This window comes from Pituophis catenifer, unplaced genomic scaffold (genome assembly GCF_029215685.1).
Source record: "Pituophis catenifer annectens isolate HBS135680 unplaced genomic scaffold, rPitCat1.0.hap2 SCAF_2, whole genome shotgun sequence".
In the NCBI taxonomy this organism is placed as follows: domain Eukaryota; kingdom Metazoa; phylum Chordata; class Lepidosauria; order Squamata; family Colubridae; genus Pituophis; species Pituophis catenifer.
The window spans coordinates 277,385,125-277,529,303 of NW_027256882.1; the positions used below are offsets into that span (position 1 = coordinate 277,385,125).

Consider the following 144,179-nt stretch of genomic DNA (forward strand, 5'->3'; position numbering starts at 1 on the left):
ATCTCACATTAAAAAGCTTGTCACAAAGATTTAGAGTGAACATTGCTGGCCAAGTTATAGACTAACATTTCACTGATTCATACAATCAACCCCCTACTAATTCATTCATGTTAAAGTGGCCTTAATTGCTCTGAAATAAGATCAAGTAATAACATTTTAATGTGATGTTTAGCCTGTCAGATATGCATTCATATCAGTGGTGGGTTTCAAAAATTTTTACTACTGGTTCTGTGGATGTGGCTTGGTGGTGTGGCATGGCTTGGTGGGCGTGGCAGGGGAAGGATACTGTAAAATATCCATTCCCTCCCCAATCCAGGGGAAGGTTACTGCAAAATCCCCATTTCCTCCCGATCAGCTGGGACTTGGGAGGCAGAGAATAGATGGGGGTGGGGCCAGTCAGAATTTTTACTACTGGTTCTCCGAACTACTCAAAATTTCCGCTACCGGTTCTCCAGAACTGGTCAGAACCTGCTGAAACCCACCTCTGATTCACATGTAAGTAGAAACGTTAGTTTTAATTTAGACTGGAACAGGATCATTCTTTCAAGTGCGCTTTGAAGTGGAGGGCTTATTTCCAAATAATTAGATCAAGTTGCCCAAGAAATTTGTGTTTATAATTTTATAATTCTGTGTTTTGAGGTTGAGAAACACTGGTATGATTCACAATATCTGGTTATGAAAACCAAATGTATAACTGAATCTTAGCGAGTGGGAAAACAGTACCCTTTCCCAATAATGGTTTTCTCTATTCAAAACTGCCCTTCAAACTGCTTTTCTCGTAAGATTCTCAACAGTATGAATTGCTGATCTGGTCACTCAATTATAATTTTCAGCTGGGCATAAGATGACAAGAAGCAGTTTGATTCATATTTCTAAACTATCACTTGACGTTTGAAACTCTAATAGAATTCCAGTAGAATTCACACATCACATTCAGTTGTAACATGGTTTGCTCGGTTGTGGCTTATTCAATAAATGCTGAACAAAATCTGCGGTTTTTCAAATATCTTTTATTAACAGTAACAGAGTTGGAAGGGACCTTGGACGTCATCTAGTCCAGCCCCCTGCTGACGCAGGAGACCTGTACTAGGTCTATGTTTGGTTTGGTAGATATAGACCCCCGAAATACATCCTCAAAATATGGTCACATTATTTATCATTATATTTATTTACAGATAGTCCTTGAGTTATAACCATTATTGAGCCTGGCAGTTATGATCACAAATCATGGCGGTCATAAGAGCAGATCCTCATGTGACTGATTCAATTTAAAGACTTTTTCTTGCAGTGATCGTTAATCAAATTCCACTGTGGTTAAGCAAACCCACTATTTGTAATAGGATAGTTTTTGACAGAAACTGAAAATAAATGCTATTTTTGGGCAAAAATATTGTAAATTGTGGTCACATGACTGCAGGGCACTGCAAATGGCCATACTTGCTGGCCAGTTGCCAACCACCCAAAATGTGATCATGTGACCATGAGGGGACGCATTTAGAATTGGGTCATAAATCCGAGGGGAAGGTCCATCAGAACTTCATATGGTTGCTAAGCAACCAGTCATAAATCAAGAGAATACTTATATTGTAGGGGTGAAATCCAGCAGGTTCTGGAGAACCGGTAGCGGAAATTTTGAGCAGTTCAGAGAACCGGCAAATACCACCTCTGGCTGACCCCAGAGTGGGGTGGGAATGGAGATTTTGCAATATCCTTCCCCCAGGAGTGGGGAGGGAATGGGGATTTTGCAGTATCCTTCGCCTGTAGTGGGGTGGGAATGGAGATTTTGCAGTATCCTTCCCCTGCCACGCCCACCAAGCAATGCCCACCAAGCCACACCCACAGAACCGGTAGTAAAAAAAATTGGATTTCACCACTGTTATATTGCCTTTTATTTTGTATAACTCAAAGGGTTGCTTCTTTCCCCACCCCCCCCCATAACAACAATCCTGAGGTGGGTTGATTGAGGAAGAATGACTAATCCAAAGTCACCCAGCTGGCTTCATGCCTATGTGAGGTCTCCTGGTTTCTATTTTGGCACTTTCACCACTACTTCAAACTGGCTCAGTTGTGGCCTAGAATGATGAGTGAAACCGGCCCAAATGAGACCAAGATTATTATGTGAACTTATTTAATTCTCTACAGCAACTCTCTTCAAGCTGGTGTTCTCCAGATGTGCTGGGACTTCAGCTTTGTTTTAGCTGATTTATAAAAGGAAATGGGGGGGGGGAGGGAACCTGAATCACTTAAGGCAGAAGGAGATCATTGCTTCATTTCTTGTACTTTGCCTTGTCAACAGAAAGTGTTTTCAGAGTTAGTACCCTTCCCACTGACTTCAGTGTAAATGGGAAAGGCTAAACTGGTCTTAATGCCTATGAAGATTCTCAGTCGTCCAAGTCATGGTTGCTCCAAATGTGCTTTTTCAAAAGGCAACTGGATCCAAAAAGCTTCTTTGGTTCAAAAGAAGTAGTTTCTTGGATGAGAAGTGTAACATCTTCGGAAGTTGTGGGAGCTTCATCACTTGAGACTTGCAAGAAAAGATTGGACTGCCATTTGTCAGAAATGGTGTAGGGTCTCCTGCTTGAGTGGGGGGTTGGACTAGATGACCTGTAAGGTCCCTACCAACTCTGTTAATCTGTTAATCTTCAAGGAAAAAACAATAAAGTCCAATTGCCTTTTGAAAAAACACCTTTGGGACTAAGCTGGTCTTAATGTTATGATCCTATTGTTGAAATGTTCACATTTTCACTTACACAGCACTACCTCCTACAAAACATTGTCAGGCACAAATGTTTGGGAATTCTGTGCGCGGCACACTGGACAAACTATTCAACCAGTACCATCCTGGATTACTTTATTCAGTTTCAGTGAACTTAGTCACAACTAAATCTGTAGTCTATTGTGACCAAAAAGTGAAACGAATTATTCTGAATTAAGCCGACGCAAACCTTGGAGAGTTGTTCTACTTTGAGGAAAGCTTGAACACCTCATCCTCTAGAAACTGCAACTCTGAGAATGTCTACTGAGATTCTCAATCATCCAGATTGTTTGTCCCAAAGGTGAGTTTTCTCAAAAGGCAACTGGACTTACTTGGATTTTTTCTTTTGAAAATGTTTAGTTTCTCATCCAAGAAGCTTCTTCATTTTTGAATGAGAAGTGAAACATTTTCAAAGAAAAAAACCAAGAACTTCCAGGTGCCTTTTGGGAAAAAAGCATCTTTGGGGTGCTCCTCAGAATAGGCCCCCTTCTAAGATTGAACAAAAATATGCGTAATGCTTTGCTCTGCTTCTCAGCCCCTCTTCAAAACAGCTTCTCTGGCCGTAGTTACCAAACTTTGATGAACAAGCATAGTGGGAGGATCCATTGGTCTCTTCCAGTCCTGTAATTTTTTTATTTACTTTCTCCACCATGCTGTCTCCAAGAAGATTCTTCTGACTTTAGCAAGTATGATGGAATGTACTCTGGATTCCAAGGAGGAGATTCATTCCAGAAGACCAAGAGATAGTGAAGTTTAGATTGTTTGGTTGGGAGAAAGAGTTAAGACAGCCCCTCTTTAGCATTTCTCAGAGTATATATTTGAGGATGAAAGTAGTTGCTTTAGTTTGGTAAGATTTCTGTCTGTCGGTGAGGAACAATAAAGGTAACTGCTTAGAAGTAATTCTACGTGTCTTGGTTTTTGGGGCCTGACAGCAAGAGACTAAAAAGAGACAAGAATCTCCAATGCAACATGAACGGCTTTGTCAGTGCAAATTGTGTGATCTCTTTGTTTGCCATCTCTTCAACATGAATCCCTTCATTAACACAACCTGGTGTAGGAAGAAATATCCTTCTGGGTTCAGCTCCAAGTGGGGAAAAAGACACGGGAAATATGGAGACTGCTTGGAAAGATGGTTTAATGATGGACAGGATCACATGGTTTGAGTTCCTGAACAGAAAAAGGGCCGAGATGCTGTGAGTCCCCGGGTTTTATGCCCTCTCTGGCTTTGAACTACCTGGGGCCCAGAAAGAGTATCCTGATTGGTTGTCAGACTCCCAGGGGGTGGGGGTCTTAGCTAGCCTTGCTGATGTAATCTTCCCAGGTACCATGTGGTGAGTTTCTGTTGCTAGATGGGTCCTATTGTGTTAGTTTCTGTTGCTAGATGGGTCCTATTGTGTTGCAGATGATGGTCCATTGACAAAGATGGGAGGGAATTGAGTTTCTGCCTCTGGCCCATTTACAAAGGGTGGGGGGGCAAGAAGGTGGGAGCTGCTTTGTCTTTAAAACATACTTCTCCATTTCTCATCCAGGGAAACATAATATTCTGCCTTTTTAATATTTCCTAAATTATTTCATTCTTCTAGGAAAGGGGTGGCTGCTAACTTCCTACACTGGGTTTGCCTTGTAAAAGTCTACTCTGAAGTCTTCTCCATTGATTTGCATTAGGGCTGGATACAGATATAATGCATTGATATACAACTGATGAGGCGGTTCCATGTGGAATCTATTGAACAAGGGTATTCAAAATGTTCCAAGTATGGAATAGCCCATCTGATTCTTTGCAGCTTTATCTGAAACTCATAATATCATGGGAATTCCATTTCACGTTGTTTTGAATGTTTTATGATTGGCTTGTTCTTTTTTTAAGCACCACCACCACCCAGCTATAAAAACTTAGAAAAGCACATTAGCCAATAAAACACCAGGCAAAGGGTTTATTTCTACTTCCATTAGCTGGAACTAGTTAAGGCAGAAGACGGGTGAGAAAGAATAAAAAGCACACGTTCTAAGACAACGTCATCTAAAATAAAGACTGTTTCCTGCTAGAGTATGAGTTTATTGCTGCATTAAAAATCTGTTATGAGGAAGAACTCATTGGTTGTAATTTAATATATTTATCCACTGTGTTGTGTGCATTTCACTTTATGTCTGAATTACCTTTTGTGGTTCTACTTAATTAGTTTGTAAGGCACATAACCGTTCATAAACTTCTCTCTTAAAACTTACATCAATACAGATGAGGGCTGGTATTCATCTTGGAAACAAAGGCTATTAATCAGGGGTGAAATCCAGCAGGTTCTGGAGAACTGGTAGCGGAAATTTTGAGCAGTTCGGAGAACCGGAAGATACCACCTCTGGCTGGCCCCAGAGTGGGGTGGGAATGGAGCTTTTGCAATATCCTTCCCCCAGGAGTGGGGAGGGAATGGGGTTTTTGCAGTTTCCTTCTCCTGCCACGCCCACCAAGCCACACCACACCCACCAAGCCACACCCACAGAACCGGTAGTAAAAAAAAATTTCACTTCTGCTATTAATGTATTTTTCATGTGGTTTGAATGATATTTTTGTTTACTGCTTCCATTTCCTTCTCCCCCCCCCTCCACACACACATCTTTCCTCCTACTGATAACTAGATTCATGCTTTTAGTCCTTAACAAATACGATCTACAACATTTGTTACACAACTCTGCTAATACAGATTTTAGGTCATGCATGATATGGTATGATTTATTTATTTAATTGAATTGTAAAGTGCGTGTTGTGAAGATTTTCACAAGTTTGTAGCTTCCACCCACAGAGTAGATCAAAATTCTGCACAATGTACAGAATTTTGTACATTGTACAATACATTGCAATTCTTTATAATGATAGTTATTTTATTTTTCATGGTTTTTGTAGTCCTCTAAGATGGAAGGGATCTTATAGTCTAGTAGTCCTTGATTTATGACCACAATTGGCATCAGGATTTCTGTTGTTAAGCAAGGCGTTAAATGAGTTGGCCTGATTTTACCATCTTTTTTGCTAAGGTTATATATATACGCAAACCACTGCAGTTGCAAAGTGAATCATGCAGTTGTTAAGTGAATCTGGCTTGCCTCATTGACTTTCCCTGTTGGCTAGGAAAGTTGCAAATGGCAACTCCAGGACGCTGCAATACATGCTTGATCTGAATTTTGATCAAGAGATAGTGGGAATACTGCAACTGTCATAACTTACTTTTTTCAATGATGTAACTTTAAAACAGTCTCTAAACGAATGGTTGTAAATGGAAGACTACCTGGTGTTGAAAAGTACCTCAAAAGGCCATTCTGTCTGGCGCAGGAACTTTCAGATCCAACCTCTGAAGACCTCCAGAAACAGGAAATATATCTTTTTATGAGGCAACATGTTCCACTTAAACTAACTTTATTGTCACTTTGAATGTACACTAATCGGCATACATTAAAATGAAATTTCATTGCATACAGCTCTCAAAGGGTCTCCACCTCCAATATACACTATATAAACATGACAAAATAAATAAATACAAATAAATCAGCGGTGAAATCCACTTACCTTTGCTATCGGTTCGGGAACAGGAGCACAGAGGGTCAAAAACGGGACGTAATGATGTCCCGGCGGGTGGGTGGAGCCTCCTGCTGCCAGCGCTACCGGTTCGTGCGAGCCGGATAGTCCGGCTGGATTTCACCGCTGAAATAAATACTTCGAAATGTGTTGATAGCTCTCACTACAACCTTATTGTATATGACCGCTTACTACCTAAGCCTTGCTGTCTTTCTCAATCTGTAACTTCCCCCTCTCTTAACCATATAGGAAGTGTCTTGTTCTTTGAACTCTTACTTCCTTTCTGCAATTTTGCTCTAAGAGCCTATTCCACTGCTGGAATGGGTAGATTTTATATTCCTTAGTAGGAAAGAGAAGGAGAGGAAGAAAGTAGGAAGAAAGTAGGAGGAGAAAGAGGAAGGAAGGAAAAGAAGGGGAGGAGAAGAAGAAAGGTTGGAGTAAAGGTAAATGGTAAAAGAGCAGCCCCGAAAAAGTAAAAAGTAAAAATGAAAGTTAAAAGATAAGATGAATGAAAAATGATGGATAAATGACTGTCCATGTAAATGTGTTTTTGAGAAATAAAAATAAAAAACTTTTTTGAAGAAAAAAAAAGATTTTACATTCCTTGTCTAGTTATCCCAAGCTGTTTTATCAAATATCTCCTTCAAATGTTTTAACGCTTTAAATCCACTCAGAGAGTGGATATGATTCTCCAGGATGCAAAGCAGATTCTCTGCCGAAGAGATTCCTCGTGGCTCGCAGGGATCCGACTCCAGGTTTGGCTAAAGGCCCGGCACCCTCGCCCTTGTTTCCCAGGCAGGATGCTCAGGATTAGAACAGAATAGAGCTTTGGAAGGGTACCTTGGAGGTCTTCTAGTCCAGCCCCCTACTCAAGCTGGATCGCAGCCTGGATTTGGACTCCCCCACCCCACCCCACGGGAGGATGAAGAGCGCCACCATCCCCACCTAAGCAGGGGCGCGCAATTCCTGGCCATCGGAGGTCGGCGCCTGGATTCCCCGTCTCCAAGTCTCCCAGAACAAAAGCGTCGGGAAAACCAAAGAGGGCATAAAGGCAGCGTGTGAACGCGGGGCGGGTCGGAGCCCAAGAAGGAGAGGGGGAGGGGAGGGCGTGGCCAGCCAAGCCAAGGGACGGTTGGGAATGGCTCCTCCCCAGCCGCCCGCCTCCCCCGAAGCGCAAACCCGGCCTCGCCGCGCCGCGTGTGTGGCGACCGGGCGCGCGGGCTACAGCCGCAGTATTTAAACAGAGGCTATGAGGCCGGGAGCGGCAAGGACGGTCGACCCAGCTCGCTCGGGAGGCAGAGAGATTGGGGAGGCGGGTGGGGAGGAAGAGGAGGAGGAAGAAGAAGAAGTGGGCGAAGAAGAGGATGAGGATGCTGGCGCCTCCGTTGGCTCTCCTATTCCTACGGCTCCATGGAGGACGGCGGGGCGCGGGAAAGTTGTAGTGGGGCGGCAGACCGTCCCTTCCCAAAGGCGCGAAGCAAATCCACTCCCTATTCCTGACTAAAAGCCTCAAGAGGCGAGAGGGGGAGCAGCAGACGCCCCTTCCGAGCGGAGCCCTCCAAACTTTCCCGCCGCGCTCGCTCGCTCGTTCCTTCTCGGCGACCGCCTGCGCTTGGTGCGCCTCAGGCTCACCCAGAAAAATATCCAAAGAAAAATAAAAGTGAACGCCCGCTCTGCCTTTGCCCACCATGCCTTCCCTTCTCTTCCTCAGCTGCTGCTTCTGCAGCCTGGCAGCTTGGCTGCTCTTGGCCACCCCCGCCCCCGGCAGCGGCGCTCCGGGCGCGGAGAAGGCGGCGGCGGCCGAGGAAGAGACCGCGCTGCGGGTGCTGGTGCTGCTGCCCAAGGACGACGCCTACCTGTTCTCGCTGACTCGGGTCAAGCCGGCCATCGAGTACGCGGTGCGGAGCCTGGAGGCCAACGGCTCGCTCCTGCCGGCGGGCTACAAATTCCGCCTTTTCTACAGCGACTCGGATTGCGGCAACCGGGCGCTCTTCAGCCTGGTGGATATGATCGCCTTGAAGCGGGAGTGGCCCGACCTGCTGCTGGGGCCGGTGTGCGATTACGCCGCCGCGCCGGTAGCCCGGCTGGCTTCGCATTGGAACCTGCCCATGATCTCAGCCGGCGCGCTGGCCGCTGGCTTCAGCCCCAAAACGGGCGAGTACTCGCACCTGACCCGGGTGTCTCCGGGCTACGCCAAGATGGGCGAGATGTTCCTGGCGCTTTTCCGCCACCACAAGTGGAGCCGCGTCCTGCTGGTTTACCACGAGGACAAGGAGCAGCGCAGCTGCTTCTTCGCCGCCGAAGGGGTCCACCTGGTCTTCCGAGAAGCCGGTTTGCACCCGGACGACTTCGCCTTCGAAGAGAGCGGCAAGTACGCCGACGACGTGGTGCGCGCCATCCAGGGCGGCGAGAGAGGTGAGGGCGCGCGGGTGGAGGGAGCGGGGTGGTGGAGGCGGGATCGCTCGCAGAGTTTTTATGCGATTTCCTAGCTGGATGCAAAACGGAGTGTCCGGTGAAACAGCGCGCAATCCAGGACGGGAGGGAGCAGGGAGGGATCCCGAGGCCACAGCTCCACGCCGGATCCGTAGGAAGAGAGCGTGTGGATGGGACTTGAATCGAGGATCATGCGCGCGGTGGATCGCATGGCTTTGATCCGAATGAACCTGCAGCCCTCTCTCGGTGGTTGAAGACTAGAAACACCCGTTCTGATATACGCCAAGGATTTTCGGAGTTGTAGCCCAAAACATCTGGGGAGCCTCGGGTTGCCTGCGGTTCATCTCCATTTTAAGCTTCGTGCTATATTCATCCTGGGAGGGTGCCACCTCTAGCCGTATTTGCAGAGCTGGTTGCAAATATTTACTCAGAAGTAACTCGGACCGAGTTCAGTAGGTCAGACTTATTCCCAGGTAAAGAGGACCCATAGCAGTTGCAGCTTCTGCGCTTCTGACCTGTCCTTGCAAATTCTCTGTGGGGTAAGTCGGGCTCCAGGCAGGTAGGTAGGTAGGTAGGTAGGTAGGTAGGTAGGAAGGAAGGAAGGAAGGAAGGAAGGAAGGAAGGAAGGACTTATGAATTACAGAAGGCTGAAATATGAACAGAGATGCAACTTGAACCAGATTCAAAGATCTCATTCAAATACCTAAAAATTCATAGGATTCTCCTTTATCCTTCGTGGTGAAAAAAGTTTGCTTATCAGACTTAAACACAATATGGTATCTTAATTGGCAAAATCTGTTTCAAAAAGAAGGAAAATTTTTCAAAAAAAAAATGGAATTCATGACAAAGGTGTCTTGGTACCTAACCAAGGAAGAAACATCCTGTTAGTAGGAACATTGGTGTGAAACAGGAGCCGTAAAACTTCTACTATAGCAATATGGGTATTATGACAGAAGGAGTATAGCATCACCAGTTACATCTTTCTCCCAAACAAGGCACTTTCCATTGAATTCTCATTCATTGAATTCACATTAATGCTGTCCCATGCATGACCCAATGGGGTTCTTGATGGCTTGATGCCATATAGCATGTCAGATGGTAGTATGATGCCATATGATGCTACATAGTATGACAGACTGTAGTTGATTTGTCCTATGACATCAAGTCCTGTGCATCACATAGCCCATTAAGTACTCCTATTGGGTTGTGCATGTAACATCACTGATGTGAATTCAGTGAATGTGAATTCAATGGAAAGTGCTTTGCTTGGGAGAAAGATGTAACTTGTACACCGTAGCAACTTTAAAAATTGTTATCAAGTGGAATAGTTATTCAAAAAAGGCCAGAGACTGTCAGCATGTCAAAATTTGTACTTGATATTAGTATTTGATTTACATATTTATATTTCATTTACATTCGATTTGATATGTGTTCTGTTAGAGTAAGTAAAGAACATGAAAAATGTCTTCAATAGAGTTATATAATTTGCCTTAAATTACCTTGTACCTATAATTTTCAAAATCCCAATCCACATTTTTGTTTTACTTATCTCCTCCATTTAATTTGTCCACGACAGAGATAGGTGATGATCTTTAATCAAATTCTCAACATGATTTATGAGAAAATATAAAAAGCAAAGGCATGCTGATTTTCATGCATTGTTGCCATGTACCCGTAGCTCCATCCAGTCACCCCGACTTTACCCCAAATTAAGAGACTACACAGGGTCATAAAACGGAAGGGTTTTTTTGTTATATACCTTTTGTGTTTAAGGTAAAGGGTACCATTATTCATTCACTTGCTTGAAATTAAGGGTGCAGGTAGATTATAATATTTATTTTTTAAAAAAAATCACTGTTTCTGTACACTGCTCCAATGATATGATTCTGAGCCATACAAAGTTGGAATTCTGGTTTATACTTTTTATAATGTGCCTGCATATATAGAGTTGGTACAACTCGAACAACAAATTAAGAAGCTCAAAAACACCAATCAGTGACAATCTCAGTAAATAGTTTCAAGAAGCCAATTCTTAAGAAGCCAAGTTTAATTCTATCTTTGTAAGGAGGCTGGAGATAGTACTTTTGAGGTATGTAAGGAATCGCAGTAAGATAATATACATATGCAAGTTGCTATAAAGTACTGTGCAGATGTGTGTTAACTCCTTTGTGTACTTTTCCCTTTTATAGTACATTTCCTAATGTTTCTGTAGCTTGGGAAATAATAGAATGGGAAATATTTGGAGCTGATCATTTAGAAGAGTGCTCTGGAGTTTATGTTAGCTTCATGTTAAACTATTATTTATGAGCTGTGCTTCTCCATGACTACTATGAGTTTGATTGCACATAAGCAATGTTCAAATGAAAAATTGAGAATCCTAATTTATGGAGTTCCACTCTGAATAAAGTGTATTTGCCATTTATTTGACTGAATTTTTATTCAGAATATTGTTAAGAAAACTGGTATATTTCTAATCCATTTCATAATGGATTCTGTTCATTTGTATCATTGCTCTTTTATTCGTTCATTGAATACCATCATGCATGTTTGTTTACAGTTCTACTTAATAGCATTTACTGTAGATTGTACGAAACAGGTGGTTAAACATAAACAATTGCTATGAATTTCCACCTACAACAGAGATGGGGTAAGCCTATCGCTGTCTCTAAGCTCAAACGAAATCCAGTTATTTCAGATAAAAATCCGCTTCTGCCTTGCTTTCCAAATTTTATTCATTTCAGAAGCTTACTTTAGAAGTGCATAGTTTTTCCCCCTTTTTATTACTTTGTTACACAAGTGGAAACCAGAAATGTTTGCACATTTATAAGAAGTACACTTGGATTATGATCAGTAAGCCCCTTTGCTCCCTAGTTTACAACACAAGTGGTTGTTTGCAGATCCATATAGCTACAGTCGCAATTTCCTGGAGATGAAATTGGCCCTTATGAGACAACAAGATAGTAAAGCAGTCTATCTCACCATGCCTCATCAAGAAGAAACCACAAAGTCCCAAGCAGAATCCTTTTTTTTTTTTTTTAAATGTTCCGGATGATCAGATAAGACTGAGTTAACTTCAAAGTTATGTTCCTTTCCTTCCTGTGTTACCACCTCAGAATTCCTGTTCCTCCCTTTGCTGTCTTCTCCTATTTCCATTTACTGTTTATATTTGTCAATGAAGAAATGAGCAGGATTTCCCTCCCATTTCTTCCTGTGCTTCCCTCTGGCATCTGGCAGATACAACAGTCTTTCCCCAAAGCTTAGCTCATTGTTATGTTATTTACCTGCGCAGATGTCTTGCCCAATCTGTTGCTATTTAGATGTGATGCAGGCAGGAGTGAAATCCAGCAGGTACTGACAGGTTCTGGAGAACCGGTAGTGGAAATTTTGAGTAGTTCAGAGAACTGGCAAATACCACCTCTGGCTGGCCCCAGAGTGGGGTGGGAATGGAGATTTTGCAATATCTTCCCCCAGGAGTGGGCAGGGAATGGGGATTTTGCAGTATCCTTCCCCTGCCAGACTCACCAAGCCATACCCACAGAACCTGTAGTAAAAAAAAATTGGATTTCACCACTGGATGGAGGACATCTGAAGGGTAACAGGGCTATGAAACGTGGATCAAGATGATGTACAAGAGTAGCTTCTGAAAATCATGTTATTATTATTTGCCTTAGCTTCAAATATTTCTTTCACAATATCAGTTTCCCCCCCCCCCCCCCACGTCTGTTTTTCCTGTTTTTATTCAAACTAGGAAGTGGTTCTTTGGTAGGTCAGACCAGGATGACTTTTGGACTCCTTTAGTTCAGCAGGACTAATAAGCGAGGAAGTCAGTGTTACAATAAATGGCAGATTCTGCTGGATTGTTCGTGGCATGGACTTGTCAACCAATTGCCTGAAATAATAACTGTTTCCAGAAATTTCATTGCAGCTGAAAACAAGGAGTAATCTTGGTTCACCTAAAGACTCAGACATTGAGGCATAAACAACTAATGAAGTGGACTGTAGTTCACAAAAGCTTGTGCTGTAATAAATATGTTGTTCTTTAAGCTCCCCGGGAGTCCTTGTGGTATTTATAAAATGTGAATGAAGTCACAAGGGTTGAATTCATAACTGTCCTGTTAAACACACAGTTGCCCTTTTGAGAGCCTACTCAGAAAATCTGTAAGCATTGCAGAGAAGGAGCCCATATCTGTAAAAGGAATGTCCCAAAAAACAAGAATATAAGAAAGTTGCAGTAGTATCTGACACGTATCTTATGCTCACTATATCCCTTGAGTAAGCCAGACATTAACAGCAGCAAATCTAAAGGAAGACAGGTCTTCCCACAACTAGCTTAAAGTGGCATCCACATCCATTAAAATCTGTTGTTGTTAGTTGCAAAGTCGTGTCCGACCCATCGTGACCCCATGGACAACGTTCCTCCAGGCCTTCCTGTCCTCTACCATCCTCTGGAGTCCATTTAAGCTCACTCCAACTGCTTCAGTGTCTCCATCCAGCCACCTCATTCTCTGTTGTCCCGTTCTTCTTTTGCCCTCAATCTTTCCCAGCATTAGGCTCTTCTCCAGTGAGTCCTTCCTTCTCATTAGGTGGCCAAAGTATTCGAGTTTCATCTTCAGGATCTGGTCTTCTAAAGAGCAATCAGGGTTGATCTCCTCTAGGACTGACCGGTTTGTTCACCTTGCAGTCCAAAGAACTCGCAGGAGTCTTCTCCAGCATCATAGTTCAAAGGCCTCAATTCTTTGGCGCTCAGTCTTTCTTATGTCCAACTTTCACAGCCATAAATTGCAACTGGGAAATTAAAATATACAAAAGCTTTTATGATATCTGGAATGGATTTAAATTGCAGGTAGGCCTCAATTCACAACCAATTGTTTAGCAATAGTTTGAAGTTACAACTGAAAAAAGATAGACAAGAAAATAGACCAAGAAAAGCTTTGATCTTTCATGCTTAAGTGTCTGGATGAAAGTTTTCCATTTCTGCAAAGTTTGAAACACTGACTATGGAATAATTGGGCCACATTTCTAAACTTTGGCAAATATGACAGAAACAATGGTTGCCACTGTGTGGTTCCTCTAGAGAAAGATCAAGGTTTTCAAATGACATCTGAGTTTATTGTACAATCATAAAATTAAAACCGATCTCAAACATAATCTTTGTCCAATTTCTGTTTGAGGCTAGATCTGCTAAAGCATTTTGATTAGCTAGTCTCTTTGTACACGTCAAGGAAGAGGAACACAACCGCTTATGAGGCAACCAATCCTTGCCATAAGAAAATTCCCCCTGATGGCTACATGGAATGCATGTAATCTCAACTCATTGGTTTTGCATGGCTTGCATGTCACTTGTATGATGCTCCTTTACATATATGAATACTGTTAACTGTACTGCTCCTCAGTCTTCTCTTATGCAGGTTAAACGTATATAGTTCCTTCCGTTGTTCCTTATAGCAGAAGTCCCCAGTCCCCGGTCCAATGGGCCACAGCCTGTTCAGAACCGTGGCATGGAAGTGGTGGGTAAGCATGCACATGCACGAAGCTGCATTTGTAAAAGCAACATCCCCCTCTGCCCCCGTTGCCACCTATGCTGGTCCACCGAGCCAGAAAGATTGGAGACTGCTGCCTAATAGGATTTAGTTTCCAGACTCTTCATTATCTTGATGGTTCGTCTCTGAACTTGCTTTGATTTGTTGATGCCCTTTTTAAGTTGCAATGCCCAGAATGACTGACCAAGGCAGAGGAGAGTAAGACAATTACTTCCTGTGTTCTGAGTCTATGCTCCTGCTACTGCATCTTAAGACTGCACTTGCCTGTTCAACTATATCACATGGCTCAAACTGTGATGTACAGAAAACAACCTCTTTCACACATATTATTGTTAAACCAGGTCTCCTCCATCCTACTCCTAGAGATGTACATCTACCATTGTACATAAATGGTGAGGAGGTGGAGAGGATGGGTAGTTTTAAATTTCTGGGCATTTATATCTCGGAGGATCTCTCATGGACTATGAATGTTAACATGCTTGCGAAGAAGGCACAGAAGAGGCTGTACTTCCTGAGAATGCTCAGGAAGATAAATCTATCTCAGCATCTACTTCTGTCCTACTATCGCAGTACCACTGAGAGTGTCCTGACATACGACATTCTTGCATGATATGGGAGCAGCTCTGTAGCGGACAAAAAAGCTCTACAGAGAACCATTAAAACTGCCCAGAATATCATCGGACTCCAGCTACTACCCCTGGACGACATCTTCGAATCTCGCTGTTTGAGAAAGTTGCATAACATTCTCAGAGACTCTTCCCATCCTGCTTACAATCTTTTTGGACTGTTGCCTTCTGGCAGAAGATACAGAACAATTAAAACTCGGACCACATGTTTTCTGAATAGTTTTTATCCCAGAGCTATAATTGCACTCAACAATGAACTAAAGGGCCACCATCAGTGAGCTGTTGGACAGTATTACTTGGTCTGTGGTGTGGATGTTTGGGTGGTTTAGGGGTGGGGAATTGTGGTGGGTGGGAGTGTGTTTGGGGATTATTATGTGTCTTGGACCTGGTCTTTGGGTATTAAGTGAATTTCGTTATATGAGTATACTGTGTATACACGTACAATGACAATAAAGTTATTTATTTATTTATTTACTTGGATGTTTTATTTTTTTCTCCCCATTTCCAAGACTTCATATTTCTCCCTGTTAAATTTTAACCTGTTCATTTTGACCTTGTGTTCAAGTCTATCTAGTGTTTTTTTTTTAATCTTCTCTTTCTCTTCTAAATCATTATCTGCAAATCTGGTGAAAATCCCCACAACTCCTCCATCCAAGTTCATTGCAACTTTATAGCACTTGGAACGGAGTAGTTTGGAGCTACTCTTGATCTTGGTGTGCTTAGTGGACTATTGGATGGAGTACTCAGTTGGTGTGATCAGTCAGATAGGACTCCATCTAATAGTTGGATGATATATTCTATATTTTGTCATTTTATTAATGGGGATATTGGCAAATCTATGGGCCAGGTCTCTCCACCTCTTCCAATCTTGCACTTTTTTGAGTTGTTCTATCCTTTGGCTGGTGTCAGCTTTGATGGTGTCCAGCCACTGTGTTCTTCGATGGCTTTTCCTTTTACCACTAACTCTTCCAAGCATAATTGCTCCCTCCAGTGAATTCTCCCTCATGACATGGCCAAAATAAGTGAGATGCAGTTTTTGGGGGAGGGGGGGTGTTTGCCTTCCGGGTAACATGTCTGGTGAATATAACCAACATTTTATCAAACACTTTGCTGACATCCACTATGTTCAGAGCATATCCTAAGAGAGTAACTTGTTCAAAAAAGGAGATAAGGGTAATCTGGCATGCCTTATTGGTGACAATCCCATGCCGGTTTTATAAATAGCCATTCTACCCAAATGCTCACAAATACACTGTTTAATAAACTGCTTGAGGACTTTAGACTTCATACTGACAGGCCTATAATTTCCTGATTCTTCCTCCTTCCCTTTTCTGCAGGCAGGGACAACAGTCTTCAGGGACCTCACCAGTTCTCCAGAAGTTATCAGAGATTATAGTTAGTGGTTTTGCAATCATCTCAAATAGTTTCTTCGATACCCTAGGATATAATTCTTCTGCCCCTAGAGATTTGAATTAGTTTAAGTCAGCTAAATATTCTTTTTCCCACCACTTTTGTAAATAGCATAAAAATAAATACAGATAATACAGTGCCCGCCAATTAAAGCAGGTATTTTTAATGTGAGCAGTTAATTATACTTAGTTCTTTTTATCGTCTGAATCAAATACAGTAGTGATTAAGATTGATGCTGAAAACATCTCAGTCCCAGCACCTCTGTACTTAAAAGTGTACAGGGAGTCCTCAACTTACAACCATAAATGAGCCCAAAATTTATATTGCTAAGTGAGAAATTTGTTAAGTGAGTTTTGCCCCATTTTATGACTTTGTTAAGTGAATCACTGCAGGTGTTAAATTGAGTGAACCTAGCTTCCCCATTGACTTGGGTTGTCAGAAGATTGCAAAAGGGGATCACATGATCCCAGGACACTGCAACCTTCGTAAATGTGAGTCAGTTGTCAAGCATCTGAATGTAAATCGTGACCATGGGAATGCTGCAATAGTCATAAGTGCGAAAAATGGTCACAAGTTACTTTTTTCAGTGCCCTTGTACTGAATGGTGACTAAGCGAACTGTTGTAATTCGAGGACTACCTGTATTGTACATTATGATGGCTAGCTCGAAATGGGAGACAGGATTTGATGGTAAACACATGTCAGTTTGATAGGGGAATTTCTGGGTGCAATTCAAGGTGCTGGTTATCACTTTTAAAACCCTACATGCAGGGGTGAAATGCTCCCGGTTCGGACCGGCTCGGGCGAGTAGGTAGCGATGATGGCCGGTGGTTCGGAGAACCGGTAGCAATGGCAGCTGGAAGCTCCGCCCACCTGCCCCATTCCCCGACTCTGGCCTTGTCACGGAGCTGCTGCCTGCTCGCCCTTCGCCACTCGGTGTATCCTACTGCTCACCTTTCTCCCGCGGCTGGCTGTCAGGGAAGGCAAGCGGCCAAAAGTTACTGGAGTCGCTCACTCTCCTTGAATGAGCCGCTCTGGTTCACGCGCCGGCTGCGCAGGCACACACCGTTTATTTAATTCAGCGGCAGGTTGGGTGTGCGCTTGCGCAGCCAGCGCATGGACCAGAGTGGCTCATTCAAGAAGGAGACTGAGCGACTCCAGTATCTTTCGTGCGCTTGCCTTCCCTGACAGCCAGCCGCGGGAGAAGTGTGAGCAGTAGGAGTCAGGGAATGGTGTATTCCCCGACTCCGGGGAATGGGGCGAGTGGGCGGAGCCGCATGGCGAAGGACGAGCAGGCAGCGGCTCCGCGGCAAGGCCAGAGTCGGGGAATTGTGCATTCCCCAACTCCGGGGAATGGGGCGGGTGGGCGGAGCCGCAGGAGAAAGGTAAGGACACGCTGGCAGAATAGAAATTTAAAAAGTTTTCCTACCAGGTTCTATGGGCGTGGCTTGGTGGGAGGGGGTCTTGTGACTGAGTGGACGTGGCTGTGAGTGACATTGAGTTGGCCACGCCCACTCAGTCACAGGACACCCCACACACACACCAAGCCACGCCCACAGAACCGGTAGGGAAAAATTTTAGATTTCATCCCTGCCTACATGGCATGAGGCTAGATTATTTGTGGAACCATCTTTGCATGAGGGTATCTGCCTGCCTCACCAGATCAGATAGTTAGTGTAAGGTCCCAGAAGTTTTCCCGAGCCACTGAGATGCCAAAGAGAGTGTGACTCGAGACAAGGCTTGCAAAAAGAAGCAGATTTTATTTTTGGCCAAAAACAAAATGCTGGGTGATGCTATATCCAGAACATACAGATATAATGCATGTGAGGAATAGCCACATCTCGAAGGAAAACTGCCTTCAAGTCCCATCTGGGTCGCCAGAAATGTAAGGTCCCAAAGTGTACTTGAGTCACCAGAATACCAAAGAAGAGGCTTACAAAAATATCAGCTTTAATTTGTACAAAGAAGAGCTGGGTAGACCATACCACTACATACAGTCAAAGAGCATGCAGTGAAAGGGCACAGCCTTGGGGAAGGTATGACATCCTTTTATACCTTCAGAGGCATTAGTTTAGTACCCAATTCTGGCCCCTCTGGCCCATGCCTTCCTTGTAGCCCTGCATTGGCTGTGCAGCAAGGAGCAGGAGCAGGGGGAGCTGAGTGCTTAGCAACAGAGGGACTAGGTGCTTAGTAACCCCTCTTCTTGAGATATCCACCAGGCTCAGAGTGGTACAAAAAAAACAACAAGTTAACAGATAACAAGTTAAATCACTGGTAAAAGCAATTCCAATTCTTACAGGAGCAAAACAGCAAGTTATTATTATGTCCCAGTAATTCTACCTACTCTATTATTATGTCCCTACAGTAGGGACACTCCAGGATCCTTCTTGTAAATGTTGTCATCTTGAAGGGCCTAGAAAGTGTATCGTTTCTGTTGAAAAGACCTATGAAACATTCCCCCTAGAGACTCAGACCCTTTTAACTTTCTGGAAAGCACTTAAGAGCTGGCTTTATTTATTTATTTATTTATTTATTTGTACACCGCTTTTATTATTTTTACAGTGAACTTATTCAACACATCTTTCTCCTATTTTTGCCACAACAGCCCTGTGAGGTGGGTTGAGCTAAGAGAGAGTGAATAGCCCAAAATCTCCCAGCTTGCCTTCATGGCTAAGGCGGGACTTGAACTCATGGCTTCTTCTTTCTAGTCTAGCATCTAAACAACTAGGCCAAACTGGCTCTCCTTCCCTGCAAGCATTGGGATAACTGGAATTGGAAGTGAGTGTTGTGGTCTGCGTTGGGGAAGTTTGGTTGTGGCACTGGGTTTTTCTGTTTTCTTGTATTGTTTCTACATATTGTTTTATCCTTTGGCTGTGAGCCACCCAGAGTTTGGTCTTAAGATAGGTGGCTATAAAACGCTGTAAATAAATAAATTTGCAAACTGAAGTTGCAGGGAGATACTTAATTTCCTTCGCTCACACTGATTTTTCTGCCTGTCTTATCAGAGCTTACAAAATATTTCCTCAGCATGAAGAGAAATATAGGTATGGACAAGAAGATGCAGAATTGTAGTAAACTGTCACTAACTTCAGAACCACTCTATATTTGTCTATGCACATAGATAACAAATGGAGATTTCCCATTACAGGTAGTCCTCTAGTTACAACCACAATTGAGCCCAAAATTTATGTTGCTAAGTGAAACATTTGTTAATTGAGTTTTCCCCCATTTTACGACCTTTCTTACCACAGTTGTTTTGTTTTAACATTTTATTGAGTTATAAGATAAGATACAAAATACAAAATAAATAGAAAAGCAGTGGGGGGAAGAAAAGTAAGGAAGGGTTGGGAAAAAGAAGCGTTGAATTCCGACTCCCTCTGTTGCAGTAAAATAAAGTATTAACATCAAACCACAACTTTTAATTTTTTCATAGTAATATAAATTAGCCGTTTCTATAATCTTACCACAGTCATTAAGTGAATCATTATAGTTAAGTTAGTAACATGATTGTTAAGTGAATCTGCTTTACCCGTTGACTCTGCTTGTCAAAAGAGTGCAAAAGATGATCACATGACCCCAGCACACTGCAACCGTCATAAATATGAATCAGTTGCCAAGCGTCAGAATTCTGATCACGTGATCATGGGGATGCTGCAAGGGTCATAAGTGTGAAAACTGGTCTTAAGTCACTTTTTTCAGTGTTGTAACTTTGAGCGGTCACTAAATGAACTGTTGTACGTTAAGGACTACCTGTATATCTTCAGTTCCATCCCAAGACATTGTTTTATATTAAGTGGAATAACCTGAGGGAAGTGGATTTTTTTACTGTTATTTTTCAAACTAAGGATAGCTTCTTCTTGACCTAAATCAGGGGTCAGCAACCTGCGACTCTGGAGCCGCATGTGGCTCTTTCACCCCTCTGCTGCGGCTCCCTGTCACGCAAACTATGCCTCATAACTGCCAGTGTGCGACACCCACCGGCATGCAATTTATTGAGCTTTTCAACCCCCCGGTAGACCAACCATAGATAAATCTAAGAAAAGAAAAGTTTCAGAAGAAAACAGAATGTTTAATTCAACTACATATGCTAGTTTTGTGGCCGCTCAAGAAATAGTCAGGCACGGGAAGGGTTTTGTGGCTCCCGGTGTTTTCTTTTCTGTGGGAAACGGGTCCAAATGGCTCTTTGACTGTTTAAGGTTGCAGACCCCTGACCTAAACCATTCCTTTTGTTACAATGACATTTCTTAGGAATCAGCCTTCTTTTTAAGGCCTTTGGTTCAAGGAATGTTAAAACTCCAGGCGCCTACCCAAAAGGAAATGTTGGAGGGACAGCAAAAAAATGTGATACTTAACCTTTCATTCTTTTATAGTGATGCTGCGCAGGGTGAGCGTCTGAGGGATGCTTCCTTTTGGCATTTCTGATTAGGGAGTTTTTTCCCCCTGTCAATCTGCAAGATCTCACAAAGTATTAATAAATAACAAAAGCATTTTGCGGAAACTGAATGGTGACATGGTGCACAATTAGGAAAACAAACCAGCAGGAGAGGGGACAAACAACATTTTACTGCTTCATATATAGCAAAATAAAACATGTGCACTTAACAAGTTAATGACAACTTTAAATCAAGTTACAGGTGCTGATAGCAGATCCGTTAGATTAAGCAAGGGTCTGCCTTGCTTAATACTTGTATATTTCTTTTACAGTAGTGCCCCAATCAAAATTGGACAGTGGATGGGGTACAACAAAACAAAAACACAACATGAAAACAAGGTACAAATGAACCAATAAACCATCTGGTTAACCAGGATTTCTGTTAATGACCAAGCCAGATGGGCAGAATTGGGTTCATCAAGCCATTGCCCAATTTATCCTGGTGCTGAACATCAAAGGGCTCCCAGAGGAATAACCATCACTTTCAGGTGGACCTTGAAGCCTCTTAGCACCCAATGCAACAATTTCAAAATCAGGGTCCTTCTGGCTTGATGGCATTGTTCCCTGAAGGATTTAGCCACTGCTTTTTGTACCAGCTGTAGCTTACAGATTGCCTCCAGTGGCATTCCTATATCTAGGACACATTGCTCTAGTATAGTCCAATTAAATGATGAACAAAATATGACTCTTATTGTCAGATAGGATCATATATTGGTGCACCAGCAAAGCCAGAGAAAGCCTTTCCTTGCTGTGGCTTCTACTTGTTGCTTAAACAGGTGAGAGTCCAGGAGAATTCCAAGTCACTAATTCACTATTTTACTATTCATAGTAACTACCAAGACTAATATTAATAGATCTTTTTGATGTTTGTTGACAGCAAACTACTTCATATTGGCTTCATATTTATTCTGGGATTGTTTTGCTTCAGCAAGATTCTCATAGCTTTGGCTTCTGCTTTAACTGATCCTTCAGCCTACCAGGCTGTTCAATTTAAATGTTATCAAAGTCCTCATCTTTTTACCGGATAAATTGTCATATAGTTAACTATGTTAAGGCCAAGCAACTGGGAATCATTGAGCTGACAAGTCCCCAAAGTTTTTACTCTGGAGAAAACAAGTTGTAACATCCTATTTGGAAATCTAGCTCATCTTTTTTCCAAAACCTACTTTTCCATTGGCCATGCCTTTAACCGTGGATATAAAAACTGGACAAAGCAGATTATAGTAGTGTTAATGTACATATATTAAGAAGGTCCTAGATTGCAATATATTAAAATCTTAAAATAAAACACCTGCATAACTCGTTTTTTTTTCTTTTTGACTTCCTTGAAAAAAAAATACAGTAGTAGGAAAATATTCCCTCTCCTATTGCAAAAAAAAAATGACCTTGAGTTTAAACATTACTCAGGAAGTCTCAGCATATGCAGCAATGGCGATAGCATTTGTTCATAAATTGTCTGGATAAACAGATACCTAGACTTCCGAATGAAGAGTTTTAGAAATGATCTGCCAGTGATCTTGATATGGGCAACTATTTCAAACCTATCTTAGAGGTACATAGAAAAGCATCTGCTGAAGAATTACTATCTAGGAAGACTTGTGCATGAATAAATGGAATCTTCATCTAAAGAAAATGAAACTATTCTTTGAGACAATATTATAACTGTTTGTCTGAAAAAATTGCTGAGCAAATAGTGAATGGCTTCACACTCTCCTTTAAGAAATACCCAAATACCCAGTTGGCGGGTATGGCCAAAAATGTTTTTGTTCACTTTAAGGCTAAGTAAATTTCTAGGAAGAGATTACAACAGCTTGAATCTGTTTTGAATCTGTCAATTTAAGGTCTATGTTTTTTTAGAGCTGGGAAGAGGAATCATTTTCTGTGTCCCTTAAAACTGATGTAGTCTGATACCAGCAGTATTTATATGGATTTTCTTTTCAGTCCATTATTTTTAACTCTTGGAATGAATTGGAAGTGGAAATTTCATGCTTTGAACACCTTGTCTGAGTTTTGAATCTTCCCCTTTTTTTGTTTTTATTTCTGTCATATTTTGTCAAGTTTTGGAGAGCTTGAAAGATCATCAAACATTATTTTCATTCCTTTGATATAGGTTTATATATTGTTAGATTTACAATGTTTTCCACCTTTTGTTTATAAACTTAAGGCAGCATATATAACATTTCCATCCATTGTTCCTCACAATAATCTTATAAATTAAGAGAAGAGAAGGGAGCTGGCCCAAGTCATCCAGAAGCTTCCATGATTAAAGACAGTCTACAAACTGGGTCGTCCCAGTGCCAATCTATTAACTTCACCATTACACTGGACTTTAAGGCATAGACTGACATCACTAAGCAATTCTGCACTGAAATATTAAATTGGAAAAGAGTAATTCTAAAAGAAGGCAATAGAAGAGCATTATACAGATGTCAAAACAATCTACATGCTGTGACAGGAGTCAAGCTGAATTTCACAGAGTTGACCTTTCTAATAAAATTATTTATTATTATTTAGTTATTGTACCTTATTTTTCCCCTTCCTCTACACCTCACCTTTCCTCTCCCAAGTCCTTGATTATTTCTGCCTGGCTGGGAAATATCCTTTTCTGCCTGATACCCCAGAGAGTTGCTTCTGGCTGGGTTACACTGGGCAAGGGAGGCTGAGTCAGGTCAAATAGCTGACTGTGGTTATTGTTGAAATCCTAAATCCTTGGCAGATTTAAGGTGCATGGACTTCAACTCCCAGAATTCTCCATCCTCCTTCCTAAAGGAGGATGGAATTCTCCATCCTCCTTTAGGTGTATAGCTGGCTTTCATAAAATATGATATCTATATATGATAAATGTCAATTAAATATAATGTATAATATGCATTTATAATATTTATATATTACATTACATTATATATGTTGTGTGTGTGAATTCAGAACAAAAATTGTTCCCAATTCTTCATTTCTTTTAAACAGATTTGTATATCATAATGAGTCTGATTATTATGAGACTTTTTCTGAATCTTGTTAACCATTATCTAGCCCACTAATGATGAACCTTTTGGGCTTGGCATGTCAAAAGTTTGGAAAACGACTCTGTTGGCATGTCATACCCTTCTCCAAAACAAAAGAGAAACAGTTCTTTATCTCCCCTCCATCAAAGCCACCTCGAACAGGGCATTCAGTGACAATAATGAGGCCAGCCCTGGAGTTCAGGCACAGGCCTTGACTTCAGCCCAAGCACCACCACCCAAACAAAAAGGCCACTTCATTGCTGTTCCCAAGGAGCACAAGCTTTGGGGACAACACAATTGTCCCAATGGCCCAGTGCTCCCCAGAATCTGCTATGCAACACTTATTTTCAGATTGTGTTATCTTTCTCTTGAAGACCCCTGCAGCCTACCAAAGGCTGCTTCAGGTTGCACAAGGCTTTCATTCTTGAAGCAGCTTTAGAGAAGAATGCTCTTCCATAGCCTCTTCAGTCTCCAAAAGCCACATGAAAGCATAACCCATTGTCATGTAATTTTTGGAGGCTCCATAAGCCACACAAAAGCACCCTCTATTCTCTTGTGACCTCCACAGCCTCCAAATTCACATGAGAATGGAGTGTACTTTCAAGAATAGTTGGTGCCAGGTATTGGTAAATGCTGGGATATCACTCAAAATGTTGTGACATGTTGCTTTTGAGACATGTATCACATGAGTTTACCATCACTGCTCTAGCCAATGCTAAGGACTTTAAATGCTTTTAAGTATCTAGTCAGATCCATGCTGGTCACTATATGGACAAGTGACATCCATTTGGACCTGCCCTTGGTGATCCACAGCTCTTTTAAGGAAATTCCAATGAGATTCCTTTGGTAGGCTGCATGGGCCTTCAATAGAGAGATAACACAATCTGAAAATAAAAGGTACATGGCAGATCCTGGGGAGCACAGGGCCATGGGGACAATTGTGTCATTCCCCAAGGCTTGTGCTCCTTGGGAACGACAATGAAATGGCCTTTTTGTGTGGCAGTGATGGTGCTTGGGCTGAAGTTGAGGCCTGGGCCTGGACTTCAGGACTGGCATCAGCACTGCCACCAATGTTGTTCAGGGTGGCCTTGATGGCGGGGAAAGAACTGTTTCTCTTTTGTTTTGTGTGTGTGTGTGTGTGTGTGTGTGTGTGTGTGTGTGTGTGTGTGTGTAAGAGAAAGACAGAGACAGAGAGACATGCCAGCAGAGTCTATCCACCTTATTCATTGCCTTTCCTTCTTCTTACCAAACTTTGGCATACATGGCTGTTTTTTCTAGTCCATCATCTGCTCGTATCGCAGGTCCAAAGAACGCAAATTTCTGGAACAGTTCATCTTTACTAGTATTTATTTTATTTTAATACTTGCATAAAATCAGGTGCTTAATGACAGTTAACATAGAAATTGCCATCCTGTTAACTATTGGTGAAAGTTGGCCTTTCATTGACTGTTTTTTTCACATTTAACATCCTAGTGTTGTCAATGTCCTTTATATAGCCGTGAATTAAAAACAAAACAACCAGAGGACCGTCTGTGTCATTGTCTCCAGCTTTTCAGAAATTTGACAGTCTGTTTCTGGTCTTTGAGGAATGGCTTCTTATCTCTGTTTTCCATTTATTTCCACCAGTTGTGATCATGTGTGCCAGCAGTGACGCAATACGGAACATCATGTTGGCTGCACATCGGCAAGGAATGACTAGCGGAGATCATGCTTTCTTCAATATTGAACTTTTCAACAGTTCGTCATATGGTAATGTAATTTCTTGGATTGCAAGATTTTTCTAAACATGCTAACAATTTTAGTGATGGTGTCAGTTTTTAAGCAAGTCATTGTAACCTTTCAAACAAGCATTTGAATTATGAGATTTGGCAAAAAACAAAAAAAAACCAAAAGTAAGCAAGCAGATCCATGGTTAATACAGTGGAAGTTAATTTTGTCCATGGTTGCTTCTCATGCTGTTTTGAGCTATTCTGTAAAATGGTTTACTTTGAAAAACAGTTTTTTGTCTAAATCCTCTGTGAAGTCTTATAGCTGAACCAGTCTGGGTGTAAGGTCCTGCCTCGCCAGCCTTCTCAAGAAAGCAGAATTCTTGAAACAATTAACATTTCAAAAGGAACTTTTATTGGAAGACAGTGATAGCAAAGAGATGTAGGCAGGATCTGAAGTGTCCTGCTCAAAGTGTTAGATTAAACTGCCACAAGCAAAGCCCCTCCCAGTGTCCAGTTCAACATCCAGCCAATACCAAGGTGCGAAGATGTTTTGAGGACCTCAGGCACAGAAGGTGATGACTGTCATCTCCCAGTTGCTTTGGTTTCGCTTTCTCCGATGGTGAGATAACGTAGATGGCACAGAGCACATTCCTTTCCTCCTCCTAGGACAGTGATGGCTAATCTTTTCCGGACCGAGTGCTCAAAGCGTGCACACAGGTGGCCAAACCCCCAAAATGCAATGTGCGTGCGGCCCCTGTGCACGCGCCCCACCCCGTATATGACCGCGCAGGACCCCTGCATGTGCCCCGCCCCCCATGCATGCATGCACGCCCCATGCATTTGCCCCTCCCCCACGTGTGTACGCGCGCCCCCCCCCCGCACGCTCCCCGCACATGCACGGCAGAGACCCGAAGACCAGCTGGCTGGTGGGAGGCACTCACAATTGCGCGGCGGAGCTGAACTGGGGTGACGGATCGTGTGCCATCAGAGAGGGTGCTGCGTGCCACCTCTGGCACGTGTGCCTTAGGTTCGCCATCACGGTCCTAGGATGACCTGAGGCACATTCCTTCCCCCCTCCCTATTCCCCACAAGGTACAGCAAAGCAAAGCGAAGAATCCCTCCCAAGCTTCCACCCACCCACCAGAATGGCAGCGTCCCAGTAGAGAACTATAGGACCTGATACTGGTTTTGAATGTGCATTACTGTGATTGACTGAGGCATCATTTGGTCTTCTTAAACCAGATAAGCTTAACTCGTAGTTAACAGGCACAACTTTTCCATTTGCTTGGTAGCAATATGCAAGTGATTTGTGATTGTCTTTCAACTTTTCAATTTAGCCTGTACTCCTGGACTTTCATTGTGGTCTCCTGCAGATGCCAACTGGGCCTGATCCTACTTAGTTTCCAAGCCAAGAGAAAGGCAGGTGATGTCATCTGCTGAGACCTAAGTTAGTACTGATTGATTGGTTGGTTAATTAATTGCCACCAAATCAGTGTTGATTATTAGCAACCACGTAGATTGGGTCTCTCCAGAATGATCTGCCCCAACCTTGCCAAGATTTTCCAATGAGGGAACTCATCACTGCTGTAATCAAGTTCATCTGTCCAGCTGCTGGTTGTCCCCTTATCTTTCCACTTTTCCCAGCATTGTGGACAACTCAAGGGGAACCGGGGTGCTCTCATAGCGTGTCCAAACTTTATTACCATAGTCTAGGCTTATCATTTGTACCTCAAGGGATAGCTCTGGATTAATTCCCCCTGTTCCTCTGTGATGGTTTGTGAGAGTAACCTTCGGAGACAGGAGGAAGTGATGGTCAGATAAGAAGTCAACAGCTGAGCCCACAGGAGGAATGGGAACATGTCAAATGTCTCCGAAGGGATCCGCCCTAGTTTTATGGAATATAAAGATGAGAGGGAACAAATGTATTTTCAGATTTTCAAGATTCTGTTAATGCAACCTTGGGATAAAGATAGAGCTAATACTTCTGGGTAGGTTTCTTGTCTGGACTACCTTGCAAGGCTGACATTTCCAGATGTGTTTTAATTTATTTCCTTTCATTTCAGCCAGCATAGCTAATGGACATACTGCTCAGAAATAATGGGAAACTTAGCCAAACACATATGGAGAGCACTATGTTAGGGAAGACTGTATTTGTCTGTAATGAAGCAAACTTTGAAAGTCACACTGGCAACTCATAAAAACCTTGATCAGAAAAGCATCATTAGTTCTTTTTTCTATTTGCTGACCTCATGCTGAGAATTATAACTATTTCGCCCTCCAATATCTTGTTTGGCTTATATTTCTTAACTTGCATTACTGGAAATTAGCTGAGTGTTTGGTGAGAAAATAGTTTAAATATTTGAGTTTTTGTTTCATTTTTACTAGTTCCTTCTTTTGGTAGTAAGTTTCAGTGGAGCGATATCCATGGTGCAGTTTGAGGAGAGAGACCTGGTCATTTAACAAATAAAACTTCACTTGAAATATTCCTGTACTTGCACAGGAATTCCCCAAGGTAGCATGTTTAGGTGCAGGAAAAACTTGCCATCTAAGCAAGTGTGTGTGTGGTTTGTGGGTCTTGCAAGTTATTTAATGGACAATGTCCAAGGCTTGACTTTAGTGTTTGGCTTCATTGAAAGTTATTTCTAGGAAGTGAGGTTGTTTGCTTATGTATGTATGTATTTATTTATTTATATCATATTTATAAATTACCCTTCATTAAAATATATCACAAAAATGTGTGTGTGCGTCTATGTGTTCTTGTACATATATAAATAAATTGCATACCTATGCGACACTATTACTTTGAGTACTTTGCAAAATAAATACCTTAGCAAGAAAATAAATCATAAAATTAAAAGGCAGTGAAAATACAGTTTGGTATAAACCTACCATTTTAAAATGTCCGGGCAAATAATAACAAATTGATCAAAGCTGAAATGCTTGAAAAGACTGCTTTAGTTATGCTTCTGTAGGACAGGTGTTCTATTAACATTTTGTCACAACCAAGAGAGCTCTCTTCCTGTCAGATAATATGTACCAGTTGAACCATTTTGGTTGGTGGTTAAGGCAGCAGGCTAGAAACTAGGAACCTGGGATTTGGAGTCTTGCCTTGGATATCAAGCTAGCTGGGTGACTTGGGCCAGTCACACACTCTCAGCCCTAGGAAGGAGGCAATAACAAACCACTTCTGAAATCTTGCCAAGAAAACTGCAGATACTTGTCAGGAGTCAAAAGTAGACTTGATACCCCAATACTGGCTTAAATAAACTTTATCAAGGTAATTCTACATGCTATGTATTCTTGCAGTCCAGTCCAAAAGCTACTAGATCACTGGATATTATGGCCATATTATTCCTATGAACCAGGCTAAACAGTTGTCCTGGAGAAAAATCATGTAGTGCCATCCGAATTACCTGGCGACATTGGCTCCAGGAGTATTCCTGAGTTACGCAGCTGATATATTTCAACTTAATGGTCTCTTATCCCAGTCAAATGATTAAAAGTGCTATTTTTCTTTTGGAATAAATAAGCTTGTATTTTAAAACAATGCTTAGTTAATATAGAGAGTTCTTGATTTACAACCACAGTTGGGTCCACAGTGTATGTTGTTAAGCCAAGTAGTTGCTGAGTAAGTTGTGCCTAATTTTCTAACCTGTTTTTTTTTTGCTGCAGTTGTTAAGTGAATCATGTGGTCATTAAGTAAATCCAGCTTTCCTCCTTGACTTTGTTTATCAGAAGCTAGCTGGGAAATTCATAAATGATAATCACATGATCACAGGAGGCTGCAACGATCATAAATACATGCTGGTTGCCAAGAACCCAAATTTTGATCATGTGATCAGGGGATGCAGCAATGGTTGTAAGTGTGAGGACTGGTTGTAAGTTACTTTTTTTTAGTGGTGTTGTAACTTCAAACGGTCACTGAGTGAACATTTGTAAGTTAAGGGCTGCCAGTAAATTGCAATGCCTTGGGTGTTACATGTTATGTCAAGCCATAAACTGGTTGGGTTCACACATTTACTTTACTCCAAACACAGCAAACCATATTATGATTTAGCATGGGATAAATCCAGAAACGAGTTCTTTAAAATGCTTCTCATTAATGTATACAGACTGTATTTTTGAGTTTACAGATGTTTGTGGATATAGTCTTGCAAGCTTTGGAGTGCATGCTTTTTTTGAGTGACTGAATGGACGAAAAAAATAGGAATAGTAGCAGAATGGCAATTGCAATATGGTTAACCCTGTGTCTGCATTAGTTTGTGATTCTGTAACTAACAAATAGTATAATGAGTTCAGGTGGCACATTATTTCAGCAATAGTGCATCTAAGCATTCGTTCAACGTTTGCATACCTTCCTTCCTAAGTGGTATCTCATGGTCATTCATAATCATGCTCTTGTACAAAAAAAATAAAAATAAAAAATTCAAAGCCTAAAGACAAGAAGACAAGATGAAAGAATTCAAACCGTAATATTTTGGTAGTGAAATTATGCTTTCTGTATAACTGCATCTTTATTTCTCACATGGTTGGCAAGGTTTTCACGTCTAGATTAAAGTTATACATAATAAGCTAAGAACAAGCATATAGTTCTGCAATGCTAGGACCTGTTGGTTTGTTGTGAGCTTTGCTGCCTGCTCATATGGTCTTCTGTCTTAATAGAAAATAGCTCACATCAAAGAATTTTTGCAATAACTGCATTGGAACTGCTCATTTCTGGCAGTTGATGTAAGACACAACTCAGTACCACATGACAGGCCTTGCTGGTGAGAATTATTTTAAATATGTATTTGATGGATTATAGGGCCACCCAAGTCAAACAATGTGACTCTGGGTGGCGTAGAGAGAAAAGCAAACAATAAACCAAAGAAATAGCCACATAACTTTCAAAACCCTAGCCAAAATATAAATTGATGGCCAAACATGATAATTAAACAGCCCAAAGGGGACTCCATTCAACTGGATCCAAACACCTAAAGAAAAAGCCAGGTCTTAATAGCTTTTCTGAAAGCAAACACAGGTGGGGCTTTTGATGTATTGGAGGCAAGATCATGCCAGAGCACAGGAACAGCCACCGAAAAAGCAACATTGTAAATTCCGTGAGATGACAAAACCTAAAAGAGAGATCCCGTAGCACAGGGGTGTCAAACTTGATTGCGTCACCGACTCTTTCGTGACGTATCGGGATCAGCAGTTGGTTTCACATTATTTTACTACTGGTTGGTCCCGTGCATGCATACTCGCATTGTGTGCGTGCGTGCGTGTCCAGTTTGCACACATGCTTGCCTTCCACGCATGCACCTGGCCTTCCGTCCATGCGCTTTGCTTGCCCGCGCGCCTCCCGCGCATACGCCCAGCTGCAAAAACGTGCCTAAATAGAATGGCATAAAGCTGGGCCGGGTGGGCGGGCCCATTAGCGATTTCCACTACTGGTTCGGGCAAACCGGTCCGAATCGGCTGAATACCACCTCTGATCAAGATGCTTTTTGCCCTTGTGGAGCTGGGGTGGGCGTGACCTGCATGGGCCATATGCGGTCTGTGGGTGACCAGTTTGACATGCCTGCCATAACATATCCTTCCTAGGGAGCGGATGTTCTTGGAAGAACGAGGTCCCACAGGTAACCTGTTTCTATGCTGTGTAAGCTTTAAAGGTGACAACCGGCAACTTCAGTTGCATCCAAAAGCCTGCTGGAAGCTGATAGAGTTTGTAGAGTAGCTATGCCACATGGGTATAAATGAACTATGCCCATAACTACTTTACCACTGCTTTGTGGACCAACTATAGCTTCTGGGTGTGATCTTCAGGGACAAGGAACCCACCTCAGAGAAAGGAGGAGAACCAATGTCCTCCACTTCCAGCTCCCTCAATCAGTTCACAGAAGGATCCCATGGCTGATGTCGAAGGCCATTGAAAGATCAAGGAGAACCAGGCTGGGCAGAGGCACAGCTGTCTATAAAACATGGTGCACTATATTTTGGAGGACCATTAAACCTTTTTGAACTTTCCATTTCAAACAGTGTTGAGATTGTGACATGGCCAGTAGAAGTGGTGTGGTAAAATTTAAGCGTTGTGGATCAGAGGTGGTATTCAGTCAGTTCGCCCAAACCGGTAGTGGAAATCGTGGGTGGGCCTACCTTCCCCAGTTCTATGCCATCCTATTTAGGCACATTTTTGAGGCCGGGCGCCTGCATGGAAGACACGTGCCCCAGCAAAGCGCATGCACACTCACATTTGCAAACTGGTAGGGAAAGTAAGTGAATTCCACCCCTGTTGTGGATGCATAAGAGACCCAACTTTCTTTTTCAGCTTGAACATGATAAAGTTTAATGGTCTTCAGAAGTACAGTGCAGCTATGAGGAAATATCTTAATTTTCTCCCCAACTGTGTATTTGAAACTGGAAATAAAGGAAGGGATTATCCTTGACTTCATAATAGAACAAGTATTCCATTATCCAGATATTCTCTCTCACATTTACCCTTACTTGACCTGGGTGGGATAATAGTTTGGCAATAGGAACAAATGACTGCTTTTCATACCTGGCCTGCTGATTACAGCCTCAGTTCATTCTGTTTTGACACTTGAATCTTGGTATTTTTAGACGTGTCTGGAGTTTTATGTCCAAAGGTATTAAAAAGACAGTGTGACCTTTTCTCTTAATGTTTTTAAAGGACACTTTATCCCCATATTAAACTCAAAGCCTCTTCTCTGTTTCTTTCTTATTTTTTTTTTAAATGCATGGCCATCCACTGTCAACCTTGTATTTTATTTTGCTTAATGTAGGAAACAATACAAAAGGATTTTCCAATAGACTGAAGATAAAAAGATGGAATCATTTCCTGTTTTTTTCTCTATTTTTTCTTCTTAATCACAGCAATTTAACCTTATAACCGCCCAGGGTCGCCTTTTGGCAAGATGGGCAGCAAATAAATTAAAAAATACATATTTTTTTTTTTTTTAATTTGATTTATATGCCGCCCTTCTCCGAAGACTCAGGGCGGCTTACAATGTGCTCAGCAATAGCCTTCATCCTTTTTGTATATTTATACAAAGTCAGCTTATTGCCCCCACAAACTGGGTCCTCATTTCACCTACCTTAGAAAGGATGGAAGGCTGAGTCAACCTTGAGCCTTGGCGAGATTCGAACCCTGCAGTAATTGCAGGCAGCTGGTCTTAAGCAGCTTAATAACAGGGTGCTTTAAACCCTTGTACTACCAAGGCTCTTTTTTACAAGATAAAAAAAAAAAACCAGACTTATAGGTCACAAGTTTTGTTCTGGAATTCTGACAGTGCCAAATATTAAATCATCCCATCATTTATCACTTTTGATCATTTTTTTCTAGTCCTAAAGGATATGTATGCTCCTTTCCATTCGTATTTTCTTTTCATCCTGAATTTTCTGCAAATAATTATTTTTCTTTTTTGAAGTCTTTAAACAATTCCTTTTTGATGTAACTCTTTACTTGAAGAATCTGTATGAATTTATCTCATAGGAGTTAATTACAGTTAAGGAACAAGTAAGAGCTTTTAATTGCATTGAGGTGGATTGAAGATGCACCAGCTTAAGTTAATACAATATATTTAGATGTACATGGATTCTGCTCCCAGAGCAAGAAGGGAGAATCTCTGGCCTATAGGCTGAAGGCCATACAACAGAGTTCCCCATCTAGGTTCTTCTTGGTCCATCTTTGCTAAATCCTATCCCATTCACTAAAGCCAGAAAGGACAAAAATAACTCTTTTTCTCTGTATAACTAACAGAACTGATGAGAATTTTTTCCCCACTCACTGGTTTTCAACATCTCTCCCATTGATATGAGTAGAAAGTGTTTTGAAGACTAATTGTCAGGGAGAGGGACATTTTCAAAGAAAAGTGATCCATGGTTCAAACCTGTGGTGAAATCCAAATTTTTTTACTACCTGTTCTGTGGGTGTGGCTTGGTAGGTGTGGCTTGGTGGATGCAAAATTTCCATTCCCTCCCCACTCCTGGGGGAAGGGTATTGCAAAATCTCCATTCCCACCCTACTCTGGGCCCACCCAGAGGTGGTATTTGCCAGTTCTCCGAACTGCTCAAAATTTCTGCTACCAGTTCTCCAGAAACTGTCAGAACCTGCTGGATTTCACCCCTGATTCAAACCCCTTGAAAGATCACCTCTTCCTACTTGGTTACTGCAACTGGACATTAAAGTAGCCTCCAGGTGAAATGTTCCCACCTTTACAGCCTGCAGAGATTCACTTGGAGCAAATTCAAGCTTTAATCTGAAATGAGCCTCCTAGTATTTCCCAATATACATTGTGTTATCAGGTACTTCTTGCTAAGCGAAGCAACACATGGGAAAACACAGTCAAAGGAGAAAGGAGGAAAACAAGCTCTTTCTAGTCCCTGGTTTGGAATTGTAAATATTTTTATTTCTCCCTTAGGGAATGGTTCTTGGAGGAGAGGAGACAAATATGATCTTGAAGCAAAGCAAGCTTACTCATCCCTCCAGACAGTCACACTTCTGAGGACATTGAAACCCGAGTTTGAAAAGTTTTCTATGGAAGTGAAAAGTTCTGTTCAGAAACAAGGAATCCATCATGACGATTATGTAAGTACCTGATCAAGAGCATCAAATTTTTAGCATCTCTAAAATACTATTTAAATTAAATTAGGGGTGACAGTGTGGTATTTACTAAACTGAATCAAAATATCTTGAGTGTTCCCAGAATCTTCTTTTAGTATATCCTTGTGGTAGAAAATTGCTATTTGCTTGTTCACAGTCATTTTCAATATAGTCGCTGTTATCAGTGAGATGGGGTGGCATAGAAATTTAATGAATAAATAAACTTTCTTTTCATTTATTTTCTAGAAATGGGACTTCTAAGGTATGAAGTCATGAAGGGGTAGAGCCCATAACCCATGGTGCTTTTCTAGTTCCATTTGGTTCTTTGCTTTTTTTAAACCAAATTTACTTGGGACACATGTCTCCAGATACATCTTCAAACTTCTCAGTAGTCACTGAAGAATCTGTGCCAGAACATAAATCATAGGGAAGAAACTTACCTCAAATGTGCTAGGTTCAAAGGTGATGTTTGGGGTGGTTTGCAATGAGTTGACAGAGATTTATGATTTCTGGTGCTTTTGCAAGAGAAACAACAAAATGTTTCCTCTTCATTTACATTATCATTGTAAAGTTTGTTTTTTTTTAAAAAAAAAAACTTAGAGTATCCATGAATGGATTTTTATGCAAATGAAACATGAGTTCCAATTAGTTTTGATCTTCTGTACATAGATTTAAATCAAAAACTTAAGAGTGTGCCTTTAAGATAAGGTATTCATTGATGGATCTCAGCAATATAGTAAAACAACAATAAAGTAGATTCTATAACTATCTAGTAGTAGGGGAGAACTGTTCTACTCTCCAGGAAGACACTAGTGACTTTATGCATCATGCTAAGTTACAGTGTGATTTGCTTGTTTGTGTTTTAATGTGTTCCCTGAACTGAGATAGTTGTGATGTATTCCTGTTAACCATGTTAACCATGTCTCAAAGATGCTTTTTCAAAAGGCAACTGGACTTCCTTTGTTTTTCCTTGAAGATGTTTTGCTTCTCATTCAAAAAGCTTTATCACTTCTGGATGAAGCTTTTTGAATGAGAAGTGAAATGTCTTCAAGAAAAAAAACAAAGAAAATCTAGTTGCCTTTTGAAAAAGCACCTTTGAGACAACCAGGACCTGGATGACTGAGAATCTCCATAGATATGTTAGCCATGCCTTAACTTAATACAATATGTGAGCCAGGTCAGTAGGAATTGGCTATTAGGAACTTGAAGCAAAAGATTGGGAAGCCAAGTGCATAGACTTAGAATCACTTACTTAAGAGTGCCATGCAGAATATGTGGTGGAGCCATGGAAGGAAAATAGAGCTTTTAAGAAAACGATGAGTTACTCTTAAGTTGTAGGCTTAAGTGGAAAAGAGATTCTTACAGAAGAGAAATTGTCATTTCAGATGAACAGAAATAAGACTTTAGTAAATCATTATTGCAGTGTAACGTAAAATTATTTTAGTAGATAGCATATAAAAATGTTTCTCATGGCAGATTAGTAGACAATGTATGATGTAAAAAAGGGAAATCTACTTGAAGTCAAACTGAATTCCAGGTGATGTGATGGACGCATCCATATAGTTTTCTTAGCAACAATATGGAAGTCACCGTATTTACCATTTCCTTCTTTGAGGATATTTCTTTCAACTACTCAGCCTAGTTTACAACCTTAGAATTACCTGGAAGTTCTTATGAAAGTGCTAACTTTACTTGATATAGTAGGGTTATGAGCCCAAAATCAACTAGATGTTTCCACTATTGAATAGCTTCTATAGGTTCTCTGCATTATTGGAGCTCCTCTTGTGTTCATGAAAATAGAGCAGGGTGTCAAACTCTATTTCACTGAGGGCTGCATCAGGGTTGTGTTTGACTTCATGGGGCCAGGGTGGGCGTGGACAACTCGATGTCACTAGGGCACCTGTGGTGGCCCGGGTGGCCACCCTAAGCTCCGTTTTTGGCTGGGACAGCCGCTTGAAGTGCTCTGCAAGCAAAAATGGGCGTGGCCCCCTGAGCTCTGTTTTCACTGGTAGAGGGCTGCACAAGGCTGTCACAGCCGAAAATGGAGCCCAGGGGGAGCCTCATGAGCTTTGTTTTCACTGGCAGAGGCACCGCGGGCCGGTCCTTTGCTGTTTCCAAGGCGGCCCCGCAGGCCAGATCTAAGCACCCCGCGGGCCTCGAGTTTGACACCCTTGAAATAGAGCATTATATATTGGGTAACTTACTGTTTGATTTGCTTTGTGAAGTTACATCACTTCATACCCTTCATACATTGGACCAGGTCCCATAATCTTAGTTCCTATGGTTTAAATTTAACCAGATACAAGAATAAGGGTGGTAGGTTCATATTTATGGATTTAAATGTATTTTTATTATTACCCGGTAATGGAGTACAATAAAATGTAATAAATGGCATCCATGGATATTAAATATATTTTTAGATAATCATTTAGTAAATAATCGACTCAGTCACAGTGGCAGAGGGTGCATCATTTGAAGATCTGAAGGATCAGATTGTCCTGAACAAACTCTGTTAATGGGGTTGTTAAGAGGTGACGCTTGACGCTAACTTGATGTCACATAATCGGTAAACAGTTTAAAGAATACTTCAATAAATAACAGATTTCAAATATTTATATAAATCTAATCTGTTCTCCATTTTTGCTACTAGGAGACGATTGTGTGTTGTAATTAACATTGCTGTACCCTGGCTTTGTATTTGATTCCCCCAAATATGCTGTATGAGAAAGAAGGTGGCTGAGATTTTAAAACAATATCCATATCAGAGTTTTTGCCTATTCAAAAGACATTTGAGATGTAATCCCCGTTATTTCACATTCCCCATGAATATAATATCTTTTGAGCTTCTTCAGGTGTAAAGTTTGATGGCAGCTATGGAATGGCCTCCTTGAAACTCTTTCATTTGCAGATAGTAGAAGAAATTGCTTGGAAGTAAAAACCACTTTATGTAGACTACACAAAAGATTACTCTGACACAGTATATCTGTGCATTTCTGATGCTCCTCAAATGCAAATCACTTTCACTTGTAACCTTTCAAATCCGCCCCCTCCCTTTCTTTTGCAATAAAACAATCTGGGTTTTATTGCATCCAAAGAGAATCTAAAAGCTACCCCAGGAACTGTGACTCTTTCTCTTGACTCTTTCTTAGCAAAAAAGAAAAAGAGTTTTGTTTTTCCTGCTTCTCAGCCAGAGACATTAGTGTTTGTATAGAGACAGAACTGGCCACTTAGGACGTGCTTCTTAAAAATGGGGCTTCAATTAGATCTTGTTTTTCTAGCTGCTGTTAGGATCTGGTATAAATACCCAAACTGGTAGAAAAAAGAAACTTGAAATGAATCTACCTATAATTTTTACAGAAAGAGAAAGATGGCACTTTGGAGTCCCACATCTAATAATACAGATTAAAGCAGTGAATATTATCCTGCAACATTATCCCGGGACATGTATATTTGCCTTCATTCATAAAGCAGTGAAAGCCATCTAGTGTACAATGCTGTAGATTAGGGGTGTCAAACTTGTGTCGTCATGGCGGCGTCACGTGACATGTTGGGACTTTTTTCCCCTTCGCTAAACCAGGCAGGGGCATGGCCAGTGCGTGACTCAGGGGTGAAATCCAGCAGGTTCTGACAGGTTCTGGAGAACCGGTAGTGGAAATTTTCAGCAGTTCAGAGAACCAGCAAATACCACCTCTGGCTGGCCACCCCAGTGGGGTGGGAATGGAGATTTTGCAATATCCTTCCCCCAGGAGTGGGGAGGGAATGGGGATTTTGCAGTATCCTTCCCCTGGAGTGGGGTGGAAATTGAGATTTTGCAGTATCCTTCCCCTGCCACATCTACCAAGCCACACCCACAGAACTGGTAGTAAAAAAAAATTGGATTTCATGACGCATCTGGCCTGCAGGCCGCAAGTTTGACAGCCTGCAGTAGAGTGATACTACAGATGCGCCTCAATCTATGACTAATGGAGCCTGCCGATCAAGGCCATAAGTCATGACGGTCGTAAAATGGGCCATCCCTGCGACAACCCAATTTTACAACCTTTCTTGCAGCAATTGTTAAACAAAGGCTGCAATCATTAAGTAAAAGCCACAGTCACCACAATCGTTAAGCAGACCAATGGTTCACTGTGGACTGTTTTTGCTTAAAAATAGAAGTAAATCCTGGTGTTCAGCAAAGACATTGTAAAATTGTCTGACCACAAGATGCTGCAAATGGCTGAAAATGCCAAGCACCTAAAATGCAGTCATGTGGCCACAGGAGGGGAATGGCTGCTGAGAGTTTGGAACAAGGTGTCAACCCTGAAGCTGACCTGACTGAAGTCATTTTGAGGCTTCAGTGTTGCCACACTGGAGCTGAGGGATAGGGAGGGGGAAATAGAGATAGCTGGAGTTTGTAGCCAAAACAAAATACTTTCTCCTGGGAACCAAGGACATTCCCGTAGGTGGTCGGAAAGAGGAGGAGTGAAGTTATCAGGCAACCGGATGCTACCTTGATTGGACCATGTGACTGACTGGTTGGGGAAGGGGAAAAACTTTTACTTTTAATTAGGTGAAAACCTTGGGAACATTCAGAGTCAATTTTCACCGGCCTGTGCCAATATGATATACCAAATAAAACTGTTCTTTGAGGAATCACCCTGCCTCGGAGTTCTATTTGCTATGGGTGTATTACTTGGAACCCTGACACCAGTTGTAAGTACCTGTCGTCACAAGCCTACGACTATATGTGTAGCTCCACTAGCATGAAAATTGTTTATTTTTATTTTATTATATTAAATAAGGAAGTGTCTTACATTATTATATTTTTTGTGATGCTGGTATTCGTTGTATATAATTTTGTTTTCGGCTCCATTGTGCTAAGTGGTAAGTCCACACCGAATAAAATAACTATTATGAGTAAACTATTAGCTGCAGGCATGTCAATACCTGTATTAATACTTTAAATATCTGCACTGCAGCATTCCTTCACTTGAAGTCTTCCAGGTGTGTTAGAACCAAAGTTCTCAGAAATCCTACCCAAGTTATTCTTTGACTTTCTTGGAGGTTAAAGTTTCAAGACATCTGATGTAAGACCAGGTTGGGGAAAGGCAGAATTTACTTATTTACTTATTGAATTTATTTTCCGCCTGTCTCATAACGAAATGACTCTGGGCTGGAATACAGTATAAATACCTTCGGTCTCCCAAGTTATAGCCCTCAAAGGCACATGAAACAAGGGATGAAAGTGATTAGGTCAAGGCAGGACACAAACAAATTACTAGGGTACAAACAAGTAATTAACAAGCCTCGCCTTGATTCTAAAAACAGTTTGCACAAACTGTGATTCAAATAAGTGTGATTAGAAGGCTTGGTGTCAGATTTAGATTTGGAATACTGAGGTCAATTTAACTGAGATTCCTAAGAGGGCATGCTTCCCAATTGCCACTGTGCCTTCTAAAGAAAAATCAAGGTTTCTTTCCCCCCCAATCCTCCCCCCCCCAAATATAGCCATTTGGCCAATACCTTATTATTACTCTTTCATCAGACCACAGATTGTGGGGTAGTCAAATCTTGACATTAACATGTTTTTCTGACTGGCTCAGCTCTCAGAACGTCCGTTGCTTGTATGCAGAATAGGAACACTGTATTCCTATGTTAAGCAAATGTAAAGCCGATCTCAGCTGCAATTAGAGCAAATGCCTGTTTTTAGCTCCCTGTGAAGGAGGCTTCTTGTATCAATCTCCCCATGTTATCCCTGCTTTGTCAGTCAACTAACAGCAGACAGAAGATGAATGTTGAACATTTATACATGTTATAAATATTGGCTGGGGGCAGGGGTGAAATCTAAATTTTTTTGCTACCGGTTCTGTGGGTGTGGCTTAATTAGTGGGTGTGGCATAACGATAAGGTGACTGGGAGGGCGTGGCTTGTTGGTCAGGTGAGCGTGGCCAAGTCAATGTCACTTCTTTGCCCTTTTTTAACCTACAAAACACAACACAACACAACTGGCTCACCCACAATATAAAAGCAGCTGTGCTAGACCCAAAATGGCCCCTGTAACAAGCAGGAACCTCACACGGCCACAAAAATCCCAAAAAAACAACTTTCACACTTTACACACACACATACAGCACAACACAACACAACTGGCTCACCCACAATGTAAAAGCAGCTGTGCTAGACACACAAAATTCCACATACAGCTTTGTGAGTTTTTGTGTGTTTGTGTAGTTAGAGTGAAACCCTACAGAAACACACAAAATCTCAGAAAGCTGCACAAATATTATTTTATTTTATTTTTATTTTTATATAAAAGCAGCTACATGACTCTGGCGATCCAGGCAACTCAGCTGGGATCGTCAGAGCTGGGCTCTCAGAGCCATTTAAAAGAAAAAAAAGGCACTGATGATCGCGCGGCTCAGCTGGGCATGGGGGGGCAGGGGCAGGGATTTTTGCTACCGGTTCTCTGAACTACCCGCCGCCATCGCTACCTACTTGCCCGAGCCAGTCCGAACTGGGAGCATTTCACCCCTGGCTGGGGGTCTTTATCCCCATCTGGATCGCCAGAGTTTATGACAGACAACACCCGTCTCATAAGGCGAATCCCATTTCCTCATTCTGCTGAAATTGTTGAAACCATGAACTTTATCTTGCTCTGTCTCCAAACTTAATAGCAGCTCCTATGAGAATCAGCTAGTAGCAAGAAATTATGGGAACTGTGGGCCAAAACCCCTGAAGAGCATCTACAAGTAGATAATGGAATTTTTGCATATAGATGTGCATAGTAGACTTGCAAAATTGGCTGGATGTGTACAAAACTGAAATCGATTATAATAGATTACAAGTAGTCCTCGACTTATGACTGGTCATTTAGCTACTGATCAAAGTTACGATGGATCTACCTGGGCATACTTATCATCTGGATTTGAAGTTTTGACAATCAGACCTTCCCTCCCCCACAAGAGCATTTTGGATGCTTCGCAACTGACTCGCATTTACAGCTGTTTGCAGCATCCCTGTGGTCACATGACTGTTTTATGACTGTTTTTGGCTGAAAACTGACATTTACTTCTGGTATTCAACAAAACTGGCCAATAGCGAACCATGGGTTTGCTTTATGATCATGGAATTTGCTTAACAAACCCTGCAAAAGTGACAAAATTACATCAGTCATGTGACTAACTTGCTTTACTACTATCAAACCTTACTACAGTTACAACTGTAATGTGCAGACTCCATTACAGTCACAACTCAAGGACTACCTGTAATTGTTAATTTCTTGATTAGGTATTTCTGCATCAATGCATTCCAGGGTGGATTTGATTTAAATCGAGTCGATTTAAATCATGATTTAAATCACTAGTAAAAAGACTTGATTTAAATCAACTCGATTTAAATCATAATTTTTAAAGAGCAACTGTCATCTCTGCTACTCCTTTGACCCACTGTTGACTCACCGATAGTCCCAGTGTTGCAGAATATACAGCCTCATGCTACATAAGTAAGCTCTATTTCATGCTGAATAAACTAAATTATTTATGTATCTTAAATAGAAAACTATCTTACGATAGATTTTTACCCCAAAAGTTTTTTATTAAAATAAATTCAATAAAAATCAACAAAATCTGATTTAAATAAAAAAATCCGATTTAAATAAAAAAAATCCGATTTTCTTTATTTTTTAAAAGAAATCATTGATTTTTATCCACCCTGATGCATTCCAAGAATGCTGCCAAAAACGCCCTTCGTTTTGATATGCTCTGTGCCTCAGAATAACTTGCATTTCTGAGTTGGATTTCAAAATCATATCATTTAAAAACAGGAAAATATTAAACAGAAACATCATTGGCAGAAGTTACTACTGCATGTAGCAATACTGTGTTCTATTATTATGTGTTACATCCTGAGTAAAGAGTCATGGGAAATCGATTTATGCCACTTCTTCCATGTCTTGGTGCCTACATTTTGGGGGCCTTGACCCTAAAAATCTTGGTTTTAAAAGCCAACTGCATGGTCTATTTCAAACATCATACAGGTAGTTCTCAAATTACGACTGCTGATTCAGCAATCGTTCAAAATTACAACAGTGCTGAACAAGAGGAGTTACGACCCCTGCTGACATAATGGCCATTGCATCGTCACGTGATCAAAATTCAGTCACTTAACAGTCTGCCTGCCCTTATACCAGCTGCAAAAGCACTCCAAGTCTCCCGGCTTCCCAGTCTCTCTCCAACATCTCACCTGGCCAAAGCTGCCTGGGCCCTGAAGGCCTCAACTTGATCCTTAACTACTTCTCCTCATCCCAGCACATGCTTCACTTACCTTTGTGCTGTTCTCCAGCTGCTGTCAGGTGCGCCTTGTACCATCGTGCAAGCGGGCCTCATTGTTTGGAAAGTGTTCTTTTTTTCCCCTCCAAATCTCTGCTTAACAACCTACATGATCACTTAATGACCACATCTGGGAGTTCCAGAATTGCAATTATTAAGATTCTTGGCTTTTATCCTCTCTGCTTAGATGATGGCAGCTTCACCATAGTCTCATAAATGTTTAAGATTTAGGTAAAGATAAACCAGGAATTAGGATTGCTGTCCTGTAGCTGATGCACCTCACACCATTGGCCACACTAGAGACTGCTCTTTACAAAACCATGAGCTGTGACACAGCCTGTCTGGTCCTGGCAAATTGATTGCTGATGTGATAAGAAACGTACACTTTGTTTCATTCATGAGAAAGGTAACCCACAACTGACCATCCCAATCATAAGTCATGACAGTCATAAAACGGGCCAGCCTTATGACTGACTTGATTTTGCAACCTATTTTGCAATGGTCAATAAGTAAATGCCACAGTCGTAAAACTAATGCTGGAGTCATTAAGCGAATCGATGGTGATTCACTATGGGCCGGTTTTGCTGAAAACCAGAAAGAAATGCCAGTTTTGGGCCAAACAGTCATAAAATGTGGCCAAGTGACCGAGGGATGCCGCAAAGAGCCGTAAATGGTGGGGCTAGTTGCCAGGTGCCTGACATGCAGTCATGTGACCAGGGGGAGTGGTCATTGGAACTTTGGAACCAATTTGTAAGTACCCCCAAGGAGGTACGATATAACTTTGAATGATCCATTGTAAGTCAAAGTCTGTCTACATAAAATCTCATTCATTCCAGCTCAACCTTTCTGCAATGAAATTAATTTTTGTATTTCAGTTGCTCAAGAAAGGCCAATAAGATTAGAGGCAGTGTTCTAGAAAATTAGATTCTGGGTGTACAATTTTTAAAGCCGATTTGTTCCAGTTCTAACGCACAATTATGATTGTGCATTAGAATGAAGGCGATCACTGTCATCAGAAGATAGTATATATCATATTGGAAGTTGAACAGGTGTATGATTGTCTCATGTTCTAGATGGTAATATTAATTCCAATAGCAGTGTTGTTTATTTTCCTTTGCTTAATTTACTTATTCAAAAGTATCTTGGATTAAGAACCTGTCCAGTTAGCAACTAGATCTACATTTTCATCAGTTAATAATGAACATTGTTTTACCACTCTAGTCTTTGCTCCTAAAATTACTGTCTATTTTAAAAAGTTAGCACCAAATGTTATCTATACTTGTAGTGCAACAGTTAATTCCCAAGAAGGCAGTTTCATAATAGAGATTTCATTTATTTAAAGAATCTGGCCTAAGTCACATGGCTTTTGTTTTAGAAGGTCTTATTGTTTTGCTGAGAAATGGAACGATAACAAAACTAAATCTGATTTCCTCCAGATTATTTGTACCAATTGTGCCATTATAATTTGAGAGGTTTTTAATCCACAGATTTAAAGAGCCGTCTGAATAGAAGATATAACAACACAAGAGATTTTGATTGAAACAGAAATAGCCAATTATTCTTTCATACGGGAGCCGAAAGAGACATTGCAAATTTAGAAGGACCACTTTTTGAATCTTTCTTTCTTTCTTTCTTTCTTTCTTTCTTTCTTTCTTTCTTTCTTTCTTTCTTTCTTTCTTTCTTTCTTTTTTATATTAAGAATATTCTATATTAAGAAAGATGTATATATTTATTGCTGGTAAAGTGCAATGTCTTCTGCAAGTGAAATAAAGCATTGGGAAGATATTTGAATCTCACCAGATATTGGTTAGATCCATTAAGCGTGATAACCTGGTGACTTAAAGCTGTATCGGGTTGTTTCTGCATAACATGTTGAGTCCAGTGGAGTTTAAATATTATATGAACGCCATCCATTTGATAACTATGGGTCATTATGTTGTGTGAACACAGAAAATGGATTAATGTGGTGAATTAAAAATATTATATGAACCCAACCAATGAGTTACACTGTTGGGAAGTAAAAGTACTTCCCCAAATTTGTTCTTCATTATGTAATGCTGCTATTTAAGGCCTCAGGAGCTGATACGTTAAATAGTGAAAAGGGGGAAACTATTCCCCCTTAATTGTGTTATTCCTAACACAATAATGAAGAGTGTTGTTCCTAACGCAATTAAATTGTATATAATAAGAAGGGTAGACAATCTTCTTTTGGAGTATTTAGAACTTTGAGAAGATGCTGTCACAAAATGGATACCTGGAGGGATAATCAAGAGAACCAACTTAAAACTAAGGAGAAATTTGCTGACAGTGAGAACAATCAGTGGAATGGCTTGCCTTTAGAAATTGTAAATGTTCCGTCACTGGAGGTTTTTAAGAAGAGATTAGACAACCACTTGTCTGAAATGGTATAGGGTTTCAACGTTCATGCCTCAGTTCAACTAGAAGAACTCCCAGGTCCCTTCCAACCTGTTATTCTAAGATTCTGTTATAATAATTTACAGAATGGTTGCCATGATTGCCAAGCCAAGTCTTATGACCTCATTATCCACAAAGTAAACAAACTCCTTATTCTCAGGAAGCTTCTTATCATTGGCGTTATTAATAGTTTCTCTTCATAGGCTGAGAAAGTGCTGGCTGAAACCACTGGCCATTTATTGTTTTCTATGAGTGCCGGTGGGACCAATACTGGGTCCAGAAAAAAGGTATTGTAAATACATTTCATGCAACCTGCCAGCTTTCCCTTTTTAAAATTGAAAGTATTTGGTATCCAGAATGTGATAAATAGCAAAGGAACGGTTTATGAGGATCTTGTTGTCCATTTTTATTTTACAATGAACAATGTGAGTAAAAAGTAAGGCAGTCCCAGGGCAAAAACAGATGCTGTCATATCTGATTGGCCAAAATTGTTTTTCAACTCAAGTTCAGGACAGCCTGCTTTTAAATTAAATAATTCTGAACTTTTGCAGAAAATTGGCCTGAGCTTTACTTTTTCAAAGTTTTTAATGCCGCCTCTGTTACTGGTTTCAGGGGGTTGGACTTAATAAATGGTCCTTTTATTTATGACTCAATATTCTCAGCTGGGATGATTTTATAACCTTGGCTATTTGGCCTTCTGAGGTTAGCAGGCAATCCATAGCTTGTTTTCCCTCCTCATTTAAAGCTAATGGAATTAACTGATTTAACACTGTTTATGGGATGGAGAAATAAGTTGCTTGGTAAAGATCAATTCTTATTCCTCAGTGCCAAAGACAGTGAACAGCGTCCTTTTATTAAATTACTTTATTCTCTCAAATAGCGAATCAAAATGATGAGAATTTTATATCCGATGCGCTTTTTTTTTTTTTAATGAATCAACTATTCCTCCATGAAAGAGGACAAAACTGACATTTTTCTGAAGTAACATTGGATTAACTGCCTAATTTTGACCACCAAAATTAGCAAACTGATCAGTGATTTTTCACGCCAAACTCTCAACTTCCTTTATCTTTTATTTTCCTCTCTAGCTAACTACCTCTTTTCCCACGTACAGAAAGAGAGTTTAGCATTATTGGAATTTGATTGGCGTAGGGATGGGAGCTGCAAAATAAGGGTGAAATTGTATCTGTAAAACCACTGAAAGAGAACACTGAAACGTAACGTGTTCAGTGGGGTGTGCTGCACTAGCCTTTCCCCCCAAACGTCTTTAAGTCTCCCATTCATGACAGGCAGGGCTTTGTGTCCTCATCTAAATGCATCAGAAGTGAAAAGAAAGAAAATTTAAAAAGACTGTTGCTAAGCGGGTAATTTGTCCAAGTGAATAGGTCCATTCAGTATCTGGAGTGGTTTTTTTCTAATTGTCTCTGAGGGGGAGCAAGAGAAAGGGGAGGAAGCAAGTCAAAATGAGCTTTAAACTCATGAAGAAAAGAAGAATTTTTCATGGTAATTTATGTATTGCTGAGTGAACCAATCTACTGATAATTATAAATTTGAGATTTGACCCTGCAAGTCATTAAAATCCACAGGAGTTTTCTTTGTTGACATCTTTAGAACAGTTAAGCCAGAGGTATTGCATGTTTTTCAATAGTGAAGTTAATAATGTGGCTCTGGGGTTTTTTGTATTCAGTTATAAAGCTACTGGTGTTTCTTTGTCCTTTGATATTTTGTTTATTTTAAAACAAAAACTGGCTTAGCCACACTAGCCGGTTGCCTTCTCACCGGAATAGACTGATGACTTGTTCTGAAATACATCATTATCTACTAGTCCCTCAATTGCCATCAAAGCAACTTAAAAGCTTGTTTTTGTGCTCCATCTAAAAATACACTTTCCCACGTTATACTATATTCAGTGCACTTGTCTGCTTTAGAATACATGTTTCAGTTTGTTGCAGGTTACAGCAATCTATTAGCGACTCTCCAACGGTAGAAGCACCCTGCAATTCAATCAGTGCTGACCACAGTCGTCTAATACCTTTCAGAGCCAGCTTTACTATGAGTTCTGTAACAGCATAGTGGGTACAGGTAGTCCTCGACTTACGACCACAATGGAGCCCAAAATGTCTGTTGCTAAGTGAGACAGTTGTTTAAGTGAATTTTGCATCATCTTACGACCTTTCTTGCCACCGTTGTTAAGTGACTCACCACAGTTGTTAAGTTACTAACATAGTTGTTGAATGAATCTGTCTTCCCCATTGACTTTGCTTGTCAGAAGGTCACAAAAGTTAATCACGTGACCCCCGGGACACAGGAACTGTCATCAATCTGAACCAGTTGTCAAGCATCTGAATTTTGATCACGTGATCATGAGGATGCTGCAACGGTCACAAGTGTGAAAAAGGGTCATAACTTCCTTTTTTCAGTACCATTGCAACTTTGAATAGTCAGTAATTGAAATGTTGTAAGTCGTTTAGTTCTATATATAGAAGGTTGCTGGTTCATACCTGAAAGGCATTCCACTGTTTTTAATTTCATTTTTTCCCCCTTATACTTAAAAACAAAACAAAAAAGGAGTAGTGGTTGAACCATTCTGACTAGTATGTGCTTGAACCCATCTATTCAGGATTATAAAATGTGTGCGTCTTTGCAGCATTGGGACCATGCCCACATCTATTCTGTAGCATAATCTACCACTTACGGAAATGGCAAGATGGGCAATGCGGTACAATGAAATTGTGCCTTTTGTAGTACTAGACGTTAGAAGAGACAGAAGCGTGTTACTTTCCGTGGCATTCATGCATTTAATTCCTGCAGCGTTTACTTCTGACCTAGTTGGAAATTTGTACTTAGCCGAGTGGTCCTGGATTTGTTTCTGTTCTTGGAAGGAAGCCCTGCAGTGAGATTTTTCAGTACTGTATGAACTTTGCTTGCAACCCACTGAAAAATACTGTAATGAGTGAGAGGTCAAAGCATGCCAGAATGTTCCAGCCAAAATTACGACAAAGCAAGAGGAAAAGATGTATGTATTCATGCAATCATAGGATCATAAAGTCCAGGATTCTTAAGATAAATTTTCGTTTCAGAAGAAGGATCTTTGTTGTTCTTGACAGACAGAATCAAAGATTATTTCATTCATCTTGAAGCAAAATTGAAAACAAACCAGGATCATTTGACAAACTTATTAGGACTGTGCAGAGATCAAAATCTGGTGCACATTTATTTATTTATTTATTTATTTATTTATTTATTTATTTATTTATTTGTTCAACTTGTATGCCGCCTTTCTCCGAAGACTCAAGGCAGCTTGAGACTTCTATATGTAGCACCTGCTCCCTTTTCTGGGTTTGTGTACCTCCTCTCTAGCTGGCATGTGATCATCATAAAAGACATGGTATTTAAGGTATATTTGGCAGGAGCTACAGGCTTGTCCACCCATGTGCTGAATCTTTTTTGTCGTTCCCTCCATAGTCATCACCTTAATTTCTCTTGAGTTCAAAGAAAACTCAGTTGTTGGAATTGGATATGTCTAGTCTTATGAAAAGAAGGACTAGGGGAGACATGATAGCAGTGTTCCGATATCTCAGGGGTTGCCACAAAGAAGAGGGAGTCAAACTATTTTCCAAAGCACCTGAGGGTAGAACAAGAAGCAATGGGTGGAAATTAATCAAGGAGAGAAGCAACTTAGAACTGAGGAAAAATTTCCTGACAGTTAGAACAATTAATCAGTGGGACAACTTGCCTCCAGAAGTTGTAAATGCTCCAATACTGGAAGTTTTAAAGAAGAGATTGGATAACCATTTGTCTGAAGTGGTGTAGGGTTTCCTGCCTAAGCAGGGGGTTGGACTAGAAGATCTCCAAGGTCCCTTCCAACTCTGTTATTTTATTCTATTCTATAGGGAAGACTATCACTGGAATAGAGAAGTGGAAAAAAATGCCATGCCTAGCTCTAAGACAAACAAACAATTTAAGATCCTTCAATATCTTGTTCTAGAATAAAATAGAGTTCTGACATCCAATCAAATATATCTGTGAGACTGCCTGGCTGCCCTTGAAAGAAATTCCAGGAGACTTGATTTTGTATAACTTAGTTTGGTTTGAACCTACCTGCAGCCTCTTTGATACACAACATGGCACCGCTAGGATAATAACCTCTAATGCACATGGGAATGAAGCCATCAGAGTGAAGGTGGAATTCCCTCTTATAACCTTGGGTAGTTCAAACCCATTGCCTTTCTTCAGTAGATCCTTTCTGTGAACTCCTTGGCCTTGAAATTGAGGAGTTGTGGATTGTTTCTATAACTGGCTTGTCAGTGTTGGGAATTGCTGGCTCTCAGCTGGACTGTCACAGATTGTGTATATGTCCAAATCCAGATGTGTGCTGAACAGGATGCTGAAAATCCATTCATGTATGGCCCTCTGTTCCTTTTAAAGTAAGCAGTCAATTAATGTGCCTAAAGGAGAGGTGCAAACATCAATTCCCTCCACTAAATGGGTATGAACAGATATACAGGTAGTCCTCGACTTATGACCACAATAGAGCCCAAAATTTATGTTATTAAATGAGACATTTGTTAAGTGAATTGTGGCCCTTTTTAAAAAATTTTCTTACCTCAGTTGTTAAGTGAATCGCTATAGTTGATAAGTTAGTAACCCAGTTGTTAAGCGAATCTGGATTCCCCATTGACTTTGCTTGTCAGAAGGTCGTAAAAGGGGATCACATGACCCCAGGATACTACTGCCGTCATAAATATGAGTCAGTTGTCAAGCATCTGAATTTTGATCACATGATCATGGGGGATGCTAGAAAGGTTGTAACTGAAAAACAGACGTGACTCACATTTTTCAGTGCCGTTATAACTTTGAATGGTCACTAAATGAACTGTTGTAAATCAAGGACTACCGGTATTTAATCCATTTGGCAAACAGGATTAGCTGCAAGTTTAAGAGGGTGCAATGAATAGGGAAGAGTGTCACCTATTACAAAAAGCACTTTCAGCTGTGCCCTCTTTCCCCATGGTCACATGATTGCAGTTTGGGCAGTTGGCAACCAACTTAAATTTACGACTGGTTGCCAAACTCCTTATGACCAAGTGATTGCCATTTGCAACTTTTTCTGCCAGCTTCCCCAGAAAGTCAGTGGGGAAGCCATCAGGGAAGGCTGCAAGCAGAGGGGAGCTGTAATATTTCAGCTGGCAACTCTTTTGCTCCATCCACTTAATGACCCAGGAGATTGCTTAACCACCACAACTAGGAGTGCTAGGATTGCAGTCATTGAATAAAACAGTGATGTGGGCATCTTGTTTAATGACTGTTTTCTCAATGACTGAGATTCTGGTCACAATTTTGGTCATAAGTTGAGGACTACCGGTGTGATGTCCAAATTAGCCTGGAAGTTTTGTACATTCGTATATGTCGTGGTCTTGTGAAGATGTATGAAGTTTTTTTTTTTACTAGAAATAGATGATTACCGTATTTTTTGGAGTATAAGAGGCACCTACCTTTTTTGGTGAAGAAAAGAAGAAAAAGAAATCTCCCTCTGCCTCTGAGCAATTTTGCCTCATTGCAGCAAACAGCCTGCTTTACTTTCAGCATAGCTTGATTAGCACAAGGAAAAAAACATCTGCTCCAGACACGAAGAGACATCAAACAGCTCTGTGGACATAGTGGTTTCCCTCTGCACCATTGATGGCTTATGAAACTACCATGTGAGCATTCAAAAATATGTGTGGGATGTTACTGATAAGACTGGATGATGGTATCTGGAGTTCTGATGGCAGTAGAAGAACAAGGATAAAGAACTGAATCCAACTGAATCTGAGTTCAGATGCCTCTCCCTCCTCATAATGCACTGGCTCAGTGGCTAAGACGCTGAGCTTGTCAATCAAAAGGTCGGCAGTTCAGCGGTTCGAATCCCTAGTGCTATGTAACAGGGTGAGCTCCCGTTGCACCAGCTTCTGCCAACCTGGCAGTTCGAAAGCACATAAAAAATGCAAGTAGAAAAACAGGGACCACCTTTGGTGGGAAGGTAACAGCGTTACATGCGCCTTTGGCGTTTAGTCATGCCAGCCACATGACCACGGAAACGTCTTCAGACAGCACTGGCTCTTCGGCTTTGAAACAGAGATGAGCACTGCCCCCTAGAGTCGGGAACGACTAGCACATATGTGCGAGGGGACCCTTTACCTTTACCTCATACCCAAATCTCTGAGGCCTGATGTGAAGGAAATGAGCCATGGCTTCCATGTTCCTCTTCTCTCCAGAGAAGAGGCTGACTATTATTGCTAGAACTGATAAAAGGGTCTGAGCTTTCCTTTGTCTCTTTATGATGCCAGCTTGACAGAGAGAGAGAGAGAGAGAGAGAGAGAGAGGGAGGGAATGTCTGATGTGGAGCCCAAAAGTTTTATTACCTCTCATTGACTTTGTAGCTGGTCCTAAATCTGATAAAGAGGCCACTCTCAGCTTTCATCAGCAAGACAATAGACAGAATTTGAAGTGGGGAATTAAATTTACTGGTTGTTTGGTAAGTTGCCAGGGCAACTGTTGCCAGGATTTTACAGACATTTACAGTTGTCTGATCCCTTTGAAAAGAATGTAGCAATTTGAAAAAAAGGATTCAATGACGGCGGGGAGGGGGTGCTAATAAGATCTGCTGTTTGTTCAGAAGGGAATTTGCATCCTCGTTTGTAAGCCATTTGTCACTGTGATGGATGCTCCACATTTACCCTGCACAGTACAATTATTGATGAGAAGCAAGATGAATGCCTATTGTTATCTGCATAAGAAAGACAGCCAGGAGTCAATCAAAAATTTGTCTGGTTCCTCCAACTGGAGATGCACAATCGTAGAACATAGAATAATAAGAGTGGAAGGGCCCTCAAAGGTCTTCTAGTTCAACCCCCTGCTTGAGCAGGAGACCCTAAACCACTTCAGACAAAGGGTTGTCCAGTTTCTTTTCGAAAACTTTCAGTGATGGAGCACCCACAACTTCTGAAGGTAAGCTATTCCACTGGTTAATTTCCCTCACCGTTAGGAAATTTCTCCTTAGTTCTGCTTCTCTCCTTAGTTACTTTCCAACCATTCTCTTGCCTTTGGGAAAATAGTTTGATTCCCTCCAGTGGTGAAATCTAAAATTTGTTACGACCGGTTCTGTGGGAGTGGCTTGGTGGTGGTGGGGTAATGTGACTGGGTGGGTGTGGCCAATTTTTTTTTTAACTTTTAAAAGCATTTTTTCTACAACCTCTTCTTCGGCGAAGAGGTTGTAAAAAAATGCTTTCAAAAGGCTCTGACGATCCCAGCTGAGTTGCCTGATTGGCAGAGACTTTTTTTCTTTTAAATGCCTCTGACGATCAGGCAACTCAGCTTGGATCGTCAGAGACATTTAAAAGAAAAAAAGGGTTTTTTTTTTTCCTTTTAAAAGCCTTTGATGATCCCAGCTGAGCCGCGCGATCATCAGAGGCTTTTTTTTTTTTTAACTTTTAAAAGCATTTTTTCGGCCGAAGAGGTTGTAGAAAAAATGCTTTTAAAAGTTAAAAAAAAGCCTCTGATGATTGTGCGGCTCAGCTGGGCATGGGGGGGGACAGGGATTTTTGTTACCTCTTCTCCAAACCACCCACCTCCATCGTCTCCATCGAACCACCGGATCGGGGGAACCGGTCCGAACCGGGAGCATTTCACCCCTGATTCCCTCCCTTGTAGGAGACCCTAAAATATTGGAAACACCACTGTCATGTCTCCCCTAATCCTTCTTTTCATTAGACTAGACATACCCAATTCCTGTGACTGCTCTTCACAGTATCAGGCCAAACAGCACTTTGTTTTTTCCTGCAACCCCTTGATCATCTGTCCTCCCTTCTGCCTCTTCCCTGTGCAGAGCAATGGGGGGGAAATAGATGCCTATCCTGGACATTTCAAAAGACTTTTGAAGGCTTTTGAAGTCAGTGTGGGGGTAGCACAAAATTTGGCGTGTTTGCATTGTTGAAGTTAAAACCTTTACCTCCCGTCTGTTTATAGATTGTTCTCGACCACAATTGAGCCCAAAATTTCTATTGCTAAGCAAGACAGTTGTTAAGTGAGGTTTGCCCCATTTTATGACCTTTATGATAACTGCAGTTACTTAGTAACGCAGTTGTTACTGGCTTTCCCATTGATTTTGCTCGTCAGAAGATCACAAATGGCGATCACATGACCGGGACATGGCAACCGTCATAAATACAAGCCAGATGTCAAGCCCCCAAATTTTGATTATGTGACTACAACGGTCATAAATGTGATAAACATCATAAGGCACTTTTTTCAGTACCATTGTAATTTCAAACTGTGATTAAATGAATAAGGTTGTAAGTTGAGGATTACCTGTACTCACCACCTGACTATAATATTAAAATGTTATGCTTTTTGATATAAATCTACCATTTCTTCTGATTTGCAAATTCGTTGAAAAGGATGCAAAGTAGTTCATTGATGGCACCCACTGAGACAAATCAGCCAGTTACTTTTCAAAGCAATCACTCAGACAAGACTGTAAACCTGGGAAGACAATACAAGAGCCAATTGTTTGAATAGCTTTTGGAACTTCTTTGGATATCTAGACCCTCAAGGCTCTCCTGATCTCAAGACATATCATTGGTTTAACAAAGGGGGAAAGGCATATTAACAGAATAACAGCGTTGAAAGGGATGTTGGAAGTCTTCAAGCCCAAATCCCTGCTCAAGCAGGAGACCCTATACCCGTGATGGCGAACCTATGGTACGGGTGCCACAAGTGGCACGCGGAGCCATGTTGCCTGGCACGCTAGCTCAGCTCCGGCGCGCATGTGTGCGCTGGCCAACTGATTTTCGGGTCTTCTGGGCCCACCAGAAGTAGGAAAACAGGCTGTTTCCTGCCTCTGGAGGACCGGGGTGGGGTGGGGTGTGGAAGGCCCGTTTTTCTTTCTCCCTCCAGATCCTCCCCAGATGCATCTGGGGAGGGCGAAAACAGCCTTCCTCACTCCCTTGGAGGCCTTCCGGAGGCCCGAAACAACCCGTTTTCCAACTCCCGATGCATAGAGAGGATCTGGAGCCAGGTGAGAAAGAAAAATGGGCCTACTGGGCTATCGCGTACCAGGAGCCGGGGGGGAGGGGGGGTCGTGCGCGCATGCACGGGACACATAGAATTATGGGTGTGGGCACGCGCACACACGAACCTTCCCTGCCACACACCCCCTTCCTGGCACGCGATTGCAAAAAGGTTAGCCATCACTGCCCTATACTAATCAAGGAGAGAAGCAACCTAGAACTAAGGAGAAATTTCCTAACAGTAAGAACAATTGGAATGGAATAGTATGGAATGCCTTGTCTTCAGGGATGGAGCACCTACAACTTCTGGAGGCAAGTCGTTCCACTGATTAATTGTTCTGTCAGGAAATTTATCCTTAATTCTAGGTTGCTCCTCTCCTTGATTAGTTTCCATCCATAGCTTCTTGTCCTGCTTTAAAGAGCTTTGGGGAATAGGTTGAACCCCCCCCCCCCGCCCCTCTTCTTTGTGGCAGCTGCTCAAATATTGAAACACTGCTATTAGGTCATCCCAGTCCTTCTTTTCACTAGACTAGACATACCCAATTCCTGCAACCATTCTTCATATGTTTTAGCTTCCAGCCCCTTAATCATCTTTGTTGCTCTCCTCTGTTATTAGCTATATATGTATTAGCTACATATTAGCTAAGTGTTGCTATAAATAATTTTCCACTTGTTTGTTCCAATGGGAGGGAAAGGTCAAATAAAAATCATCCTGAAAAGTAAAACAACAACAACAACAAAAAAACCCCAATAAATATGGCCAGAATTTTCAATTCGCGCTGCAAGGTTGGTCTATTAAAGTATCAACCAAGTAAGATCGTAGCCCAGTAACAGAAAAACTGCTGCCCCTGATACTTCCATTTTAAAAAGTTAGCGAGCAGTTGAAATGACTCTGAGTCATAATTGTCCATTGGCATAGATAATTTGGCAAAAATCATTGTGGGAGATGGGCAATACAGAAACATAATATATAAATAAATAAAATTAATAATGAATAATGCAATTATATTCATACATTTATTGAAATCAGACTGATTCTATCAGTTTTTCATCATAATCAGCAGTGTAAGAATCAGAACAGGGATAATCTAATGTTCTATTCTTAAAAGTATATTTTCTTTTGCTTTCTTTTTGTTGAACATTTTCTAAATATCCCCCTCCCCCTCTGTTGTTTTCAATGTTACATGTGGATTTTATTTTTACTTTGTTTTATTTGTATGGTACACAGCATGCAATTCTCGGTGGAAGAATTATCATATGCTGAAAGAAATTGCAGATATCCTATGAGTTACAATCCTGGGAGCCTTCCCATCATGGTCATAATTCATGACAGTCATAAATCGAGTCATCAAGCCAATTTTAACAACCTTTTTTTTTTTTGCTGTGGTCTTTAAGCAAACCAATGGTGTGCCATAGGCCAGTTTTAGCAATAGCAATAGCATTTAGACTTATATACCGCTTCACAGTTTTTACAGCCCTCTCTAAGCGGTTTACAGAGTCAGCCTATTGCCCCCAACAATCTGGCTCCTCATTTTACCCACCTCGGAAAGATGGAAGGCTGAGTCAATCTTGAGCCGTGAGAATTGAACTGCCAAATTGCAGGCAGCAGAAGTAGCCTGCAGTACTGCATTCTAACCACTGCGCCACCTGAGGTAAACACCATTTTCAGCAAAACTGCCCTAAAATGTGGCCATGTGTCTGTGGGACACTGCAAATGGCCATACATGTGGCCCAATTGCCAAGCACCCAAAGTGCAGTCATGTAACTGGGAAGGGGCGGGGGTCAGCTGCCGGAACTTCCAATGCAAGTTGTAAGTACCTCTAGGAAGGTCTGTCATATGTAAATCGAGGACTACCCATGGTTCATCTAATTCAGTAACTTGTCATTTTAGTTTAGTCTAGTATCTCCAAGCCATTTATCTACCCATGCCAGTACCTACAAATCTGGATACAGGGTTTGCAAGCTTCCTCCTTGTCTATGGAGATTCTGAGTCATCCAGGTCATGGTTGTCCCAAAGATTCTTTCTTTCTTCTTCTCAAGAATGCAAATGATCAGCCGTCTGCAAGGAGTATAAATCATTTCATTCCCCACCATCCAGTCAGAGCTGAAGAAGCTTCTTGGATGAGAAGCAAAATGTCTTCAAAGAAAAACAAGAAAGTCCAGTTGCCTCTTGAGGAAAAAAAAATACTGTAAAAAATTAATGTTTCTCAACCTAAGATGTGTGGACTTCAACTCCCAGAATTCCCCAGCTAGGGGTGAGAAATACTGCTATAGATGGAATTTCTGAGAGTGACCTCAGCTCACCCACTGGAAATCTTGAAAATAAACTGCTGGAGGAAATGCCTCTGATCTTTAGATGAGATAAGCTCACCAACACGTCTTGAGTTACCACAGAAATTTTGCAGTTAACATCACAAACGGTGTTTCCTTCAGTATGTCTGAATCCATAACTCTTCTGTCCATAAAACGGTAACTGCATTTATGCTTGGATTAACCTATTTCAAAATGCAGATTTTCCGTTCTGAGTGGTCCTCCATTAAAAAAAAAAAATCATCCCCGTAAAACTAAATATCACTAGAAGGTTTTGTTTGGGCTTGCTTTCTTTGATGCTGATTTTCTATACGGAGCTTTTTTGGGGAGGGGGGAAGGGTAGTAAAGCCAGACATTTGGCCCAAGCCACACTTCAAAAGTTTCCGGGAGAGGAAGATGTCATTCAGAGATTTGCAGGATGCGAAGAAGTCAATTTTGGAAAAGGTTAGAAGTGTTTTCTGTTTTCTTTCCCCCCTTCACTCAAGGCCATGGTGTTCCTGCTGTTTGGAGAGATTGGCAGCCATTAAACCATGCTTTAAAAGGGGTCTGAATTTTTTACTCCATCATACAGCTTCCTAAAGGCTTTTTTTCCCCACTTCCCAGTTTTCAAACTGCACATCTGGGGCAGCAGCTGAGTTTCAACCTGCTAAAGGCGTGAAAGACATATGCCTTGGCATGGATGTAAGAACATTCCTCAACTACTTTATAATCAGCAAATATTATAGATTGTTCCCCCAACTCAGAGCTTCCCTTATTGTTAAGTCTCCATTGTCGATTCCCTCTTTGGTAGATAGACAGCAACAGCCAGCAAAGATAAACGCAGACAACTTAATTTGAAATGGCATACATTTCATGTTAGACTTTGGCAGCTACTTCAACTGAAAGTAATTCTTCCAACTCTCAGAGCCTCATTAACAAGATTTATTGAGCTAGGAAAGAGGAGGGTTATTGGAATTTCATCAGCTAAATGATTACTTTTGCAGAATTTAATCTAACTCTGAAATATTCTTACAGTGGAGATTTACCCTGTTTCTTCGTAATATCTTTCTCGTAAAGTTGTAAGAAAGTAGTTTTCTTTGCATGTAATGGAAACTCTTGCTGCTGTTTACTAAGCCATCTCTAGAACCTTTATCAATCTGAATTATCTTGTACAATTTGTAGGTATTTGCTCATGGTGGGAAGAGTTTTACTGCCTAGCTAAAAGTGATCTCTTGTTGCACGGGATAACACAACAGAATAAGGATCTTATAAAAGAACTGCACCTGTGTGATTCTTTAGCCCTTCTGTAATATCAAACTGCTACAATTACACAACAGCAGCAACAGAATTCCACATAACTTTACCTCTTATTATATACTTGCACCTGTTTTGTTACTATATAAGAGTTAAATAGGGAGGATTAGTAGCAGAGTATTTATTGACTTATAATTTATATTTCTAAGGCTACTAAATTCCATCACTTTTCAAAAGTCTTCTATCTGAATTGGTTATGGTGCAACCTTTTACAGTGTCACGTTCTATTGGGATCTTGTCACTCTGCACCTAGAGATGATTCTGGATCACCTTAGCTGATGGTGATTGGCTGTATGCACATCTGTGCAAGAGGGATGCTAATGCTACCTAGCATGTGCTTTCAATGTTTTTTTGTAGGTTTGATATAAAAAAAAGAACCAACAATAACGGCTGTTGAAAAAGAAGAAATAAATTGTAAATGTTACAGAGACGTCAAGTGTACTGGACATCTGTAAATGTTATCTAAGTTTCATAGACTGTTCTTTCCTACTATAATAACAGAATAACAGAGTTGGAAGGGATCTTGGAGGTCTTCTAGTCCACCCCCTGCTCAGCAGGAAACCCTATACCATTTCAGACAAATGGTTGTCCAATCTCTTCTTTAAAACTTCCAGTGTTGGAGCACCCACAACTTCTGGAGGGAAGTCGTTCCACTGATTAATTGTTCTGTCAGGAAAATTCTGCTTAATTCTAGGTTGCTTCATTCCTTGATTAGTTTCCATCCATTGCGTCTTGTCCTGCCTTCAGGTGCTTTGGGGAATAGGTTGACCCCCCCCCCTTTTCCTTGTGGCAGCCCCTTAGATATTGGAACACAGCTATCATGTCATAATAATAGATGTATTTGAATAAAAATACGATTGAACATTCTTTCAGGAAGGAAGGAATCTGATTAAACTTTTCCCTGCAGTTGCGAAATGGTCCATAAGCTACTTGTTTTATTCCTAGAGGAACAGTAATAATAAGGCCTGCGTGTTTTAGGTTTAAGCAGGTTTTCCCCACATTCTCTTTCTTACCTGCAGTCTTCTCAGATCATTTTGGATTAAGGGAAAAAAGTCAAAACATGTACATAAAGCAGGGGCCTCCAACCTTGGCAACGTTAAGACTTGTGGACTTCAACTCCCAGAAAAAGCTGGCGGAGGAACTCTGGAAGTTGAAGTCCACAAGTCTTAACGTTGCCAAGGTTGGAGACCCCTGACATAAAGTATAAATGATGGTGTTTACTTGATGTCTAGCTTGGATTAGTTACTAGAGTGACTGACTTTGAAAGACAGTCAATATCAGCACAGGTCATAAGTTTCTCAGAGTCCAGAGGTCACTTAGTTGTGTTTGTTCTAGGAAACAGGACAAGGTCTCTTTCATAACCTGCACAATTCTCTGATCTTTTTTTTTTTCTTTTGCAACAAACGAATGCCTTAAATTCTTGACTCTTGAGAATATTTGATCAAATACCAATTGTTGCTAGAGGAATTCTGGATAGACAGCAGGGATGTCTTTGGCAGTTGTTTTCTTTCCGTCCCTGTTGCTTTCCATGATCCTTGCTCAGATTTAACATATCTCGAAGATTGATTCATTTATTTCTTTTATCTGACAATGAAAAAAAAAAAGAGAACATCTTGACTTACAAGTAAAAGTTGAAATTGACTTGCATTTTTAGCAAAATGATGAATGTTTTAATGTACCGTATATCCTAGAATTGCAGCCAAAGAACCCTTAATAATTGTATAGAAGAAAGAATTGCAGTGGGCATAACCCTTGTGGAAGCAACATTTGCTGAAATTCCATGTTTTATAATAGAGTTAAGAAAGATCAAGGACAGTACCTCCTTTTTGCACCTGGCCTGCTACTTTTTTCTACTGAAGTAGATAAGAAGCACAGTTATTTAAAGCTGAAAGTAGACACCACAATCGATCGGTGTGTTTTTAAAACGTAAACTGCATCAGGCAAATAACTAATCAGACAATTTAATTCCTTTCATGCCACATTCCTGAAGAAATCCCTCTTCTGAAATTCTTCTATTTGGCAGTCTCTTCTTCCTTGCTCCAGAGGACTTCAGCCAAAAATATTGTTTGTCAGTGATGAAAAGCTTGCTGTTCTTTTTTTTTTTTTGGGGGGGGGGGGGGATGAATTCAAGTTGCTTTATCCAACTTTGAAAGTGCTTAGTGCGTTGTGCTGCCTCATAGGGTGGATGAAATGGCTTACATAATGCTAGTCATTATTGCTTTTTTTTATACCAGCTCCTCCATCTGATTTGATAATAATATTTCCAAATCATTTCCTCATTTTTCTTGGGGAATTAAGTGGACTATGTTAATTAGAATTTTTTAAAATTATCTTCCTTAAGAGATCGGTCTGCAGTGAGTGTTTTCCTAGTAAATAGCTAGTTTCCTATTAAGTGCTTTTTTTAAGATTTGCAACTAGGGAAGAGGATAAATTCCCTGTATATTATGATTCTGTTTCCTTCCTTTCTTCCTTCCCCCCTCCCTCCCTCCCTCCCTCCTTCCTTCCTTCCTTCCTTCCTTCCTTCCTTCCTTCCTTCCCTCCTTCCTTCCTTTTTTTTTGGCAGCTTCTGTCCACTTAATGGAATTTGCCTTTTTAAAATTTAATCTAGTTCTTAAAGATTAACTATAGAGTCTTTCCACATGAAGAATGTGTGCCAAATAGGAGTGGCATTAGACTTCAACAAGTCCCCAAAATCAACAATGTTATGAGAGTTCAAGTGAGTTCAAGGTTGGCTATTTGAGGTCTGCCTGTCTCTGAGGATCTCTACTCATCCCACTATACCCATCAGGATGGGTGCACTCCGGGCCCCTTCAGTTAATCAGTGTCATCTATTGGGACCCAGGAAATGACTCTCACACAGTGCCTTTCCTCTGGAACAGCACTGCATGATCCATACGGCTATCACCATAGAGGGTGTTCTGTAAATCCTTGAAAACTTGGCTTTGCTTCAGGCCTTGGGGGGGGGGGTAGAGTGGTTGGGGCTGAGTCTCAGGTTTTGGGGGCATTGTGTTATTCCAGATGTTCATCATCTTTTTCTTGTTCAGGATTTTTAATATGTAAGCTACCCAGAGGTGTTTGAAATCAGGCAGGCTCCAAATCAAATGAAATGAATAAATGTTAGTTTTCTGCTTCTCCTTTTGTATGGAATTTTGTAAGGGCTGTTTGTTCTTAGCAGAACGTAAGGCCACTACCAATCACCTCCCAACTGTTTCTGAAAGTTTGGGAAATGGAAAAGGTAGCAATATGGAAAAGCCCTAAAATAGTCATTTATTGCCGATAAATGCATTATTACACTTTTGGTGTACATACTGTAAGGGCTCATCCCCATAATAATTGTTCTAAGTTGCTTGCTCGCTCTCATGTTGAAAGCACCAAAGAACTTGTGGGTTGAAAGATTAGTGGGTGACATCCCCATTGCTCAGGAGACACCTGGTTAGGGGCTCCTTTCATGTCCCACATTAAGTTGCCCACCAAAGTGGTACCCATCTCACTACTCACAGTTGCCAGCTTTCAAAGTGCTGGGTCAGCTGGAGCGAATGAGGGAAGTTTGCCCTGTCACACAGCAGCACTCATGTCTCAAATGTGGGCTTGCTGGTTGTGTAACCCAGCATCCTAAACACATGAGCCACCACACTCCTAAATTACATTCTATGAAGGGAGGAGCCGTGGTTTTTCAACCCCATGTCAGGTTTCGGTGTCGTCTCAAATAAATTGCATTTCCAAACAAATAGTCTTTGATGAAATCTTTCATTTATTAAGCACGACAATCTGTCCCTGACTAGCCAACACTGACTTCCTGACCCCAAACCTTCCCTTTCTGTTCCCCAATTCTCTGCGTCTCATTGGCCATCTTCCAAATCACTCTCCCCATATCTACTACTTCAGCTCCCAGGAATGTCCCCCCTCCCATCCCATCTCCTAGGGGATATTATCTTCAGGGAAAATAAGTAGGTGAAAAGTCAAGCATTCTCTTGCCAGCTGCTCCCTCTTCTCCTCCTTATGTCAGCACTGGAACGAATGTAGTTTGGAGTGCTGACACCCCAGCAGGTCCTGGAAATGCTATTCCCCATCAGGTGAGCTTCAGATGCACCACAACGAAGTCTCTTACATTGTGTGTTGAGACCATAGAAGGCCAAAGTGGAATGATCTTCTGAAAAGAAATTGCAGTAAAAAAGAAGTAAGGAGCCAGGTCTTCCCTATGAAGCTCTACATGCAGATTATAAAATCTTTCAATTACATCAGGGATGGGTTAGTCAATTTCAGGACTTTACATTCAGCAGATCATTGGTTATTTCAGAAATTAAAAGAGAGGAAGTGACTGGGGGGGGGGATCACTACAGTAAGCACACTTTGCAGATGAGCCCAAAGTCTATTCCTAGGGTTTTAAAATCATGAACTGATGTTGCATTGGTTTAGCAGAACTTTGGACATTTCCTCTGCTTAAGAAATCTTCCACCTTAATTTATAAATCACTTGTTAATCATTTGTGCAATTTTGCTGCATTCATATTATGACAAACTCAAGAGACTGGTTTCTGGAATTAATGTGGGTGAACTTATAAAGCTCCCTTTAATGTGTTCCTTTGTCCACCAAAGCCATCCAGCTTTCTTTTTCTCCTATTCAGATGTATGAACTATGCATGCCTGCCTGCCTTTATGTCTGTTGCTCAGGGAAGTTAGTCTCATTAGCCTTTCTGTTTTTAATTGCCCAAAGAATACGGCAATTAGTTTTTCTTTTTTTTTTTTTAAATGCAACTTTCTCTTTCTCTTGGGGTTGATCCAAAATGGATATACATTTGAAAAGAGGGACAGAAAAGAATTCTGTAAAAAAGCAAGCGGAAGTGAAAAGGGTACCCAGCAGTTTGGCATAGAAGACAGGCCTACTCATTTAAACTAGCTGCTTCCATTCTCTCTGAATCTACAGATGGCCAGCAAACAGGACAAGCATTGCAACCCAGGGAGACCAGCTGCACAGCTGGATTCCTTGTAGCACAGCATTGCCGGGATTTCTCAAAAACACAAGGCTATTTATACACTTTTTTGCATTTGTATTGGAAAGGGACATTTCATTTAGCTCATGCCATTGACTGAAAGAGCCACAAAAATGTGGAGATACATGCGCGGACACAGGGCGGTCTTTAGAAAATAAGCTACAGGATGGAATTGTTCTGACGTTCAAAGTCCTGCCAAGATGGTCCTGCCGAGAATAGGTTTCTAACATCTGTAGGAGGGTAGAGAAGTAGGGGCAGCCAACCCAACTCATGGGACAAAAACACTTCTCTTTTCTCCTCTTACAAAAGCCTAAGAGCTTCTGTTCTGTTTATGATAAAACCTGTTTAAAGCAGATTAATAAATATTTGTTTTTTCTGAGTCACGGGCAACGGCACAGTATTTGGAGAGCACTTTCTAAGATCCTCAACAGGAAAAGGAATACAGTGAGTTGGTAGATTATGTATATACAGTATATATAGAGTAGTTATTATACAAAAAGAGAAAAGAAACACCTCAGATTGTCCTATCTATTCTAGGTCAAGCCATAGCTTCTGCTTTATTAAATTTTGTATGACTTTGCTGACAGAAATATATGTTCCCCTTTACTATAAGCTGAGTAGCTATGTTTATTGTTGAGGACGATCAGCAGAATAGTAACTTCCTTTTCATGGGTTCTGTTTATCAGCCAGTATCTGCTGCTGGATTCAAACTAACATTGAAATTCTCCATCCCTATCATATCATAAGGAGTCACCATATCATTCTAGAATGCATACATATCTTGCAGAATTCCAGAGACATACGGTAAACCCACTTTATCTTATCAAAATATAATCAGAGATCGAGATTTCTTCTCCAACATTTTTCAGATATGTCCACAAAAGTTAGCACTTAATATTGCTGTAGGAGAAAATTATACTGAAATAACCGATTGACGATTTCATTTGAAGCTTATGCATCCTCAATCCTTACATGCAAATGCAAAGCTTTAAAATTGCATTATAAGAATTGTGGGAATATTGTAATCAAAAGCACACTTTGTATACAAACAAAATCATGCTATTAGGGGATTATGAAGCTCAACTCAAAACTAAGAAGTAGGAATTCAATACTATAATGAAGATTCCTAAACGCTTATTAAACACAAATGACAAATGATATTTACTGGATCTATCTTTCTTTACTCAAAATAATACTTAAACATATATTTTCCACTAAGAAAAAGACAGTCCAGTTTTGTTTTACCATTTTCTAAAAGGTACTTGTATAATTTAGGCCAACTTTTGTTCTGCATTTATTAACCACTGTGTGCAGCAGCTTCTGTAACAAGCCATGGTGATAATCAAAATACTGGTATGTTCTTCATAATGCCACATAATAGCAATAGCAATAGCACTTAGATTTATATATCACTTCACAGTGCTTTACAACCCTTTCTAAGTGGTTTACAGAGTCAGCATATTGCCCCCAACAATCTGGGTCCTCATTTTACCCACCTCGGAAGGATGGAAGGCTGAGTCAACCTTGAGCCGGTGAGATTTGAAGTGCCAAATTGCAGGCAACCGGCAGTCAGCAGAAGTAACCACCGAGGCGCATAAGTTACCTGAGAGACCGCCTGTCTCCAATCATGTGTGCCTATCCCATATGTTCCAGCAGAGTTGGTGGGCTCCAACAAAAATGTTGCCATCTTGTGGGACCTAGGAAGTGTGTATCCTCTGTTGTGGGCCTCAGCCTCTGAAAGTGGTCCAAAAAGCTTAGAAAACCTATCTTTAGATCTGTGCCTGGGGTTCATATTTATTTGTTTAATGGGTCTTATTTTGTTTTGTGGATTTTGTTATAAGAGCATTTTAGTCCAGGCTGCTGTTGATTTAATATTTTTAGCTGCTTTTAGTCTTTTTGACCTGTATGTACCACCCAGCGTCCATTGGAGTTGAGGAGCTAATAAATTGAAATGAACGAGCAAATGAATAAATAAATAAATAATACCATCGTGCAAATTTTGGAATACCTTATCAAGTACACAGGTCATTTCATTTCAGGCTGATTTCATAACATGCATATTATCATTTGCCCCACTTGCCCCTTTTAGAGATGTCTATGAATTATGATGCATAAAATTATGATTTTGCTGAATTTACGGACCAAATCACCAATGAAATGTTGTTTTGCTTTTAGGTGAACATGTTTGTTGAAGGTTTCCATGATGCCTTAATTCTCTATGTTCTGGCTTTACGGGAAGTTCTGAAGAATGGCTTCACAAAGAAAGATGGAGATAAGATTGTTCATCAGACATGGAACAGGACATACGAAGGTACATCCAGTCACATATTCCATGCTTTTTTATAAATAATTTTGTTTTAGTAAAAGCTGCCACTTTTTATCCTTGCTTCTTCATAGTAGAGATTATGATTCCTGGGTTTTGTTGATCAAGTCTTCTAGATAATTGAAATGAAAAGCCAATTGTTTCTGCTAATATTATGAAAGAAGATTTTGTTATTGGTTGGTTGATTGATTGATTTTGTTAGCCATTTTTAAAACATTTGTGTCATGCAAAATCTTATGTTGGCAGAATAAAGTACAAGACCAGCGCAGGAATTTAAACAATCAGTTCAGGAGCTTCAAGTACCAACAAAGTCACGGGGCTTAAAGGGAGAACAAAAGAGGTCAGACTGAAGTAGTTATCAGAGGAAAAATTCTAGATAACCTTAAGACAACAATCAGTTTCTATGGAAGGAAGTTTCTGTGAGAAGAAAACACTCTGTAGGGTTACACAGATTGAAACCAACCCTTTGAATTGGCCATGGAAACAGCCAAAACCCTGAGAGAGTTAAAATGGAGCACGTTAAAAAATAAAGCATAAGAATCTCTGAATGCTTTGTTTAGATCAATGTTTTTCAAACTTGGCAACTTGAAAATGTATGGACTTCATGCTGGCTGGGGAATTCTGGGTGTTGAAGTCGACACATCTTCAAGTTGCCAGGTTTGAAAAACACTGATTTAAATAACCTTCACCCCTCAACCTTCTACCTATTGTCCCCACTGATCTGCCTGAAATGCTGTCTCCTGCATATGATTGTAAAAAAAGGTAAAGGTTCCCCCTCGCGCATATGTGCTAGTCATTCCCGACTCTAGGGGGCGGTGCTCATCTCTGTTTCAAAGCCAAAGAGCCAGCGCTGTCCGAAGACATCTCTGTGGTCATGTAACAGGCATGACTAAATGCCAAAGGCGCACGGAACACTGTTACCTTCCCACCAAAGGTGGTCCCTATTTTTCTACTTGCATCTTTTACGTGCTTTCGAACTGCTAGATTGGCAGAATCTGGGGCAAGTAACGCGTTACGCGGCACTAGGGATTCGAACCGCTGAACTGCCGACCTTTTGATTGACAAGCTTAGCATCTTAGCCACTGAGCCACCACGTCCCCTATTATTGTATAGTCTACCAAAAATAAAGCAAGTGGATAATATTGAATTTAATCAGCATATGTAGAGAACTGCATAGACAATGCAGCTTTTAAATATGGATTGCTTAGCTCCGTTGTATTGATGTTAATAGCACCAATATCAGTAGCAAGCAGCAATATGTCCTTAATACAGTTATTTAGAAACTCTGGATTCCTCTTTTCAAGTTTTTTCAACTGTTTTCCTGTTTGTTTATTAACTTACCTCATTACATTAGTTCCTTTTTAAATTTAGTTTCTTAATCTTAAAAGCTAGGTTTGATTTTAAAAATGCTCAGATGCTATTTACCTGTTTAGTTGCAATGTTATATTTTTTTTATATTAGATTTCCAAAATTTCATTGTGCATATGGAAAGTAAGGGTTCCATTTTTTTTTTATTTCTAGTGTTTGTGCCTGGTTATTAAAACAACCACCTTAAGTCCTACAAGCCTTATTATATAAATATACAAAAACCTTAATACGGACATCCACATAGAGCTAAACTTTATAAAATAAGCAGGACATTCCTGGTAAGACCAGCAGCCCTTGTCAAATTCACCCGTCATTATGTACTGGGCAAAATTCAGTGGAAGTAGTTACAGATACGGAAATGTTTCCTTTAGATAAGAACCCAACAATGAGTTCAGAAACTGGAATGGCTTTGAAAAACATCATCAGCCATTTTCTCAGATGCTGTTACTTTTTCTTTAGGAAGAGAGCATTAAAGGAAATGCTTTACTAGAAGGGAAATATTAGATTGACAGTAGAATTGCAGTGAAATATCATTTCATCTGGTATGCATTTTGAAATGAACTTCCTATTCCACATTTCCTGGATGAGCAATTATGTAGACTGTGCTCCTCTCAAAATTGGATAATGGGCTTTTTGGAACCCAAGTTATGCAAAGAAATATGTATTTTGGGAGAAATGGTCCATGAAAAGGAATTTTCTTTTTTACATATAAAGAAAAGCACAATGTACAGTATATACAATTAAGCACATAGGAGTTTGGCATAGACTAATCTGTCTGTCTTTTATCTGGAAGAGAAAAGAAAATATCCCTTCTAAATCTTTAATTCAACATTCCTCATTCTGGCACCTTCTGGATATGCTTGGAACTACAGTTCTCATAATCCCCAGCAAGGAATTAAGAGGCATTTTAGTATGATGATATCTGGTAAATATCAGGTTACAAGTCAAGCCAAAAACTTGCGTGTATTTTTCTCCGTAAACAAGTTCAACTAATTCAGTGCCTCACATTATAAAGATTATAAAACACAGCAGATCCATTGGTTTCACTGAAAACTGCAATAGAGGGACACCTCACTAGCATATACACTACTTTAGGAATCAGTTTAGGGACACAACCAGTGGTACTAGTACAACTAGTGTAGAAGATTAGGTTATAGGAGAAACAGGGAACTGTTTAGTCAAGTGTTTCTGGATATTTGCTATCTCTTTACCTATATCTTGACAGAGTTTCTGCAAGGAAAGAAGAGAGAAAGGACCATTCCCTGTTATTTCTACAGATTTTTTTTAATGTGTCTTCAAGTCAGTGTAAATTCCTGATGACTGGCTGGATTAGTCCCTGGCATTTTCTTAGCAACATTTTCCAGAAGTGTTTTGCCATTGCCTCCATCCTAGGGTTGAGAGTATGTGCTGGTTTCATATTTAAGATGGGACTAGAACTCCTGGGCCCCTCGTTTCCAGCCTGGTGCATTATTGGCTCTCTAGTTCTACAGATAGGGATCCTTAAAATTTGTTTGACTTCAAGTAAGCAACAGTGAGTATCCTGTGAGAAATGAGATTTTTCTGAGCAAGATTTTTCATTGTAAATTAATTTCCAACGTAATTTTGTTGAAGCTTTAATAGAATATTTTTTAAAAAAATGGTTAGGAAGACAACAAAGAATTCCAACATTCGACAAGTATATTTGCTTTCCAATATGTGTAAGCTATTCAAAGCCATTTACTGCTTGCTTCTTTTAACCCAGGGCAAGGGTTTTAAGCCAGTTTCTATTAGGGAATGTCAAATAAGACTTGGTTACTTTCATTTCTACTAAAAAGCTGAAATAATTTATCCTCTTGAGAAGGCAATGTTACATATTCTAGGAATGTAGACACAATTGCAGTCTCTTGGAATGCCAGCCAGAAGGCTGCTAGGATTCCTTACCATATCAGCCTGTAAAAATTCTGCCCTCTTTATTTTATTTTTCTTGGAAACATTATATATATATATATATATATATATATATATATATATATATATATATATATTGTTCTTCAGGCATTGCAGGGCCAGTATCTATTGATGCCTCTGGAGAAAGGTTTGGAGATTTTTCTGTGGTTGCCATGACTGATCCTGAAACTGGAACACAGCAGGTGAGTAAATTGTTTCTAAATCAGCTTTGACCATGTTTATTCTCCTTTGGGTATATTGAATGAGCTCTTCGCATGGATAACAAGATGCCTAGGCTTGGGAGCTGAAGACCAACATACCTGGAGTCCATCAACTTCAGGAAAGATGTTCTAAATTATAAATTGGATTGAAATATATGCTTGTCCTGTTTCATTAAATCTTTGAATGGCATTTAGGTTCTAGAAATTTTAGGTGTAACAATCATTCTCCCTACTGAATAGGAATTTGAACTATTCCTTTCCTGCACCAAGTCCAATACTCTAGTCATGTCCCAAAGGTGCTTCAGTTTTATATTTGGTTTGGCAACAGAAATCTGCTGGGAATTTAGAAAAAGATTAAGGGCAGCAATTATGAACCCGAGAAAGATTAAGGGAGTGAATTAATTTAGCTTTTATCCAGCACGACCAACATTACAATTAAATTAACATAATTCAAACAAAACCACTTGCCTGCAAGCAAGAACTGGTGGAACCACAAAATAGACAAAATAATAGAAAACAAAGAAGCTAAAGTGCACATGACCACATTTCCAGTATTTGGCAACTGGTTCGTATATATTTATTTTTATTTGTTTATTTATGTATTAATATGTATCCCACTTTTATTATTTTTACAAATAACTCAAGGCAATGACTATACACAGTACTCTTTCCTCCTCCTATTTTCCCCTCAGCAACAACTCTGTGCGGTGGGTTGGACTGAGAGAGTGATTAGTCCAGTGTCACCCAGCTGGCGTTCATGGCTGTGGCAGGATTTGAACTTACACTCCCCTGGTTTTTAGCCTGGTGCCTTAACCACTAAACCAAACTGGTTGCAGCATCCCACAAACACATGAGTTTCTAGCAAATAAATGTCCATTTGGGAGAATGGATTTGAACTTATAACTGTGTGATTTGTTTTACAACTGTTGTAAAAACAGTCATAAAATTGGGTGCATGCCTGGACTTAATGACTGTTCCAACTTACAGCCGAAATTCCGGTACCAATTGCAGTCACGAGTAAAGGACTTTTGTTATGAAGTGTTAATATACTGTAACTCACTGGTACCTTGAAAAGGTTAGAGAGAAGAATAGGTTGACATAACCACAAGACACATTTTAAAACATAGACACCAAACTAACCATACTAATTAGCTATCTGGATATTCCAAATATGACCCTACGAAGAGTGTTTTGAGTATTGGCATTGTATAACAATGATGAATACAAAAGGAGGAATACAAAATCCTAAATCCAAAATATCACAAATATTATATTCTGTAAATAGATGTTCCACTTTGATAGTACATGATAGAAAATGGAACCAAAATAGATGCATGACATATATGTTTCATACAATTCTGTACTTTGTCACTTAACAGCTAATAATAATAATTTGGGAAGATGAAGAGAAATAGAGAAGGCAATCTACTCCCTTCCCAATGCTTTGAATTACCCTTGCAGTCTCTTGCAAGCTATAATTTAAATTACAAGTTCCTCTCTTCTTTTTTTTTTCCCAAAGGGAAAGATTAGAATCAATTTACTAAAGATCAGCATTAGGAGAAGCTTCTGAATAGTTGGAGTGGTTCAGCAGTGCATGCAGTTTGTTTAACAAGGTGGTAAATGCTATTATCCTGCCAATATTTCATCAGAAGGTGGAAGGCCACCTGGGAGGGGTGTTGTACTTGCAAGATTCTTTTCAATACTATTCCAATCAGTTTCTCCTTTCATACCCTTAGTATTTAAGGTCTGCCTAAAGTCAAATGCAGATTCCTGTTTCCTATTAGTTTACTAAGCAGGTTTTGAAACAAAAAAAAATCTGCAGTTATAGAGCCTGGCAAATTAGAACAAATCAGGTAACTATTTCCTGTTTTCAACATAATGGGGAAATAATCAGGACTGCAGTACTGAAGCCAGTACTCTCAGAGAGGGGAAGTGCATTTCTGGGTTCATGACACAAGCATCATTACATCCAAACTGTCAAGAGTCTAAGAATCTAGAAAAAATGCCATTCTGTTGAGCTTCTATTGGGGAAATAGCCCCCATTAACACAACGGAAGTCATTGCTTTCGGATGATTGTAATCTGCTACTCAAGATGTTAAAATTAGGGAAATCATTGTTATGTCACCTTGTTGACCCGCAAGTTCAGTGAATTGGTTTGATTTGGCATGGAAAAGCCCCTTTGTGCTATTATCTTATTCATATCACCTTTTGGACAGCATTTATTTTGAGGTTTGCTGCCAATACTGAAAATTTATCCTCTGAATATTTAATTGTTTTGTTTGTTCAATTTTTTCCTTCTATTCTATATTATACCCCTTCCCATTGTCATCTATTTTTGTATCCATCCTCACATTGGTTAATTATTTAATATTACAATTGTTTAATACAAATTCAACATTTTTATATAAATCAATTAGTTATAACTATCTTTTTTGTATATTAATCAATATGAACATGAATATTCCAATTATTTCCATGCAATCCAATTTCTTACAAATCAATTAATTATATTTACCAATAATAATAAACCAAATAATTTTCCCCATATATTCCTCCAAACCACAAATTTCTGCTTTCAACACAATATACAATTAATAGTATCTCAATTATTTCAATTCCCTAGTTAAATAGAGCCTTTTTTTCTTTTGTGTTTTAAAATCTTGAACTCTCCTCTTTTGCCCTAAATTTCCCATTGTTTGCACCTACCTTTTTTGGTGAGGAAAAAGAAAATCTCTCTCTGTCTCATTTTGTCACGTTGGAGCAAAGAGCCTGCTTTACTTTCAGTTTCGTTTTTTCAGCATAGCTAGGGAAAAAAAAAATCTGCTCCAGCACTCTTTGCAGCAAGCAAGAGAGCCCTGTGCAAAACAGCTGAGAGCAAATCAGCTGAGAGTCGGGAGGCCAATCTGATCAACTTGTGCTAATTAACCTATGCTGAAGCTGAAAGGGACTGTTTTTTCTTGCTGTTTGCTTGCAAGAAGGTAACTGCTGCGAGGCACAGGCCAAAGGATGGGGGCCAGTGGGTGGGCAGGGCTACATTTGGTGTATACCCCCCTTTTGGGGGGTAAAAAAGGTGCATCTTATACTCTGAAAAATACGGTAAATTTATATACCCTCATCTCACTGTTTGGGGCAGCTTGCAATATCACAAAAATAGAGATATAAAAGCCATTATAAATATAAAAAAGGATTAAAATTGCAAAAGATTAAATGGTCCCTCATCTGTCCCTGCACCAACCACCTCCAGGCTACAACTTCTCCATCAGAGCCCCACACCAACCAGCAGAGCCAGGCTTCAAGGCTTTTCCTAAAGGCCAGAAGGGTGAGGGCAAATCTTACCTCCAGGGACAAGATTTTCCAGAGAATGGGGGCCATGCCAGAAAAGGCTCTTCTCTAGACCCTGCTAGCCAAAATACCTTGGCTGATAGGGTCTGCAGTAGGTGGGATGTGCCGTAGGCCCTTTCTGTCTGAACAAGTGGGACAGACCAATCCCATGGGGCAAGATGGTTCCTCAGATTTCCTGGACCCATACCATAAAGAATTTTCTGCAGAAAATATTTTTGCTTTTATATTATTTATTTATTTATTTATTCAATTTGTATACCGCCCTTCTCCTAGTGGACTCAGGGCGGTGCACAGCCAAAACTAAAACACATACCAATACAAAATTTTAAATTTTAAAAGAATTTAATGACTTTGGCCCCAAAATTTAAAACATTCAAACTAAAAGCCATTGACAATTTAAAAAATTAAAAAAGCTAGAAAAGGGGGGGGGGGTGTTTCACGCCAGCCCTGCTTGATGGAAAAGAAAAGTTTTTAGGGCACGGCGAAAGATCCAGAGATCCGATATCCTTCGTATCTCCGGCGGCAAATCGTTCCAGAGGGCAGGAGCTGCCACAGAGAAGGCCCTGATATCTCGTTATCAGGGTCCTGTAGAAGTATTTTCTGATTATACTTTGTGTCTGCAAGGATTTTTTTTTCCCGATATTTCTTTATCACAAAGGAACATAGTGGCTTGTGTGGTTAGGACACTGGGTTGGAAGTTAGTAAGCCTGCGTTCAAGACCCAAGTACTGCCATTGGGCGGGGTTGAGCTCCCGCCCTTCACTCCAGTTCCTGCCGGGGACATGAAAGGAGTCTCCAACTGGGCGTCTCCAAGGCAACAGTGATGTCACCAGCTAATCCTTTCAACCCAGAAGTGCCTTGCTGCTTCTGACAGGAATGCTATATCATGGGTCCCCAACCCCATAGTGGCCGCGGCCTGTTTGAAACCGGGCCGTGGGAGAAATGGACAAGCGTGTGTATGTTAAGCTCCACTCGGGCAAACGGAAGGCACTCACGTTCACACGCAAAGCTTCATTCGTGCAAATGGAGCTTTGTGCGCAAGCACAAGCGCCCTCTGCTCAAACACCCTGTGCTCGCCCGAGTGGAGCTTCATGTGCAAACGCAAGGGCCTGCCACTCATGTAAGTAGATCTTCACACATGAGCTCAAACACCCTCCGCTCCCGGGCAAAGCTCCATTTGTGCAAGTGGAAGGCACACACGTGCGCCACTCACACAAAGGGAGCTGCGCATGTGCGCCTGCCACTTCCACACACCACCCAGCGCCACACCAGGCTGCCAAGATGGAAAAGTTAGGGAACGCTGTGCTATGTTATGCTATTTCTCTATCACATGCCAGCCTTCCTGACTGCCCACACTTCCTGATTGAAAGAAATCCCAGATAAGAGTTCCTTCACTGATTCTTTCTCCAGGGCTTCACTGGAAAACGGGAAGTTTGTACTGGGGAGATATGTTTGACGAGTGAAAGACAGATACCCTTAATTACTAACACAATCCAAACCCTGCCCCAAATTTAAGAGAATTTTGCCTCTGCTTTATCAAGTAAGCAAACCTTTTCCATCAAGTTGATTGAGAAACGTTAACAAAACAACGGAGTAATAAAATATTAAAATGGAAGATGTCAGAAGAGAAACTATAAAGATAGTAAAAAGTCCAGAGGTCATCTGAGGAAAGACCAAAGAATTCAGCATCTTAAGCCAGAGTTTAAAAAAAATATATCCATGAACAAAAAGGATTATATTGATTTCATTCTCTGCAGATGTTCCTGTTCAGCTCTCTTTTCGGGCAGAAACAATCACTGCAGAGCTAACAATCATTTGTTAACTTTGTTTGTCTGTACAAACTTCTCTCTTTTCAGATTCTGCTTACTTTCCCTTTTGAGTGGACATAATTCATTTTACTATGTTTGCCCCATCCCTGATTTATAATATTCCCCCCTTTTTGATGATGCTAGTGGCAGTATTTATTTACTTGGGAGATTCCTTCCCATCGCTCATGAAAAGTTTATTTCCTAAGTGGAACAATGCCAAAGGAACTTAGGCTTTTATCTGATCACTTGATGTTTACAACAAGGTTACTCTGGCTTCTTGTAAAAAAATAAAAAAAAAATAGCCAAGGCACATGATAAAAAATCTTGACAACTATACACAAATAGCCAAAATGTCTCAGATTGTAATGACACCCTGATAGTTCCTATGTTACAGCTGCAGGAAGCTACTTTGCATGTGGATTCACAAACACAGATGGGTTGCAAATGTGATTTATTCTTAAGGTTTGTATAATTTCAGCAACTTGGTTTTGCACCAAACAAATCTTAGAAGTTTTGGAACAGGCTAGAATTGTTGTTGTTGCTGTCGTTACTTTTACCATGGTTAAGCTCTTGCAGAAGCTCAGTTCAGTTTTCTCGGGATAATTTTTCCCATTATAAGATAGAGCGAAGGAATTACATGGTTTACCAACTCTGTCCTCAGTCAGTAAATCTTAGAATCCTTAATGCTCTTTACTAGATTTCTGATGTAGATGTGCAATAGGATGGATGGATGGAGAGAGAGAGACAGAGAGATGATAGATAGATAGATAGATAGATAGATAGATAGATAGATAGATAGATAGATAGATAGATAGGCAGGCAGGCAGGCAGGCAGGCAGACAGGCAGACAGAAGAGAGAGATATATACTGTTCTCTTGATCTAGCAGGACATTGTTTTCATTTTGCGATATTGTTTTTATATACAGGTAATTGGAAACTATTATGGAAAACAGGGACGACTTGAAATAATTCCAAGTGCAAATTACCTCTGGGAGCAAAGACTGAAAACAGATGATAGCCGAGGATTGGAGCACACGAGCAATGCAGCCTGCAAATCATGTAAGTTAAGTGAGGTTAATGTATGGGTTTTAGGCCTAATGAAACTAAGCTGATAATCTATGCATTTACCTCTGTATTCATATATGTGTGTGTGTGTGTGTGTGTGTGTGTGTGTGTGTGTATACACACACACATATATATTTATACACACACACACAGTAAAACCTCTGACCACGACCAAATCGGGTTCCAACCCAAAAATTCACAATTTTTTTTCCGCAGCCGATTTCCCCTTCTGTGCCATTTTTTTTATAAGCGCCAACATTCTGCCTATCAAGTATTCATCTGGATAGTGTCCTTAGCTTGGTCAGCTTCAGCACATTAGTTCGCTCTCTGGTTTTGAGGTTGGGACTGGTTGGGGCTAGAAAATAGCTTCTAAAGAACAGCTCATCGCTGGAGGGAGCAGCAATTAGAAATGCAGGCAAAACACCGAAGATCACTTCGTTCGAGTTGGGTCTGAAAAACAGCTTCAAAAGCACAGCTGATCATTGGAGGGAGCTCCAGTGACTAAAGCAGGCAAAGCGCGGAAGGGGTAAGAGAAAGCAGCAGCTGTTCCGGGTAGCCATTTTGGGCACCGCGCGTCGCATTTTCAGCGTCCAAACACATCGCGTTTTCGGGCGGCAATCGGTGGCGATGCACTTTGGTGATCCCCGCAGCCTTGAAGGGCTCTCAAACAGAGCGTTTGGAGGCTGAAAACGTGACGCACAGAGCCCAAAAACACAAGTCATTGTCGGTGGCAATCTCTGCAGGCAGGAAGAGGTTGCACGGAGGCCAAAGAGTGAGGGCCGGCAGGTGGGCGGGTTTACATTTGGAGTATAAGACGCACCCAAATTTTCAGCCTCTTTTAGGAGGGAAAAAAGTACGTCATATATATATATATATATATATATATATATATATATATATATATATATATATATATATATATATATATATATATATATATATATATATGTGATATTTTTGTAATCAGGGTTTTTTATATATATATATAAATGGCCATGGTGGCATAAAGTTTAACAACTTTATCTACATATTACAAAAATATCATACATTTAAGCCTATGAATTAAAAAGAATATGTGTGTGTGTGTGTGTGTGTGTGTGTGTGTGTGTGTGTGTGTGTGTGTGTGTGTGTGTATAGTTAATATTTCGGGTTTCTTCCCATGTAATTGTGTAATTATTATATAATTTAATTATATACACATATATATATATATATATATACTGTATATATAAATCCCCAAGAAACATTTTCCACAGACATCTAATGTCACAATTGTTACATCATGAAACAAAATGTGTAGAAGGCAAATGAACACTTAGGAATATTAGTAGTTTTTCTCCACTGTTATTCCAATAACTGGAGGTCAGACCATTAAAAATAAAGCAAGTTGTGCATTAGAACAACCAGCCAGAGGCCAGGCATGGACTAGTCCTGAGTTTATCAGGCAGAAGTGCATCTTATCTGCTTAAGGCTGTGTTTACTCAGGCACAGCTACCAGAAGGCAGCTAAAGTGATAGCAATGCCTTTTATCATTTTAGACAAGCAAACTCTTCCCTTCTGATGGAAATAGCAGGAATAAGAGGAGACCTCTCTAAAGGGATGACCTACTACCGTGTTTCCCCGAAAATAAGACCCTGTCATACTTTTTTCCACTGAAAAAGGCACCAGGTCTTATTTTTGGGAGGGGGGAAATTTAGTCCACTGACTTCACCTCACCTGTGTGTGTCACCCCCAGCCTCCTTTTTGCTGTCAGGGGCCTTCAGAAACTTCTTCTGTGGCCCGCAAGGAAGGCCGGCAAGGCTTTCCTGAAGGCCTCTGTAGCCAATAACAGAGCTCCAAATTGATCTGGAGCTCTGTTATCAGCTGCAGAGGCCTTCAGGAAAGCCTTGCCGGCCTTGCAGAAGAAATGGGCTGGCAAGGCAGGTGTCGGGGTGTGCGAGGCCTGGCTGCAGCTGTCTAAAAGTAAGTAGTAAGGCAGCTCCACCCCCACATCCCCACCCTAGCTTAATTTTTGCCTATGAACCCTAGAGTGGGAGAGGTCTTAATTAGGGCTTATTTTGGGGATAAGGCTTATATTCGGCGCACATGTAAAAATCAAGCTAGGACTTGTTTTCAGGGTAGGTCGTATTTTCGGAGAAACACGGTATTCATAAATTTAGGTAGGTTAACTGTTTAATTTAATAGGTATATGTGTGAGTTTTTTTTTTTAATTTGATTTATATGCCGCCCTTCCCCGGAGACTCAGGGCGGTTTACAGTGCGTTAAGCAATAGCCTTCATACTTTTGTATATTTATACAAAGTCAGCTTATTGCCCCCACAAACTGGGTCCTCAATTTACCTACTTTAGAAAGGATGGAAGGCTGAGTCAACCTTGAGCCTGGCGAGATTCGATCTTACTTTAATTGCAGACAGCTGGTGTTAAATTACAGTGCTCTGTCTGTTGAACTATCCAGGCTCCCTGTCCCTGAGTTAGTGGAACTGTACAAGAAGATATTCTGTGGATACAAAAACTGTTTGTAAATATCCTAAAATAATTCACTAAGGCTTACAAACCTACATATGAGGACCCGGATTGTGGGGGCAATAAGGACATCTATACATGTCCTTCAAGCCAGCAACAGGAGCTTCAGCAAGCTGACATGTACAACAGAAGTGGTACAAAAAGAAAGGGGTTAGTTGTTTTTATAACTTTGTATAAAAAGAACACCGCTTTGGGCGGGGGGGAAAGCCCTACTAAGCAGATATATACAAAAGTATGAAGGCTATTGCTTAACGCATTGTAAGCCGCCCTGAGTCTCCGGAGAAGGGCGGCATATAAATCGAACCAATAAATAAATAATAGATAAATATTTCAGAATAGGAAATATGCTTATGTTAAAATAAGTCATTTCTCCATTAAAGTGGTCAGGGACTTTCACTGATTTGGGAAGGGGATCGTGTGCTAACAATGAATCCAAAATAAACTCAATTCATAAAAGAAGAGTGTGAATCTAAAGAAAAAAGAACATTTCAACCTCAGCTAAAAACTAAGCTTCAAACAAATCAGTTACAGATTGAATCTATAATTCAATCATTCTGCAAGATTTTGTTGTTAAGGGATTCCTTTGATTTCTGTTTGTTTTTCAAGCAGGTGGCGTAGGAGAATCAGCAGTTACTGGAATAGTTGTAGGTGCCTTGCTAGGAGCAGGATTGTTGATGGCCTTCTACATTTTCAGGTGAGTTTAATTTTAACACCTAGTATCTTTGAATGGCTGTCTCATTTCTCCTCCCAAAGAAAGCAATAGGAGAAAGTCTGCAGTCTGGCAGGTTGGGTTCCATCAGATAGAGAAGGTTCATGAACTGATCCAAACACTCTCCAAAATGGTATGGTAGTTAAAAAGACATTTATTCAAAGTCAGCCTTGTTAAATGATTCCTCAGCAGTTGGAAACCAGAAGTGAAATCAACATGGCAAATCAAGCTGGCTGTCACCTTTAAAGTCTTTCATGGCTTGGAACCGGGTTACCTGAGGGGACGGTCTTCTCCCAGTTGTTTACCTGTCCAATTCAATCAGGCAGGTTGGACACCTGTTGAAGGCCCCATCAGCCAAGAAATGGCAACTGGAGGGGACCAGGAGGAATATCCTTCTCCTCCATAGCGCCTGTCCTCTTGAACATTCTCCCTCCAGAGATTAGGATGGCCCCAATCCTGTTGGCCTTTTGGAAGGTTCATGGGCCTCAAATCCTGAATATACTGTATGAAGAGTCCCATTTCCTGGTTATGCTAACATTTATGGATTATAATAATTCTCTGATGCTATATGCATTTAATTCTTCTTTTTGCATTGTGATTGCAAGTAGATTTTAGTCAGTTCAACGACTGTTTGCTGGCCAGAGTCACTTGCTTGAGATGGATAGCCATTCAAAGTAAATGAGTGAACGAATAAATAAATGTATTTATTTATAAAATTTATTGGCTATACATTTTACCATAGGGTAAAACTCTTGGTGGCTTACAGTTACGTATAAATAAAACATAAATAGTTAAAAATAAACATTAAAACCAAAGACACATGGGGAGGATGGGGCCGGGGGGGGGGGGAGGAAGGATCTGTTATTATTCAATTAACCACCTCCATTGCCCTGTGGCCCCAAGCCGACTGACACAGCCAGATTTTTAGGCCCTTACGAAAAGATAGGGTTGGGCCAACCTCACATCGGGGGGGGGGAATGTTCCAGGGGGCAGGAGCAACAGCAGAGAAGGCCCTCTTCCTGGACCCCGCCAGCTGGAATAATCGGGCTGACGGGACCCACAGCATGCCTCCTCTGCTGGCATGAGTGGTACAGGCCAAACCCAATAGGAGACAGTCCCTCAAGTAAGCTGGATTCATGCCATGAAGGGCTTTAAAGCTAATCACCAACACCTTGAATGGGACTAATAACCAATGAAGCTAACGAAGCAGTGGTGTTACAGGGGGCATTCTTGGGGTCCCCAAAACTATCCATGCTGCTGCACTCTGCAGCAGCTGTAGCTTCCGAATGCTCTTCAAGAGTAGCCCTATGTACAGTGCAGGGGTGGGTTCTACTTACCTTTACTACCGGTTCGCATGCGCAGATCACCGATGATGACATCCGGGGTGATGATGGGGGCCTCCCGCCAGTTTTACTACTGGTTCTTGCGAACCAGCCCTCCCAAGCTCCATTTTCACTGGCAGAGGGTTGCAGGAGGTCGTGGCAGCCGAAAACAAAGCTTGAGAGCCCGTTCTCGCTGGCAGAAGCACCACAGCAGTGGTGGGTTCCTCCCGGTCTGGTTCGGCCAAGCCGGTAGCGGTGACAATATGACGTCACCGAACCGGTTCTCACCCCCCCCACCCCCCCACGTTATTCTTACCTTTTATTTGGTCCCACCCCCAATCTATTGCTGCCTCCTGAGTCCCAGCTGATGACTAGAGGGAAAAAAACTGTTTAAACTCTTGCCGCGGGGCTTCAAAGGGCCGTCCTACAGCTGATCAGTGTTGAAAGCAAACAAATGAGTCGGGTCGTAAGTGTGAGGACTGGTCGTAAGTGCGAGGACCTTCCAGAAATGACTGACCAGCTAGCCATGCCCACCTAGTCACATGACCTCCAAGCCACACCCACAAAATAAGCCACGCCCACATAACCGGTAGTAAAAAAAATTAGAACCCACCCCTGCACCGCAGGCCAGTCCTTTGCTGTTTCCAGGGCGGCCCCGTTGGCCAGATCTAAGTACCGCGCGGGCCGGATCTGTCCCCTGGGCCTTGAGTTTGACACCCCTGATGTAACTGATTATGCCAAAACCAGATGTTCTTTTGTAGTGGGAGTTTTCTTTCTTATCTCAAATTGCTGAAGGAATCATTGTTACTTTCTGCCACTCAGGAAAAAGTACAAAATAACCATTGAAAGAAGAAATCAGCTGGAAGAGTACAACATCGGCAAGCACCGACAGTTACGAGAAGACTCCATCAGGTCTCACTTTTCTGCTGCATGAAATAGAAAAGAATTGCTCTTGTGGGGAATACCTGTAGACAAATGGACGCTACCAAAGACTGCCACTGAAAAAAAAAAAAAGTGCGTTAAGGACTCCACCTTTTAAAAGTAGAGTCGCTTGTCTTATTTTTTTTTTTTTTTTCCAGAAACTCAGGAATGATTTACTAGCCACATTATGCCACATGGCCTTTTTTTAATCTCATGGAAAGATGAATGATTAAAAGAAAAGATACCCGTTTTTTCACGACAAGACATTATTAATACTTTGTGGATATCTCAAGGCAGATCTGGGGTCTTGAGGATGTAAACGTTCCTTCATGAGGCCTTGTGAATGTCAGGTGATTCTTTACTACATCACACACCAGATGCTTAAGTGCTTTCATAGACAAAGGGGCAGCTTCACATAGGGGACAAAATACGTTCTGGATTGAATGGTGGAGACGGGATGGAGAAAAAAGAGTGTGTAGCTTGTTCAGTGCAATATAATTTTGGAAAACAAACAATCATGCATCTCATCAACAGTGGAAGAAAATGAGGGTTTAATACTGAACACCAGTTTACGTCTCACATTAGTTTTGAAATTGTTCCGTAGTGATTCCTGGGAATATTCTCTCACTACTCTATTATTAATATAAGAAAGAGAGCTGTATCCATGGGAAGGGAAAATTCTTTTTCAAATAAATTCCACTTCACCCTGAATTTTTATTTTGAGGAAGTTTCCCCACCCACATTACTTCCACATCCAGGGGAAATGCTTCCTGACTTTAGATCCATCGTCTCCAGCTTGTTGCCCTCCAGATGTCTGAGTGTCAGCTCCCTAAATTTTCAGCATCGTAACCTGACACTGAGGCTGTAGCTCCCTAAATTTTCAGCATCGCTGTTAGGAATCTGACCAATTATAATCATACTTTGAGAGCCAGCATAGAACAGTGGTTTAGACATGGCCTAGGATCTGAAAGACTCCAGTTCAAATCCATCCCTGGATCTCTTTGAATGACTTTGCACAATTTTCTTTCGGTTCAACCTGCCCCGTTAAGATTTTGCCATATGGATAAAATTAGAGGAATCAATATTAAATATCACTAAGATCTGACAAATGATAAATTCATAATCTGGCTGACAGGGTAGGTTATTTTAGAAATTTGGTATAAGGTTCACACAAAAGGGTTTTGGAGGAAAGAGATGCAGTTTTAGGCCAGCTGTATACATAAGTTAACATAAAGGCATAAAGTGGTGGAATCCTGAAGGTCGGGTTTTCTACTTCAGAATGCAAATGACCTGAATATTTTCCTAGATAGGAAAAAAAGTTAAGGTATTTTGAAATATTTCAGAGAAGATAGTTCTAGCTCAGGGATGTCAAACTCAAGGCCTGGGGGCCAGATCCGGCCTGCAGGGTACTTAGATCTGGCCCGTGAGGCCACTCTGGAAACAGGAAAGGACCGGCCCGCGATGCCTCTGCCAGTGAAAACAGAGCTTGGGAGGGCCATGCGTGGCCCTCCCAGAGTCTGTTTTCAGCCACGACGACCTCCTGCATGACCCCCTCCCCAGCTCTGTTTTCACTGGCAGAGAGCTGCTGGAGGCTGTTACGGCCGAAAATGGAGCTCAGGGGCCTATTTTTGCTGGCAGAGTGCTCAGGCCACAACAGGCACACACACACACACCCGACAAATGACGTCAAACTGACCATGCCCACCCTGCCCCCTGAGGTCAAATACAACACTGATGCGGCCCTCAATGAAATCAAGTTTGACATCCCTGTTCTAGCTAATCCTCTCAGTGGTGGATTAGTGGGTGTGAACTGGATTTCTATAAAGTATTTAAAGATTGAAAGAATCCAGCAGGTTCAACCATCTGGATGCCTATCTCATATACTTGATATGTAAATCAGATTTTACAGCTGCTGTTGACTCAAATCAAAATCTCTGCCTCTAATCAAAGTGCATGCTGCTCTCTACACAAATAGTTGTCGACTTACGACCATTTGTTTAGTGACCGTTGGAAGTTACAACGGCACTGAAAACACTGACTTACCACCATTTTTCTGATGGTTGTTGCAGCATCCCCGAGGTCACTGATCAAAATTCAGGTGCTTGGCTACTGGCAAGGATTGTTGATGGTTGCAAATCACCTTCTGCTACCTTCCGACAAGCAAAATCAGCAGAGAAGTCAGATTCACTTACCAACCATGTTACTAACTTAACTTCAATGATTCACTTAACAACCGTGGCAAGAAAGATTGTAAATGGGGCAAAAGTCACTTAACAGCTGTCTTGCTTGGCAATGGAAATTTTGGCCTCAGTTGTAGTTGTAAATTGAGGATTACCTGTGTGGGCATGCTTGATATAAATGGACACACATATGCACACACAGTTGGAAATTCAGGTGAAATTCTTCTCTGAATGGTGTTGGTCCTTATGTCTATAATTGCCACTACTGAAATTTAAACTAATGAGAAAAGGGGCCCTCGGTGAATGTAAAATGACAGCAAACCCCACTCCTTAATAGCACTGATGATGTTTCCTAGTGTGGTGAATAAAACGTCTGCAAGGAAACAACCAAGCTTTGAGAGCACCAACAACTCCTCATTTCAACCCTGAGCTACAAATATTTTTCTCTAGTGCAACTAATGAGATGCTTGGCCCCCACAGTTGTGTCCCGTGTTTCAGGGTTCCAAGTAACTTACCCACAGCAAACAAAATTCCGAGGCAGGTAGATTCCTCAAAGAATGAATTTATTTGATATGTCATATTGGCACAGGCTGGTGACAACTGACCCTGAAGGTTCCTGCAGTTTTCACCTAATTAAAAGTAAAAATTTTCGTCCTCCCCAAACAATTAGTCACATGGTCCAATCAAGGCACTGTCTGGTTGCTTAGTGACATCACTCCTCCTTCCTCTGACCAGGTGTGAGAATGTCCTTGGTTCCCAAGAGAAAGTATTTTATTTTGGCTACAAAATGCCAGCTATCTCTAATCCCCACCTCCCTATCCCTCAGCTCCAGTGTGGCAACACTGAAGCTCCAAGATGGCTTTGGTCAGCTCAGCTTCACAGTTGACACTATGCAGCTCTGAGAATCCTGATGTCTCCCCCTCCCCAAAGAAGCTGGTTTTCAAAACCAGGCTGTCACTCAAATGTTCCATTGAAAACTGTGGTACTTACTTATGAGGAAAACAAGTGTAGAGTCAGGTTGCAATACAACATCTACCCTCTACAGTTTTTCCTAGGATGCAAATACCCAACTGCCAACTTGGAGCCTTGGGTGCAGCCCAAACTTTGTAAATATCACATGGCAGAATAGTTTTGTACAGCAATGGAAGTCACAAATACTTGGTTGTATAAAAATGATATTCACATTTTATTTTTAGGTATTCCTATATTTTTCTATTAGGGTTATCTATTTGGGATATCTGTTCCATTTTGGAAAAGATATCTCTTTGGGATCTCTGCTTATGTTGGAAAATCAAATGAAGAGCATGTTTGAAAAGTTTTTTTTTTTTAAAGTCTGAATATTCATGAGCAGAGAATTTAGATTCAACAAAAGTCTAAACTTTTATATCAGCATGGTGGTAGGCTGATCTTCCACCCTTTCCCTTCTTTCTGTCCACAGTGGCAATGCATAAGAATTGAAAGTTGATGCTCATACCTTGAATAGAAAAAAAGTTCAGGCTTACACAGGAGTCTGTTTGCCTTTATTTACAAAAACATGCACAGAGAAACAATAAATTCTGTTTTTTTAAAAAATCCCTTGGATTAGGTTTTCCATCTACTGCTCTAAAATTTCAATCTTTGTGCTTCAGTTCAACTGAACATTGAGGAAATTCTTTTATCCAGCTGAAATGAAAGTGATCCTAAATATGCATTACATTGTAGTCCAAATAATACATACAGCGCTCAGACAAGTATATTGAAAATTAATTTAAGAATTAAGTAATTATCTAGTAGTTGCCTGATTCAAGAGAAAAACAAGAGAGAAAATCACTTTTGGGGCACGTGTCATTGAACCAGTAGCTTTTAGTGAAAATGGTCAAGTGTTCCTAATTTCATAGAAATTTCCAGAATATTCAGTCACTTTTACTAGTAGACATTGGATTAATTCAATGTAATCCATGCAGAACTCTTACCAACCTTAAGAAAATCCATTTCTGAGGAAACATGCATTGAATTGCACTATTAAATACTGTATATACAATTTTCCTCTTTGGTATGCCTTAGAACCAGCTCTGAGACATGAAATTCAAGAGAATCTTCCCCAAAGTAGTTAATAGGAGTGTTTCCATTTCAAATCAGTGCCTATACTTCTATATAATGTTCAAGCCAACACTAAGTTTGAAAGTGATTTAATTATATGCAAAAAGACTTTTTTAGCTGTGTAGTTTTTGAGGTATACCCAAAGTAACTGTGGTAAATACAAAAATACAATTCTGCTTTGAAAAAAATGCTTGCATTTAATAATGATAAAATTCAGATATTTAATCTTACTTGTTGACTTGGATCCCAATATACTCAGTGGGGCTTTAGACAAATCTAACAGAAGTTTCCCTGATTTTAGAGACCTTTTTTAAATCTGGCTTAACCTAGTCTTGAGATCTAGACTTCAATAAACACTAACAAAAAAGTAAGACCGAATGAAAGGCTATGGGAGTAGGACAGTTGAAAAAAAAAAAAAACAGTATTTCACAATTACGCTACAATAATTGTATATAAATATTAACCCTTACAAAGTTGATCCTGGAATGTGGATGTCATAAGGAGAAGACTGTGGATTAAGCTCTGAAGAACAAAAATAGTAAACATAGGTTTTCTGTTAAGGATTCACTGTAGCTTTTTTAGTAAATAGTCAACATGAGGCTTTCTCAAACCAGTAACTTGGTTTTCTAATACAACATTCAATTAATACTATTTAATTGATGCATGCATTTTAGAGCATTATGAACATATGTTTGAAGCTGTTCCTTGCACATTTTACATTAACCACTATTGTTAATGCTGTTCACCAAAGATAAATTTTTAAACCAGCAAGAAAAATGATACTAGGTTATATTACAGGTTTACTAGATAAACGCAGACATGATTACCCAAAATACCCTCAGAATTTTGATATTGCTCAGAGTCGCATATTAATCCACAGTACCTGTACTAGGGGGATTCACAATGGCGGAATGTGTTATGTGAATAAAATGCTTTCTTAGTGTATTTACTGTGTTATTTTTCTAAAAATGCACTTAAGCCTGTTTTAAAAAATGAATGAAAATTTCTTTTTTTAGAAAAACTGTTCTACATTTTTTTAAAAAATAAACTGACATAGACAGAATTCTATTAAGACATACACAATGTCACATAAACAATACACAACATACAATACACATATTTTTAACTAAAAGCTCTTACTACATCCTGTAATCACACTATGACATGGAATCCAAGTGCAGTATTAAATGTTTAGAACTGCTTTCCCCAAACTGTTATCTCCAGAGACATTGAAGTTGGATTAAAATGGGCATTTTTGTTCCTATATCTCTGGAGGAAAACTGTTCTGGGACGACTAAATAATTACACCATCTGAAGTGTTTTAACAAATTACAGAGTTCTCAAACGTTATTTATTCCAGAACAATTTGAATAGCTAGTGAGAGTTATTTCAGAATAAACTTTTAAGGATTGTCCAATATGTCAGCAAACTTAAAAATTCATCCAAAAGAAGAAGCAGTCAGGAGCTTCCATGGTCCAGCATATCTTAGGCCAGTGGTTCTTAACCTGTGATCCATGGACCCCTGGGCAAACACAATGTCATCACAGGAGGTCCACAAAGGCTTGAAAAAACTATTTAAGTCTTGAGTTAAGTCTTGGGGATCCGTGGCCATGGTCACAAAGATTTAAAGGGGATCCGTGGTCAAGAAAAGGTTGAGAACCACTGTCTTAGGCTATTAAGAGGAAAGCACTACATTTTCACCTCTCCTTCAGTGGCAACAAATACAGAAAGCAGAGAAGAAAACACATCTGAAATGAGGCATCTTTCGCAATACGGTTAAAAATAGTTATTTTTCTAGAAAACCTCTACATTCTGAGTTAAACCAGAAAGCCTCATTCTGTGTATTTAAGTGTAGTTTCTCACAGTGGCTTAATCATAAGCGGACAAGTGCAAAATCTGTTCTCAGGTTTTTGTTATACCTTGAGAAAGATTGGTCAGAGCAAGAGAAATGGTAGACTAGAACAGGGGTCTCCAACCTTGTCAACTTTAAGACTTGTGGACCAACTCTCAGAATTCTGGGAGTTGAAGTCCACAAGTCTTAAAGTTGACAAGGTTGAAGACCCCTGGACTAGAAGCAACCCTCAAAATGCAATCCACACACTACATAAACTTCTGTTTATCCTGTCAGTTGTGACATAGGAAGACAATGAAAAATACAAGGCCAGTCTTACTATATACATCATTATACATCAAGTAAGACCAGTTTCAAATCTAAGTGACGTCTATCCTCACAACAGATCTCTCTTAGGTCTTACTAAATGTTTTCCTAAAGGAAATATGAACTATGAAGAGCTTTTCTTGTTTGTTTGTTAGATTAGACAACAGCTGGATTTGAATTGTGAAATGGTTTTGATTGATCCATAATGCAGATTGTGCAATTTATCACAAAACCTGAGGAAATCAGAATTCAAGACTGTGGAGATTTCACTTTGCCCATATTGTGATTGTAAAAATATATATGCAATATAATCTAGAATTGTAATATTGGGGTGGTTAAAAAAAAAGATGGAAAAACAAAAGGAGAGCTGCATAGCATATTGTACTGATGTAAGTAGAACTATGTGCATATGATGTGATTTTTATTTATTGCATTTCTATAGAAACGGAATTTACAACTGTGGATATAACCTCATTGTTATGTTTTTCATTTGTTTTACAAGTTGCTCATTTAAATTTTTATTGATGTCCCATTGACAGTTAAATGTGTTTATTTTCTTGTAAACATTTTAGGTAGGTCAGATGGTCATATTCTCACATAACTAAAAAGGCTTCCATTAAAAAGAGAAATTATACATTCACCGTTTGATATGATTTCATGATGTTCACAAAATTCTTCACTATTTTCTGCTATCCAAGAGCCAAGGGATAATTCCATGAAGTTCATTCATTTTGAGGTTACTATATAAAAGAGACATATAAACATCTACTTTCTATCAGAACATATAATTACAGGTTTAGCATAAATCCAGTGTTTACTGCCAGTTCTACTGTCCAACTGTTCAGTCTCATCAGATGCACAGCTAAAAAATATTTAGAAATTGGATATTTCTCAAACCACAATGGCCACCAATGAAGTAAAACAACCCAAGTCAATAGTAACAGACAGATTATTATGAATAATAAATGAAGAAAAATATTCATTATCACCCACAGTTCAGTTAAAACTATCACAGTATTATTTCTCTCTTGTAGACGCTGTGTGGTAGAGACATACTTATCGCCAACCATTGTTGTCTATGAAAATTCCCATTATTTCTCACTTAAATTTTATCCTCAATGTGGTTCACTCCCTTTTGATTTTCCTTCTTTCCATTTACTTCAACCACTAATTTAATGTAGATATACTTATTTTAGAACTATACTCTACATATCACAGTGCAGTACAAAAGTCTTGTGCAATGATTTTGTTGTTAATAGGCTCCAAATTTGTTTGTTGATTTTTTGTGACAGGCTACCTCCCTAGAAGTCTCTAAATGCATACAAGATATTCCATTTATTCCACAAGATATCTGTCTAACCTCTGGATATCTATTCATCCATTTGGCACTGGATAATTTTCAAAATTCAGCAATACAAAAATAGATTTCAAGTGAACAACATTGGAGGGGGGGAGAGAGACTGTGTTTGTGTGAGTGAGAGAGGGAGAGGGAGGGAGGGAGTGTCTGATCCTATTTAAAGTTATTAGGAGTCAGGCAGCATATACATTTCTGTCGTCATCAGTATCTGGATTTTCCAGTTCAGATAGAGTTGTCCTAGCAAAGAGGGCCAGTGTGCTATGTGTGTGCGAAGAGATTCTTGCTTCATATAATGAAGAAAACGCAAACCAGTACGATGTGTATGGGCCACAAAAAAAGCTAAATTAATCACACTTTTGGTCACCGAGCTCATTTTATGAATTTGAATGGCATTGGGGACCTGTAATTTCAGCTGCAGCACAAATTGCCTGTCCTCCATGACAATGAGATTAGGAATAATAAGAGACAGAAAGATATTGTCACAAGTCTACCGTAGACTCAATCCAGTTTCGACCATGCTTGAGTGATTATGGCTTTAGCAGCAAAACCCTATCATCCCAGGGGGAAGAAGGCAGCTGTACACGAGCAAACATAGATTGCAGTCAGTGGAATTCTTACTATTTCTTGGCTAAAATTATGTTATCACACCCTAATTATTGCATTATTAGTTGAAAAGATCTTTAAAGCATATCGCAAGCTGTGTTTTGGTAGAACTTCCTGTTTACTTGAAGAATACTTCTTGTAGCTTCCTAGACCACTTGTATTTATGTTATAGGTTGCGTATGCATGAAAGCTTTACATCTTTCTCCCGCTTTTAAACTTGTATTTTTATGACAAAGCTCAGATAATTGTTTAAACTGCCCTGGTCCTGTTTAATAAAGGAAGAACTTCATATAAGTATTTAAAGTAAACATACTTTACAGACCTGAAATACATAAAAATGCTCTTAACACTTGAAATTAAAAACCAGATTGGGATGCAGGAAAGATGGTATCAGAAGTTTCTTTGTTGTGGAGAAATATCACTTCCATTGTATTTTACAGATCTAAGCACTTAACCAAAGCTACATAACTAAAAAGCAGCTCAATTGAGATTTAGAACAACTTGTAAATCAATGCAATTTTTTCCAGCAAGCTTCTATGTTTCTATTTGCTTTCTGCTTTTGTTTATAGGAAAATTCATCTTGAGTACTTTTAATCTCATGAAATGTACTCTAGTGCAGACTTTAAAGCATAGCAGCAGCCAGAACAGTGGCACAAAACATAGGAAGAATGGTTTCCAGAGACAAGCAATCACGTCAGAGGTGGGTTTCAGCAGGTTCTGACCAGTTCTGGAGAACCGGTAGCGGAAATTTTGAGTAGTTCGGAGAACCAGTAGTAAAAATTCTGACTGGCCCTGCCCCCATCTATTCTCTGCCTCCCAAGTCCCAGCTGAATGGGAGGAAATGGGGATTTTGCAGTAACCTTCCCCTGGAGTGGGGTGGGAATGGAGTTTTTACAGTATCCTTCCCCTGCCATGCCCACCAAGCCTCGCCCACCAAGCCATGCCACACCCGCTAAGCCACACCTACAGAACGGGTAGTAAAAATTTTTGAAACCCACCACTGAATCACATGCAACATTTTATACATCCTTTAATGAATTGTACTTTTTAGAAAGGCTCTGTTCACTTAATTCAACAATAAGATGTATTGAATGGACTTTTCACCAAATCTACAGATTACTAAAAAGCAGAGACATCACCCTGCCAACAAAAGTGCGTATAGTCAAGGCTATGGTTTTCCCAGTTGCAATGTATGGCTGTGAAAGTTGGACCATAAGAAAAGCTGAGCTCCAAAGAATTGAGGCCTTTGAACTCTGGTGCTGGAGAAGACTCCTGTGAGTCCCTTGGACTGCAAGGTGAACAAACCGTTCAGTCCTAGAGGAGATCAACCTTGATTGCTCTTTAGAAGGCTAGATCCTGAAGATGAAATTCAAATACTTTGGCCACCTGATGAGAAGGAAGGACTCACTGGAGAAGAGCCTAATGCTGGGAATGATTGAGGGCAAAAGAAGAATGGGACAACAGAGAATGAGGTGGCTAGATGGAGTCACTGAAGCAGTCGGCGTGAGCTTAAATGGACTCCAGAGGATGATAGAGGACAGGAAGGCCTGGCGGAACATTGTCCATGGGGTTGCGATGGGTCGGACACGACTTCGCAACTAATAACAGCAACAACAGATTTCTAGATAAAATTCAAAGCTCACAGAAATGATTTATTGATCATTTTATGCAATGGTTACAAATTTTTGAATGGCTAAGAACGATTTAATAGGAAAACTAGAAAAAAGTGTGTCACTGTGAGAAACAAAAAGAGAAAGAAACTAAAGTTTGAACCAACCATGGCTGTGTTTTTGAATAGAGTGAGGCCTTCGTGTAGAACAAATCAGCAGTGGAGAAGAACATATAATTAATACAAGCCTTGAGCAATAGTTCTCCTAATGCCTTGCAAACAACTTGCTTCATCCAAACAAAATACCCAAATATACACAATCCTGGAGTCCGTAAAAATAAAACAAAACTAAAACTCCTACGGCTGCCCTTTAAAATGCCACTGACCCAAACTGAATGACTTGAAATATAGATGAGGACAGGTGATGTTCTTCTATCATCAACTGAGTTTGCTTCCACAGATGTATGTTACAGAATGGAGAAAGAAAATGTTGAATCATAAAATGCGCACTCATATTTAAACTACGAAGTACAAACAAATCAGCAACATCTTTTGCTGCTGCTGCTGCTGCTCAGGTTTTCATCTTTGGGTTCTCTGCAGCTGTTTTGGATGAAAAAACTCCTTGCTTGCCAGTGGGAATTCCTTCCTGAACATTTTGACAAACAAAGCTTATGAACAAGACTTTGCTTCATTTTTCTTTTGTTTTTCTCTAATTAGTGTGATGAGAACTTTGAGTATTTTAACACTCTCTACATGGGGCTCCCCTTGAGGAGCACCCGGAGGCTCCAACTGGCGCAGAGTGAGGCCGTGCGGGTGGTTATGGGAGCGATGTGGCGCTCCCATGTAACACCTCTCCTGCGCAAGCTGCACTGGCTCCCGGTAGTCTTCTGGGTGCACTTCAAGGTTTTGGTTACCACCTTTAGAGCGCTCCATGGCTTAGGGCCTGGTTATTTACGGGACCGCCTGTTGCCGCAAATGGCCTCCCACCGGCCGGTACGCTCTCACAGAGAGGGACTCCTCCGGGTGCCGTCGGCCAAACAATGTCGGCTGGTGGCCCCCAGGGGGAGAGCCTTCTCTGTGGGGGCACCTACTATCTGGAACGAGCTCCCCCCCGGAGATACGGAGGATCCCGGATCTACGCACCTTCCGCCGCGCTCTTAAGACCTTTTTATTTCACCAGGCTGGTCTGGCCTAACCTTTCCCATTCTTTTTTAACGTAAATTTTAATGTAAATTTTAATTTGTTCTTAACCTGGGGTTTTAAATTTGTCTGGGCTAAACTGATTTAATTCGATTTTACTTTTGCTCTTAATTTTTGTATTCTATGTGTTTTATTCTGTGCCTGTTCACTGCCCTGAGTCCTTCGGGAGTAGGGCGGTATACAAATTAAATAAAATGAAAATGAAATGAAACAGAATAAGGCCACTTACTCTTTATTGACTGATATTTTCATTGGCAACAGATGGATAAATGCAGTGGTGGGATTCAACTAATTTAACAACCGGTTCTCTCCCTAATGATTTCTTCCAACAACCAGTTCACCAAACTGTTCAGAAATTTAACAACCGGTTCTCCCGAAGTGGTGCGAACTGGCTGAATCCCACCACTGGATATATGTCCGGGTTTATGGTGCCTTGATCTGTAATGTGGATTTTTGTATAAAAATCACAAGAGCTATGTGGTCAAGACATCACTGCTGTCCATTCAAGGTAAACTGGAGCTGCTAAGAGAAGAAATAAATATAGCCCCAATTAAATATTTTTGATAAACTCGGTCCACTCTGAAGCATTCACAAGTCGAGCATTTTTCCTTGTTACTAATGGTGTCCAGATGACTTTTGTCCCCAGAATCCACCAGAATAAATGGGACAGCCAACCTTAAAGAGACTTGGTTCTTACAACTATTTTGCAATCTCCACAGCAGTATCAGTGAAACTGATTTTTCTCTCTCTCCTTTCTCCATCATGCAAAAATTAATATTTTAAGATCTTTAAATTTCCTGAAATTAGAATAGAATAGAATAGAATAGAATAGAATAGAATAGAATAGAATAGAATAGAATAGAATAGAATAGAATAGAATAACACAACAATGTATAACCAGATAACCATTTGTCCGAAGTGATGTAGGGTTTCCTGCCTGGGCAGGGGGTTGGACTAGAAGACCTCCAAGGTCCCTTCCAACTCTGTTATTCTATTCTATTCTATTCTATTCTATTCTATTCTATTCTATTCTATTCTATTCTATTCTATTCTAATTTCAGGAAATTTAAAGAGCTTAAAGTATTAATTTTTGCATGATGGAGAAAGGAGAGAGAGAAAAATCAAAGTTTCACTGATACTGTTTTATGTACATAGGAAGTTTACTTACATTGAGTCCGATTTTGCATTCATCTTTAAGATTATCCTTTTCTTCTTTTTTTCCCCACTAAATGGAGTCAAATACTATTTTTAAAAAAATATTTTTTATTGTTTTATATCATTCCTTTCCTTTCTATGTTGAGCAGTGTGCTCCCTAGGTGTCCAAGGTGTTAACATATAAGCATACAGACATTATCATCATCATTATGATCATATATATATAAACAAATATGTGATAACATCAACCATATTATAACATATATTATCTTCCATTATAGTATCGATTATATAACCGTGATAAATATTTACTTATCTGTTTTTCTTTCTCCTATAAACCATATTTTGGCCGGTTGTTTTGGCTAACTATCATCCAGTCTCCAACCTTCGCTTTATTGTGAAGGTTGTTGAGAGTGTGGTGGCGCGACAGCTTTCACAGTACCTGGATGAAGCTGTCTATTTGGATCCGCTCCAGTCCGGCTTCAGACCTGGGTACAGCACGGAAACGGGATTGGTCGCGTTGGTGGATGATCTCTGGAGGGCTTGAGATAGGGGTTACTCCTCTATCCTGGTCCTGTTAGACCTCTCAGCGGCTTTTGATACCATCGACCATGGTATCATGTTGCGCCGGCTGGAGGGACTGGGAATGGGGGGCACCGTTTTGCAGTGGTTCTCCTCCTATCTCTCCGACCGGTCACAATCCGTGTTGACAGGGGGGCAGCGGTCGACCCCGAGGCGCCTTGTTTGTGAGGTGCCACAAGGGTCGGTCCTCTCGCCCCTCCTGTTCAACATTTATGTGAAGCCACTGGGTGAGGTCATCCGTGGTTTTGGGGTGGAGTTCCATCAGTACACTGATGATACTCAGCTGTACATCTCCACCCCAGACCATCCCAACGATGCCTTGGAAGTGATGTCCCAGTGCCTGGAGGCCGTGCGGGTCTGGATGGGGAGAAACAGGCTTCGACTCAAGCCTTCCAAGACCGAGTGGCTGTGGCTGCCGGCGTCCCGGTATAGCCAGCTGACGCCATCGCTGGTTATTGGGGGCGAATCACTGGCCCCCACGGAAAGGGCCCACAACTTGGGCGTCTTCCTGGACGCACGGCTGTCTTTAGAAGGGCATATGATGGCTGTGGCCAGGGGGGCTTTTTATCAGGTTCGCCTGATACGCCAGTTGCGCCCCTTTCTGGATCGGGACTCCCTACGCACAGTCACTCAAGCACTCGTCACCTCTCGTCTGGACTATTGTAACGCTCTCTACATGGGGCTCCCCTTGGGGTACACCCGGAGGCTCCAACTGGTGCAGAATGTGGCTGCGCGGGGGATTATGGGAGCGACGGGGCGCTCCCATGTGACTCCTCTCCTGCGTGAGCTGCATTGGCTTCCGATGGACTTCCGGGTGCGCTTCAAGGTGTTGGTTACCACCTTAAAGCGCTCCATGGCTTAGGGCCAGGGTACTTACGGGACCGCCTTCTGCCACCAATAGCCTCCCACTGGCCAGTTCGCTCCCACAGAGAGGGCCTCCTCAGGGTGCCGTCGGCTAGACAATGCCGGCTGGCGACCCCCGGGAGGAGAGCCTTCTCTGTGGTTCTCTACCCTTTGGAACAATCTACCCCCAGAGATATGAGTGATCTCCGACCTCCGGACTTTTCGTCGGGCCCTAAAAACTCATCTCTTTCAGTTAGCCGGTCTCTCTTGATTTTATGATTTTATGGTTGATTTTAAATTTTGATATGGATTTTAAATTGATAAATTTTAAACTATGGGCCAAATTTAATTATTTTAAATCTATTTTTAATCGTACTTTATGTATAAATGTTTTATTTCGGCTGTTCACCACCCTGAGTCCGAAAGGAGAAGAGCGGTATAGAAATTTGAATAATAAATAAATAAATAAATAAATATTTTACCTAATTCCACTCCTCTAACTTCAATATCTGTCATTTAACCATTTATAGAATAGTTCCCATGTTATGAAATAGTCTGAATCTTCTTTTCCTTTAATTTTTAGGGTTAACCTATTCATTTGGCTGGAGATCAGAAAAAAATTAAGTAGATATCATTACACCCAGCTCCAAAAAGATGGGTAAATAAATAGAGTTGGAATAAAAAGAGTACAAGAGAGAGAGAAAGAGAGATATTTACTTAGATGCGTGGGTATGTTTTTCTCTTGGCAATAATATGGAAATAGTTGCCATTGCATTCTTTCAGAATGTTTATTTAATTACCCAGAGCTGGGATTGATATATTAAAACTAGTATTTTACTTTACCCTTCATTTTATCCTCAATTTGTTGAGGGTAGAATTGCTGTTTTCTTATTTCTTTCATACTTTGTGAGGCTCCCTTATTATTAACAAGCCTCCATCTATTATTCTCTTCTCCTGTTTTAACTCTGCAATTTTAATTTCTCATTATTTTACTAGTTACCATATAATGATTTTAACTACTGATTGTCTCATTTACTGGATTATTACATGTGTCCAGACTCCAGAGTCACTTTCTGTGAGATGGGCAGCCATATAAATTTGATAAAGTTATTTTAAAAAAAGAAAAAGAAACAGGGAGATGATAGATGATAGATAGATAGATAGATAGATAGATAGATAGATAGATAGATAGATAGATAGATAGATAGATGATAAAAGATAGATGATAGATAGATAGATAGATAGATAGATAGATAGATAGATAGATAGATAGATAGATAGATAGATAGATAGATGATAGATAGATGATAGAAGATGGATGGATGGATGGATGGATGGATGGATGGATAGATAGATGATAGCTAGATGATAGATAGATGATAGAAGATGGATGGATGGATGGATGGATGGATAGATGAGAGAGAGAGAGCGAGAGAGCTATAATAATTGTTAATTTTTACTCTAGGAAAAATAGCAGTCTGTATAGGGCAAGCTGATTGCAAACACAGACAAAGCTTCTTTGTTAGAAGTAAAGTCCTATGTAACTATGGCATAATGCCATGTTTCTTTTGATGAGGAAGATTAAATCTGAGTTACTTTCTGAAAACAGGAAAGCATGGCAAAAATTTTCTTTCAATTAAATAGTTCCCATATAAACACAGGAATTCCACTGCCATCAACCTCAGGAATCTCAGCCTGGCAAACAAGCTGGGTAAAAGATCTGTTTTTAACAAGCACATCATAAACATGAGCCCAACACATATCCTCACAACATTGTTCAGATCTTCTGCTTTCTCTGCTCAGAAAGCAGATGTCAGATACCTTTGAATTTATTATACAGATACTTAACTGATGATATCAAAGCAACAGCATGTTATAGGCAAATAACATTATAGGGTTTCCTATTAAACTGGATAAATAAAATCTTGCTAACGCAATTCAGAATGCCATAAATGATTTTTTTGGAAGTGCGGAACTGATGAGCTGAATTCCCTAACTAGGGAAGGGGCATTTTGATCCATTGCGTTCCCCTCCCTGCTGTTCTAATTTGGATCAGTTACCCTCAAATTCAAATGTATGCAAGATACATTCCGGAGTGCTACATAAATGCAATAAAGCTGTTTTTATTGTGGTTTTAATTCTCAAGCCACTTTAGTAATCAAAATTCTTTCCATTGGAAAGAAAGATTTTCTGGTTCCAGGTGGTTATTCACATCGTTGAGTCTGAGTAGATATGAAATCAGCTCAGACCTTCTCTAAAACAAGCTGAATTTGAATCTGTAGATTCCCAAATGTTGCTCAAGATATGGAAGGACATAAAACACCAGGAGTTTTCCCCCCAGTTGTTCTTTTTTTTAATTCACAAAATTTCACAAAATTTATTTATTTATTTATTTATTTTTCTGATTTATATACCGCCCTTCTCCCGAAGGACTCAGGGTGGTGTACAGCCAAAGTAAAAACATAAATACAAACATTAAAACCAATTTAAAAAGATATATATATGTTTGGCCCCAAAATTAAAAGAACAATAACAAAGCTATTAAAAAGATTTTTAAAAAGTGTTAAGCCAGCCCGGCTTGCTGAAAAAGAAAGGTCTTCAGGGCACGGCGGAAGGCACCACCGTCGTATCTCTGGGGGCAGTTGATTCCAGAGGGCAGGTGCCCCCACAGAGAAGGCCCTCCCCCTAAGGGCCACCAGTCTACATTGCTTGGCCGATGGCACCCTGAGGAAGCCCTCTTGGTGGGAGCGCACAGGTCGGTGGGAGGCCATTGGTGGCAGCAGGCGGTCTCGAAGATATCCAGGTCCTGTGCACTTTAAAGGTGATAACCAACACCTTGAAGCGCACCCGGAAAACCACTGGGAGCCAGTACAGCTCACGCAGTAGAGGTGTTATGTGGGAGCACTATGCAGCTCCCGTAACTACCCACGCGGCCGCATTCTGGACCAGCTGGAGTCTCCGGGTGCTCTTCAAGGGGAGCCCCATGTAGAGAGCATTGCCGTAGTCCAGGCGAGAGGTGACGAGGGCATGAGTGACTGTGCACAAGGAATCCCGATCTAGGAAGGGCCGCAACTGGCGGATCAGGCGAACCTGATAAAAGGTCCCCCTGGCTACAGCTGTCAGATGTTCCTCCAAGGACAGCTGTGTATCCAGAAGGATGCCCAAGTTGCGAGCCCTCTCCGTGATCTCTGTTTATTTAATATTTAATGTTTTAAGCTTTTGTTTTTTTGATTATTGTAAATCACCAAGGGTCATTTGACAGTGAGATAGGTGGCATATAAATTTAATAAAGAAATAGATATTAGGCCACTTAAACCTGCATTGATGGAAGTTAAGTGGTTATTGTGCTGCAGGTAGGTTGGAAGAAAATTGCATCTTCAGGTCTCTGTTTCATAGTACAATCTCCATATTTGTCATGTTTTCTGGGCCCAGACTAAGAAAACCGCTTGACAAAATGTCTCAAACAAGTCCTCCCTGGTTCACATGAACATAAGAGAAGGGAAGGGAAGTCCATTCAGACTTGCAAGATTCTGTTACTCTATCACAGGGGTGTCAAACTCAATGTGTCAGCGTTCCAGAAAAAAACCCACTCCAAGTAAAGACGCGGAAGCAAGCATTTTCCAGAGACCTCTTTACTAGAATAGGCAATCTGGCACATCTGGGGAAACCCGAATCTGAAAAGCCCGGGCTTTCCTTCAGTAAGTCAAAGCTCCCAAAACCATCCCCTTTTCAACCCAGTCGGTCACATGCTCCAATCAACATCCGTTCCATCCCGATCCAGCCCCCTGACCACTCCTTCTCCAGATGCGGGATTGCCCTGACCTTGACCGACAAGAAGAATGCTATTATGTCTACTAATCCCCTCTCCCACTTTCCCACACATGAGAAGGTGGCAGCATTGGAGCTTCCGGCCTAATATGGCTTCCAAAGCTGACACAATGTGGTTGGATCTGGCCCACAGGGCCATCCTGGTCTACCCAATGCGAACAGGAAAGATCAGGCCAGCGTGGCTTTGGCCCAGCCTACCCAATTTGAAGAGGAAACATGCCAGCAGTTTGGGGAGTGGCGTCAAGCCGGCCATGCCCACCCAGTTGGCCACACCCACCCAGTCATCCCCCCCCCCCTCCCCAAGGTCAATCACAGCCCTGATGCGGCCCTCAATGAAATTGAGTTTGACACCCCTGCTCTATCAGTTACAATAAAAGTAATCCTGACATGCATGTTATTGATTTCCAGCTTGGCTTAACTTGTGGAGCTCACACATATACATACACAGGTCTTTAAATTATTCATTTTCATTCCTCAGGTTCTGTATCCTGATAGTGTTAAGGTTTCTTGCCGAAGCCAATGACACATTCCACTTTCACGCTAATTGTGGATGGAGAAAGTGTGGATGGGGAACTCTTGTTTCCAGATTTGAAGATTCCCCTTCTAAAAATATGCTTCTTTCTCAGATTTTGCAGGTTTCTCAAATATAGGGCATTACATAAGGTTCTGTATTATTTTCTTAACAACTGTCCACAAAGAACCCCACAGGGAGATAAATTAATCCTTTTTTTTCATCCTTCAGAACCACCCATTAAACATGGGTGGAGAACAAAATTGGGCCAGATGAGGTAATCTGGAAAAGCACCATCCCTTTGTAAGGGCCTATTAAGGAGGGCCTACTAAGCCTACTATATTTCATTCCAATCTATTGTTTTTAAGACAAAAAAACCCATCACCCTACTCATCTATTGATTTTAGTGATATCAGTCAAAAGCATGAGCCTTCTAGGGACACTCTGAAATTATTTAAGCCAAATTGGTTTCAACTGATTGACCTGGGAAGTGTGCCAAATCTTTTGATGGTTCACAGCCCTGGTAATGGGCACATTCAGATTCCAGACAGTTTATCTGAGAGTTCAAAGGAAGAAGGAATTGCAGATAATGCTGAATTTTGACAGTGATGCCAATTCACAGAAGAAGCCCTACCACAGCTAAGAAGAATCTTATGGTTGCTCCTAGTTACTAACATTGTCCAGATTCTAAACATTTGCTTTTAGAAGTAGGAGCTTAAGTGAGTGCAGATGGTCTTCAGAACTGGTTCATAGAAATCAGATCTTCTGGGATCTTCTCTCCGCTCAAGGGTGATTTAAATTTTCAACAGGACTCAAGACAAAACAGAGTAATACAACATCTATATTCCTTATGGACTGCATATGTTTTGTTGAAGGGGAGGAAGGAGTACAATCATCTCAATTAAATTGTCACAAATTATATCTGCGATGTTAGGAATATCTCTCAAAGGACAGTTAGGCAAAGGAACTGTCCATGTTCCTTTATAAACAGTGTTGGAGAAGGATTATGCATGATTGATTTGCTGAAATGACTTCCTCTGATGTCATTAAATGTTTAAGAACCAGCCTTTCCCTTTGCAAAATAAACAAACACACCATTCACATCAAGGTAATTTGCGTCAGTGAATCCTTGTAGACTTATTATTTTTTTTGTAATGTGAAAATGTGATCCTAGCACTAAAAGAGTTGACATATCTTCAACATCGCATTTGGCATGGAACATCACATTTTGGAAGAATGTGTAAACAGAAATCATTCATAAATAGATAGTATCACTAGACTGTCTGTCTACTGGAATAAAAAAAATAATTCTCCCCCAAAGGCACATCCCTCTTTATATGGTACATACTGTATGTTCACTGGATCCTTCAGAACATCTTGATTTAAATCTCCAATCTCTCTCAGCCAGCACTGCTAACAGTGATGGGAAGTGGTGCCTATTGCTGATGAAAGTCTGTAGGTGACTGAATGATTCTTCCTGCTGAGCAAGCAGAAAGTGCTTCAGACACTGTAGGTCAGGGGTGAGATTCAGCCAGTTTGTATCGGTTCAGGCAAACCGGTAGTTGTGACCTGCAGGTGGGCCCTCCCACCTGTTGTGACCTAGGCTTACTGAGTTATTACACGACACAATTAGTCCCAAATAAACCTATTTTATTGTAACAGCTGAGAATTACGTTCATTCCCAGCTGAGTCCCAATTAGTTGCAAAACAAGTCCTTCAGAAGAAGTCCTTCGGGATAGTCACCAACCTTTATCTTCTTTGACACCCTGCCAAAGTCCTTTCTTGGCAAAGCCCCACTAAGTTCAGAAACAAGAGACGCCGACTGGAAACAGATTTAGCAATGTTGCTTTCCTACAAAGAGCCCAAGAGCCTTTGCTGCTCTTTTAAGCCTTATGGGAGGGGCCAATCATCTCCTGGCCTTACTCCCGAATCATCCCTTTTTAGCTGCTCTTGCCTTCTGGCAGCTCTGCACATGGATGCACTAGGAACAGGCTCCTCCTGTTCCTCTGCCGCTCTGCTGTCCAATTCTAGAAGCTCCGGAGTCCATGCATCACTCCCAGATGGCCCTGGCCCCAACTCTGCTTCCGACGCAGAGCCCTCATCCGGGCCTTCCCCAGACTCCAGGACTGGCCCATGTTCCTCCCCAGCCTCCTCACTGTCCAACTCCGCCGCCAGCTCTGCAGGCTGCTAGCGGACCACAACACCACTGCTGAGACAAACCTGTTGTTAAATTGTGTGATGCCCACCTCTGCTGTAGGTAGAAAATGAGGCAACTAAGGCAGGAAGAATAGAGAAAACAAAGAGAAAGAGCTGATCAAAAGGCCTTTTTCTTTGAGGAAATGAGTCCACCAGAAAAATGGTTAATTCCTGAAATTATACGTGGGTCCAGTATATACACCTATACACCAGTTTATACTGTGTCCAGTTATAAACAACACACTTTCATTCAGATTTAGAGAAGAGCAATAAGGATGATTAGAGAATTAAGAACAAAGGTCTTAGACCAGAAATGGAAAGATCTGTTTGGTCTTGAAAACCGAAGACTGAGAGGAAATATAATAACATTCTTCAAATAGCTACAAAGGTGTCACAACATAAAACAGCCAAGATCTGCACTCCATCTTCCTAGACAGCAAGATTCTGACTATTGGATTTAGAAGGCTTGCCTTAAATTAATTGCAGCACAAGTATTTTACGTAGATGTACATGTTTCCAAATTTCCAAATGCTGATATACTATTGATGTAACTGTATTTGTGCTACAGTGCAAGAAAAAAATGTAATTCTTTTGGAGCTGAATTCAAATTTTCTAACTATGTCTTCTGCACTATGCAATTTTCATAGTTCATAGATAGTGAAGGCTTGTGAAAGTTGCAATCTAAAATATTTAAGTCAAGCTCCCTGCTCAATGCAGGAACTCAGGTTAAAGCATCTGTTCGAGAGATGGCTTTTTTAATTTTTCCTTGGGCATATTCATTGAACATTTGTTGAATATATTGATGAAGGGAAAATAGGAATTTGAGATATGTTCACTGCCTTCAGCTGTTTATAAAAATAATTAAAAGATGGGATATAAAAGCAAGAAGAAGAAGAAGAAGAAGAAGAAGAAGAAGAAGAAGAAGAAGAAGAAGAAGAAGAAGAAGAAGAAGAAGAAGAAAGAAAGAAAGAAAGAAAGAAAGAAAGAAAGAAAGAAAGAAAGAAAGAAAGAAAGAAAGAGAAGCCCATTAGATATCAGTAAGTAACTGGTTACATTGTGAAACTGCTTTTAATGTTTTACAAATGTAATAATGGCTTCTGCCATTTTTCAGTTGTTGTTTTCCAGGGGATGTTAAATATCTTTTAAAAAACAAACAAAACCAAGAGGTTCCATTTGTTGCCACTTTGTTTTGATTCAACATTTATAAAACAAGTGCTCAGTACATTATATTCCCTATTTGTGGCTGCCTCTCTGTTGAATCATCATTCACAATTGATGCCAGCTGTGGCACAGTTAGGTATTTCAACTATGCTGAAATCAACATAGGAAGCTGCATATGGCGTAGATTTTATATTTATTTCCTTTGTCAAAATTATAGTGCGCTATTTCTCTTAGCAAATTTATGCCTTTTGTAGGTCAGGCAATTATCAAAGACCTCACACAGATTAGGAGTAGAAATATGCCACCCACGTGGTCCTGAGGTTATGACCAGGGCAATAATAATAACCTTTGTTCATGTCTAAGGTCATGGGAAATGCTGTCAGATCAAGTTCCTAGACCTGAGGAAGCAATGTCAGAAAACACAATCACTACTGTTTCTTTGTTAATCAATTATTCCCCTTCAACCAACCGGGATGCAGGAATTCTCAATTATCTTTCTTACTTTTACTGTTCTCTCTATGAGTCCCATTAAAATACTCTGGAGCTAGGCTTCTGTTTCTTGTTCATTTCAACTGTATATTAAATTAGTCTAACAGTTACATCCAGAACTTTAGGTGCAATCATGGGTTATTGACACCAGTGGAATCGCTTAAGGGGAATCAAGACAGAGAAACTGATTTGAGATATGTAAGCAGCAAAAGTCAATATCTGTGTGAAGTTCTAAGAACACCATACTTAATGAAAATAGTTTACCATCTGAGCTACAGTATCTCTTGAGAAGAGTCTGTATTCTGAAGCAAATTTAGCAGACTGAATGTCTGGGTTATTCCTTCAATTGGAGAATTCTACTTTGAAATCTCCTTGTCCAACAGTAGGAACGGATGATGTAATTCAAATACTTAGAGAACAACAGTAACTGGGAATTGAATGTCTGAACTAATGTAGACCAATTAAGAGCTGAGGTGGCGCAGTGGTTAGAGTGCAGTACTGCAGCTACTTCAGCTGACTGCTAGTTCAGCAGATCAGCGGATCAAATCTCACCAGCTCAAGCCTTCCATCCTTCCGAAGTGGGTAAAATGAGGACCCAGATTGTTGGGGGCAATATGCTATTTAGTATACTGTCTTTGGTGTAAGCCGCCAGAGTCCTCGGAGAGTGGGCGGCATAGAAATATAACTAATAAATAAATAAATAAATAAATAAATAAATAAATAAATAAATAAATAAATAAATAGACACTTGGATATGCATATACATGACAGATAGACATATCCATCACTCTATTTTTGCAATATTATGCAGAAAGGAAAAAAGGAATATGAAATGGTAAACCAGATAGTGCAATTTTAAAGTGTACTATATGCTTTCTCATCTTCAGACATTTTGATGTCTTCCTTAAAAGAAAAAAAAAACTCAGCTGTACAGCCCTCTATTTAGCATAAAACCTCACCAGATTTCACAAAATGTACTTATTGTAACGTCTTGTACCTTTTTAATCATCATTCCGCCATATCCCTTCCGAGCCACCCAATTAATGTTCTTTCTACTTTGTGGTTGCATTCCCTCTTCTACTTTCCCTTTTATAGGGGAACAATCATAGCATTCTTCTCCTAATCAGCTGCAGGTGCTGTCTTCGTGGACTCATTTAACAAGTCGTATGGCCAGTCCATAAGGAAACAACATCAATATTTGAACATTTCTCCAATTACTATTTCTACATCTGCATCCTTACCATTTTTCAATGTTCTCACAGCATTTATGACTTACTTTTCAACAACTTATTTTTGAATTATAGCTCTTGTTTCAATTCCAGCTTTATATCACTATCATGCTGAATACAAACCTCTAAAATAATCTCGTCCAGCATTCCCTCACTTCAGTTTCCTTACAAATCATTTCCCCACTTTTCTGGTGGTGCAGCAGCTTAACGGTGTTGGAACTTCTGGCCAGAAATGGTCTGCACTCCAGCGGTTCGAGCCCAGCTCCATGAGATGGGGTGAGCTCCTGCGCTTGCTCCCCGGCTCTTGCCCATTCAGCAGTTCAAAAGCATGCAATATTGCGAGTAGATAAATGGATGCCGCTTCTCTGGGAAAAACCTAGCTGTGTTCATGCATGAGAAGAGTGGAAGCCGATGTTGGAGCTGGGCTTCCACCATTTGCACACATGAGGAAACGCAACACGATGCAAGGCAAGATGAGACCAGCGGAGAAGCCCAGAACAGCCAGCAACCCAAGTGTTGCTAGTCAAATGGTATAAACTAATTCCGCCCTCCCTGCAGTGCACCAAGGATAGGCACGCAAGCACCAAACAGAATGAACTAGCAATTTAGGCTGTCAGGACTGCATTGTGTCTAGCAGTTGTAGATATTTCTGACATTGTATGCCATACGCTTCTCTTTTGAATTATATTTATTTTGCTAGAAGCCCCTTGTTTATAGTCCTGTTCATCTACTCCCAAAATAATGTTTAACTTCCTCTTTAGTTTTAAACACACCGCATATCTATTTTTCTTTCATTCATTTATTTCAGTTATTAATTCATGTTCTTTATCATTCGCAGTATTCCTCTTCCATTCAAAACTTCAATAAGAGAATAACAGAGTTGGAAGGGCAGATGTAGACCAGTGTGGGTTCCTCCCGGTTCGGCCCGGTTCTCCCGAGCCGGTAGCGGTGACGATATGACATCACCGAACTGGTTCTGCCCCCCCCCCACATCCCCCGGGCCCCCCCACTCCCATTCGTTATTCTTACCTTTTATTTGGCCCCACCCCCAATCTATTGCTGCCTCCTGAGTCCCAGCTGATGTCTAGAGGGAAAAAAAACTGTTTAAACTCTTGCCGTGGGGCTTCAAAGGGCTGCCCTACAGCTGATCAGAGTTAAAAGAAAACAAATGAGTAGACCGGTGCCTGCACAAATACATGAGTAGATCAGTGGCTGCAAAAAATAAATGGGTAGATCAGTACAGCTCTGCAAGCAGTTAAAAGCCTGGTAGACCAGTACCTCTGCTAAATCCTAAATAATTGTCACATGACCATCAAGCCATGCCCACAAAATAAGCCACACCCACAAAATAAGCCACGCCCACAGAACCGGTAGTAAAATATTTTAGAACCCACCCCTGATGGAGACATAGAATAACATAGTTGGACCTGTTAGGTCTCCTAGTACAACTCCCTGCTCGAGCAGGGGACCGTATACCATTTCAGATAAATGGCTGTCAAGTCTCTTCTTAAAAGCCTCCAGCTATGGGGCACCCACAACTTCTGAAGGCAAGATGTTCCACTGGTTAATTGTTTTCACTGTTAGGAAATTTCTCCTTAGTTTTAGGTTGTTTCTCTCCTTGATTAGTTTCCATCCATTGTTTCTTGTCTTGCCTTTTGATGCTTTGGAAAATAGGTTGACCCACACACCCCCTCTTCTTTGTGGCAGCCCCTCAAATATTGGAACACTGCTATCATGTCTCCCCTAGTCCTTCTTTTCATTAGACTAGCCATATCCAATTCCTGCAACCGGTCTTCATACTTTTTAGCTTCCAATCCCCTAATCATCCTTGTTCCTCTTCTCTGCACTCTTTCCAGTGTCTCAACATCTTTTTATATGGTGGTGTCCAAAATTGGATGCAGTATTCCATGTATGGTCTTAGTAAGATTTTGTAAACCGGTACTAATACTTCACACGAACTTGATTCTATCTCTCTATTAATGCAGCCTAGGATTGCACTGGCTTTTTTGGGTGCTGCTTCACACTGTTGTCTCATAGGTGATTGTTCACTAGCACTCCAAGACCTTGGACCTTGGGGACCTTGGAGATCTTTAATCCAACCCTCTGCTCAAGCAGGCGACCCTTTAGCATTTCAGACAAATTTGAAAAATCTCTCTCTATCATTGTCTGGCTGTGTCTCTCTTTTTCTCTCTCTATTTCTCTCTATCTCTCTCTATCTCTCTGTCTCTGTGTCTCTCCCTGTCTATCTATCTATCTATCTATCTATCTATCTATCTATCTATCCATCCATCTAGTGGTGGGATTCAGCCGGTTCGGGCGAACCAGTAATTAAATTGCTGGCTGACCCCGCCCCTTCCTGCTCCACCCCTTCCAGGAGTCCCACATGACCCATTTTGGCTCCCAGGTAAGTGCTGGGAGGCCTCCTAGGCACAAAATGGGGCTTGGGGTGCCCCCCCCGTGGCTTGTTTTTGCTCCCAGGCGGGTGCAGGAGGCCGAGTGCTGCCTGCACATCCCCTGGCCATGCTCACCAAGCCACGCCCACAGAACCAGTAGTAAAAAAATTTGAATCCCACCATTGTATCTCTCTCTCTCTCTCTCTCTCATCAATCAATCTATCACTATCTGTCTTCAATTTATTTATAAAGCTATTTGAATATCCATGTTGAAGATTGTAGATAATCTTCTTCATCTTGTAGTCATCAAAACAGGAGCCCATGGATATTGACCTCCACCACCAATCAGGGTTTGTATCAATCTATCCTTTTTTAAAAAGATATAGATATAAGCTAGGTTTCCTGCTAATGATAGTGGTACTTCTGAGAATGGGCATGTTTTTTGCCCTTTATGCCACAACTGCCACCAAGAAACAGAGCCTTGGTGGAGCAACGGATTAAAGTGCTGTTAAGTAGCATTTAAGTAGCACTTAGCTGCCAGCTGCCTGCAATTACTGCGAGTTCAAATCTCACCAGGCTCAAGGTTGACTCAGCTTTCCATCCTTCCGAGGTAGGTAAAATGAGGACCTGGATTGTGGGGGCAATAAGCTGATTTTGTATGAAAAAAGAACACCGCTAAGGGGGGGCCAAAAGCCCTACTAAGCAGGTATATACAAAAGTATGAAGGCTGTTGCTTAACACATTGTAAGCCACCCTGAGTCTCCAGAGAAAGGGCGACATATAAATCAAACCAATAAATAAATAAATACATAAATAAACTACGAAGTTTTATCTGCAGCATACTTAGTTATTCTTTCCAAGCTAAATTCTCTAATCTAGATGGCTGGTTCAGGGATGCTGGAAGTTGAAGTCCACAGGTCATAAAAGGGTCATGGTTGCCGATCCCTGATCTAGAGACTACTTTGCAAGCCAAAATACTGTTTCAAACAAACATTAATTAAAGAAATATATGTACTGACATGTATTCAGAATGCATACAGTCAAATGGATACAGGAAGTTACAACTGACCCAAAAAAGAGGACTTACAACCCAGTTGTACAGTTCCAACAGTTGGCCCCCCCCCCCTGTGATCAAACTTCGGGTGCTTGGCCATTTGCGGTGTCCCATGGTCATGTGATTGTAATTTATGACAGTTCTGTGAAAATACGTCGCACGTTGAGGACTACCTGTACTGAAATTGAGATATATAAATAAGTAAATATTACCGTTTGTTTGTTTATTTATATCCCGGCTTTATTATTTTTACAAACAACCAAAGGGGGTGAACATATCCAACACATTTTCTCCTATTTTCCCCACAACAACAACAAGGGAAGAGCCTGTAGTATAGTGGACTAAAGCACTGTTATTAAATCTGCTGCTTGCAATTACTGCAAGTTCAAATCTCACCAGGCTCAAGGTTGACTCAGCCTTCCATCCTTTCTAAGGTAGGTGAAATGAGGACCCAGATTGTGGGGGCAATAAGCTGACTTTGTATAAATATACAAAAGCATGAAGGCTATTGCTTAACGCCTTGTAAGCCGCCCTGAGTCTCCGGAGAAGGGTGGCATATAAATTAAAGCCAAAAAACCCAACCCAAAACCCTGTAAGGGCGTTGGGCTAAGAGAGAGCGACTGGCCTAAAGTCACCCAGTCGCCTTTCATGGCTAAGGCAGGATTTGAACTCATGATCTCCTACTTTCCAGCTTGGTGCCTTGCTGCTCAGGAAATCACAAATTTCATTTCAAAGATAGCTTTCCGACAACAGGAATACTTCCACAGAATTCCTCCAGATGCATCGTCTGTAACACTTCACCAAATATGTTTCTTTTTCTCCTATTTGAAGTGATTACAATCTTTATGTTCCTAGCTACTGGCACCACCTATTGATTTGTACGGGCATCTGCAAGGAGAGCAGAAGAACTAGGGGCATCCCAAATGTCATGACATCATTGCCCAAATAATGTAACTTGCATCATTGGTATGATGATGTCATGACATAAGTGGCATTTGATGCATCTCCTGGGTGCCTGGGTTGGTTTGCTTACAACAAAAAACAAGCAACTTCTTTGAGGTTCAAAGCCAACCTTTTAAAAAATGACTTTTTAATCACCGGGAGTGACAGAATGCATGAAAACAATGCAAGGATGTTGCAAGAGGTTGGAAAATGGCATTTTTGTCTTTGTTTTTTTTTTATTATTTTGCATGTCATTTTTAAAATTAATAATTGTGTTGAGCATGTTGGAGTCTTGGTTACCTAAGTTTTCATGTTAGAAACCGGGGCAAACATGCAGAGTGTCTTGTCATTTTCCTGCCAGAGTTAATAACATAAATCTAGCCCACTCAGGAGCCGTGAAATAGGACTCCTTCCTGATCTACAACCTTCTCTCAAGGAATTCTCTGCAATAATAAATGAACCGTGTCAGTTGAATTCGCTTTGCTGGCCTCAGACTGCATCAACACAGGAATACAAACACACCTATCTGAGTCACAGATGAAACATCAGGAGGGGATCACATCCTCCAGATCACAAATCCTGCCGAGCAATCAACAAGAACTCACTCCATTATTTTGGAAGCCAAGAGCAAGAAAAGCACCATATTAGAACATGTATTACTGCCAAGCTACGGTGTTTTGGTCAGCACAGTGGTGTAATCATTTAAATAGAGTCGTGGTTAGGATGCACTATTGCAGAGGTGTCAAACTCGATTTCATTGAGGGCCGCATCAGGGTTGTGTTTGACTTCAGGGGCTACGGTGGACGTGGCCAGCTTGACATCACTCGGGTTGGGGGCGCGTGTGGTGGCCTGAGAGCTCTGCCAGTGAAAACGGGCTCCCAATCTCTGTTTTCAGCCACGACGGCCTCCTGGAGCCATCTGCCAGCAAAAATGGACCCTGGGTGGGCTGTGTGTGCCCCCCAGGCCCCATTTTTGGCCACTATGGCCTACTGCAGGGCTGCAGGAGGCCATCACGGCCAAAAATGGGGCCTGGGAGGGCCGCATGCAGCCCTCCCGAGCTCTGTTTTCACTGGCAGAGGCACTGCAGGCCGATCCTTTGCTGTTACCAGGGCAGTCCTGTGGGCCAGATCTAAGCACCCCTTAGGCTGCATCTGGCCCCCAGGTCTTGAGTTTGACATCCTTGCATATCCTTGCATATGGCAAGCTAACTCTGCCCACAGCTCAGAGTTTGTTCCTGAACGGCTCAAGGTTGACTCAGCCTTCCATCCTTCCCAGGTCAGTAAAATGAGGACCCAGATTGTTGGGGGCAATATGATGACTCTGTAAACCACTTAGAGAGGGCTGTAAAGCACTGTGAAGCGGTATATAAATCTAAGTGCTATTGCTACTGTCATATGCGCTGAGATTTAATCCCTGGGCAATACTTTCGCAAAAGTAGTTTGGAGCCAAAGTGTGGAGCAATTTGGAGCAACATTCACAGTGTGAATGTTACATGTGAACATACACTACTTACTCCTGGGCACTAAATTTGTTTTTGCTCCAGATTTCAGTGAAAACCAAGCAAAAGAAAGGCAAAATCATGTCCACTCACCCATATCTCTAAATACCCCCTTTTTCAACATTCAAAAACTTACTTTAATTAATTAAGGAATTGAAACATTTGCCTTGATTGCCACTACTCTAGAGGTTTTACTGGCTTTATTGGATAGATGGCTGGATTGTGAGAGTAGGTGAGAAGACTTCAGGAGTCAAATTTAAGGCACGGTGCAGAGTTGACACAACACCTAATTTAAGAGGACATGTGCCAGATTTATACAGACCAAATAATGTTTTGCAATTATGTGTGCATATAAAAAGAAGCCTGAGAGTCTGTGCAATCTCAGATAGAGGTGTTATACTAAAAAAAGCAGAAAATATAATTTCATTCAATCTTGTGCAATTATAAAGGAGTACAGCCACACAGAATCTGTTTTGTAAGTGAATATTGGGCTGATGGTGGGTATTGCCAGAGTTTGTTGCAGCACACACAAGCAGACTATTAAGCAGGATTCAAAACGTCTTTATATACATAATAACACAGAAGGCATACAATACCCTTGTAGCAGGGGTGAAATGCTCCCGGTTCGGACCGGATCGCCCGATCCGGTAGCGATGGAGGCGAGTGGTTCGGAGAACCGGTAGCAAAAATCCCTGCCCCCCCCCCCCCCCCCGCCCAGCTGAGCCGCACAATCATCAGAGGCTTTTTCTTTACTTTTAAAAGCATTTTTCTACAACCTCTTCAGCTGAAAAAATGCTTTTAAAGGTAAAAAAAAAGCCTCTGATGATCGCGCAGCTCAGCTGGGATCATCAAAGGCTTTTAAAAGAAAAAAAAACCCTTTTTTTCTTTTAAATGCCTCTAACGATCAGGCAACTCAGCTTGGATCATCAGAGTCATTTAAAAGAAAAGGGGTTTGTTTCTTTTAAATGCCTCTGATGATCCAAGATGAGTTGCCTGATCGTCAGAGGCATTTAAAAGAAAAAAAATCTCTGTCGATCAGGCAACCCAGCTGGGATCGTCAGAGCTTTTTGAAAGCATTTTTTACAACCTCTTCAACAAAGAGGTTGTAGAAAAAATGGTTTTAAAAGTTAAAAAAAAATTGGCCATGTCCACCCTGTCACATTACCCACCACCACCAAGCCACGCCCACAGAACCAGTAGTAACAAATTTTAGATTTCACCACTGCCTTGTAGGTTTTCCACGTTGTAGAGAAGAGAAATAGCAAGTACAAACACAGCACAAAATGGAGAAGGCAAAATGGAAGAGAGAGAAGCTAGTCCCCTCAAGCTTATATACAGAACAGTTAAGCCATGCCCAGGCTCCAAACGGTCTCTTATGGCCCCATACAACAAATACTATGTTTCAGTTACCAAACAGCCCTCATTGACTGATCTGTTGCTGTGCCCTATTCCAGTTCATGAATATACTCTGACAGGTATCTATGAGATCACTAAGATAAGATTAATTAACATGATGACACACAATTTGATGGAATAACAATATTATGAGATGGTGATGATTATAGATGCGATAGACTTGCTTTTCACATACCTGTCGAAAGTCTCTGTGAGAGTTTACAATCCTGATTTCCCAGGTTCTAAATTCTTGTGAAAAATCTTCACAAATGGGAAGGGTTTTCTTGTCAATAGTCACTTTTTACAAAACTGTAGCCATGAGAACAACACAGGAAAGATTGTGTTAAGATGCTGGTCTCAGCTTTCTCTCCTGGTGTATAAACCTTTCCTTCAAGAAAAACAAGCGAACAGGATTTTAATGAATGGACCTGTTTTCTTTAAAAGGCTAATCAGTTCCATTTTGGAAACTAACAAACTTATTTAACTTAAACTTAATTTAGCTTTGTAAACGTTTGGTAAACATTTAAAGTGACAATTCTAAATTTGTAATAAGAAAGTACCCTGGGTGTTAAATTGGAATTATTAAATTTTCTACAGGAAATCTTTTCTCTTTAGGTAAACTCTGGAACTAAGACTTTCTTTTCAGTGCAACGTTTAGATTTGTTGCAAGTCTTACAGGGATCTACAGTCTGATTCATTATTAAGGCTATTATTCCAAGCAAACTAAACCCACCCTTCAAAACGTCTCTGTTTTGGAAGTCTTGTATCTTCAATAGAAAAATGTAGAAACCGGTCCAACTCTGACTTTTTTTGGATTGATTTATTCCACACGATCCAGTTAAAAATTACACATGACATATTCCATATGTGATGGTTCCAAAAAGTTAGCAAATTCTTCCAAATATGGGGGCTTGGGGAGCGCCTGTGGTTTCCATCAGGAAATGGATACAAAAACTGTTTTGAATCATAAGAACATATCAGTGTTGGATTAGATCAAAGGCAATTCGGTCCAACATTTTGTTCCACAGTGGCCATCCAAATGTCTCTAGGAGATCTGCAAACAAGATATAGTGCAACACTGGCTTTCTACTTGTGCTATCAGATGCTGGTCCTAAGAGATATTCCATCTTTAATCTGGAGATAATCCATAGGTATCACAATTAGTAGTTGCAAAGCTCTAATTCTCAACGAAGAAATCTAACCCTGTACAAAACAGACAGTCATCCCAACTTTTCCTGTTAAAATTATGTGGTGGATGGAGAAAGACTGTTTTTGTATGGTCTGATTCTCCCATAATTCAGTTTCATTCTTCGACAGAATGGGGCTGAATTAGCAAAGAAAGGAAGTCATCTTTGTAGATATACTGGACAATATGATCCATTGGATTCAATTCACACTGGATAATCAATTCAGAGATATTTCCTTACCTAAACAGATCAACAGAATGGGCACCAAAGCAGAGGAAGCAGATGATTTCCGAATTCCCGCTGTCTTCCCCATTGCCTTTGGTTGTAAGAAAATGTCAGTGGGGAAGCCAACAGGGAAGATCACAAGTTGCTCAGGGAAGTCTCTTCCACTCATGTACCCTACTACAGCCCTTCTGTGTTTGCGCTGCACTGGCCACTCATGGACCCCTGTACAACCTCCCCAATCCACATCACACCCTCCCCAACTCATGTTGCATACTGCATCTTCCCTGATCCATCTCTTCTATGACCTCTACTGCACTCTCACATGCACTCTCTGATTTTCAACAAACTGTTCAGGTCATGTGATTGCAATTCCGATGTTTGGCAACTGGTGCACACTTAAAGCAGTCACAGCATCTGCATTCACATTGTCGCCTTCACAACTGGCTTCTAATAAGCAAAGTCACTGGGGAAGCCAGCAAGAAGTTGCAAATCATGGTCATGTGACATCACACATAATACTGCAGGTGATTTACCTCATAACTGGAATCAAAACTGACATTGTTAGCTGGGACAATCGCACGCTGTTGTGCTTAACAACTATACCACTTAGCAACATAGTTACCAGTCCCTGTTGCAGTCGGTAAATGAGGACTACCTCTACTCTGCTTTTCTGCAACTAAAATGCGATTGCAAAAAATGGAAATAAACACCATAGTATTTTTATGACTAAAACTTATTTTACAGGTTTTTCTGAAAACAATTACAGTGTTTCCAGAAGACTTAAAGGTTGGCCTAAAAACAAGAGTTTTATTTTCCTCCTGTTCATATAAGTATCGTGTTAACTGAATTGCTTGCTTGCTAAGTATCATGTTAACTGAATAATATAGAGCAACGATGGCTAACCTTTTCTGGACTGAGTGCTCAAGGCACGCATGTGCAAACGAGAACGCGTGCACGTGTGCCCAAACCCCAAAAATGCAATGCATGCACGGCCTCTGCACATGTGCCCCACCCCCCGTGCAGACCTGAAGACCAGCTGGCCGGTGGGAGGCACGCACTCATGCGCAGCAGAGCTGAACTGGGGCGATGGCTCATATGCCACCAGAGAGGGCGCTGCATGCCACTTCTGGCACACGTGCCATAGGTTTGCCATCACAGATATTGTTGAGGAATTCGCAGAGCAACCCTTGAGTAGCAAGGGTGTGCACATGAAAGCGATTGAGAGTAGTTAGGAAATAACACAGCCAACACAGAGATACACTTTTATTATTTTTTTTATTTTTTTATTTATTTGATTTATATGCCGCCCTTCTCCGGAGACTCAGGGCGGCTTACAGTGCGTTAAGTAATAGCCTTCATACTTTTGTATATTTATACAAAGTCAGCTTATTGCCCCCACAAACTGGGTCCTCAATTTACCTACCTTGGAAAGGATGGAAGGCTGAGTCAACCTTGAGCCTGGCGAGATTCGATCTTACTTTAATTGCAGACAGCTGGTGTTAAATTACAGTGCTTCTGTCTGTTGAGCTAAACCAGGCTCCTGAGTTGTGTTTACTTTCAGGAAATAGTAATAAGGCACAGTCCAATAAACAGTCCAGGTCATTCACATATAAAGCAGTAGATGGTTAAACAATAGTCCAGGGATAATCCAATAACAGAGTCTTCTTACCAGTCGTTGTAGTCATACATGATAACAGTTCTTCTATATTTGCAAATGGTAGCAAACACAGCAAAACAGTCAATATATTAGCAAAGAGCATCAAAGAGAAACAAACCAGGTTTCTAGCTCCCTTTTAAGGACATTGGCTACAGAGCTAACCAATCAGGACACAGTATGATGCAATACATCAATACAGCAGTCTTAAAGCTATATTGATGGTTGATATATTGCCAACCCAACAAGTTAGGTAAAATCATTTCCTAACTGATATAGAGTCATCTTTAGCTATAAAAAAATTGGTAAAAACGAATGCAACGAATGAAAAGAAAGCCTTTGAAAATTCAGAACAAATGGGTTGCAGAAGTTGCCTTGCTGCTGCAAACAAAGGGCCAGGACTTTCTTTGAGAAAACTAAAAGAAAGGCTAAACCTTGTCATCCATCTTTGAACCTGCAGACAATTAACTACACATCTGTGAAACTGGGTTTTCTTGTTAACATTCACAGATCAGAAAGCAACTCAAAAGACCTCAGTTAACAGACGCAACACTATGAGACGTGTGCTAGTCTTCAACTGTGCCCAATTGCAAGCTGCATTATTTATCTTTAGAATACTATTAGGCAGAAAAAGTAGAATGGGATACGTGCTTTTAGCCAACGTACATCCTCTCCTAAAATAATCAGAGGGCAACATTTGGACCTGCCTCCCACTTCTGTTGTGATGGAATGGGATTCTGCAGATGTCACCTTTTGACGTCAGGCACTGGCTCCAATCACAAAGGAAAGCATGCAGGGGTGGGCTTCAAAAATTTTAGCAGCAGGTTCTCTGCCTGGTTGCTGGGTGGGCGTGGCCATGGTGGGTGTGGCCTAATCAGCCTCCTGCACCATGGTGGGGGGGCCGTTTTCACCCTCCCCAGGCTCGGGAGGCTTTCCTCGAACCTCTGGGAGAGCGAAAATGGCCTCCCCCAGGCTCTGGAAGCCAGAAATGGGCCCATTTCCAGCCTTCTGGAGTCTCCAGGAGGCCCATTTTTTGCCCTCCCTGAGCCTCCACACGGGCCCTGCACTTACCTGGCATCCAAAACAGGCCATGTGGAAACTCCTGGGAGGGGAGGGGAGAGGAGGGGAGGGGAGGGGAGAGGAGGGATGGGCAGGGCCAGCCAGGAGTGGGATTTGGGGGTTTGTCGAACCACACAGAATCTTCGCTAGAGGATCGCCCGAACCCGGGTGAATCTGGAGCAGCCCACCCCTGACAACATGTGACATTAGACTCCCTGTCCTGATTTGTTTTTTTTTTTGTTTGTTTTTTTTCATTTGTCTCCCTATCTATTTCTTTCTCAGTGTTCACACTTCAATGTGGGTGAGGATGAGAAGGCTGGTTGTAGTGTGCTGCAAGGAATAAACCAAGAGAGGAGCCTGCCCCAGGGAAAATGAGTGCTGCTTAAATATTTTCTTCCCAGCAAATAAAACACGATCAAGAAAGGGATGGAGAAAAATTTGGAACGAGCAAATCCAAGAAGTAACTGTTTTTGTTTTGGCTGTTATTTCATAGCAGTCTCTTTCTCTATGAAGTGGAATGCTAAAAGCTTGGTTCAGAAAATGCAAGAGTCAATTTCTAAAATGTTCTTGGTTCTTGATATGAACCAGTCCTTTAAAAACTGCCTAAAAGATGTACCTAGGGTCATATGACAGCCCTCTTCCAAACCGTGGATCAGCAACATTATAGAAATTATAGAAATTATAGAAATCATATGCCAGAGGTGTCAACCTCGATTTCATTGAGGGACACATCAGGGTTGTAAGCTCCGTTTTCAGCTGCAACGGCCTCCTGCGTTAGAACAGTTTTTAGTTTAGGTTGTAGAGGTTAATAAGATCTTGGAATGTCCCAGCAGCTACAATTAAGCCAGATTTCTTTTATCAAGAAAAACTTTGTTTATTTAAAATCAATAAACTATTTACATTTTAAATCACAGAACATTGTATCTTGGTCTTTATTTCTGAGGTAAATGTGCCTAGAGCATAATCCCTTCTTCTCTCTTTTCTCCTGTGTGTCTCCTCTGTGTCTCCCATGTGTCTGTGGGTAAAGGAGGTCATATTTATAGAGTGGCTAAGCCACTCCCTCTTCAGCAATAGCAATAGCACTTAGAGTTATATACCGCTTCACAGTGCTTTACAGCCCTCTCTAAGCGGTTTACAAAGTCAGCCTATTGCCCCCAGCAATCTGGGTCCTCATTTTACCCACCTTGAAAGGATGGAAGGCTGTGTCAACCTTGAGCCTGTTGAGATTTGATTAGCCAAACTGCTGGCAGCCGGTGATCAGTAGAAGTAGCCTGCAGTACTGCATTCTAACCACTGCGCCACCGCGGCTCATGTTAGTTGCACTGGATTTCTGTTTGTATCTGGGTACAACTCAAGGTGTGGCACCGTGTGTGTATAAAACCAGGAAGATAGACCCAGTTTTGTTCTCATTTAATTCTCATAAGAGTAAAAGTACAAATTGCAAAATATACTGTATCTATATTGCAAATATAGTATTTATATTTATAAGCTGTGATGGCGCAGTGGTTAGAATGCAGTACTGCAGCGCTAACTCACTGTTCACTGTTCAGTTCTGAATGGCTCAAGGTTGACTCAGCCTTCCATCCTTCCGAGGTGGGTAAAATGAGGACCCAGATCGTTGGGGGCCATAGGCTGACTCTGTAAAACTGCTTAGAGAGGGCTGTAAAGCACTGTGAAGTGGTATATAAGTCTAAGTGCATTTGCTATATTTATTTTTTTATTTATCAAATTTAAGTATGGCCATCTCACTCTCAGAGAATGACTCTGTAGAGTAGTCCCACTATGCCAGAGGTCTTCAAACTTGGCAGTTTAAGTCTTGTGGACTTCAACTCCCAGAATTCTCCAGCCAGCAAAAATGGACCCCGGGTGGGCTGCGTGTGTCCCCCAGGCCCCATTTTGAAGTCCACAAGTCTTAAAGCTGCCAAGTTTGAAGATGACTGCACAATGCAATCACTTAAGCCTCTCTCTCTCAAAAAAAAGCATGATCTCAGGTAACCTTCTCACCCGAGTCTAGGTTACATGGTGAAACAAGATTAATGTAGGTAAATCAGTTTAGTGTAAAGTTGAGGATGTTTTCCAGGACTCAGTCTGATTCTTCCATTACCATCATTCATGGAATTATAGCATAAAACCAACGAAGAGTTTCTACTTTCATATGTCCCCACAGCAATTTAGATGATCCTTTGTAACATAGGTTTAGCTCTTTCACTTATATAAAAATGACAATTTCATTTCCCCGTATGTATTCATCACCTCTATTCTGCAAGTCAATAGTCTCACAGACATACAGCGTATCTATATTTCTATTGATTGATTGATTGAGTGAGTGAGTGATTAATTAATTAATTAATTAATTAATTAATTAATTCTCTTTGCCATTTACTATCTTTGCCATTCCAGATCAAAATCTTCCATATCCCACAATTGTCACTAGATGGCCTATTATTCAGTACAAATCAAGGCAAACGTATTACTACAAATCAAAGGTCAGGTAGGCCCATTGCAGTGGGGGGCTGCCCCTGGTTTGCACCGGTTCTATAGAACCAGTATTGAAACCGGTGGGGGGCTCCGCCCACCTACCCGAAGTCACCAAAATGATTCTGCGCATGCGCGGCCCCATTGCATGTGCGGCCCCATTGCGAACCGGTAGTAAAGGTAAGTAGAACCCACCCCTGGCCCATTGATACTCACTTCTGCTGCCCATCATTATTTTTGTATATCAAAACAGCATAGTATAATGTGTTGTAGTCGATTATATGTTGGCTTCATTATTTCATAGTTTCCTGTGCAACACTTTGGCATGGGACGGTATAAAAATATAAATAAGCCAAAAATAGCAAAACAGTTCACATCCAAACATTACCAGGAGCTGAGAGTAATTTCTTTCAAGTCGTAATTTCCAGAAGCCTAGTTACAGTATATTGATATGTTCTTGCAAGGAGAGGAAACTGGGAAACCTTCAGATGCTTCAAACTTCAAATCCCAACATTCCTAATCATTATAGGTGGCAAAAATTATTGACTAAAATAGAATAGAATAGAATAACAGAGTTGGAAGGGACCTTGGAGGTCTTCTAGTCCAACCCCCTGCTTAGGCAGGAAACCCTACACCACTTCAGACAAATGGTTATCCAACATCTCCTTAAAAACTTCCAGTGTTGGAGCATTCACAACTTCTGGAGATAAGTTGTTCCACTGATTAATTGTTCTAACTGTCAGGAAATTTCTCCTTAATTCTAAGTTGCTTCTCTCCTTGATTAGTTTCCACCCATTGCTTCTTCTCCTACCTTCAGGTGCTTTGGAGAATAGCTTGACTCCCTCTTCTTTGTGGCAGCCCCTGAGATATTGGAAGACTGCTATCATGTCTCCCCTAGTTCTTCTTTTCATTATACTAGATATACCCAGTTCCTGCAACTGTTCTTCATATGTTTTAGCCTCCAGTCCAGTGGTGAAATCCAATTTTTTTTTCTACTGGTTCTGTGGGCGTGGCTTGGTGGGCGTGGTGTGGCTTGGTGGGCATGGCTTGGTGGGCATGGCAGGAGAAGGATACTGCAAAATCTCCATTCCCACCCCACTCCAGGGGAAAGATACTGCAAAATTCCCATTCCCTCCCCACTCTAGGGCCAGCCAGAGGCGGTATTTGCCAGTTCTCTTAACTGCTCAAAATTTCTGCTACTGGTTCTCCAGAACCTTTCAGAACCTGCTGGATTTCACCCTTGCTTCAGTCCCCTAATCATCTTTGTTGCTCTTCTCTGCACTCTTTCTAGAGTCTCAACATCTTTTTTACATCGTGGCGACCAAAACTGGATGCAGTATTCCAATTGTGGCCTTACCAAGGTATTATAAAGTGGCATTAACACTTCACGTGATCTTGATTCTATCCCTCTGTTTATGCAGCCTAGAACTTTGTTGGCTTTTTTGGCAGCTGCTGCACACTGCTCCAAAAATGTTTGGAGCTAGATTGCCTATCCTTGTGATATAGCAAATACATCAAAGCATTCACATTTTTTAAAAAAAACCAAAAGTTTGGAATAGAAAAACCTTTCCCAAAGCCTAATATTTCTGGAATCTGTGGTCCCACCACACCAGGTTTAAGAAGGCGACTCGGTTGTATGAGTAAGACATAACAAATCTCTTTTTCTCTAAACGGAGCCAATGTGCTCATTTCAAAGTCTAATAACGTTTTCCTGCTAGTCATGTAAGGGAAACACCATTATATTAAATCTACATCTCAAAAATCAGAAGGCTAACACTAACCAGACTGCAAAGATATGTAGGTTTCTGCTTTTTATAAACAGGGACTTCCCCCCATCCTCTTTTTTTTTTTCATTAAAATTGTGCTGGGTGCTTCTAATTGCAGTGATGTTTATGGACTACTTGACCTTTATGTTTTCTGAGAGCTGCCATGAAATGAAAAATCCTCCTGAAAAAAAAAATGTATAGGAAAAATAAAGAAGGCACAATTAAACAAGGTTAATGGAAGACAGGGCCAGTTCACAGATGGCCCAAGCATTTTGATTCTGCTTGCAAGAAGCTGTGGAGGTGAACCTGAGGGCCATTCATTCATAGACCCCTTAATGAGAGCCATATGCACAGAACTGCCGACTCAGCAGCCATGTGCTGTTTAAACGGTCCAAGAATATGACAGTCAATTCATGCAAACTACGAGATAGAATCAGGCCCGTTCATATAAACAAAAGAGAGTCAACACCCAGTTGCTAAAGATCAGTATTGTAGATGCTTTTCCTCTGTATTCCTGTAGCTCCTGGAATAAGGGACTCCAAATTATCTGCCATTTTCAGGGTCCTACAGTGGCCTGAAATTGGCTTTGTTCATTTGTCATTAAGTGACATAGATCAGGGGTGTCAAACTCACGTTGTCACGTTGTCATCGTAAGACGTATCGCGACTTTTTCCCTCTTCGCTAAACCGGGCGTCGACGTGGCCAGCGCATCTGGCCTGCGGGCTGCGAGTTTGACACCCCTGATATAGATAATTTGTCTATGTTTATTGCATGAACTAAACTGTGTTCTTTCTCTGTGTCATATAGTAAATGTGGGTATATGCATAATTATTTATTTATTGGTTTATTTATTTTGTCATGGTTATGTAGTATATATTGGAGGTGGTGACCCTTTGAGAGCTGTATGCAATGAAATTCCATTTTAATGTATTTAAAATGACAATAAAGCAGTGGTGAAATCTAAAATTTGTTACTACGGGTTCTGTGGGCATGGCTTGGTGGTAGGGGGGTAATGTGACTGGGTGAGTGTGGCCATTTTTTTTTTACTTTTAAAACCATTTTTTAAAGGGTTTAAAGGGTTTTTTCTTTTAAATGCCTCTGACAATCCAAGCTGAGTTGCCTGATCGTTAGAGGCATTTAAAAGAAAAAAAGTCTCTGCCAATCAGGCAACTCAGCTTGGATTGTCAGAGGCATTTAAAAGAAAAAAAGGGTTTTTTTTCTTTTAAAAGTCTTTGATGATCCTAGCTGAGCCACACAATCATCAGAGGCTTTTTTTTTTTTTTTACTTTTAAAAGCATTTTTTCGGTCGAAGACGTTGTAGAAAAAATGCTTTTAAAAGTTAAAAAAAAAGCCTCTGATGATTGTGCGGCTCAGCTGGGCATGGGAAGGAGGGCAGGGATTTTTGCTACCGGTTCTCCAAACCACCCGCCTCCATCGCTACCAGATCAGGTGATCCGGTCCGAACCAGGAGCATTTCACCCTTGCAATAAAGTTATTCTAAGTCTTAATAAACGTTTATTGCATGAACTATGGTGGATTGGATTTGCCCAATATGCTAAGCTAGAACCACACAACTTGCATTGTGAGAGGTTTTGGATGAAACTCTGAGAGCCCTTCCAAAACTTGCCACTGACCAGACACTCCTCCAGATCAAATCATAATAAAAGAAAAATATACGAATGTGCAGAGATGGACAGATTATCTACGGAAATGAAAGAGAGGGAGGACACCGAGTACTATTTAATATGGAATAAATGGTATTCCTGGCTGGAGAGTAAACATAAAATTTAAGGGATGTTTTTGTTATGAGATCGAATTGTAAATAGAAATCAAGATAATTTAAATGAAGATGTAAGTTTAAGATAGAGATATTTAGAAGTAGAATTTGTGTAAAGAAGTTAAATAGGTTAGAGATACCGATGCAGGAAAGTTGTTATTAGTATTGAAATTTTGATATGTTTGTTTTTGGTTGTTTATATCTTTTGTGTATGTGTGTGTGTGTGTGTGTGTGTGTGTGTGTGTGTTTTCTTGATTTTTTTTGTGTGTATTATGTTTCTTTTTGTACTGTGTATTTTAATCTTTGGAAATTTAATAAATATTATTTTAATAACAAAACTTGCCACTGAACTGTAATATCTTAATATAACCAAAGGTCAGATGTTCAAAGACATGGGTGATAATCCTGTATGCTAAGAACATTTAATGTAAAGCAGTAAAGATGTTTGCTTGGCCTTTTTCACTTCCTTATCCTCCTTTTTCCTGTATGGGAATAAGTGCCGTCATGTGCCATGATGTCATTGTGTAAATACAGATACTGTAGGTCACTTGCACGAGTTGCATCACACACCAATTGCACGCTGCTGTCATCATAGCATATGATATCTACGGGACCGCCTTCTGCCACCAACAGCCTCCCACCGACCAGTTCGCTCCCACAGAGAGGGACTCCTCAGGGTGCCATCGGCCAAGTTATGTCGGCTGGCGACACCCAGGAGAAGAGCCTTCTCTGTGGGAGCTCCTGCCCTCTGGAATAAATTGCCCCCGGATATTTGTAACATCTCTGACCTCTGGGTTTTTCGCTGTGCCCTCAAGACCCTACTGTTCCGACAGGCGGGGCTGTCAAATTGAATGATTTTAAATTGGGTTTTAATTTTGGGTTTTAAAATTCGGCCAAAACTATTTAATGATTTTAATTAATTTTAACTATGATATTGTATATTTGTATATTTGTATTTTAATTCTGGCTGTACACCACCCTGAGTCCCTCGGGAGAATGGGCGGTATATAAATAAAATTATTATTATTATTATTATTATTATTATTATTATTATTATTATTATTATTATCATCATGATGGGGCTAGTGTTGGGTGAGCATGCCATTCGAGAATTAAGTCCATACTAAACATGTACTAAACATGTTTATATTGGTATAGGACCGTGCCACATACTAAGCCAAAATAAAAAGAGATACATGGTTTGGGACAATGTCTAAATTCAACCAACCACAGCACTCTAAGTTGCTCAAAGAAATGTTCAAAGGTAGGTTGTTTTACTGCCAATCATAGTGATGCCATTATTACCCTGTGGCAAGAGTGAAATCCAGCAGGTTCTAACAGATTCTGGAGAACCGGTAGCAGAAAGTTTGAGTAGTTCGGAGAACCAGCAAATACCACCTCTGGCTGGCCCCAGAGTGGGGTGGGAATGGAGATTTTGCAATATCCTTCCCCCAGGAATGGGGTGGGAATGGAGATTTTGCAGTATCCTTCCCCTGCCACGCCCACCAAGCCACGTCTACAGAACTGGTAGGGAAAAAATTTGTATTTCACCCCTTCCCTGTGTAATAATCTTACCAACGACTAGGATCCTTTGTCAAATACTATCTTGAAGGTAGCATCAACCTAACACACAATGCACTTTAAAAGCACCCAAGATTGTCGGCTACGTATATCTTCTACCTATATTATAGCTTATCTATCAGTACTTGAAGAGACGTTGTAGAAATCGATCCTTTAACTGAAACAGAAGCAGAAGTGCAGCTAAATTCATACTGTAATATTAAAACTAGAAAGAGAAAGGAGGGATAGTTAGAAAGTTTCCCTCCTTCCTCTTCAAACTACTTATGAGCAAGAGGAAGCATGCAGCTTTGTGTCTGGAATATTAATGTCATGATTGGAAACAAGTCAATGTGTGTGGAGAGCTGAACGTTTTATTGTATGGAGCTGAGAATCTGTTTGGAGATCTGATCGTAGAGAAGAAAAATACTAGGATAGAGGGAGAAGAGCAAATGAGATTAAGGACCTGATCTGTGAAGAGAACAGATGGCTACAGTTGAGAGGATCTCAAACCATTGGACCAGGGATGGGCTGCTGGGGTTCGCAGGGGTTCAGGAGAACCTATAGCTAAGATTCTGTGCAGTTCGGAGAACCCCCAAATCCCATTCCTGTCTCACCCCATCCACCCCACCCTGCCCATTTCCAACCTCCGGAGGGCCTCTGGAGAGCCAGGGGAGGCCATTTTCACCCTCCCAGAGGCCCGAGGAAAGCCTCCAGAGCCCGGGGAGGGCAAAAACGCCCCCTCACCATGGTGCAGGAGGCCGACTAGGCCATGCCAACCATGACCATGCCCACCCAGCAATCAGGCAGAGAACCCCCTGCTAAAATGTTTGAAGCCAACCCCTGCATTGGACTCACTGAGTAATGGTTTGAGATCCTCAAGGCAAACAAATTAAACCTTCCCTGAGGGTCCAGCAAGGGTCAGAAATGACTACCTGTCCTTATCTAGCTATGTTTCTGTCCTCCTGTCACTTTCAATAGAAGGACAGTGGAAGAAAGGAAATTTAGAAGATGAGCATACTAGTTGACTAGGGAGGAGGCAAGAATGAGAAGCCAAAAAGTTTTGTGGGTCTCCTCTATCAATGCATCACCATACCAAATACAACTGCATCTTTGTGAATTGATTTACCATACCAAATACAACTGCATCACTGTGAATTGCCACTTGCTCTTGTTTTTCCAAATACGAATGTGGAACTAACAATATATTTTTGCAAACTAGTGGGCTCCAGATGTGAGTTGGTCTGGTGATCTCCAGATAGACCTCACTCCCTGGGGACCGAATCCTTTATGGTGTTATTTTATTTAAGCACTGTGGAAGTGACAGGGCACATTTCTCTTTCGGTAGTAGGTCCTGTTTCTCTGTGGGAGTCTTAAAGCAATGGAATATCAGCTAAAAGGTCACTAATTGGTACACTTCCATCTGTACAACCCCACTGAGTGCGTAGGAGTAGAGTAACAGCAAAGATATTCTCATCCTTTCTTCAAAGGTATGTGGAGTCTGGCTAACATGGACCTCCTCTCTATGCAAAATTCATGCTTTGGATTCTTCTCCTCCATCATTTTCCATCACACAATCTTTGCCTGTTGTACTTACCACAAATATTAATAACCTGGAAAAAACACCAGAAGGAATTTGTTTTGTCTTCTTGTTTAATATAAGATCATTTATATTGTGAAAGTGGAATATTTGCTTTATTTAATCATTTTTGCCTTAGGGAAGAATAAATAAATTGCAGACATAAATCCATGAAATACAATCCAAAACTTCAAAAGAGAATATGAACTTCAGGCACACTGTACAGCTGTATAAGGCATGCACATTAATTCAAGACACAAAATGTCAGCCCCATGTAGCATTTGCCTGTATTAACTTCTAGCATCTTCTGTTGGAGAAGCATTCACTTCACTATTATCATTTAATAATTTAATTTAATTTAATTTAATTTAATTTAATTTAATTTAATTTAATTTAATTTAATTTAATTTAATTTAATTTAATTATTTAGGCACTGTCCAACTCCAAACAAATCAGGGTGGCTGACAATATAATACAGATATACAACACAATCCAGAAACATAACCAGCAAAAAGCAAATAAACACAGATGTAAAAAAATAACAAAGTGAATCTGGCCAGCAACAGAACTTACAATGGCTCCAGCAATTATAGAAATGAAAAGCCAGATCTTTAAGGTCCTCCAAGGGTGGAAACCACCCAGCTTGCGGGAAGAATCGAAAGGGTCATGAACTTGTGGACCAAGAATCACATGGGGAGTGAAGATGCACACCGTATCCAATTACGGTCATGACCAGGTGTCTGTTATCACCTGTGGTGTGTTTACTTTAGCCACCATCAAAGCTAGTAAGCACTATTACTACTATCCTTAATCCAGAACTAAGATAATGTCCTCACTACTGAAAGCAACTCTGGAAGTAGGAACTAAAGCACTGAAAATAACATTATCCTCTGTCTCCATAATTGCTACAGTTATGTGACATCCCCAAAATCAATTTGAAATAGCTACTGCAAATTACAAATAAAAAGATTAGGCAAAGGGGTCATAAGCATCCTAAATATCATGAAGTTTGCCCAATTCAATTTTCATTTTTTTTTCTTTTTAGAGATATCCAGGCTCTTCCTTTTTTTCAAATCATAGCTCTTTATCTCAAGTGGCGGCAGATCATCCTAACTTTTAACACATACTAATATTTCACCCTGCCAATAAAAGTGCGTATAGTCAAGGCTACGGTTTTCCCAGTTGCAATGTATGGCTGTGAAAGTTGGACCATAAGGAAGGCTGAGCGCCAAAGAATTGAGGCCTTTGAACTATGGTGCTGGAGAGGACTCCTGCGAGTCCCTTGGACTGCAAGGTGATCAAACCGGTCAGTCCTAGAGGAGATCAACCCTGACTGCTCTTTAGAAGGCCAGATCCTAAAGATGAAACTCAAATACTTTGGCCACCTGATGAGAAGGAAGGACTCACTGGAGAAGAGCCTAATGCTGGGAACGATTGAGGGCAAAAGAAGAAGGGGACGACAGAGGACGAGGTGGCTGGATGGAGTCACTGAAGCAGTAGGCGTGAGCTTAAATGGACTCCAGAGGATGATAGAGGACAAGAAGGCCTGGAGGAATGTTGTCCATAGGGTCACGATGGGTCGGACACAACTTCGCAACTAACAACAACAACAATGCAATAAATGTGGAATTGGGCAGGAGAGGAGTACTGCTGTTATATACTCTCCTAAAATGAAAATATTTTTTTCTTTATTCACTAAGCAAAGCAAATAGACAATAAACTTTGTGATACCCCCCAAAAAATCTGTATTTCCACCAGTTGCAAATAAAACAAAATCACACAGCTTTCCAGGCACAAAGAAGAGAAAATCTGGATCTCAGCAATGTGTTCTGATTTTTAAAATGATGTGGAATCCTCTAATACCGTGATGGCGAACCTATGGCACGCGTGCCACAGGTGGCACACATAGTCATATCAGTGGGCACGCAAGCTCAGCTCCGGTGGGACTGGAAGTTGTCAAACGGCTCATTTTTGGCCTCCGGAGGATCTCCGGGGGGGGGGGAAGGCCGTTTTCACCCTCCCCAGACTCCTAGAGAGGCCCTGGAGCCAGGTGAGAAAGAAAAACGGGCCTACCGGGCCATCGCGTGCCAGGAGCAGGGGAGGGGGGGTCACACGTGAATGTGTGGGGGCGGGGCACATAGAATTATGGGTGTGGGCAGCGCATGTGTAATCCCCCCCCCTTCCTGGCACGCAATAGCAAAAAGGTTAGCCATCACTGCTCTAATATTTAGTCAAACCATTTAATTGTTTCATCATTTAAACAAGTTTATTTTCACCTTTCACATCTATGTTTTCACCACAGAGAGGAACAAAGCAGACTGCAAAAACTGGCCTTGTTATGGTTTCTTAACTTAATTCTTTGGTAAACAGAATAAAAGCATGTCCTAATCTTTGGGAAGAATAGGGAAAGAAGATTACATCATGGATTTTACATAGAACTGATTAGTGCAATTCAGATTGTGCAATCAAAGAGATCATCAGTTGTCATCAGGCACAACTGGTCCAATAAACACATCCTGCTCAATGATGTTTGCTTCTCGCAGGGCTTGGAAGGTGCATCTTAGGACACACTTTTACAGGAGGGCTTTGTGGCTGTTCAGAATCATCTCTGGACTGTTTAATCTCACAAGTCAGGAAGTTTGAAAAATCGACTCCATTTGCTTGGCTCTGTACATGTTCATTTGAAATGTCTTATTTTTGCTGCAGCTCTCCAGAGAAAACACATCTAAAAGCAGATGAACCAACACCATTTGGTCAGTGCCATAGAATGTGGAAGAGATAAGGGCCTAACCATATCTTTTTATCCCATAGCCAACCACGAATCAAAGAGGACATGATGGAAGCTCTTGATTGTCATCTCCTGGAAAGAGAAGAACTTGAACAACAAACAAACAGGCATGGAACATGGGAAGAGGGGGGTAGTTCATATTATCTCCTTTTTGTGGGAAGTAAGGTGAGGGGATTTTTGTAGGTTTAAAACTGGTGATAGTTTTAAAGTGGGGAAGAGCATTGACTGAGTGGGGAAGAGCATTGACTGAGTGTTACATTTCCCTATTGGTCATCTGGACAAAATACTGACTGGCTCATGGTATATGTGTCCAGTGTTTAGAGCTCACCAGAATCAGGACAATGGCAGGTTGGCTTCATAATGTTTATAAGAGTGTCAAAGGGAGATAGTAATGGTGTGGAGGTGCCTACATCTTAGGGGGGGAAAATCCACTAGTTTAAAATCAGGGAATCTAGCAATACTGCCCTATAACACAGTCACAAACCCAGAGACCAGATTTCAATTTCAGTTGCCAACTTTGCATATCAATTCTGGCAATAAATTGAAAAAGCTTTAAGAATGGAAAATCCCATCCCACTTATCTGGCTAATTTTGGGCCAGTATTGTAACAGTCATACATTTATAAATAATAACATTTCTTCTTCTTCTTCTTCTTCTTCTTCTTCTTCTTCTTCTTCTTCTTCTTCTTCTTCTTCTTCTTCTTCTTCTTCTTCTCCTTCTCCTTCTCCTTCTCCTTCTCCTTCTCCTTCTCCCTCTCCCTCTCCCTCCTCCTCCTCCTCCTCCTCCTCCTCCTCCTCCTCCTCCTCCTCCTCCTCCTCCTCCTCCTCCTCCTCTTCTTCTTCTTCTTCTTCTTCTTCTTCTTCTTCTTCTTCTTCTTCTTCTTCTTCTTCTTCTTCTTCTTCTTCTTCTTCTTCTTCCTCCTCTCCTCCTCCTCCTCCTTCTTCTCCTTCTTCTCCTTCTCCTCCTCTTCTTCCTCTTCCTCCTCCTCCTCCTCTCCCCTCTCCTCCTCCCCCCTCCCCCCTCCTCCTGTAGTTACAACTTTTTTTTTTAATCATGGGGCTTGCCAAACTTGTTTGTTGATTCCTGTTTATGAATAAATAGTAGTGCAATTCTAAACAGGGCAAAGTGTGTGAAACCATAGATTGTCTGCCATTTCCAAAATTCTGTTATTCACTAAGACTGGTGTCAGCGTTCCAAGTAATACACCCATAAAAATTAGAACTCCGAGGCAGACAAGTTCCTCAGTTCCTCACATCATCTACAACACAATCCTTTCAGCAGTTCCAAGAAGGCTCCACACCCATTTTCACTACTCAGGTGACCCTGAGGACACAGATAAACCTCCAGGTGGCCTCAACGACTCTTTAAAAAGAATGCAAATGACCAGCTCTCTGCAAGGCGTATAAATCCTTCCATTCCTCACCATCCAACCCAGAGCTGAAGAAGCTTCTTAGATGAGAAGCAAAACGTCTTCAAAGAAAAACCAGAAAGTCCAGTTGTCTCTTGAAAAAGCACCTTTGAGACAACCATGACCTGGATGATTGAGAATCTCCAAAGACATATTTTTGGAAGAAAGGAATATGGATAATCCTTGACTTATAGTCATTCATTTAGCGACCACTCAAAGTTCCAAAGGCACTGAAAAAAGTGACCGATGACTGTTTTCCACACCTATGACCCACTGTAGCCTCCCCATGGTCACATGATCAAAATTCAGGCACTTGGCAACTGGCATGTATTTAAGACAGTTGCATTGTCTTGGGGTCATGTGATCACTGTTCGTAGACCTTCCCAGTTGGCCTCTGACAAGCAAAGTCAATGGGGAAATGATTCACTTAACAACGGCAGTGATTCGCTTAACAACCATGGCAAAAAGGTCGTAAAATGAGGCACAACGTAACAACTGCCTTGCTTAACAATGGAAATTTTGGGCTCAGTTGTAGTTGTAAGTCGAGAACTACCTGCAATCTACCCTTGAATGCATTCTTCTAGTAGTACTAGTTTAATTACAGCTGTACTTGGTAACAAATGACAGGACAAACTATGCTGTTTTTGTTTTGTTTGTTTTTTTAACATTGGAAAGTCTCTTTCCTACTTTTACAGAGCTGTCAGCTCAAAATTCATGGCGTTGGATTTATTCCCTGTTTCTATTTTGGTTGATTCATTCATAATGCCCTGAAGTTCAAACAAGGAGAATTTTTGCCCAGAGAACAATGTTTATAATTTTAATCACAGTTCTTCAACTTTGTAAATATTTACTGAAATATCTGTCATGTGCAGACTAAGGTGATGTGACGTTTAGGTATGAAATATAGCAGTCCTGAGTTGCAGCTGCTCCAAGCCTGCCAAGAAATTATCTGTGCAAGGACACAGATATGATTTTTAAAATATATTTTCATATTCAGATCACTGTCCTGCAGAAGCTTTGCTATTAATGCCAAAGTGTTTCCCAACCATAGACATTTGAAGACGTATGGACTTCAACTCCCAGAATTCCACAGCCAGCATTGGCACAGGATTTCAGAAGGCAGTGGCACAGCCAATACAATGACAAACTCCAGGTCTTCACTTGATTGGTCAAAGAAACTCCGTACCTTGAAATTAGCAAATTCCCAGAGAACAAATTTCAGGAATGGAGAGTGTATCCTTGTAGAGTGGTGCGATGCCTTCACACTGGCCATTAGATCTATCGTTGATGCCTTGCTTACTTTTCCTTTTCCGTGGCATATTTTTCACAAGGACCACTTCTAACAGCAGCTGAAATTACCACACTACAGGTAGTCCTCGATTTACAACCGTTCAAAGTTACAACTGCACTGAAAAAAGTGACTTATGACCTTTTTTAATACTTACAATCATTGCAGCATCCCTGCGGTCATGTGATCAAAATTTGGATGCTTAGCAACTGGCTCTTATTTATGACCACTGAAGTGCCCCAGGGTCATGTGATCACTTTTCGTGACCTTCTGACAAGCAAAGTCAATGGGGAAGCCAGATTCACTTAACACCTGTGTAACTAACTTAACAACTGCAGTGATCCACTTAAGAACTGTGGCAAGAAAGGTTGTAAAATGGGGCAAAAAACTCATTTAAAAATGTTTCACTTAGCAACATAAATTTTGGGGTCAGTTATGGTGGTAAGTCCAGGACGACCTGTATTAACTAGAGTCTAGCTCCTTTTTTTTATTTTAAAGCATTGGAAAGAAATTGTTTGGAATTTCATATAACATGTAATTGAGCCTTAAATATAGTGTGGTAATTCAAACTAATCAAATGTCTCACTTAATAACATACGTTTTGGGCTCACTTATGGTCATAAGTCAAGGACTGCCTGTAATTGTGGAATTAAACTAATGCCAGGGTTCACACCAGAGGTGGGTTTCAGCAGGTTCTTACCAGTTCTGAAGAACCGGTAGTGGAAATTTTGAGTAGTTTGGAGAACCGGTAGTAAAAATTCTGACTGGCCCCTCCCCCTTTTATTCTTGCGTCCCAGCTGATTGGGAGGAAATGGAGATTTTGCAGTAACCTTCCCATGGAGTGGGGTGGAAATGGAGATTTTACAATATCCTTCCCCTGCCACGCCCACCAAGCCACGCCCACCACTGGTTCAGACATGTGCTATGAGGTGATTTAACTCCTTGTCCTTCATCCAGCTATGATTAATTTCCTTACTTTGTAATCTAGGGATTGAGGGAAAGAAGAGAAGATTGTGTCATGAGAATCTGAGATAGGCAATGAACTATCTTTTCTAGCAATACCCTGATCAGGAATATAAGTATAAGAATAGCCCAAAGCACATATTCTGGCAGAGAGAGAAGCTCCCTGAGGATGGGTTCCAGCACGAGTCCGAAAGCTCGGAAAACTAAGCCTCTGATCTCGGTGACTGACCCAGATTGGATCTTGCAGGAATATACAGTAAGCGCCCAGGGTCATTTCAATAGTGAGACGGATGGCATATTAATTAATTAATTAATTAGGCACAGAGATCAGACTGTGAAGTCATGCTTTGTCTTTACTTAGAACAGGGCTGTCAAACTCACAACGACACATCGTCACGTGACGTATCGCAACTTCCCCCCCTTCGCTAAAATGGGAGTGGGCATGGGCAGTGCGTGACACATGTGACTTGCGGACCCTGAGTGTGACACCCCTGACTTAGAACCTCATCAAGCCACCATATTAGAACAAAGGACATGATAGTTGATGTTGATGTTTGAGACTCTAGAAAGAGTGCAGAGAAGAGCAACAAAGATGATTAGGGGACTGGAGGCTAAAACATATGAAGAACGGTTGCAGGAACTGGGTATGTCTAGTTTAATGAAAAGAAGGACTAGGGGAGACATGATAGCAGTCTTCCAATATCTCAGGGGTTGCCACAAAGAAGAGGGAGTCAAGCTATTCTCCAAAGCACCTGAGGGCAGGACAAGAAGCAATGAGTGGAAACTAATCAAGGTGAGAAGCAATTTAAAACTGAGGAGAAATTTCCTGACAGTTAGAACAATTAATCAGTGGAACAACTTGCCTCCAGAAGTTCCGAATGCTCCAACACTGGAAATTTTGAAGAACAGATTAGATAACCATTTGTCTGAAGTGGTGTAGGGATTCCTGCCTAGGCAGGGGGTTGGACTAGAAGACCTCCAAGGTCCCTTCCAACTCTGTTATTCTATATTCTATAGTTAATGAAAAAAGCCTGATTAGAAAGATCAGCTGAAGAGCTTTGGAAACATTCAACATTTTTCTCCCTCTTAAATCTAAACATCGAGTCTTCTATTCAGTTTTATGCGATGAGCCATTCTGATACATCTAGACACACTTTGACATAGGCAGAAGTGCCCAAATAGAATGCATCCTGCCAAGGCCCAAAAATCATTTTTGGATAGATTAATCAAAGAAACCTCTAATCAGTTAAAATGCCCGTATCACACATAGCCTGAATGTTTTCATACTTCGTAATCTTGAATTAAAATATGGCCTGAGAAGTCGAATAGAGGGGCCTGACCTCCCATCCTGTGTCTATGGAGATTCTCAATCAGCCAGATCATGGTTGTTCCAAGGGTCAGAACTGAAGAAGCTTCTTGTCGTTTTCTTATTTCCCCCTTTGGCAGTTAGTAATGAACTGCTTTGCACTGATACATAAATGTAATGATCAAACTGGTATAATTATTTTTTTTTGTATCAAAAAGTTTTTATTTTTTTATAAACAAACATACATACAATATATAATCAATCAATCAGTGTATCATCTCAATACATCTTTTTTCCTCTTACTCCTCCAATATTTATCATATCTTAATATTATCATTTCATTTATTGTAACATTTTCCCCACATTTACTTTTATATTTGTACCTTTATCTATTCAACAATTTTATCCCAACCCAACCCTCCCCCCCCTCCCCACCCCCCCTCGACTTCCCAGAGGAAAAACAGGGGATAGCCTTATTCTTGGTATATAATCCAGTACCTTTACCAATAATACAAGCATTAACAAACACTGATAAGTTTCATTTTCATCCCTCAAACACCTATCTTTTTCAACATTGCTCCCTAATAAGATTCTAAATTAAACATTTATCCTCTTTATTCCTTCATAAACCAATTATCAATTTCTAACTATTCAGCATTAAAGATTTTAAGATTTTATTTAAAGATTTTATTATAATTATTTTTTTAAAACTTTGCCACTTTTAAGATATTGGAAAGTGATCTAAATGGAAAGGCTTGGAACTCCAGTCACTCCAATCACAAACGTAGAATGTCCTTGGCATTATTATTTTTGTTGTTTGGATTATCTTAGTTTGAAAACTCATGTGTACAATTCCTCGAACAATTCTAAGTTTCTTTGATTTATTACTGTGAAGTCTGTGGAGAAAATATATTATAATTTGAGAGATAAATCAATGGTCACTAAAGCCTTAAAAATGAATTGCATCTGGCCAGAGTTCCATTTTTAAAAAGATATAGTAGGAGATGATGGACCTTCTCCATGTTAACTGTGAAATATTGTTGTTGTTGTTGTTGTTAGTTGCGAAGTCATGTCCGACCCATTGCAACCCCATGGACAATGTTCCTCCAGGCCTTCATGCCCTCTACCATTCTCTGGAGTCCATATAAGCTCATGCCTACTGCTTCAGTGACTCTATCCAGCCACCTCGTTCTCTGCGGCCCCTTCTTCTTTTGCTCTCAATCTTTCCCAGCATTAGGCTCTTCTCCAGTGAGTCCTTCCTTCTCCCCAACCGAGCAGCAGTCATTGATGAGAAAGAAAGCAAAGCAAGAAGGAACACTCCCTGCCAGATTTCCAGAAGAAAACTCAATGGGGAAGCTAGCAGGAAGTTGGAAGTTGCTCCTGCTCCCATTGCTTTTTTTGACTGCCTTTGGTCATTCTGTTCCTCTGTTTAGGTAAGGAAATACCTCTGAAACCATGACCTAATGGGACACAAGTTACCTAGTTTAATTTTAAAAAAGGCAGAGTCCAACTGAATAGTTTTAAAAAGCTTTTCAACACTTTAAAAAAACTTTTCATATTAAAAGCATTTTGACAGGACAACAAATTACCCAGAAAAAAAATATGTATTATCTTTTTTTGTTTAAGTGATACTTAGACAGCTATCTATCTAGAACCGTGATGGCGAACCTATGGCACGCGTGCCACAGGCGGCACGTGAAGCCGTATCTGTGGGCACGCAAGCGTTGCCCTGGCTCAGCTCCAGCACGCATGTGTGCACCAGCCACCTGATTTTTGGCCCTTCCGGGCCCACCAGAAGTCAGGAAACAGGCTGTTTCCAGCCTCCGGGGGAGTGGGGAAGGCAGTTTTTGCCCTAGCCAGGCTCCTAAAAAGCCTCTGGATTCTAGGGAGGGCAAAAAACGGGCCTTCCGGGCCTATTGGAAATTGGGAAATGGGTCATTTCTGGCCTCTAGAGGGCCTCTGGGGGTTGGAGAAACCGTTTTTGCCCTCCCCAGGCCTCAAGAAAGCCTCTGGAGCCTGGGGAGGGTGGAAAACAGGCCTACCAGGCCCACCATGCCATCACGTGCTAAAAGCGGAGGGAGCGTGGGGTGGTGGCGGTCATGTGCACATGTGGGGGGGCGCATTGAATTATGGGTGTGGGCATGCAGACACACAACACCCCCGTGCTCCCCCCGCTTTTGGCACTCAACGGCAAAAAGGTTAGCCATCCCTGATCTAGAATGTTCTTATTTAAAAAACTCCTGTTCTGAAAAAGGGTTTGGTTTCAAGGACCTTAATGCTTGTTTTTTATATGCATTGAAGAAGATTAATGAAGTCATTTAATAATTCAAGTGATGTTATTACTTAGCCGAGAATGATGTTTATGGTTCACTAACTATTTTCTAATTTTTTGTGGTTTGTAATTAACTCCCAAACTCAATGTGTCAACGTTTCTACAGGCTGCCTGAAATTACAGCTGGGATCATGTCACTCCCCTCCCGCTTACAAGCACATCTGGAAGCAGCACACAATGTTGAAGCATTCCAGAAATACCTAATTCCTCAACACTTCTTTATAGAATCATAGAATAACAGAGCTGGATGGGACCTTGGAGGTCTTCTAGTCCAACCCCCTGCCTAGGCAGGAAACTCTACACCACTTCAGACAAATGGTTATCCAACATCTCCTTAAAAACTTCCAGTGTTGGAGCATTCGGAACTTCTGGAGGCAAGTTGTTCCACTGATTAATTGTCCTAACTGTCAGGAAATTTCTCCTTAGTTCTAAGTTGCTTCTCTCCTTGATTAGTTTCTACCCATTGCTTCTTGTCCTGCCTTCAGGTGCTTTGGAGAATAGCTTGACTCCCTCTTCTTTGTGGCAACCCCTGAGATATTGGAACACTGCTATCATGTCTCCCCTAGTCCTTCTTTTCATTAAACTAGACATACCCAGTTCCTGCAACCGTTCTTCATATGTTTTAGCCTCCAGTCCCCTAATCATCTTTGTTGCTCTTCTCTGCACTCTTTCTTGAGTCTCCGCATCTTTTTTACATCGTGGCAACCAAAACTGAATGCCCTGCACAAGGAAAGGGTGCTTTTTAAATAACCATCACCACCACATGTTTTTGAAAACTGTTATTTCCACTCCATTCTTCATGGTTTCACACAGATCTTTCAGACGGCAAATCTGAAGTTTCAGGCTATCTGAAGTTAAAAGATGCTTTACGATCTCTAAGAATAGATGCAGCCTAGCTTGTTTTCATGAATGGTTTCCTTTAGGAACAAGAAAGGAGAGTGTCAAAGCATTGGACTTTTCCAGTTTTTCCAGACTTCTTTTAAACTAGCCCTTTTTAAACAGACCACTTGTATGTAAAATAGAAATTCTCAGGGGATAGAATTCTGGGAATCTAAATCTACGTGTTAGAATGAACATCTGGGGGAACCACAACGAATTATTTTAGCACCATGAGCTATACAGCTCTCACCAATAGCGGTCAAACATGCCTAACAATGCATTTCATTCTTTGGCTCCGATTTTGCAAAAGAATTGCTATCTCAAATATTACTTTTTTTTTTCTTTTGTAATCCCCCCCCACACACTTTGCTTGATGACCTTGCTATCGAGGCAAGAACCTTGAGTAAGAGGAGAAGAGAATTCCCAAGGTCAGCTTCTTCAGAGCCCAGATCATGTCTGGATTTTCTCATTTCCTCTCCTGCCAAACAATCAGCCCCAGAGCCAGAAGCGGACAAGATCCAGCTGCTGTAAAGTTCTTGGACGAACCAATTTGTGTGCCTGGTGGCGGAAAGAAGAGATGCCGTTTAACTCAGGAAAAGGCAAAGCAAGAAATTGGGAAGCTGAATTGCCTTGTTTTAGGCCAGAAATCCAGGAAGTGCATCGAAGTAACCAGGGGTGGGCTTCAAAAATTTTAGCAAGGGGTTCTCTGTCCGGTTGCTGGGTGGGTGTGGCCATGGTGGGCGGGCCTAGTCGGCCTCCTGCACCATGGTGGGGGGGGAGCATTTTTGCCCTTCCCGGGCTCCGGAGGATTTCCTTGAGCCTCCGGGAGGACAAAAACAGCCTCCCCAGGCTCCAGAGGCCTTCTGGAGGCCCGTTTCCGGCCTTCCCAAACTTTCAGTAGGCCCGTTTTTCACCTTCCCTGAGCCTTCGCGCACACCCTGCACTTACCTGTATCTAAAACGGACCGCATGGGGACACCTCAGAGGGGAGGGGCAGTGTGGGTGGGATCAGCCAGGAGTGGGATTTGGGGGTTCTCTGAACTGCACAGAATCTTAACTAAAGGTTCTCCCGAACCTCTGTGAACCCCCAATAGTCCACCCCTGGAAGTAACTCCCCAGAGTTTCCTGTCTAAAATATAAGGTAGTCCTCAATTCACAACCATTTGTGTAACGACCGTTCTAAGTTACGATGGTGCTGAAAAAATGATTTATGACTGCTCCCTGTGTGTATGTCACAGCATCCCCACAGTCACGTGATCAAAATTGGGACTCTTGGCAACCAGCATGTATTTACAATAATTTCAGCATCCTGCTGCAACTGTTGAGCATTGCTGTTTTTGCTTTTGGTGAAGGCAGGGTGTGTTGGAGGAGAAAAATTATATGAAATGCTCAGTTATCAAATATGGTCTTAAATATATCTTGGCCCTGAAGGCTTTCAGCACCTTGAATTGCCCTCAGAGGTTGACTATGAGTATCAAACTATTATATACAAATTCTTTATTAATCTAGGACAAGGGTCCCCAACCTGTGGGCTGCAGTGCACTACGGGGGAATGGCCTGTTGTCCACCGGGCTGTGTGAGTGGCTGGCCAGTGCACACACATTTGTGTGTGTGTGTGCACTCCCCAACTCACGCTACTCACTTAACAACTTGCGGTCCCATTTGCATTGCACGCGCACGTAGCCCCATTCACATGTGCACATGCGTGCATAAAGATGCTTGCCCCTCCACCCCCTCTGGGCCGCCAACCCCAAAAGATTGGGGAACTCTGATCTAGGAGGAAGATGCTGATGGGTCACATGAGACAACTTGTCAGTCAAAAATTGCGTTTTCAAAAGTAGGCTGGCCGCTTGTACTATTTTTCAGATGACTGTATTTTAATTTGCCTTTTCTGAAGAGCAACCCAAGGCTCATGATTGTTTGTTTTTGCTTTCCAAAAAGAATTTCACTTGCCATTGAATGTCATACATCAATCAATTAGGTCTGCTTATTTCAATTATCTCACATATGTCCCATCTCCACCACCACCACCACCCCCATCCCACCTCTCCTAGATAGTTTAGGATTAAAGTTAAGTACTGTATTGTTCAGTGGTTGACAGTTTCCTCTTCAAATTTAAATACTCAGTTCAAAATCACAACAAGGATTACACCAATCAATTATGAGGTAGGTAAAAACTTTTCAGACATGAAATTTTTAAACTAGTGGTGGCTAAGTAAGGAACAAGAAGCCAGTCTAGTCTAAATCTGATTTCCAGATATATTACACTGTTTAAAGGGGATCTAGCCAATCAACAACAAGGCCCCAGAGAAGCCACTGTTCATAGTCTTGGAGGGAGGGAGGGAGGGAGGGAGGGAGGGAGGGAGGGAGGAAGGAAGGAAGGAAGGAAGGAAGGAAGGAAGGAAGGAAGGAAGGAAGGAAGGAAGGAAGAAAGGAAGGAAGGAAGGAAGGAAGGAAAATTTATGATGCTATCTGCCAGCTTCCCACAAGGAAACTCAATGGGGAAGCCAGCAGGAAATCGAAAGTTCATACACACACACACACACACACACACTGCTTTTTTGCCCATCTGTGATCATTCTGTTTCTTCTGCTTAGTAAGGAAGTATCACTGAAACGATGCCCCAAGGGGGCAAGTATTTTTTTTACAAAATTAGAATGATTCTATATTGCCCCAGCTAAAGGGCAGCATCTAGCCAGTTTGATGGATTGATTGATCGAGCTATCCAGTTGGTTTTGACTCCTAGTAATCACACAGGTAGATTTTTCTCCATGAAAATCTGTCCTTTACTTGATCCTTCAGGTCTTTCCACGGTGCACTAAACACCACTATAATTGAATCCATCATACTGATACCAAAAGACTACTGTAAATGGCTTTGATCTGGGTAGGCAGGGCTTGGAGTTCATAGGAAATAATGGAGGTGTAGACTAGACTGGGAAATCTATTCTTCTCTCTTGTGTTCTCTTAATCTCTTAATCTCTTAATTCCTGCCCCTCAAAAATATAAGAATATATTATTTTCAATGCTTCATTTCCCTGCATGCAGGGGTGGGCTGCTGGGGATTTGCAGGGGTTTGGGAGAACCTCTAGTTAAGATTCTGTGCAGTTCGGAGAACCCCGAAATCCTACTCCTGGATGGCCCCGCCTACCCCACCCCGCTCATCCCAGGAGTCCCCACGCAGCTCGTTTTGGATGCAGGTAAGTGCAGGGCACACGCGGAGGCTCAGGGAGGGTGAAAAATGGGCCTACCGTTTCCAGCCTCCAGAGGGCCTCTGGAGCCTGGGGAGGCTGTTTTCGCCCTCCCGGAGGCTCAGAGAAAGCCTCCGGAGCCCGGGGAGGGCAAAAACGCATCCCCCCCACCATGGTGCAGGAGGCCGACTACACCACACCCATCTTGGCCATGCCCACCCAGCAACTGGGCAGAGAACCCCTTGCTAAAATTTTTGAAGCCCACCCCTGCCTTGTATGTTCAACTTTGCTTGCCCCTCTTCTGTTTACTCACTATAATCTGCTCTCTCTTTGTTCTTTCATAATAGACATGACTGCAATTGCCTTGACTTTCCATTGTTCTCCAGAAACTGGAGTCTTTCTGTCTCTGATTCAAGAAGGAACTAGAACCACCATAACTAAGGAACTGCTGCTATAATATCTACTATGTTTTTGATTTAATTTTCCTTTTAATTAAAAGTGGATTCTAGATTACCTCATTTAGCAATGCGTTGTATAAAAAGTATTTTTAAAAGTATTTTAAAAAGTATTTTTGTCTTCTTTAAAACATCCCCCATTCGTTGGAGGGTCCCAAGGAGCAATATTATAATTTAATAGGAAAAAATATATCTTTCAATCTAAATTTTCCACATTGTGTGTAATATTTTAAATCTGTCCGTGAAATTCCTCCTTCCTCAGCACTTTCAAAACTAAAAATTGGACATCATTATTTAGGTGAAATAATGATTAGTCAACTCCCAGAGGTAGAAACATCATTATTTAATAATTGAAATAATGGGAGTTTACTAAATTTTGTTTCCTTTAAACTTTTTCCAACTCTATGTTACCCTTTTTTGGAGATGAGGCAGCTGGGGTTGTACAAAGGAATCCAATCATGGTCACTTCATAAATTTCCAGTAGCATTGTATTGGCAGGATAATTTTCCATTTTCTTCCAAATAATACCTAAAATGAAGCTGGCCTCTTTCTCTCCATGATATTTTTATTTAATTGATCCCAAGATCCAGTTCCTACTCAGTCACTGACAGTTGGTGTGTTGAATCTCCAAGTCAAAAGCCAGCATACAAAATATGGAAGGAACATGTAGTGATTTTATAAGGTTTAATGTAAGTCAAGAATTTGCTGATACAGTGTCTGAAATAAAATAAGTGATACATAACAAATATACAGTATGTACTAGAATGCCATTGTTACTACCCTCTTCATTTGGCCACTTATTTCAGAGTAGGTTTCTCATCTTTAAGAATTTGAATCTATTTATTTTATTCCAGAGAAAATCACAGGTCAACAAGTCTAAAAAAGAACACAAATGTGTCATACATTTTTATTTATTTATTGATAGGCCACTCATCTTATTTTGTGGATTAGAATTTAACATAAAAATTTGAATCTCACAGATGCCATGAGTATTTTCCATCTTGCCTTCCCAACTGTCATTTCTTTTCCATATTCTAAATTATTATTGTTGTTAGTTGCGAAGTCATGTACGACCCATCGCAACCCCATGGACAACATTCCTCCAGGCCTTCCTGTCCTCTACCATCTTCTGGAATCCATATAAGCTCATGCTTCAGTGACTCCATCCAGCCACCTCATTCTCTGCCGTCCCCTTCTTCTTTTGCCCTCAATCTTTCCCAGCATTAGGCTCTTCTTCAGTGAGTCCTTCCTTCTCATTAGGTGGCCAAAGTACTTGAGTTTCATCTTTAGGATTTGGCCTTCTAAAGAGCAGTCAGGGTTGATCTTCTCTAGGACTGACCGGTTTGATAGCCTTGCAGTCCAAGGGACTTGCAGGAGTCTTCTCCAGCACCATAGTTCAAAGGCCTCAATTGTTTGGCGCTCAGCCTTCCTTATGGTCCAACTTTCACAGCCATACATTGCAACTGCAATTCTAAATTATACCCACCTCAAATTTCTATTCACCAACAGATTTCCAACCTCCTGTTCAGACCAACCACTCTCTATAGCCAAGTACACTAAAAACAGATGTACAATTTTTTAAAAAATATTCTGAGTTTCTAATGATTTAAAATACTTTTTTGTCATATCTCAAAGATATTTAAAACATCAGAATGATGATACAATATCCTAATTGTGAGGTAATCAAGATTCTGGCTCAGGACCTGGGTACTTACGAGGCCGCCTTCTGCCACCGATAGCCTCCCACCGGCCAGTTCGCTCCCACAGACAGGGACTCCTCAGGGTGCCGTCGACCAAAGTATGTCGGCTGGCGACACCCAGGGGGAGAGCCTTCTCTGTAGGAGCCCCTGCCCTTTGGAATGAACTGCTCCCGGACATACGCAAGATCTCTGACCTCCAAGTTTTCCGCTGTGCTCTTAAGACCCTGCTCTTCCGACAGGCAGGGCTAGCTTCATAATTGAGTTTTAAATTCGGAGTTCTTAAATTTTTGGGGTTTTTTAGCTAATTTTGGCCTTAAATGTAATATTTTTAAGAATTTTTTTAAATTTAAATTGTGATATTTGTATTGTGTTTTACCTGGCTGTACACCATCCTGAGTCCCTCGGGAGAGGGGCAGTATAGAAATAAAATTATCCTTATCCTTATCCTTTGTTCTTTCCCCTCCGTTGAGTTCAAACATTTCTACAAATATTATAGCCTGTTTGTATGTCTTCCCACCCTTTCCTTCTTCGCTCTGTGGAAAGTAAATTTTATTTTCTCATGCATATACTGTATAATTTTATCCCATGGGTATATTCTATACTTTATACATAAAACCAGGCTTCACTCTGCAAATCTATAGCTTTAAACAACATCTCTCTCACCGCAATTTATTTAAAATAATGAGGATTGATGACCTTAAGCCCTGTAGGCTAAATTCCAACCTCAAATACATACGAATGACGTCAATTGAGTTATTTAAAGTAACTGAGGGCAACGAGTGGCCCCAACTCAGACTCTTCTCTTTAAAATGATTGCAAAGGTCACTATTATCTTATCATCTGCAGGCCAGCCAAGGCGCATAATGAGGAATCTGTGGCTCCTTCAAAATTTAAAAATTTAGGAGTCATTGCACAAGGGAAGAAGAGAAAATGTCACTTAATTATAGCAGAGCGAATCGTGATGGAAAGCGCCTTCATCTGTTCAGTGACTTTTTTTAAAGGAAAAAAAAAAACTAAATAATTCTCGGAATATAATATGGCCCCTGAGAAATACGAACATCCATAGGCAAGTACGAAAGAGCCTTATAGACAATATTATTTTGTCCCAAAGAAAACAACATAATTTTATATCACGCACAAAAAAATTGATTAATCAGTTTGGACTGGACAGAAAACACAGAGTTTCTGACAATTGACATTCCTGCACAGCTTGCTTGAGTTGGGCAATAAAAACCCGGGGTTACAAAAAAAAAGTCTTAAAGAAACAAGTCCTAGTTTCAGAGTGTATAATCCTGCTTTTCTCCCCAATTAAAATTCCTCTGTGGAACAAAAGCTTACCAGTTCATCAAATAAAGTAACTACGTGAAGTGTTCCCTGTACTATTATTAAAATCATTGCATTTTGTGGGAAGCATACAAAAACTTCCAGTTGAATGAACTGCAAAATATTATTGCAGATATAATAAAAATTTGCTTTCTGCTCGCATCATCTTTTAAAATTCCTTTAAGGGTGAATTGAATGAAGCAGAGGCGAATACAGGTTAAAGGAGGGAGCCGTTATGCCTTAACCATTACTTCAATGAGGATTTATTTTCATATTTTATTTTCCCCCTTTTCATATCTGCTTCTCAGTTTTGCAGACTAGAAAACAAATAAAGCATCTACAGAACAGATGAAGCAAGCAACGTCGTAATACAATATTCGTGTTTTCTCCGGGATATTACAAAACCTGAGAAGATGCAGAAAAAGGAATTTTCTAGCCGAAAAATATATGAGGGCTTCTTTTTTTTAGCTTAACAAATAGACTTTGATAACAACTGAACCATTTTAGTTTATATTATTTTTTGCTGTGATGGCACATCTGGCAGGAACACCAGTAGTGAAATGCAGCTGGTTCTATGTGGCTCAGGTGAACCTGTAGCGCCGGTGGTGGGAGGCTCCGCCCACCCACCCGGACGTCCACATGACCCGTTTTGGCTGGATCACCTTCCTTCTTCATTTCTTCCAGAGCTGCAGATCAGCCAAAGTGATGATGCCCACAAGCATTGGCGTGCACAAGCATTGGAGGAATAGGGCAGAGCAGCAGCAGGAGAAGATCGGTCAATCATCTAGAGGGGCTGTGTTATGCTCTATGGTTGCCTTAAAGTCTACCCCCATTCACAGGGGCCATTTTACCTCCTTTGTTTTTCACCAGGATTTGTTTGTTTATCTGTCGGCAGCTCCAAAGTTCTCATTTTCTGGTTCCAAAAACTGGCCACGAGTAGAACTAGTGAACGTTGATAAGTGAGGACTGGTTGAGGAGCTATTTTTAGCAGTTTGGTGTAATGGTTAAGGCATCAGGCAGGAAATCTAATTCTAGTCCTGCCTTGGACACCCTGCCAGCTGAGTGACCTTGAGCCAGTCACTTTCTCTCAGCCCTATCAAGGAAGCAATGGCAAACCACTTCAGAAAAACCCGGCAAAGAAAATGGCAAACACTTGTCCAGCAAGTCTCTGAGAATCAGACACGGTTGAACCAAAAAAGTAAAATAAAATATATCCTTAAGATGAACTCAGTTCTTTATAAATAAGGTAGTCCTTGCCTTACAACCAAAATTGAGCCCAAAACTTCTGTTGTTAAGCAAGACAGTTGTTACATGAGGTTTGCCTCATTTGATGACCTTTCTTGCCATAGTTACTAACTGAATCACTGTAGTTCTTTAGTAACACGGTTGTTAAGTGAAGCTGGCTTCCCCATTGACTTTGCTTGTCATAAGGTCGCAAAAGGTGATCACATGACCCAGAGACACTGCAATCGTCATAAATATGAGTCAGTTGTCAAGCATCTGAATTTTGATTATGTGACCACAGGGATTCTTCAATGGTCGTTTGAAAAATGGTCATAAGTCACTTTTTTCAGTGCCATTTTAACTTTGAATAGTCACTAAATGAATTGTCATAAGTCAAGGACTACCTGTAAACACAGAATCGTGCCATTTCTTGGCAATACTATTTACTATTGCCTTCTTCTGGGTTTTCTTTTCTTTTTTTTACTTCACATTGTTTAAGTAAAACCTTGACATTTTTTTTTACTATTCTTCAATCTAAATAGTAACCAACTCTGACCCTCCTTAGTTTCTGAATTTACACACGGTTCGCTATGTACACAAGTGTTAGAAGTAACCTTCAGCTTGGATGGCATAAAAAATATGAAATAAATTAATGGGTAGCTTTTAAAAAGAGCAAAAACTGGCTATCAAACTTCTACGACTTATCTGCAACGGGGTATTTGTGTGGAAAATATGAGAGGGATGGTGCTATTATACTCAAAGCTTCCTTCCAGCCATCCCAGACAGATTTCTTTCCGCTGTGAAAAGAAAATGTTGGGGAAATGGATGTGTGTTTGGCTCTAGCGAGACTGTTTCTGTGTCTTGGAAAATCTCACTGCAGGTACTTGTCCATCCAGAAAGGATTGTGTAATTATTAAACACTGATGACAAGGTTTGGTTGAAAGCCCAATGGAGGACTTCAGAGACAGCTTGCTTTGATTTGGAGTGAATTACAGTCTGACTAGTTGATTTCAGACATGAGTTTTGGCTAGATTCATGCCTCCCGCTGACTAACTTAGGAAAAACAAAAGACTTGTAGGAAGAAGTAGACAATTATGGAGAGAGAAAAAATCCTGTGACTGTAGAGCTGGAAAAAGCTCAGTTAGGCCATCACGTCCAAATCTCCTCAGGGTAAGAATTCAATTATCTCATACAGATAATGGACTAGTGTCTGTCTGAAGACATCACCATGTTCCTCCACAATAGGTTCATTAATAGTTTCTTTTAGATCCAAAGGTGCTTTTTTTTCTTCTTCCCTCAAAAGGTAAGTGGACTTTCTTGTTTTTTCCTTTGAAAACATTTCACTTGTTATCCAAGAAGCTTCTTCAATTCTAACTGACTGGTAAGGAATGGAAGGATTTATATTCTTTGCAGTCATCCAGTTGTTAGCAATCTGAGGGTCGGTCATGATCTCTCTGAAAGTTGGTTTTTAAGCTCGCTGAGAGTCCTTGAGGACATTTGGAGGTTTATCTGTCTCCTCAGAATCACCTGAATCAGAATGCAAACGGATGTGGAACCTTCTTGGGACTGCTGAAAGTTTTGTGTTGTAAACAGGAGATAGGTGGTGTTGTATCCTCCCCTCT

The 144,179-nt window shown here is 40.9% G+C and overlaps 1 protein-coding gene across 1 annotated transcript; it reads left to right on the forward strand.

Moving 5' to 3' along the window:
• The first annotated feature begins 7,619 nt into the window (after positions 1-7,619).
• NPR3 (natriuretic peptide receptor 3) lies at positions 7,620-80,528 on the forward strand. The gene is made up of 8 exons (XM_070938911.1): positions 7,620-8,732; positions 25,386-25,508; positions 33,889-34,055; positions 64,610-64,745; positions 68,160-68,254; positions 74,349-74,481; positions 77,619-77,703; positions 79,863-80,528. The coding sequence occupies exons 1-8, from the start codon at positions 8,006-8,008 to the stop codon at positions 79,972-79,974; spliced, it is 1,578 nt and encodes a 525-aa protein (XP_070795012.1). The 5' UTR covers positions 7,620-8,005; the 3' UTR covers positions 79,975-80,528.
• The last annotated feature ends 63,651 nt before the right edge of the window (positions 80,529-144,179 follow it).

Coding starts and splice junctions, on each gene's coding strand:
- NPR3 (XM_070938911.1), top strand. CDS start 8,006: ATGCCTTCCCTTCTCTTCCTCAGCTGCTGCTTCTGCAGCCTGGCAGCT. Junction 74,482..77,618: donor CAATGCAGCCTGCAAATCAT/GTAAGTTAAGTG, acceptor TTTTTCAAGCAG/GTGGCGTAGGAGAATCAGCA. Junction 77,704..79,862: donor ATGGCCTTCTACATTTTCAG/GTGAGTTTAATT, acceptor TCTGCCACTCAG/GAAAAAGTACAAAATAACCA.